Source organism: Balearica regulorum, chromosome 1, assembly GCF_011004875.1.
Source record: "Balearica regulorum gibbericeps isolate bBalReg1 chromosome 1, bBalReg1.pri, whole genome shotgun sequence".
Classification (NCBI taxonomy): domain Eukaryota; kingdom Metazoa; phylum Chordata; class Aves; order Gruiformes; family Gruidae; genus Balearica; species Balearica regulorum.
The window spans coordinates 146,080,931-146,202,826 of NC_046184.1; the positions used below are offsets into that span (position 1 = coordinate 146,080,931).

Here is a 121,896-nt window from a genome sequence, read left to right on the forward strand (position 1 = left end):
TTCTCGCCCCTAGAATCTAACTGTGCTTAGCCAGCTCCTGCTTCCAGCTATGTCTTCCTCGTTGCAAAAAAAAGCTGGAGGTCATCCAGTCCCAGATTTCCACATCGCTGTTCCGATTGATTTTAAGAGAGAGACGTGGTGAAGCTCCTGATGATAGCTCACTGGCTTTTTGTCAGCCAGTGACCATCTGCTACCACATGCACCCGAATGACTGGGGAGCCTTTAAATGCTCCCCTGGGAACACGGTACATCTTCACAGAGCACTGAATAGAGCTAAGAAAGTCCACCTACTCTCCCACTGAAGCGACAGTTTGGGATGAGAAGCTACTGAAAGCAATTAGCGTTGCCAGCACAGGATAGCTGGGACAGGGGGGTCCATACCACCTCCTGGAAAAATATGCCAGGTAACCATCTGATGTCCCAAAAGCAAGGCATGCCTCACTAAAGCAGCACAACAATAACAGAGGTGAACATGGAGCCAAGGGGAGATGAAGCTGTTGGAGAGAGTAAGGAAGGGTGAGGGAGAGAAGAGGAAGAAAATCAGGGAAGGTGGGATTAGTTGGGAGTTTCTGAAGAGAAGGACAAAGTGGTAGCAAAACTCCTTGCAGCAAGGAACAGGACCACTGTTATAAAGGATGCAGGCATCATTCAGGCATTGAAAAAAACCCAAAAGGGCAACAGAAAGTTTAAACTTTCTGCAATTTTAAGAAGGCTTATTGCACGTGCGCCCATTACACGTCAAGTCAAACAGAAGAGCCCTTTTCCTCCATACATAAAAAGTGTGTTCTGGGGACATACACCAGGCAAGAGGGGACCAAAACGGCTCCAGCTGTCTCCGTGCTCTGGCATGGGGGTGGTCAGCATATGGCAGGGAGCTGCTGAACCAACTGCCTCTCCTGATCCTCTTGCACCGTTTGCTTCTGAGGCACAGGTGGTGCTGAGGGAGGGCTTTGCACAACTCCTAAGCACCACAATGTTCAGGTAACTCAATAAAGATGCTGGAATAGGCTTTTAGTTGGTGTAAATTTACCCAAAATTAAAATCTTATTTGCTAACTATATTGCTTTTCTAAATATCGTGACTGTTCCAGACATTGGTATCGGGACTATACCTCTTCAAAGGCAGCCTCAGTGATGTGGCTAATAACTATATTTTAAATTATATCTGAAATGAAATGTAACTAGTTGCAAAGCTCACAGATTTAATTCTGCTAAATAATCCCCCAGAGAGATTGAACAAACACATTTAAAATTAGAGCTACACAGACAAAACGAAGAGCAGTGTTGGTACGGAACCACTACTGCTCTAAACATACTTGGCTAATAGTGTGAAGTACGCACAGCAAACTGACAAAAATGTTTAATTGCTGTTTACAGCCATCAGTCCTTGTCAAAGTAGTAGGCACTAAGAGGCAGAAAACCATCCTGAGTGCTGTAGTTAAATATGGCAACATTTTCCAGCTCTCTCATTAATTCATACATGCTAATTATGTTCTTATTCAAACCTACTTACTAGCAAGTTTCAACCTAACTAGTGGCAGAGTTTGGCCAGTTGCCTAGGTATTGAAGATGACAGGCAAAAAGAAATACCTTTTCACTTTTCCATTTTCTGAATTGTTAGATATAAGTGAAAACATGCATATTCAGGGACCAAATATTCCTTCTTTCCAACATTTTCCTAATTTCCATGACATTTTCTTTCCAAGTTTAGCTCACTCTTCATTTGTGCAGTCATTAAACCAGTCCTCTGAAAGCCATCAACAAGTAGGTTCAACATGCTGACAGCTGCGAGACATCATCCATCCAAACAGTTACGTTCAGCAAGGCACTACTGATGAGTTAACTCAGTGACCAAAAATTCCTGGTCTCTGACAGACACCTCTTGAAAACATAACCATGAATTACCACGTCTAATTTCGGCAAAGTATTTTGTAGTTTTATATGCAAATTAAATATAAATTTTGTTCCACTCTGCCTGCAATTAAGCAAAGCATCAGTGACAGTTTGCACCTGGAAATTATAATTAATAATAAAGGGAAAATCTGGAGTTCCAGCACCTTGAAATAGAAAAGAGAGGGGAAAAAAGAAAGAAAAAGCAATCCCCTATGGCACAGTCTTTCACGGCCTGGTCCTCAGCTACCTGGTTATTAAACACAGTCTTTTCTCTCATAGCTTGCTTTCTCATTTTATTCTTTTCCAGCTTATTTACAGCTTGCAAGTGAAACTCCTCAGCTGTCAGTACACTCTCCAAATTCTCCCTCTTGTTTTCTTTCATCTTTCATGTCATAAACGTGTCACGCTTACCCTCAACGCCCTGTTCAACTGTGCCTATCTACTTCCCTCTTTTGTGTTTTCTTGTTTTGTTATTGTGCCAAGGATTCTGATTGCTAGATTTTTAGTCTGACTTCACTGTATATTTAGTTTTACCTTCACTTTAATAAAATTAGAACATAGCTGCCAATACCCACTTTAAGACTTTCCTAGTTTATTTTGAAGTCCAGGAAAATACTAATATTTAAGTAATACTTAATGAGTGCCTTTCTATCTAGAAACTTGTTTTATTAGACACTAGGCCTCTGCAGCTACATTATGTCAGCGCTGTCCTTCCTCACTTTGAGGCCAGTTCCTGGCATTAGTCATCTGAGCATAAACCCCGGTCCTTCATTCAGCTGAGGCAGTGCACCTTGCAGACCATGGGTTGTTAGAATGAACAACCAAAACACGAAGAGAGGTCCTGTGGGGAAGATGGTCAATAGCCAAAGTAGAAATTCTGGTACGTAATGATCCTTTGTTGTCAAAAAGGAGTAAGTATTCAGTGGCAATTAGCACCGCTAGAAGTCTCCTTCTGAATCTGTTAGATGACTAATGATATCATGTCTAATGATATTAACCAAGAAGTTATACCTCGTCCTTTTCTGATAACCTTGTAACTCACTCCACTGCACTTCAAGTTCTCACCTGCTCTAAACTGGTGTAGGTCCAGGGCAATCAACAGAGCTGAGCTATCTCAGGCTTTGGCTACGCAGTTCTGCCGTGAGGGGCGTTAACATCATTCTAATAGTTCTCTCAAGACTACTATGGTCTGCAATAAAGCACCACCAGGATGCATGACAGAGGAATAAGGCTTTTTAAATAAATACATACCTACCTACATACATTTATTTTTAAATCTCATTTTCTTCAAGTTGAGAACTCATCATTTCCTGTTTGCACTTTAGTTCTGACCCATTTCTCTGATTGTTCCGCTTCAGAGGAATTAAATGAACAAAGATCTGTGAAATAATTGGACTGAATTGCAAACCTGAGGAAAGCTCATTTGGTTTTCTTCCCAAGAGAAACACTGATTAGATCTGCCTTTAAAAGCCACTCGCATTTTAAGAGCTTGAGTTACGATTTGGAGCCGAGCTACAGAGTGGGAGCTCAGTTGAACAAAACCATACGGTTCACACATGCAAATGCAAACCAAAAAGATTCAAAAGACAGAAATAACGGAAACAAGGAATAGAAACTTTCAAATGGTGCATGTGAAATTCATATCACAGGTTCTTTCATGGTCCTAATCCTGTGCGGAACTGACTACTGTAGAAAACTGAACATGGCCAAGCCGTTTTCAGAAACTAGCCCTGCTAGAGCGAGAGATGTCCTGATAAATAAAAGCAAAAGAGCACACTTACCCGCTTAGTGTTCCACCCCATAATCTCCCTGTTGTCCTGATTATAAGTGAATAAACTCTATTTATTTTAACTTAATCTGCACCACTGGGGGGGGAGGTACAGTAAGGAGGAAGGATAGGACTGCGTGTGATTCTTTTTTATGCAAAGTGAATGAGCTTTTCCTTGGTTTGCATAAAAATAAATGCTGAATACACAGCGGCCGGATAAGTAACCTTCCCGCCTGCTGCCCAAGCAAGCCCTCAGCTGTATCATTTCTGCAACACAGCCAGTTTACAGAGCATTTCACAGAAAAGCAAGTACGTGCCCGAGCCTGGTTCTCTGTCAGAAGATCCCCAAGAGATGGGGAGCACATGGTCACTGCTCAGCGGCGACACAGCTAGTGGCCTGAGAGAGGTGTGGAAATTCCTGCTGACTGCAAGCCTACCTGTGAATTCGCTTCCCATCTTGTGTGAGTCAAACTGCCTGAAGACACGGGCTCAGCGAGCTGTGCAGAAGCGCTACAGATGCTCAGGGACCTGTGGACATTTTTACTGTGAATTTTCATGCTGCTCTACTTAAACAAACATGATTGCAAATGCAGCCTTGTTAATGTTTCCCTGGTGACTAACTTGGGATAAGAAATATACAGAAACACACTGATTTTTTTGTGTTGCTTCTCAGGACAATCCTATCTCTTAGTGAAAATAAAACTATCCTGCTCTATCTAGGGGAATTTCAGCAAAATGCTCCTCAGGCCTGAGGCACTGGTAGGGATGCAGCCCAACTCTTCCAAACAGAATAAAATTGGCATTTTCAGTCACACAGTGGCGGTCCATTAGCAGGAAGCGCAAGGAAAGAGAGACACTTATGTGAAACATAAAGCAGGGCTTAAAAGCTTTTCTCATCATGCTTTATGAAGGCCGTTGCTGTCATTGCTGAGCTAATGAGTTGGGGGAAACTCGGTTGACAATCTGCAGCCAAATGTTGGTAATCACAGATTAAAGATGTCTGTTTCGCAAACTCATAAAAATCTTTACTTGGATCTAACAACAGTCTGCCCAGACTCCAAGATGGGCTGTGTCCTGAGATATACAAGGCAAATGGTGAGTGGTAGGTCTCTGACTGCTGTCTGTAAGTGCTGTGCCAAGTTGTAAACTTAGAATTAAAGAAACTAAAGAACAGAAGGAACTAAAGAAAGTGCACGGGAACGCTTCCAGGAGCTAACAGCTCTGGGTGTCCATGTGCTGACTCTCACTTCAACAGCACTTTGAGCAGTCTGATGCCTCCCATCAGAAAGCAGTGACTTACCTCAACCACTGACCGAAGAGGAGAAGAGAAAAATCCTATCCTCTTTATTTTGCTTTGGAGTTATTTTAGCCGACACCATTTGTTTCCATTTACTATATACGAGGCTCAAGGAGCAAAGTAGGCCTCGCTAATACTAGTGTTAATAATAGCCATAAAAAGAAAGCATTTGAAGATGTGATAGAAAGTTCAGTATTTCAGTTAAGACCTCCAAGTCCTGATGAACCTTCATGTATCTGTCACTGTTAAATGTCTTTATATGACTTCCCACGGACCAGAGAGTAAAGCAGGGCAGCAGCAGTCCCACATGGTTTTATATAAGCAACCTCCAGCCAGACCTGCAGTGCTCAGACCGGTATCGCCAGCAGACATGGCCAGTCCCGGCTCGCACAAATTAGATGGGGCAAAGCTGAAATCCTGAAGAAAGTAATAAATATTTTTAAAAAGCAAATATCACTGGTTGGGGCAGGTGGGAATTGTTGTAGCAAACTAATAACATACTGAAATATCCTATATGCTAGCCAAAGACCCTCCATAGCGGCAGCCATCAGCAAACCATGTTTGAAAGTTGATGCGGCCCATGCGTAAGGAATGAGGAGAGCAATGCATCACTCTGTGCCCCTTGGCCTGCGTAGGCCTGTGGAATTGCCTTGGAGATGTTATAGCTATTTCAGCAGGGCTCGAGGGAGGGTATCAATATAAGTTTCCTCATATCACGGATGAACACTGTTCTGTTTATTGCCTGCTTAATGTCATCTGCAGAGGGACGGCAAGGCACTGTAATGCAGCGCTCTGGATTAGCAGCTAGCAAAGAGATTGCAACTAATCTTCTGATGCCTCTTGGAAAGTCAAATGAGAAATGGCAGCACAGCTGCCACTGGGAAAAAGGATTTCCCAGGATGGTGCCTCTTTTTTTTCATCACAGAGGAAACTCAGGGAAAACTTTGGGTGGTCAGTAAGCCTGAAGGCTTGAGACGGACTCAGAGAGTTTTTGGAAGTAGCCTCAGAGGCTGGCAGTTAGACAGAAGAACTCACGAGACTAATCCTCCTAAAATCCAGTGTGGCTGATAAGAATTAACGATACTTGCAGCTGCCTACACACAGGATGACAAATGCTGGATGATTTGATGCTGGTAACAGTAAGAGGAAAAGGAATGTTTTGGCAGATTATATTCCTAAAGGTTAGCTCTCCATTTATTGCCTTACATAGGGAGAATAGCACTGAAGGACAAGTTTCATGTCCCTAGAAAATAGTATTCCTAAATTTAGATTATCCTTAAACCCTTTTTTTGCTAAGGGAAATGGGGATTGCTAGAAAGTACAGTGTGCTAGATGTTCTTATGCAGAAATAAGGAGACTGAAACTGAGCTTCAGACACTTGTGCTGTGCTACTGAGAGCTACTGAGAGACTAAGGAGGAGAGCTCAGCAGTTTCTCCTGCCTCTTCCACTGCTGTGTAGCTCTCTTTCAAAGACAGGAACCTAAAAGTCCTTTTGGTTTTAGCACCCTTTCTCCAGTGACAAATAATATTTAATTCTACGGATATTTCATTTGCCTTGACCTTGCCCTCAAAGCATGAACCAATCAGTCTGACTACAGTACTGCATAAACAGCTGGTGAATGGCACATGCCTGTAAATCAGAGGCAGGCAAGCCCAGACGTTTGTTTTACGTGGTAATTCAGAGTCTGGTAACTCATTCACATGGATTCTTTAAATGCAGGAAGGAAGAGGAATGTCTTCTCCAAAATCAAAACTTCTGAAATATGAGCAATCGCCATTCACGACGAAACTCCATTCAACTTTCACAACTACATCAAATAAAAATATAGCATAAAAAATAAGAAAATCAACTTCAAAACCTTCTGATTGCTAAACTAAGGCCCCAACTTTCAACAGCATCAAAGTGTGTACAGGCCATTCTTGACACTACAGGAATCACAGATATTTTCAAAAATAAATCCCAAAGTTGCATACTACATCAAAACTAATGAAAAGTGCTGCCTGTTATTTTTTTCTGAAAGATATACAAGGTAGGTCAGGTGACTAAATCATTGCTATACTGCTTTCAAAGAATAAAACAATATAATCAAGACAGTACTCAATAAATCACAGTATCAGTCAGTAGTCTTAATTGTGGTCACATTTTGTTTATGCATACTATGCAGGAGTGAACAGTAGAGGGTGTTAGCTTAAAGGAAAACTTGAGTGCACTGTATGGAATCTGTCCTGTTTCCTACAATTTGCAACAAAAAAAATCAGGTGCTGGGAAGCACAGCTGTGGCTCAGCGTAAACGGCACTGGGGAACGTGTCCGTCGCCTCTTCTTCAAGACCAAAATAAAGAAATAAAACAATTGCAAACAACCCCCTCTTCCCACCTCAAATCTTGCTCTGCAAATTCTTTGTGTCCAAAGACAGTCCAGCTGGGGTGGCCTCACATCATGACGATTCAGCAGGGCAAGCTCAGGCCTCAGCAGGGCTCAGGCAGCCCATGTAGTCCCTGTGGCCTCGCCACCAGGAAGGGGTTGGATCCTGCCGGGTGCCGGGCACTGTGCACATGGTGTCAGCACCCTCAAGTCACATACCCTTGGAACGAGCCCTGCGAAAGAATTTTAAGGTTACTTACACATTTTGTGGGATTTTCAGCAGCATCAGCCAATTGAATCAGCAAGAAATAAGTATTTGGGAATGTCTCTGGGCCTGTCTCTTTAGGCACCTTGATGCACCCCAGGGCATGCAATTGCACTGCATCTGAGCCACCTTACAGGAGCGTTCGGCCCCTGGCAGGGCTGAGCTCCAAGCAACCAGCCCCAGCGCTCTGATGTAAGAGAGAGGAGCTCCCTTTCTCATCTGCTTTGCCACGCTGACAGGAGAAAAGAGCCTTGGGCCTTCTTTCTTCTGCTAGCAAAGTACTGTTTGAACCAATCGCAAAGCACAAATGTGTGGAGTACAAAAGCCGGCCGGCAAGGGAGACTGGCGCTGAGAAGGCCTGAAACTCCATGCACAGCTGAACCTACCTGTAGGCTGCAACAGATTAAAAAAGGTGCTATTTCCTCAGCCAGGAAACCTTTCTCTTTGTTGTCCAGTTAAAAGACATGGCTTTGCCATCAGCAAGTTATGCTAATGCTTTTTATGCCATTTATGACTATTTTTTACACCTGAATGATTTTTCAATGTAGCTTGCAGAATGGATAAATGTTCTTTTGATGACTTTCTGGGCAGCAGCTCAGAAAATATTTTTAGTGACATTTTATGTGGCGTGCCCTGGTATCAGTAGGTGTGCCTTTGTTTTCTAAAGCTTTCTAAGGGCAAAATTATTTCTTCCACTCTTCACATAATTAAGCAGCTGTAAATGGTAATGGATATAAACAGACAAACCTAAGCCTCCCCTGCAGTATTCACCAGAGGGAATGACTTCACTGACAGGGCTCAGTGCTATTTTAGGTGCTGTGGATTATCTCACCCAGCATCTAGCAGCCAGACCAAATGAGTCCTCTGTAAGTCTTATGTCATATATGCCAGCTTGACCCAGATGTCTTGGAGACCCTTAGGCATCTCTGATAGCACTGGGCAGATGTGTCTAGGCCACAGGACCTCATCGTATTTGTTTAAATTCTGTGTCTCTGAAGAGAGAAAAATAGAGAATTTTAAAGTTCTTTAATCTATTTAGACATCTTCAGGAAGCCTATTTGTAGCTACAGTATTCATGGGCATCACATCTACATCCTGAATCACTGGATTTTCCTCCAGCTCAGCTCAGTTAGATGCGAAATCTGAGTCCTGGACACACGCGTACTCCTCACCAAGCACTTGCATTTAGATTTCAACTCTCAGATGACAATTGCCAAGTGTTGGTCTTACCATTGACTTGGCTAACTTTCTTTTGTACATTTTAGTTCATAAAAACTCATTTAGGTTGCAAATGAGACACATTTTTAAAGTATTATATAGCCATAAGTACCAGGTGAATATTATGGGAATTAACGGAAGTCATGTACATTGGTGTCTACAGTGCCTGTAACAACCCCTTAAAGTTGTCTGGGGCCACTGCTGGAAAGATCAAAACTGCAGCACCATTGAGCTCAGTATTATATCATTTGTAAGAATATCCAAGCCCTTACAGAAGTACTCATAATGCAATTCAAGAAAAAAAAAAGGCCAAACAGCAATATATGTGCAATGTACATACAATGTATGATAAAACTTTTGTTTTGATTACCTACTCCACCAAAGCTGCCACATCACTATTCTTGCGTTTGTCTTTTTGCCAGTTTCTGTGAAGGAGTGGACCTGACCTCTCAGCTTCTCCCTGACTTCTTTGGAGTTAAAAAGTGCTTGCTACAGCGCATCTAAACAACATATGCACAAGGCAACATATATACAGGAACAAAAGTTTCAGTGGGAGACATGGTTGATGGTGGGAGGTGAGGAATACTGCATTCAGTGCTTTGGCGTGCTGTGAACTTCAAGGCTTTTGCAGTCAAATTGTACAGGTTATGGTTAAAACTGGTCACACCATTAGTTGAATGCATTGATCTCTTTTTAAGCAATACAGGAAAAGGGAGAAGAATGGACCAGGAGTTACTAGTCAGCCACCAGCTTGTCACTAGAAAAGTTCCTCTCAGTGGACCAGATTCCACCCTGCACAAATGGTGTCACACATTTATAGGAGGAAGGATGCCCAAAATGCCCACCAACTACAGAGAATGATCCATGGTATGAAAAGGAGAAAGAAGAGGCAAAGAAAATTAATTTTGTCAAAGAAGACATGAAGAACTCTGTGTGGCTTTTGGGCTCAGGATGAAAGCTCTCAGTGTCGGCGTGTAGCTGCTCTTTGACCACGAGGGCTGGCAGACTAGCAAGCACAGCACCACTTGTCCCAGCCAACACTAACGAGGCTAAATGCATTTAGCTGCCTATTTAATTACGAGAACAAACAGACCAACACTCAGCTGCCAGCACTGTGGGCATACTCACAATGTAATTGTCTGAAAACATATTTTTAAATTCATGTGCCAAAAAATATTTAAGCACTCAATACCAAGCTGTTAAGTTGAAGTGCTGCCTCTTGTTTGGCAAGGAAGGGTCTGAGTTTCCTTTGTTCATAAAGGAGCTGCATAAAAGAAGGGTGACAGTAAACCTTGGCAGGAACTTTCCTGCAAAAGATATTTTTTTCTCCAGTGATAAACCTTTTATAATATATCCACAGGCAAATTACATACTGACCCCATGTCACCCATCTTGATGAGAATGAAAAACTGGCCAGTAAGTACCCAAATAGGCTTCTGCTCAGGAAAAAAAAAGGATATCAAAATAAATACTGAAATGTATAACACACCCCGCCTTGATATCTAGTCCACCACCATTCTGAGAGTTATCTGTCCAATCCAACGGCATCTTGCCTTTTTATGGACAACTCAGATTCAGTATCTATGACCTCCTACAACAGCAATCCCTACAAAAACTTGCCTAGCCCTTGTATTTTGTATGCTTATTTTTATATTTATAATTTTTAATACTTTGCACGCCTAGCAAGGACAAAGCTCTTTCAGTTCAAGGTGACTTTCATGTTAGATCAATGAAAACAACAGGAAAGAATAAACAGGCAGCATCTGTGGGTGGTAAATGAATGCAGTATGTGTGAAAAGACTTTCAGAACAAAGTCAGGCTCTGCAGACAGGCAGAGAAGATGAAAGACGTGAAGAATAGTAGAAACAAAACAAAACATTTTCAGCTATATTCCCCATCTGTATTCACCGTGTTGCCTGAATTCAGTCCCCACACACATTTCTTGGTAAAAGGTTTGGTTTTCTGTTTTAGCCATGAAAAGTGAGTAGATTCACAGTATGTTGTATCAGAAAGAGCATGGAGAGACAGTACTTCTACAAATTGCTGGTGTGTAAGGAGACTATCCCACCCTGAAGCACCCCAGAAACATGTTCCTAACAAAGAGTCCCACTTCATCTCCGCAAGCAGGGAGACTGATGTCCCAAAGTCCAAAGGGCCCCGTACTGCAGAGCCAGACCCTGCAATAGCTCCAGCCAGTGTGGTACCTGGAGCGCAGGCACAGTAGTCACACTCTTGCACCACGTACAGCACCAGCTGTGGCTTCAGGTAGATGCTGACAGGACAATCCAAGAAGGACATAATGTTAGTGATTTAACCTGAGGAGAACGCTGAGCTTGAAAAGTTGTCACCCACAAGTATTTATTACTTACTGCTGACCCAGATTTTGTTTCCAACTACAAGCAACCAAGCTCTGCTTTAACTCTGAGCCTACTAGTAGCTGTCTAGCTCTAGCTGTGTAGGGTGGATCCCAAAGCAGGCTGCTTATCACCAGGGCTGATCAATGCGGGCTCAGTGCTGCAATAGCCGCATTCACGTGGTTTCTGGTTGACTTAGGGCACTGGCAAAGCTGTTCACAGAAGAATTCTGCCTGGAAAAGTTAAAAAGGATAAGCAGGAAAGGCAAAAAAATGGTAACCTATATGTGAACTCAGATGTGCCATGCTTGAACTCAAACAACATTCCAGAATTAGGGAGAGGTTGGCTGGAGCTTGTGAGCTCCTGGGAACAAAGCTTGGTGCTGGTTTGAGTAAATCTGGTCTGTTCTGTATCTTTACAGCAAAACCAGGGAAGATCTGCCAGACTGTTCAGGTTAGCCTTGAGTTTTAGAGCTTAGCTGAGCCTGAAACTCGTAGCTTACCTCAGGGAAACTAAAGGTGTTGGAATTAGCCACAGTCCTAAAATCAAAAGCTTTTCATCTAATCCTACCTTAAGCACTCCTGTGAAATTCAATGACAGTAATTATTTTTTTAAACTACTGAAACTGAGGACAATAGTCCCAACACAATGTCACAGAAGAACTACTCAGATGCTGGGGAATAAATGTATCCATGAGATCAAAGGCAAGCTCTAGGAATAAAAAAAAAAAAAAAAAAAAAAAAAAAAAAGACCACCTTGGCAAATGAGGCCCTGTAACACATCACCATATTTCTTTTTATGCTGAGATGTACAGTAGTTGCCTGGAAGATCTTGTATACCTGTCCATAACCATTTCTCTCCAGATGAAAGGCTATTTCCAGAAGAAAAAGACAAGAGCAGTCCAAGGAAAAGTTCTAAAGCTGCTGTTTCAGCAGCTTCCCTGAAAAGTACAGCATCTCTTGTCCTAAATCTCCATGCCTCTCTGCTGGAGACACAGGACATAAACCAAAGACAAGGCGTGCAGGGATCTCCAGCCTCCACGTCACAGTCTGACATAGAGAAAAGTCAGCTTACAGTCACGAAACTGGGCTCAAGACCAGTGCATGCAGGTAGCTGTGACTACATGTCACAGCCTGCATCCTGAATTTCCTGACATCCTGTCCACAAAAGCCTCAGGCAGCTAAAGATCATGTAGAAAACAGGGCTGTGCAGATGCCATGATGCTCAGCTCTGAGTTCCCTGGGCACAAAACTGTCTGGAGCAGGGAATGCCACTGGAGATGGACGATTACCTCTTCTAAAGCTGCTGAGGACTGATACATGGGGCAACTTTCAGTGGAAGGGGTGGCTCTGTCAGCGCTGAGGCACCAGCCCTAATTGCTGGTTGGAGTGGAAGAAGAATTGGGCAAGAAGAGCTGGTGTTCACTTTAAGCCACAGATGTGTTTGTATTGCTTCTAACCTTTTTTTGCAGCCCTGTAATTAGAAGACCGAGCTTGCGATGTGCTGAAATCAACTCTCACACAGTTTTGCCCTTCAGCATGTTTCCTGTTAAATTGGAACCTGAGTACTACTGAGAGGGTTTGAGGTGTGTCTCTCCAGAAGCAGCAACATTTCACCAGCAAACCTCATCTTAGGGACAGCACTTGCTTAGTGCAGATGGCCTGGCTCCGGGGCCAGTGTGGGGAGGACTGGCATTGCTAACTGCTCAGTTTTGAAGAGCAGTCAGCATTAAGCCTGCATCCTTTTCTGCCAAGCACCCCCTCCTCCCAGAAGCAGCACCTCACAGCATGGGGACAACCTCAGGTTTGACACTAACAACACCCTCATTTTATCAATAGGAGGCAGTACAGGTGGTCCCAGATCCACTCAGAGCAGCGTGGAAGTGGGGTTAAGAGCAGCTCACAGGGTCATTTCTCCCAGGACTGAACCCTTTGGAGCTCAGCTGTAGTTATGCAGCAGTCAAGCTGGCAGCGTTCTCACTGGGCAAGGAAGGAAATAGCCGTGAAGGAAAAGGCCCTTTGCACACCTGTGCAGATCCAGTCAAACTTTGCTATACAAACTTCTTCCATGAAGCTGCCCTTTTTCTCGGAAGATAGGACATTGATCTGATTTCATGGTTTTACAGGTGAGTAGGAGGTTACTGATGACTTTCTGAAGGAATTCAATCTCAAACGCTTTGCTGCTTCCTCCAGTTCTATCAGCTGGTCTCATAAAAGCCTCTACACTCATTTCCCCTTTTATCCTTGCTGCCCTTGGACCTCAGGAGCTTCATGGTCACACTACCAATATGACAGCTAACTGGCAGGTGTTCTCTTCCTACGCCTTTCTTTTGCTCAACTGAGCAGTCCAGCATAAAGTATCATTTTTACCTGCTTGTGCAGCTCCAATGAATGCATGTAATACCAAATGCCAGGGGCTGAGTCCCAGGGTTTGATCCAGAATGACAAATCCACTTGCCGGTGAATACAACTTTTTTTTTTTTTTGGTAAGCTAGCTTTCTTTATCAAAAAGAAACAGACGTGGGGGGAAATGAATAGGACAAGTACCATCTTAGTAGTTGGAAGAGAATCACAAAGAAGGAGTCTGAGCATAGCCTTGGCCTGTTCCAAAGCCAGACAGGCAACCCAAACACCACCACTGCCAACTTTGTATGAACCAGCAACCTGGATTTTCAGCGACCTGGTTTTGCTCTGTTGACAAAACCTGAAATTAGGCCGTCCTGGTCAAGTTCAGCCATCTGGCAAATCTAATTGGAAAATTCATCTTGTTGACAGACCACCAAAATAATACTTGCCTCTTTAAAACAGATCAGTGGAAAGAAGCAAGCATATGAAAACATAACCTCCTGTACATCTGCACCACGGCGTGGAACTCGGGACAGAGCTTGTGTCCTGCGAACAGACCAACAGGAACGCTCGAATGAAAAGGATAAATCATCCTGACAATTCTCAGGCTTAATACAAAACAATGCAACAAAACATTTAACCAAACTCGGGCAGGAAAAACATCTTGTGGGCTGCAGTAGGGAAAATTAATAAATGTTATCCCATGACAGGTGCTTCTCGAGGTCAGACTGCACACCCAGAAAGGAACGGTGAAATGGATCCTTAATAACAAGTGAAAAGGGAACTCATCCATCACCATCCAAATTTCTGTAATAAATCAGGCTTTAAATGTAGCTTGTCTAAAGAACCAATAGTGATTGATGATCACCCTTTCCACAAAAGAATTCACCATTCAGGCTGCCTGTGCTGCCAGTTTTGATCCTGCGCTTGGTTAACATCCCTGTTTGCATTTCTCACAAATTTGTATTGCACCCAGTGGAATACTAAAGTAAGTTTTCTTCAGACATTTTTTCAAGGGGAGCTCGGTCTTCGTCACTGTGGGGTGGCATACGATCCGTCTGCACATACTTGAACAATATGTACTTGCAAAATTGGCCCACACTCCATTTTGTTCCTGTCATTGGAATTGCACGTTCAGCCTCAAATACACAGTAATCACAACAGACATAGGTGAGATGATCATGTCAATGCTGAATTAGTCTGATTGAGATGTATCTTCTTCTGCTAAAAATGTGAGCTGGTAAATTCCAAAGTCCACGTAATTGAAAGCCATTCTTGGGGGAAAGTAGATTTTCTGTTCAACAAACTTTTCATTGAGAAAAGTGTTCATGTCCACAGAAGAAATATTTCTTCCCAGCTGTCCTGGCCTAAAATTTTGTGGATGCTGTGGTACAATGATATCACTTCCAATTTTTCCTCTGGGTAGAACAGATCCCCAGTGACTCCCTATAACCAGGGGCTGCATGTGTGTGCCAGCTCCATTCTCCAAGAGAAAACTCCAGGACATCATGGAGTGAGTAAGGAGCTTGAGCAGCAGAACAGAAGGTAACATGAACTATCCGAACTGCAACGTCCAGGATAGACCATTTCAGAATTACAGGTTTTCCCAGGTTTCAGTCTTCCCTGATACAGGCTAGGCAGACATTTCAGCACTCTCTCTCACATCCCACTGGAGCATCCTGGCTGCAAGGTCATTCTGGCTACACAAACTCCATAACTCTCCTTTACTAAATATCTGTATGCTTTTCTTTTTTTTTTCTCTCCACACTCAAGACAGAAACAGGTATCAAAACCTAAAAGTTTTCCCAAAACTGATAGCTCAGTGTTCTCCTGGGAAATACCTGCCCTAAATAGATTTTCCTGGCCAAGTGTATACCTGAACTAGCTGCCTGGAATACACACTTGTAATATGCCTAAGGGAAGTGCCTGAGAGAAGATGTCTAAAATATATCCTCAAAGATTCGGTTTGCCTCCATTGAATATAGAAATACAATTTTTTTTATACTCTCTCTCAAATGATGGCATCAGGCTATTCTCATTTCATATTAATGGCTGTTAAAAATCTGAAGCACAGAGCGGGGCTTGAGATTTTCAGTGTGCTTGTACATAGAAGCACAGCCAATAGAGCGAGCCCAAGAGAAGCAGGGTATTAAGTATAGTACTTTTAGTTCTCCCACAGCAGCGGACACCCATTCATCTGAAAATAATGTGGCACCTTCTCTTCTGAGTGGCTCCTTGAGATTTGGTAATAAGCATCACAAGCAGCTCCAGGAGTTGCCTCCGTGCTGGCCTCGAGGGAGACTCTACCAGCTTTGCCATACACCAAATGTGACCATCCTGCATCTGTAAAATCAAAACAGAATATGTCACCCACTCCATTGTACTGGGAATTTACCTCACAAGAGCAAGGCACTAGCAATGCAGAAAGACTTTTGGTGGGAGCTGAGCATTTCATGGTGTTTGGGATGCCCTCTGTTCATCGCTCTGTTTCTTTTAGATTTCAGGGCCAAAAAGTCAAGGTTCTCGCCATGCTACCATGGTTACGTTGTGCTAAGTGAAATATTTAGTGCTTGGAAGAAGTGTGCTGCATGAAATAGAGATCCCTCATTCTAAACAGACAGAAACACACAGAAAGACTGTAAGAGAAGCCATATGGTAAAACACCTGGGGTCCAGCCAACCCCAACTTAGAATAACCTTTCCTGACCAGAGGAAATGTCTCCTGTATTTCTGTCCCACCCATTTCGTCACTGATGGAAATTATTTCCCCACATATCTATGCAAAAGCCTCCCTACCAAGATGCAGAAATCTATGCTCAGCTGCAGAGATGTCCTTGGCTCACCATATCGCTGGCTCTGTCAGGGCCCGAGGGTCCCTGGGCACAGCTAGCACAGCACCCCTGTCCCTGTCATCTGAAATCTGCAGTAACGGCGTTACACTCTGGGCATCCAGAAAAGCAAGGACAGCCAGACACCATCTTGAAAGGTGAAATTTGCTCTATTAGTCTTTGTTTAATCATGCAGCAATCTTTAATATTTGCTAATTCATTCAGAAAGATACATGGAATGTAATGATAATTAATATTAACCTAAGAATAGTCTTCATCTGAGAAAGACATTTAAAAAGAGAAGAATTGAAGTGTAGAGGAGGTAACAAAGGAAAAGACCTGAGATATTACTGCTGCATCAAAGCAGAAGAATACCCTAGCAGTCAGACCCAGTTATAAATCTGTCATTTATCTGAAACACAAAAAATGTCTGTAACTAAATTGGCTACCATAAAAGCTGGAATTGACCAAATATAAATGTGCCACTGGGCTACAATATATACATGGGTATACATTAATTAGTCACTTTCTGTTTCTTTTTGGTTAAGTGTATATTTTCAGCTCCACTTTTCTTCAGATGTGAATACATACACCTGCCTGGAAGCTGCACTGGTATCTAAAGTCAAGTTTGCAAGAATCTGTAATGTCCATTCACCTTGATATGTTGAAAATATTAAGAATCAGTCCTCACTTTCTCACCAGAAAGCCCTAGACATGCATACAATTGTGTTACTACATCCACAAGTCATACTTTGGTTGAGGTGAGGATCCAGTGTTAAACACACTACATCCCCCTGACTGTGTGCCATTTCAAATGTCATGTCCTGCACAGTGAATATCACACTACATTTGTTAGATAGGGAAAATTAATCTTTACTTGGATATTTTTTTTTTTTTTTTACCAGGTTCAGTCACCTATCCATTATTTGGGAGCCAAGAGTAGAGAGGCTCCTAAATGTATCTAGGTGCAATTTCTGATTTCATTTATAATGCCCTATCAGTGAAGCAATTCCTCTGCCTTCAAAGTAGCACTGGCTTTATATCAAACATCACAGAGAAGAATTCAACCCTTGGTGTAAGTCTGTGTTACCACGAGGTTAGTCTTCAAGGGCACCAGTGGAAAACCGGGTGAGCTCCCTGCAGCTTGTCTTCCTGCATTACTGACTGAGTCTGCGAAAAAGGAGTTTTGGAAAAGGCATTTTGTAAGACAGACACACAGTTAATAAATCAAATAGGTCTACTGCAAACAAAGGATACTCAGATAAATACAACTTTCCATCCTCTCTTCTTATATTGATACTTTTCAGCAGCCCAGCTGAACCTCTGACACTGTTTCTCTTTCACACCTCCAAAATAACTCTGCAAAGTCGTAAACAATTTAGCATTAACCAGTCAGTTTATTTTGGATTAAAGGAACAAAATTTCACAGTTACAGGTACTAAAAATCTTTCCTATCTGCAGCCTCATCCATTCCTCACAAGCTCCTTCATGATGCACCCTTAACGTGGCTTCCTTTGCTCTGTGCAGTGGTGCTGAGGCCGTCTTGCCAATCCTTGCTGTTCCACATTGACTCTAATAATTCTGGTGATGTTGCTTTTACCAGGCTCTGGAGACTTTTCTACAGCAGGACTGTGCAAGCAACAGGGATGCTTCGGTGAGCTGGGAGTTGAAGATCTCAGCGACTGCAGAGTTTGACTCCTTGATGAATGCCAGGATGATGAAAAGGAGACTGCAGATGCTAGGAGAGAATAGGTATTCTTTCGTGAGAGAAAATATTGACCCACCATGAGCTTGGGTATAATAGTTTGACACCCCCCCAACACACCCTCTGAAATTTATCATGGAACAAATGTCGCCATGACTATGGTAACAGAGCAATAGTCTTGCGTAAAGAAGCTTTTCTCTGCTTTCCTTTTTGCTTTCATGCTCACAAGTTCAAACCAGCCTGCTTTTTAAGTATTCTTATTTTCTAAGCTTGTAGCTGTTGTTATTCACATGCCAACTGTTGTTCTCACTCTTCCTCGGGAATGACCTTCTAGTCACTGCTGGGGACAGGGTCTGCACTACCTGGATCTTTGTCTGACCCAGTACAACCATGCTTATCTTCTCTGATTTGCCATTACAATGCTGTGTCACTGGAAAGTCACTTTTTACAATCATATCAAATGAGACCACCAACTACTAGGCACCCTCCTGGCACAAAACAATGACAACCATAATGAATGAATGGCAAAAGAATGGAAGCTAGAGGAAAAATGAAAGAGAATAAAATAGGAAGAAACAAAGTAAAGAAATCCAAACCCACTGAAAACCCTGAGGCTGAGGGTTTAAAAATCAAAAGCATGCCTTTGGAAATTGTCATGTACATGCACAACATCAGCACTTGGCTACACAAAAGAAACATTCTGATTCTTCTTGGGCAACCCGAGACAGGAGTCTGAGGTTCACCTGTGTGAGGTTCAGGAAATTTCTTGACTGTATCCTAAAAGCTGATGGTACCTGTTTGCAGTACAAAACCATTGTCAGACTAAAATTCTGAAAGGTATTTCAGCAACACTGCTGCCTTGAATAAAACGAGAGATGCACCATTAAATGAGTGCTCCGCACCACACACATTTCACAAACTTGTTTCTTTTCTTTACCCAGTGCACACGCTCTCAATGTACCTTGCCAAGGTGTTGAAAGAAACCATTCCAGTCTTGCTCCCACAATCTGGACAGAATTACCCTTCCTCTCTCTCCACCCTCAGACACCCCAACACATGCCTCCTACACCAATGGAACTGCGCTTTCTTCCCTTGCACATCTCCACATCTCACTCTGTGGGGAAAGAGATGGAAAGTTTAACTCAATTTCTTGTTTCAATGAGCAGACAACCCTGACAGAAGAGAGAGTTGCTTGGGCCAAGTTGTATCATGCTATCAACAGAAAAACAAAAGCCAAATCTGGAGGCTGTTGGGGAGCCCTTAACAACACACAGCTGCAGCACGTAACAGATGCAAGCATAGCTGAATTGACATCGACTGCTTATTCAACAAGCCATGACCAACAGATGGGAACGCTGCTTTATTATGACAGCCTTCTACAAACGCTGAACGAACTCTCTGGAAAATGAGACTGGAAAACAAGTGGGTGCTAAAAATGTGAAATCCTACTGTGGGAAACCCAGCCAATCCACTAGACTGCCAGGTGCCACAGCTGTTGCACTCTTGAACCCAATTCAGAGGAACTGGATTTGCCACAGAAAAGGATAGAAAACCATCATCTTCAAAGGTCTCCCACCTAGTCCACATTGGCAGTTACCATAATTATCAGTGTAATTGCTTCAAGTCACATCTCGTTATAAATTAAAAAGGAGAGTTTGGGTTCTGTTAGCTATGATTTGCTAATGCATCAAGCAATGCAGTCTATTACTAGGCATCATACCTGTACTTCACTCTGAAATGTTTTCTGAGTTAGTTTTTTACTAGAGCTCCATTCTGGAAAATCAACAGGGAGATCATGTGAAAGGAACATTGATTTTAGGCATTACAGAACAGAGAGAAGACTAGAAAGACAAGGAGAAGAATTTTTCTACAGAAGCAAACACATTTTTTTTAAAAGTATCTATGGCGGCAATGATTGCAATAACCAATGAGTTAAGTATTTGTGATCTTGTTCAATCAAATAGTTTTATTTGAGTTACCTCGACAAAGAATCATTGGCCTACTAACAGCGGGAATTTGCCAGGACTTCATTAACTCTCTCATAAACGTACATAACTAACTAGCACAATAGGAGCAGTAGGCATACACATTAAAATAATGACGTGTTAAATATAATAGTTCTGGAATAAATAAAACAAAATTACACATCAACACAATAATGAAGCTAATATACACTAAATAACTAACACAATTACTTAATCTTTATTCACTTCTGTTAATGCTGTTTCCCTGAGTGGGAATAACAGGAATGGGCTTTTGATTCCTCCTTACATTCAGGAATATTTTAGCTGAGCACAAACCAAACCACAGACATTCCAAAATATTCCATCAATTCATACAGGGCCCGCAGCTCTGTGGAAATATAATGCTTCATGGAAATACAGGGCTTCATCAACCACCTATATGAGAGCCATGCGGCTGAATCCACATTATCTTGGAGATCACAAAAATCCATCTCTATATCAGGCAATGCTCATTCAAATTCAGGAGACCTTACTTCCTCATGTAACAGAGAAATATACACATGAAGTCAGCAGAACCGTAGGAAGAAGTGTTAACATATGGACTAGTTACAAAATGCAGCCCAATCAGATTAGTTAAAAAAAAAAAAAAAGTACCTGGAGAGTTCATAAGAAATGACAAGACAAACCTTTGGAAAGGAAACGTAGGAATTGCTGATGGCATTGAATGCTTTTAACACATTACACACATACTAACATTCAAGGAAAACTATTGTGTATAAATAGGAGGAAAAAGCCTTTACTTCAGGCAAATAGATCAGGGCTATTGAGCTTTTCTGAAAGTTAAAAGATATCCAAATTATTCAGGTATTAGATATTACAAGGAAAAGAATATGTGGGAGGATTGTGTATCTTTCAGATAAACCAGTTCCCAGTTTAACAGACTGCTTTTACAAAACTTGAAAAAATAAGTATAACCTCATTACTGTAAAAGATATTTAGTTACCAAAGTTATTAGCTTTAACTATTAATGGTATTTACAGGTATTCAAAACATTTCTCTGAGATGCTGACACTATTTTTAAAAAATCTGACTTTGTTATAAATAATCAAGAAATAATGAAGTATTGAAAACAACCACTACGAAAATCAGGTAAGGGATCACTCTGATGAACATTGTGTGTCCAGCGTATGAAGGGCAACAATCGAGATTTCAGGGTTATGTAGGTGTCTGAAGATGGAAACAGGGTGCTTCAGCTCTCTGACTTTCCCCTTTCTGATAAAACACAGAAGGATATGTAAATGAAAAAACATTTAAGAAAAAAAAAAAAAAGCCGTATCTAGCATCCATGGTGTCATGAGAAGAGGACAGGGTACTTTCTTTAGCATGTTCAACCTGCATACCACCTTGAAGTCTTGTTGGAGTCTTGATAGAGTACTATGAGATTATTTGTTAAGGCTATGCAGGATTCAAGCGCATAGATAGCCACTGCTCTCATTTCATCTTTCCTTCAACCCACACGGAATCAGTAACAGGACTCGCTGATCACATTAGCATTATTTCACATTTACTCAGCATCTGCAGCTCAAGATGTCCAAGAGGGAGGAGTCTGGGCTAACTGAGCATTTCCAGTGAAGTAGCCCTACCTCTGGAAGCTGCAGTCTCTCACACAGCTACAGGACAAACCCAGCACCTCTGCTCTCGTATAAGGCTGACCAGGCCACTCCTAAAATGCAGCGGCACCAGAATATCCATTATAAGCAATGTAAGTGGAATTTGCAGACAGTCTTTAAAAGACGAGTGAGAACACAGAAAGAAAGTTTAGAGGAGCCAAATCAAGTTGATTGACATGATGATTGAGTGAATCAATAATCCACTACTTCTGGAAGTAAATAATTAATGAGGATATTGAGAAGTACAAGGAGGTACAACTAGCAGGTATGGATAAAAATCCTCTTATCTTTCCACTGACAGTAGGATCTTTAAAATGAAGAGCTGACTGTGGCATGTAATGGCATACCTACACTAGGCCAGGTCTCTACTGCAGAGTGACACGAGTACAGATAGAATCATAAAATCACAGAATGGCTTGGGATGGAAGGGACCTCAAAGATCATCTAGTTCCAAGCCCCCTGCCATGCGCAGGGACAACCTCCACTAGACCAGGTTGCCCAAAGCCTCATTCAATCTGGTCTTAAACATTTCCAGGGAGGGGGCATCCACAGCTTCTCTGGGCAACCTGTTCCAGGGCCTCACCACCCTCACAGTAATGAATTTCTTTCCAATCGACCCTCCTTCGGTTTAAACCCATTACCCCTTGTCCTATCACTACACTCCCTGATAAACAGTCCCTCTCCATCTTTCCTGTAGGCCCCTTCAGGTACTGGTAAGCCACAATTAGATCTCCCCGGAGCCGCTTTTTCTCCAGGCTGAACAATCCCAACTCTCTCAGCCTGTCCTCACAGGAGAGGTGCTCCAGCCCTCTGGTCAGCTTCGTGGCCCTCCTCTGGACTCACTCCAACAGCTCCATGTCTTTCTTGTACTGGGTCCCCCAAGGCTGGATGCAGTACTCCAGGTGGGGTCTCACAAGAGCCGAGTAGAGGGGCAGGATCACCTCCCTCGACCTGCTGGTCACACCTCTTTTGATGCAGCCCAGGACATGGTCGGCTTTCTGGGCTGCAAGCGCACACTGCCGGCTCATGATGAGCTTCTCACCAATCAATACCCCCAAGTCCTTCTCCTCAGGGCTGCTTTCAATCCATTCCTTGCCCAGCCTATAGTCATGCTTGGGATTGCACTGACCCACGTGCAGGACCTTGGACTTGGCCTTGTTGAACTTGATGCGGTTCACACGGGCCCACCTCTCCAGCCTGTCAAGGTCCCTCTGGATGGCATCCCTTCCCTCCAGCATGTCGACCACACCACACAGCTTGGTGTCATCGGCAAACTTGCTGAGGGTGCACTCGATCCCACTGTCCATGTCGCCGACAAAGATGTTGAACAGTGCTGGTCCCAGTACCGACCCCTGAGGAACACCACTCGTCACCGTTCTCCACTCGGACATTGAGCCGTTGATCACAACTCTTTGAGTGCGACCATCCAGCCAATTCCTTATCCACCGAGTGGTCCATCCATCAAATCCATGTCTCTCCAATTTAGAGACAAGGATGTCGTGTGGGACAGTGTCAAATGCCTTGCACAAGTCCAGGTAGATGACATCAGTTGCCTTTCCCTTATCCACCGACGCTGTAACCCCATCATAGAAGGCCACCAAGTTTGTCAGGCATGATTTGCCCCTAGTGAAGCCATGTTGGCTGTCACCAATCACCTCCTTACTTTCCATGTGCCTGAGCATAGTCTCCAGGAGGGTCTGCTCCATAATCTTGCCAGGCACGGAGATAAGACTGACCAGCCTGTAGTTCCCTGGGTCTTCCTTTTTTCCCTTCTTAAAAATGGGGTTATCTTTCCCCTCTTCCAGTCAGTGGGAACTTCGCCAGACTGCCAAGACTTCTCAAATATGATGGAGACTGGCCTGGCCACTTCATCTGCCTGTTCCCTCAAGACCCACGGATGCAACTCATCAGGTCCCATGGACTTGTGCACCTTCAGCTTCCTTAGATATTCTCGAACCTGATCTTCTCCTACAGTGGGCAGTTCTGCATTCTCCCAGTCCCTGCCTTTGCCTTCTGTGACCTGGGCAGTGTGGCTCAAGCATTTGCCAGTGAAGACTGAGGCAAAGAAGTCGTTGAGTACCTCAGCCTTCTCCATATCCTGGGTAACCAGGTCACCCGTTTCATTCCGGAGGGACCCACATTTTCCCTCGTCCTCCTCTTATCACTGACATACCTATAGAAGCTTTTCTTGTTGTCCTTGACATCCCTGGCCAGATTTAATTCTATCAGGGCTTTGCCTTTCCTAACCTGATCCCTGGCTGCTCGGACAGTTTCTCTGTATTCTTCCCAGGCTACTTGCCCTTGCTTCCAACCTCTGTAGGCTTCCTTTTTTTGTTTGACTTTGCCCAGGAGCTCCTTGTTCCTCCATGGGGGCCTCTTGGTGTTTTTGCTTGACTGCCTCTTTGTTGGGATGCATCGCTCCTGAGCTTGAAGGAGGTGATGCTTGAATATTAGCCAGCTGTCTTGGGCCCCTCTTCCTTTCAGGGCTTTGTCCCATGGTGTTCTATCAAGCAGATCCTTGAAGAGGCCAAAGTCCGCTCTGCTGAAGTCCAGGGTAATGAGCTTGCTGCACTGAGGATCCTGAATTCCACCATTTTGTCGTCACTGCAGTCAAGGCTGCCCTTGAGCTTGATGTCCCCTACCAGGCCCTCCTTACTGGTGAGAATAAGGTCCGGCATGGCACCTCTCCTCGTGGGCTCCTCTATCACTTGGAGGAGAAAGTTGTCATCGATACTAATGTCAGAATATTAGCCAGCTGTCTTGGGCCCCTCTTCCTTCCAGGGCTTTATTGCATCTTCACTGCTACTACAAATGTTAGGGAAATTAAGGTAGCATATGCCGGAATATGCTTTATTCAGTTTTTCCCTTTGCTGTGGAAACACATGCTGGGAACAATCAGTGTGAAGACTGGTTTCCAAAGGAGGTGAAAGAACCCCATCACACAGGACACAGGAAAGCAGGCTGGTCTAACACCCAGAAAAGATAACACAGAACTCTGGTCCCTTGTGTGGGGATTAACTAAAGGCTCATCAAATTTGTTTAATCCCTAATATTTATAATTTTCCACAGCTACTTCTTTACCTTCAAATTCTTCTTCATTGCTAGGCAGTGAAATTCTTCCTCCCAGTTTTACTTCCCTTCTGGAGACAAACAAAAGATCTTCAGAGTCCAACACCCTCTCCCTGGCATGTCTTTTGTCTTCTGCTTTCCTCTTGTTTTTATTTTTTTCTCTATCTTCTTTCACAACACTTTTCTTTGCTGCTTCTCCTCCTTCATCTTCCACAGATGAGTGCGGATACGGCTTTGTGGTCTCTCTGTCCAGGCTAGAAAATCAGACAAGGAAATTCACTAAGCTAAAAGCATACATATACTATTTTAAATCCTTTTTACATGACATAAATTTCACCTTTTCCCACATCTCACCGTACTGACAAGAGGAGGACTTCTCAGACTCTTGACCATTTGGCAGGGCTACAAATGTCTTTCTTACAATTCAGTTTCCCTTTTATTTATCAAATAAGTAAAGAAAAGCCTAAAACACAGAATGCACAGTATTGCTCTCTTATTTCTGTAGATACTGTATACCTTGCTAGCCTATTGCTAACAATTTTTCCTCTTAAAAAAAAATTCTGGATAGTATTCCTGTTAATATCAGTTCTAAGATGTTTCAGCAAGAATTCATAGCCTTCATATCCTTCATAGAGACTCCATTCCCAGCCCACCCTCAAGATTTCTAAAATTTGTAGAATACTTATGAAGCAAAATACAGTTACAGATGTCTCCTTTGACTGCACTAAGCCTGAAACTATCAGAAGTGCTTTGGGAACTAAAATTGAAATAAGTATTTAGGCACCCAGCTATACTTGATATGAAACAAGAGAAAGGCTCCTAAATACCCTTCTGGCTCTGGCCCTAATTCTGTCTACCTCTTATGACCCCAAAGAGGATTTCGGCAATAACCGTCTTTTACGATGTGGGCCCAGAGCACATAGTGTTTTACTTTGTATATGGAATTTGTTAGTTACATTTGCAGAGTGCTTGTTTGGCCATAATTATTCCTTTCCATTGTGATGGCAGGAAAACAACCCAAACAGAAGGTAGCATCTAATATTAAAATGATGAGAGCTATATTAATACCTCTAAAGATTAATCAGTTAAGCGTGATCCCTGGTACATACCACATAAACATCAAAAGACAATCCCAAAGATCCCAGGGCTGAAGATTTAGACAAGCTATTGTAATACAACATCTCTGTGCACTGTGGACTCCCTGTCAAAAGTGAACTCTGGGCTATTCCTTTTACTTTTTAGTCCCTTACTTCTACAGGACTTAGCACACAAAGATTGTATCTTTTTGAGCTTCTAATATCATATTGCATTCAAACTTTTTGTTTCCTTTCTGATTAAATTATGCTTCTACTTTGTTTCTAGCACCAGTGTCAGCATGTTCTCATTAGACCTGTGTGCACCAATGTGCAATATGCTGCGCTGTTCCCCTCTGATAAGTATGGCAGGGGAGGTAGGTATCTATTTTAGAATATAATAAATAATCAGTTTCACCAGGAAGCACACTTCCATGCCCCCTGAAAGGCAGGGGCTCTACTGGAAATTCCGACTCAATCTGGGCTGGAGGACTGCCATAGCATTGCTAATATTAGTAACTGATTAATGTGTAACTAATGAAACACAGTTGTATAATGGCTTTGAATGTACACCTCCTCATAAAAGGAAAACAATCATTCAACATGGCATGGTGGTTACACAAATAAACAAATATACAGTAAAATTGTGGGCAGTACCAGCTTTTTATGATGCAGCCACTGAGCTAATACAGTCAATGCCCAGAAGAGGACATTATGTATGTCTGTGTGATACTAAAGTGACATGTTAAGCAGCAAAAAAGGAATGAGATTTCACTTTACAAGTATGTGGTTTTACAGAGAACTCAAAACCTAGCTGACAACGTTACAAGCAGAAGACAAACATTCTGAATTAGTAAGTGCATTGTCAGGGACTGTCTACACAAATCTCACAAAGCAATTTACTGTAAGGAGTTATAGATCCAAGAAGCAGGACACTTAAAAGATTCTTAACTATAAAAGCTCTATAGTACCAGGCTTCTATCATTAATTCTTGGAAAAGAGACTCAAAATTCAGCAGAACCGGATATGATACATAATGTGGAAAAAGATGGAAAGAAATATATTTCAGTAGAAGATGAAGTTGGGAATGTGCAAAAGAAGGTGATGTGATTCTGGCAGCAGAATTGTGGAATATTGTGGATCTGTAGTGACCACCAAGGTTTTTATTGGCACACCAGTGCACTTCATCTGCATACCTGGGGGTTAGGTCTATGTTGCCTATATACTAAAAATTACTATTTATGTAGTTTATCCAATGCCAACAGAGGACTCTGTGAAACCCAAAGGCTCAAATATGCCTAGTTCAGGGCTGTATGCGGGTATCTAAGTTCAGAGAGTGTCTGTTTTAGATGCTCAGCTTTCTTTGTCATTTCTTATTAGCTGCTTTACACATTTCACTGCACTCTGCGCTATAAATCTCGACATTCACTATAGATCCATGGAGCCAAAGCATCTAAATTTCACTCCAAGAGCTGCCAAATGCTCAGGTGTTACTGCTCTGAGTCCCATGATGTCCATTTGTGTATCTGGGCCTTGGTGTCTTTAAAACACTAGCAATCAGATGTAAGTAATAACATTTGAAATAACATTGTTTGAAGGCACTTCTTGTGTTCCTTTAATGGGGGTAATCTGAGAACAATCTGAGTTGTGTTATCCTCAAAAATAGAGGCATTTCACAGTAAAAATATTTTCATTTCAAATATGGTGGTTTGTTTCTAAAATCTACAACTGCTTCGAGAAAAAACAAAAACAATGTCGTGAAAACTTCAGATCTTAAAACAACTGTACGACATCAGTGTGCTCAATCATTATATTTGCAAAATTTATGCTCTGTTCCAGGCCATGCTAAAAACTGTTTTAGTTTGGTTTAAAGGGGATCAAATGAATGCCTTAACTGAGAGTCCATTATTTGGTGCTGTGGCACTGATGTTATTTGGAATATTTTATTTAGATTTCATTAATGTAATTTCAACAATTGCCCAGTGCATTTACAACCAAATCAGTGTTTATTAGCTGGAAACACTATATAGAAATTCACAACTAATATGACTTGAATATGCAGTTTCATATACTATTTTACCCAGAGATCTGCCAGATTTGATATAACGTCATCTAAAATTTAGATCTAACGAGTACATTTATTTCTCATTTGCAAAAATGTAGTGCATTCATTTCAGTCAGTTCTCCCAAGAATTCCTTTGTTTGCCAGTGAATAACTCAATTTTCTCATCATTTGTACAGAGCAACAGCACGTCAGATTGCCAATAAAGTCTGTTTGGAGAACAATTATTAAATTTGATATTAAAGCACTCAGCCATGAAACAAAGCATGTAGAATGGAAGCCACTCATTGCTTCTGCATTTAGTCACTTCTTTTCATAATAAGGTACCTCATTTAGAATATAATCCAATTCAGTGGAAGAGAAAGACTTCCACTGATTTTGCTGGAACTCAGCTCAATTATATACCTGACTCTTTTCAATTGGTTGTATGCATTAAGTAGGAAACCATGGTCTTCGGGTTTACTTTTCTGTGAAAAGAGGCTTCCATCATGTAGGTGATCTGGCCTGGAAAAAGGCATTGATGTATCTCCAGATTTGGAATTCTGTGCAGTAAAATGGAAGTATTCATTTGTTTATGTGCCGCAAGCTGGCAGAATAGCAAGTTTCAAACTGTGCTGGAACCACTACTAGAGATGTATTTTGGTATATTTGGTATATTTTGGTATATATTTTTGGTATTTTTGTATAGTGGGAATGTATTCTGAAGAAATATCCCTAGATGATTGTTCTGATCTTATTCTACTTCCTAAGATCTGTTGTTGCTAGCTGTCAGAGATTGTTGGTGCTCTGAAGGTTATCACTGCTATTTCAAAGAGATTAAACTAGAACTTAATACAAGATGAAAAAGTAATCCACAATCACTTGGAAGCACTGCACATTTAGTGCACGCTTCACACCAGAAAAATGTTACCCCTGCCGTACATAAGTTCTGCAGAACTTAAGTAGAGGCTCATATTTGTCCTACACTCTCTCTCCCCATCATTCCCCAGATTTAAGCCCAGTAGAAGATTCAGTATCTTAAAAACAATTTTATGTAATGTTTATTTTATGATTTAATGCATAGCTTTATATCACAAGAAACATCTTAAAAGAAAAAAAAGGTCTACAACAAATAGAAACTCCGTCTCACCTTTCAGCAATCCTCTAACAGCTTCCTAGGGCTAAGTTTCAAACCATCACATCCCACCAATGTTTCCAAAATGAAAATACAGCAATAAATTGCCAGATAATAAAATGGTAGGACAAACAGTTAATGTTCTTCTGATTGACATGCTTGTGGGTCAAATCACTTGGTTGCATGTGTAGAGCAAGCCAGTTCATGACAACGGTAGTTACGAGTACTACATACAGAAATCTGACAGCATAGTTGAACCCCAAGTGCAAAATTTAGGATTCATGTAAAATAAATTTTATATTTAGGTTCAAGCATACTCACGTCATATAATCCACCATCTGCACCATTCTTATGTACCGACAGGAAAAGGCATACTTTGTTTGGCTGATTTTAATAAGCTCGCTTCTTACACAGTGTTCCTGCAATAATACAATCAACATTCATCTAATTTAAATCTAAATCTCAGAAACAATGAAGATACTTATGTATAAAAAGCCAACTGTTTTAATCTAACTGTAATCAGCCTCTAAATAATGAAGATAAAAGTTTCAAGTACAAAGTACATTTCCTTAATATGCACTATGAAAAATGCAGTCAAATTATCATAACGGCTTACAAACAAACAAACAAACAAACAAACAAACATAATGAAATTAACTGAAGACTATACTGACTGTGATAAAACCCCCTACGTTTTGCATTTTAGCAGCATGGAGCTTGTGAAAGCCACCAAATGGATTACAGAGGAAAGAACAGAGTATCCTTTAAGAATAAATTATCCTGTGGAATTTCTTGGTTCATGTCTATTATATGAGCTCTTCATTGAGCCCTGAAATCTGATTTACTTTGGTTAGCTGGAGACGGGGATTGGGACAGTGAGCTCATTAGCCTGGAAAATTATATCTGCCTCATCAGAAACATAACAATGGTAATACCATTGCCAAATTGGTATCATCTTCTAGGTTTACTTACTTTCCTGTTGTTGAACATCAGAACTGTGTAGAGTTTATCACCCATGTCCACCCTCTTTGGTGTTGCTATGACAATGGCAGGTGCGTAATACTCATTTCCTGTCTGTGTCCCAGTTCTGGCAAACACAGTGTCTCCGACCTGCACACCAGGAAAGCATCGGTTTGCGAGAACCAGGTAATGTTTGAGTTTTACAAGATATAAAGACACAAAAGGTAAATATTAAGATATTTTTACATGATTCATCATTCTAACATGCTCCCATGCTTTCATATGGATCTTTAAAAGAAAAGAAGAACTTGCTCCTTGCATGTACTAATCACTCACAATTTCCACTGAATCAGGCAGAGAACACAAAGCAAAAATAAAGGACAGAGCCCCAGTAAATGTACCAGGGCACAACTAGCAAGTTGAACAGAATGAGGAAACTCTTACAACTCTTCAGCACCTTGAACTTTGCGTAAATTTATATGTTTTTAGTAAGCTTTTAAACCAACCTTGGGAATTTTAGAGAATTCCATATGTAACCGACTTATGCAAAATAATTTAAAAAATTAACACAGAAGTCACAATTTTCTATCAAATTCCACAGATCTTCTCTAGTATTGGATGCTCCCCTTACTGAAGATCAGGATCTGTCTGATCAGGATTTGCCTTCATTTCAAAGGGAAAAAAAGGCATGTCTCTTAAGTGTAACAAAACAGTTATAAAAAAGCTTTTTGTATTCAGAACAGCTGTATCCATTCTGTATCCATTCTGCACCCATCATCACCCTCATGTATAAAGTAAGAATTACCTGAAAAAACAACTGTGATTATCGATAGTCAGCTGATAAATTTTAAATACAAACAGAAATGGAATAATTTTTTTCATTACTGTTATTTGCCTTAGTATAAGGTTATCTGCTGGATTTAAAATATGCTGTGAAAAACAAATTGTTATAACCTGCGGTACATCACATCATTGTGTATAAACAGCTCTCCCTGAGTCACAATCTATGTGCTAGCAAAACAATCATTCTGCTGGTAAATAGCTCACCTTTTTTTTATAGGTGGCCAAATATTCATGCTTTATAAAGACAATAATATACACTTCTAATAAATAAAGGAATAATGAACAAATGAAAAATAGCATGTTGAAAACAGCATGATATTACTACCACTAAAAACTCTTCTTGAAAATAAACATATGTATTTAAAAGATTCTAAACCATCTATCCTTTATTCTATGTGTGACCAAATGAACAAAATTAAAAATGCGTATTTGATCTCATAAAAAAATACAATTTTTCACCTGCAGATGTGGGCATGGCATCGCACCTCCCACAGGTATAGTGAACTTCACAGGTACAATCCAGGTCTCCCCATTGCTGAAGTCAACAAGTGCACAGGTAGAACTGATATTCTTTATCACAGTTCCTAAAAAATAACATAATAAAATATTCAAATTATTTTTCTTTTACCCCTTGTGGAATTTTTTTTTAATCTTATAGGCTGTCAGACATCACTGAGGTCAAATGTGTCTATACTATACATTCTTCATTTTCATTTAGCTAGGGTAAGCTGTGCAAGAACAGCTTGTGAGAAATTTGTACCTAAAAAAAAAAAAGTCTTAGTAACCATTCCTGATAATGCCGTAAAAATAAAACAAAGAATAATTTTCAAGCCCAGGTCTGAAATTCGTGAGCTGATCAGGTGGATGGATGATGATATAATGAAATTATTGCTAGTTAAAAATATGTAATTTTAAAAAACAAGTAAATATAACACAAAAATAAACACACACGCGCAATATTTTTTTGTATAAAACAACAGAACACAACGTTACCTACTAATCATTCTGGCTCAAAACTCAACAAAAAGGCAGAAGCATCTAGTGAATTCTTTGAACACATGCAAAAGCTCGGCTTTTGCCAAATGCTCAACAGAAACATCCAAGGGAGACACCAGTGAGGGATAGGTTGATACCCTCAGATACTCAGTTACTTAAAATTATTTCCTTCTATACTCCTCTTATATAAATGTGTATTGCTTTCTAACTTTACAAAATGTATGTCTTTTTATACACATATATATGTGCACTCACAAGATGTGCACTCACAAGATGTACACATATATACACATGGACATGTAATATTAAATCTGATTAAGGCAGAAGTAACTAATTATGACCAAAACTAATGTTTTATCAGTATTAAGAAACTCTAAAAATTATTTAAAATGTGGACAAAAATATATACCTGGATAATAAAATCCTGTGACGTCTGATCTTGCAATCACCTTTTGGCTTTTGTGAGTCAAAAATACTTGGCCTTTTTGTCTTTTTTTAGACTTTGACTTCACAGTTTCTTCTTCAAGTCTCTGTAATTTGATACAATTATTTTTTCCACCACAGCTAAGCCAGTCAGCCTCAATCTATCCATTGGAACTAATTAAAAATTTAGGCAATGTAATGTAATGACCTCTGCAGATAACTCACTAAACTGGAATTATTTTAAACACTCAGAATAGTTAGAGGAAATGATGTTACAGGAAATACTCATGGATATTATCATCTAAGAGTTTTCACTATAAAATCCTTTTTTACCTGGTCCTAACAATACCCATATTTTCAAGTGTTCAGGCAGAAATTTACCTTGATGAATTATGGCTCTGGCTGCCATCTTCCTAGAAAAATATTTACAAAGAAGTTGTACAATTCATATTCAAGGATGAGGTAAGGAAAAATCAACTCATTTTGCAAAATAAGTGAAGGCACTATATACATCCATTTTGTCCAAATAGGGGGGGTCTTCACAATAATCTTACATTAATTAAGAGTACCTCATTGTACGAAATGACTGATTTAAAAAATTGAATACATAATCAATTTTTTTTTCTAAAAAATCTTGAAGTGTCTGGAAAAAATGTTTATTTACAAACTATAAATTAAAAAAAAATAAAATTCAGCAGTTTTAAAACATTCTAGCTCAGCAAGATATTAAACCACATTTTCCAGAGCCACCACCGTCCATCATTCTGCCCTGCTAGTCTGGGTTCTTCATAAACTAATTCTCCTCTTTGGGGAGCAGCTCCCCAGACTCCAGCTCCTGCAATGTACCACAGCCACACAGAACACTGGAGCTTACTGGTGAATTGCTCATAAATAAGTCTGGGGGACCGACTCAACTCCTTGTTGAAGAAAGTGACTACAGTTAGTAGTAACTGAATGAAGAATGCAAAAAGCACTACGGATCTCATGCAACAACTGAGGCAGGGAGCTGTGGGAAGCACAGTATGTGAAAAATAGTCAAAGACTCAGAAATCACAAGTGGGTCTATGTAAAAATATATTGTCAGGCTTTCCAAGCTTCTGCATACTTGACTTTAAGTCGCCATATTCTCTTACGTTAAAGCCTTTTATAGCTTACTTTAATATTTTATGGAGTCTCAGTATTATTTGCCTTTAAAGTAAAACATGTTCCTGAATCCCATTTTTTCCACAAGAAAGAATTTCTTCCCATTCAGGGCATCTCTCTTAAAGGAAGTTTTGAGAGGATCAGGGTATTATATGTATACGTCAGAATGTGAAAGAACACTTTATATTTTGCTTTTCTGAGAAAATTAAGAAAACTGATAATATAAAACCATTTTCTTTCTAATATGAAAAGTCTGTAATCCTAGTATTTTTATAAGTGCATTTTAATAATCCTCTAGAATAACAATGTAATTTATATTTACTACAACAATAGCAAATGAATTCTTTTAAAAATCTATTATATTCTCCATACTGCTTGCAATAATGCTTCTAAATATATTACAAACATGCAAAGTTAAATAAATCATTTCCCCATTAATTTTTAAAACACATATTTATTAGCCTACCCCATAAACAACTTGCAAGCATCCATCTCTTACACAGTTCCTTTGAATCACAAAAACATACAGCTTGAAATCTCCAACTTTTCCACACATCTTTTTCTAGTTTATTCTTTGCCCCTATAGAATAGAAAGTATATTGACATTTCTGTGTTTCAGACCAGGTCTAAACCAGAGGATCTTCACAGCACTTAACTGACTGCTTGAAGTACAACCTAACAAAGGCCGATTTGAGTGCAGAGACTCACAGCTCCACAGACACAAGAACGTATTCGGGTAAACCATTCACTTAATTCCTCAGGCTCCAAAGGGACAGCTGCTGCTGAATATTTATTATCAACTAATTTGTAATGCTTGACTAATAACTTGGGCAACTTCCAGCACTCCGCGTTAATCCAAATAGTAAAGACTGCGCAGGCATCCACAATGAGGATGCCGAGCCCTGCAGAATTCAGGTGGCTCAGAAACGCTCTCTAAATTCAAATTCGTCTCCCCTACCTCTCACAAAGCCTTTAGGTGTTCAGTGTGACTGACCCAGACACTGTCAGAGCGCCCATGTCTGGGATATTGTTCTCCAGTATTTTTATTACAGAAGAGCACCGTCTGATTCTCAAGGATTTTCACCCTGTTCAGCTCTGCTTCTATCGAAGGCAATGCATTAAACCACATGAGGCGAAGGAGACTTTGTTTCCGCCTTCAATACCCGCTGCACTTTAAAATTCCCTTTCAAAGAGATTAGGTTTTGCAATTTCCTACTGTAAGTGAGAATAGATTGGAGGACTATCCACAGATCTCCATGTAGCTTGGCTCTAACTTTGGTTTTTCACAATCCTGACACCTCCAGAGCCAAGCATCCGCTGCTTTTCCCAGGCTGTCAGTGGCAACAAGCCCATTCTGTGTAGACCACAGTCAATTTTTATGAAAGAGCCTAACTTTTTGTCGCTACACGCTGTCTGTCCAGCAGGTTACTTCACTGATGACAATGGAAAATTTGACCAAACCTTTCTAGGTAGTTATAACATTTTTGTTGTTGCGCTATTTGGGATGCTTGTATTCCCTTGTCTCCCTAAAGAGACACAAGAACAAAGGCAGGGTTTTGCTGAGCTGTTTAAGAAACATGTGAATGCAAAAAAGGTATCAACAGACAGCAATTAGTGATCCTTAAGCAGTCAGGAAGAACGAAGAGTGTAAGAATTAGGACACCAGGAAATAGAAGAAACTGCTAAGGGAGATCCACAATTTCCATTCTTGTAAAGAATAAAGCCTCAGCTATAAATATTTCATTAGGAATAATTAAATCAATTGTATATGAAATACATTTTTTAGAAAGAACAGACTCAATGAGCCACAAGAGGTCCCTTTCCACCCAAATAAACACACTTTACAAAACTCATTATGCTTCTTAACCATTTTAAGTTCTTTTTATCATGTTGTGACCATTCAACAGGGTCACAAACAAGAGTAAGCCTTGCACATTCAAGCTCATCCTAAGGGAAACACAGTACTTTAAAAAGTATATTCTTAATGAGAGTGGATCCTTAGCAATGAATGCAGCTTTATGTCCGCAGAATCTGAAATCCATTCATATGCAGAAACAGAAATATTTAGTATGAGACGAAATGTTCTCCATCACTCTCGAAGGCCAGATTGTGACACTCAGGGAAAGAAATACTTTACATGTAAATGTTACAGCCATTGACTGAATGCACCTAACTGTCCTGGAAGCTATCTTCGAGAATAGTAATGCTGTGACCCCATTAGACCTGAGGTGATCTAATGAGAAGTGGGTAGGGGACCCTGAAAAAGTGCTTTTACTAAGTGACATCACATTGTACAGATTTATAATTCAGTGAGAAAAAAACATAATGAGAAATGATGGTTGACCGTCATGCCTGACAAGTTCAAAATAGAAAACACATAAAATATTTTAAGTCAAAACACTTACTTATTAGAAAAAAAAAAAGAAGTAAATGATACATTCCTCATTTTTAATACCTTTAGACAAAATCTGAGTGCCAGCCTGAAGAGGAAGATTTTTGTCAACCTGTGCTTTAATCTGTACAGCACAAGGAACTAAGCTGAGCAAAATATAGTCTACAATTAGCCCTCCAATGAGGTAATCATCTTAGCCCTCAAATTAGGTAATCATCAATGTTCAGTGTTTTATATTTTGCCTGATAATAACTAAATGTGTTTGTTCACTTCCCAAAGCATTTGCTTCTTGCATCACTAGATGCCTTCAGTCACCTGCACGGCCCTGTGCAGATGGATGTCTGCTTCATTCCCCTCCAGTAAGGCACTGGCATACCCTGCCTTTCACAGATATCTGCAAACGTAGCAGCCTGAACACAACTCCCAGAGAAGGTCAGAGCACAGAGGGAGGATAACCAGACCATTAATTCAGTTGTAGGCTTAAACAGAAAGCTCCCATAGCAAGCACATCCAAAAAGGATTACTAATTCTTTTAAGAAGTTGTGAAGGTAATTAGGAACCCTTAAAAGCTAAAAACTAAGGAGGGGTTATTTCGATTTTAGTGAAAAAAAATTAGCAGGAAATGTAAAAGTCTGCTTTGTTGAATACGCCTCCAGGATAACTGTGATTTTTCTACCATCTTACAATGACAATTTTCATTCAATGCCATGTCAGCTATTTCCTTGCTGCAGTGTATTTCAGCTGGTGGTTTATATTTTGTAGACAGAAATTACAGTTGGAAAAACCTCCAACAGCATTTTTAAAAGGCTCCCCAGTTTTTTTCTGGGTTTTTTTCACTGTTTTTTCCATCACATAAACAGAACCCTAATTACATCTGCATTTCTGCCTCTCACTCTTAAAGCCTTTCAGTTGCAGATTAGCAATTACTGTAGATGGTGCTCTGATTAGGCTCCTAAAGCAGGTTGGCTCAGGATAAGTGATTGCACAATGTTAATCACATCATGTCTGAGAGCACACATTGGTTGTTTCAAGGCAACAGTAAAATTACAGTCAACAAATGAAACACTGACAAGTTTCTGCTGCTCTTCTGTTTGGACGTTATATGGCAGTGGTAAATCAATAATCAAAATAGCTGTACAAGCAATGTAAGAATTTCAGACTAATGTAAAATGAATCAAGATCATCTGGTTTTTGATTAACATTAAAACATTAAAATGTTTTCAAATGTACATTCTTCGTGGAGCAAATTATCCAAGACTACAGAAAACTGAACGTGATTCTGCCAACCACACCTTCAAGCTCAGTTAAAGACTTGTTTCTCTCACTTAGTGATATAGAACAATGAAAAAGAGAAGGAATATAGTAATATATGAGCTTTATGATGAATTTTCTATTTGTTCTTAATTATCCTCTATTATTACTTAGAGGTCTGAGAGAAGATTTTCTTCCTTATTAATTCCCTAGAGAGCTTATTTTAATGTTATCATAGTACAATTGCACCTAGACAGCAGTTCTGCAAAGGCAGCAGCACTCCCAGTGAATCGCTGTTTGATGAGTCTATTAGATGAAAAAACTTGAAATCAAATAAGAGAAATGGTTTGGTTTTTTCAGAGGTAAGTACTTTCAATTCTAAAGCATCAATAGTGTATACAGAAATCTTTTCATTGGGGAAGATTAAATTGCTTTTTAAAACTTAAAATCCTGTTCTTCATTTCTCTGACAATTCATATTCATAACTTGAAGATAAAACCATTAAGGTAGAATCAATTCGTTTTCAAGAATGTTCTGAAAGAGTGCAAATAATAATGAAAGAATACAACATTGCAACCTAAGATATGTTTTCTGAACATATATATCACCACAGAAAAAGCTAAAATGAAAAAGTATATTCTCTCCTCCAATGGGGCAGCCTAAAATAACTTACTAGCCTTATTTTTAGACTTCTTGCTTCATGTATTTTCATAGACATTTCATTAATCTCTAATAGCATTCCAGGTAAAATCAGAGGTTCATCTGAGACACACACACACACACACACACATATATATATATCTCAATCAAAAATCTCAAACTTCAAATCTCAAACTTCAATCACGGTTTCAGAGTAGCTGACTACTTTCTGCTAATGTGTTAATGGAATGCAGAGAGCACTCTGGCTTGCCAATAGTAGGTATACACTTTAGGATGAGCTAAGCAGATCTCCAGATGTCACTGATTGTCAGCTAGGGCTCTGTTCACAACACTGTGAGATTAGACACCAGTTCATGTATGCCTACCCTTTATGGACAGCTACATTTCAATGTCTGAATATGAAGTTGAATCCCACCCCTTCTCTTCATCTTTTCTCTTAGAAGAAAGATACCATGGAGGATTACAGTGAATTACTCCAACATGACAAGATCTTTTAGTCTTGTTTATCAGATGTTAACCCAATCAAAAATCTTACATCATAATTGCCTTTCATATATCTCTTCTTTCCCTTCTTGCATATATATCTCTGCTGTTGTTGCAGAGGACATAAAGATACTTGATACTTTGCTCAGATTTGTTTCTACGAGGCTCAATTTCTGTGGCGCTCTCAGCTCCAGAAATTCTGCTTCCCTGGTATTTCCAAAAAGTCATTGAAAGCTTGTTCTCTTTTTAACTACCTTCTTTCCTCTATCCATTTGTATAATAAGATCATGCTAAACACCTAATTTAGCAGCTATTACCACAGAACAAAATTATTCCAGAAGCACGTACTGAAGAGGAATATCTGGAATATCTGTTACCTTTTTATTGTCGCTTATGTGTGATTCTGAGCTTTTCTCAGTTTCCTTTTTGACAGCTTCCTGAAGATCAGAGGCTTGTTGTATATATGTTAATGCTGCCAGTATCTCATCTTCTAACAATATGATATCTTCATAGGAAACTGGCCATCCCAAATTTTCTAAAGCCTCCAGCAAAGCTTCTTTATGCTGCATATATTGGACTGGCCCATCCTCTTTAAATCTTTAAAAAAATAAAATTAAAAAATAGTAATCACAAATAGGAAAAGTTTTAATTTTGGCAGTACTTTACTTTACAAATAGAATCACAAAGCTTAAAAGCAGAATAAACCATCAGATTCATCCAATCCATCTTCTGTATACCACAAGTTCTTGTGTTTCATCCAGCTACCATTGTGTTTAGTCAAACAATCACATCTGGCTTAACTGTATCTCATAGAAAGGCATCTACAGAGCAATTCAAGTGGCTGGGCTGAGCACAGCTATCTGGTGTCATTTTAGATGTATCAATATGTGATGTATCAATAAAGAACTTGCAGATATGATTGAGAAATTATGGAAATCCCTTCTGAAGCAGCATCTAGGGTGAAGTGGCAAGCATCTAGATGCTTATTAAGTCCTGATTTGCCACATCAGTCTTGACTGATCATATAAAAAAAGAGACAATCTCCTGCTGTTTATTCCTCTGTCATTCCTGCACTGCTCAATTTTCACTCAATGATCGGGAGTTCACTTCCATCCATGGTTCAGTTTATGACAATGTTCACTGGACTAGAGTCATTTTGAACCTACACACTGAAGGTACTTACAGACAGAAAGGTGAATCAGATACAGTCATCTCGTTGTTAAAACCAAACTAAAAACCCCAAAGTCCAGGACTGGTAGAATGCTTTAAATCTCCAATTGGAAGTAACATACTTCTTTTTAGTATTCAAATCACACCTGTGGCTCTTCTCTACAGCTTTGCCAGCATTTAAAAAATGTGAAACCTAGGCCTGAGGAAAGTATTTAAATGTCTGTCTTACCAACACATATAACCATTGTAATGCCTACCACATTGCCCTACTCTTTTTCACTGCTCATTTCTCTCCTACTCTAGGAACCACTTTGTATTGAAATTCTACTGACTGGTATAGTTACTTACCTAGATTTTCTCTGAGTCAATTATTCATCTATAATCAATGTTAAGTTAACTCGTCTCCTGAGTTGGATCTCTCAATCATTTTGAACACAAGCACAATATTACCACTTCTCTAGTTAAACTGAATTTCCCTAGTATCTGAGATAGCCTTTTAATACACAGTAGTGAACCAGAGAACTCCTCAACCAATTCTTTCAGGATTCCTGTGACCAAGTTAGTAGACTTCATTTTGCTCTCCCTTCAGATTACTAATGATTTTGAGAGTATGTTGTCATCTTTTTGTAATACATGGACGTGATTACTCAAATTGTAAATTCAGAAAAGAAATAGATCAAATATTTCAATTTCTATACACCAATATTAACAATTTTAATATGTCCCTCTAGCAACAGACTGTACAACTGCTAGGACTTTTTTTTTTCCTTATATACATAATTGGCCATATGTTACCAACAATAAAATATCTTAGATACCACCTTGTCAACTTTCTATACTCTATAACTCATGGTCGATCCACAGACATCTATTTCCTTTTTTTTTTTTAAATTATATGCTGTTCTTTTGTTTAATAACCTTCACTTCCTCTCTGCACCAGAACAGGGTTTTAGTTCTCCTTATTGATGATAGAACTGTGTATTTTTTTTGCTCATGAGTTTGTCTTCTTAAAAGCATTCTACTTTTCATTCCCATTTCTCTGCCTTGAATATTTCACGCCAATTAAGTTTTCATTAATTGATCTTCGCTTTATTCTCTGAAGTAAACTGATGCTAACTTCACTGATGTCAGTCCTGTTCATAGAGTTGCTAGTTTTCAAAATCAATATACAGAAACAAGCTAGCTAAAGTGGTACAAACTTCCAGTGTGATATACAATTCCAGCACATGCTGTAAAGGCGCTTACTATACCTTTGCAAACCAGCCACTGAAGTGCTCTTTACCAGATGAGAGATTTACCTTGATGCCTAAGGCAATGGCATGCTGCCGTCCCAAGGCTCTGCCACTTGACACTGATTAAGAATAGACCAGCACCATTCAAATGGAATGCAAGTCCTTTCCTTTAAAAATAATCAACACTGCAAGAAGGAGGTTCAGGATTTAATATTACTCCATATCTCTCATATATTTTTGAAAGTAAGGTGTAGTTATGAAGTATTTGAAAATAAGACCAGTTGGTTACAGAAATAGTGATAAAAAAGTATCAAATATTTATGACCAGCTAAGTTAGAAAAGCAAAAGGTGATAGCTTACTTGTCTCTTTCCTCCTGAGATAGTGCTCTCCAGATAAGGAGGTTTAGGCGCCTATTAAAGAAAGCAAAGCATTTTTTGAGGAAATGCAGTTCCTTGTGCATCTGATCATCTCAAAACTAGCAAATAAACACAGTTTCTTAAGATATCTGCACTGATTTGTATTCCAAGAGCACTGTATCATCAGACCGTATCCTTACCATTCAGCTATGAAATTATAAACTGCAAAAGAAGATGGGAAAACAGCATCTTCCATCAAGTAGCAACAAGACTATTTCAGGGTCATAGAAGGATTAATGGCAATTACTGCTGCTTCCTACCGGGATTTTCTATGGATGGCTCTCTTCAGCACCAGCAAGCTAAATCAAATAACAAAACTGATTAAATGCCAGTTAAGCTAAGCACAGTTCCTTCAATTAAACAGTTTCAGAAAACTAGCCTGAAGACATATGGAGAGCAATACTAGTTTTTTAAATTTTTTTGCTAAAATAACCCCTCAGTTCTGCCATTCAGGTTTCTACTTCATTAAACTTCAGCTATGAAGAAAAACTACAGACAGGAAAACAGAAGTGATTATCCCAAAGCAATGCAGTTCTGAGGTCTTTTAAAAGCACCACTAAACTTTCTGCTTTTGCTTTTTAGACATAAATTATACACTCTTTTTAGGTCATCTAGTTTACAGTTTTCTATATTAACATCTCAAAAAATTAAGCCATCACTCAATTACTTCACTTCATACTATAGAAATAAACCTCTACCAATGATCTAATTGCTGTAATTCTAGAAAAAAATTCCAAACTTTGGAAATAAAAGAACAAATTCATTGTTAGGAAAAATTGAGGTTGTAACCATTAGACTTTTAACAGTCTTGCCAGATTTACCGGTGCATGTACAAAAAAGCTCACTAACACCAGATTTTGAATATTAATTTCCTGATGATGATTCATTTTATCTACTAGAAGCCAAACCCCAGCATTTTTAGAATGTAAATTACTTCATTCATTCACAATCTGCAGTCTCAGCATGCTCCACTGCCTATTTCATACTTCTAAACGTGCACACTCATAACTAACTCATTTGTAAAAGCCTCTGGCTATACAAGATCATACACATTTTGAAGCTTTCAGTGTTTTTCTCCTTCAATACTGGATATTCTCTTTGTAAGAGCACAAAATTTCGGCCCTTGCCACTTCTCCCTCTCTAAATGTGATGCTAAGGTCAATCTGTGTATGGGGAAGATGTTGTCATGCTTGCTTCTGTTCTTGAAACCTGCATGCCCTGATATATTTTTCTCATCTATAGATGTCAGAATAAATTTGTGACCGATCACTATTCACAAAGATGAACTGCAGCCTTTGCAAAATTCAATTACTGGAAAAGTACTGTGGCATTTAAAGCAAAATAAATTTGACTGGGTTGCTGTTTCACATGTAGCGGAAAAGGAATAAGAACTCTTTTTTTTTACATTGTCAATTATAAGGATCTTCAGACAGATCTCTCTTCCATACATCTTTTTCACAGAAGTAGGGAACTCAGTCCTACTATTGTAAAAACACCAAATCATTGACCTCTATGGGTAAAAATAACTAAACCATACAGCCAGTTATCAAGGTTTTAGGGAGACTGTGAAAATGCTGTCACTAGAAGATCATCAAAAATATTTTTCTTTCCCTCAAAATTTAAGTCAATAAATGTAAACTATTCAATGGTATGGCACAGCACTAAAAAACTTCAACATGTTTTCAGAAGTCACCATCAAAAATCTGCCACGTGAACCTTCTCTCAAAATCAGTGACGAATCCAGATTTCTATGAGTTCTTCCTCAGTCTGATAATAACAGTATTGTCTTAGTGACAGAGCACACAAAAACAACAGATTTTTCTTCAGCAGCATTTGCAAACCATCATTCTTGATTTTTACCACAAAAGATGAATACTTTTAGAAATAGGAAATGGGAATGAAAGAGAGCGCTATTACATGTTTTACAAACTGGTATGATCGCAGAGCTACAAAAGGAAAAAAAACCTTAAAGGCGCTCAGTAGAATTCATCACAAAATAAAGACTAAACACTCATCATCAAGGGTTTTTTGGTCACAGGATCACAGAATGGTAGGGGTTGGAAGGGACCTCTGGAGATCACCTAGTCCAAACCCCCTGCTAAAGCAGGATCACCTACAGCAGGTTGCACAGGATCATGTCCAGGCGAGTTTTGAATTTTGCCAGAGAAGGAGACTCCACAGCCTCTCTGGGCAGCCTGTTCCAGTGCTCGGTCACCCTCACAGTGAAGAAGTTTTTCCTCATATTGAGATGGAACTTCCTGTGTTTCAGTTTGTGCCCACTGCTCCTTGTCCTGTCACTGGGCACCACTGAAAAGAGTCTGGCCCCATCCTCTTGACATCCACCCTTTACGTATTTATAAGCATCAATCAGATTCCCTCTCACTCTTCTCTTCTCCAGGCTAAACAGACCCAGCTCTCTCAGCCTTTCCTCATCAGTCCCATAATCATCTTTGTAGCCCTCTGCTGGGCTCTCTCCAGTAGTTCTCTGTCCTTCTTGAACTGGGGAGCCCAGAACTGGACACAGGACTCCAGATGTGGCCTCACCAGGGCAGAGTAGAGGGGGAGGACAACCTCCCTCAACCTGCTGGCCATGCTCTTCTTAATACCCCCCAGGATACCATTGGCCTTCTTGGCCATGAGGGCACATTGCAGGTTCATGGAGAGCTTGTTGTCTCTCCTGTTGACCAGGACTCCCAGGTCCCTCCCTGCAGCACTGCTTCCCAGCAAAAGTCAACCCCTAACCTGTACTGGTGCCTGGGGTTATCCCTCCCTAGGTGCAGGTCCCTACACTTGCCTTTGTTGAATTTCACATGGTTTCTCTCTGCCCAACTCTCCAGCCTGCCCAGGTCTTGCTGAATGGCAGTGCAGCCTTCTGGTGTATCAGCCATTCATCCTAGTTTTGTATCATCAGCAAACTTGCTGTGAGGGTACACTCTGTCCCCTTGTCCAGGTCATTGATGAATATGTTCAATAAGAACGGACCCAGTACTGACCCCTCAGGCACACCACTAGCTACAGGCCTCCAACTAGATTGTACACTGCTTATAACAATCCTCTGAGCCCTGCCATTCAACCAGTTCTCAATTCACCTCACTGTCCACTCATCTAACCCACACTTCCTAAGCTTGCCTATGAGGATGTTATGGGAAACAGTGTCAAAAGCCTTGCTGAAGTTGAGGTAGACAACATCTACTGCTCTCCCCTCATCACCCAGCCAGTCATGCCATCACAGAAGGCTATCAGATTAGGTCAGGCATGATCTACCCTTGGTGAATCCATGTTGACCACTCCTGATAACCCTCTTTTCCTCCATATGCTTACTGATGACCCTGAGAATGAGCTGTTCCATCACCTGAGGCTGACTGGCCTGTAGTTTCCCGGGTCCTCCTTCTTGCCCTTTTTGAAGACTGGAGTGACATTGGCTTTCCTCCAGTACTCAGGCACCTCTCCTGTTCTCTATGACCTTTCAAAGATGATGGAGAGTGGCATAGCAGTATGATCAGCCAGCTTCGTGAACACTCGTGAGTGCAGCCCATCAGGGCCCATGGATTTGTGGATGTCAAGTTTGCCTAAATGGTCTCTCACCCAATCCTCCTCAACCAAGAGGAGGTCTTCTTTTCTCCAGACTTCCTCTCCTACCTCCAGGATCTGGGATTCCTGAGGGCCAGCTTTAGCAGCAAAGACTGAAGCAAAGAAGGCATTCAGTAATTCCACCTTCTCTGTACCTTCCGTCACCAGGGCACTCACCTCATTCAGCAGCGGGGCCACATTTTCCTAGTCTTCCTTTTGCTGCTGATGTACTTGAAAAAGCCCCTTTTTGTTGTCCTTGACATCCCTTGCCAGACTTAATTCCCAATGGGCCTTGGCCCTCCTTGTTGCATCCCTACATTCTATGACTACATCCCTATACTCCTCCAAAGTGGCCAGTCCCTTTTTCCACATACTGTAAACTTCCTTCTTCCCTTTGAGTTTTTGCAGGAGCTCCTTGCTCATCCATGCATGTCTCCTGCCTCTGCTTGATTTCTTACTCTGCAGGATGCACTGATCTTGAGCTAGGAGGAAGTGGTGCTTGAATATTGACCAGCTTTCTTGGACCCCCCTACCTTCCAGAGCCCTAACCAATGGGATTCTCCCAAGCAGGTCTTTGAAGAGGCCAAAGTTTGCTCTCCTGAAGTCCAGGGTTGTAATCCTACTTATTGCCCTGCTCCTTCCACACACGATCCTGAACTCCACCATCTCGTGGTTACTGCAGCCAAGGCTGCCCCCAACTTCACATCCCCAACCAATCCTTCTTTGTTTGCTAGTACAAGGTCCAGCAGCATCCCTCTCCTCATGGGCTCCTCCACCACCTAAGTCAAAAAGTTATCATCAATACTCTGCAGGAACCTCCCAGACTATGCGTGCCTGGCTGTGTTGCCTTTCCAGCAAATATTGGGGTGGTTGAAGTCCCCCATGAGAAACAGGGCCTGTGATCGTGAGGCTACTTCCAGCTGTTTGTAGAAGGCCCCATCGACTTCCTCTTCCTGATCAGGTGGCCTGTAGTCAACACCCACAACAGTGTCACCCATATTAGCTGGCCCCTTAATTCTTGCCCATACCTGGTCATATAAAATAATTACATCTGTAAATGTTATTAGAATACAGCTTGAAAAGATATCGCATTTATTAAAACAATTCTAGTCAAAGTTCTCATAAGGTTACTGAATGACATTAGTAGTCAAATAATTGCATTACTTAAAAATAAATGCACAAAGTTAGAACAAGGAAAGAAATAGCTTAGAGATATAACACCCTTGTCCTGTTTACTTCTGATGTGCTTTTACCAACATTTAATTAATAAGCACAATGCATCTCTCTCTTTCTCAAAAAAAAAATATTTAAATTTGTCAGTATCTCATAGGTGCCTCAGTTACATTCTTGCATCCATAGTTAGGTGCTAGGGAGCTGGCATCAAAAAGCAGGCCACTAATTTAAAAGTCAGTCAATGGATTTAGGAGCTTAATTGTAAGTTAAAAGTCTGGCTACTACTGTATGTTTAGGGGGGAATTGCTCCCCAGGGAAGATTGCTTTCAGGTTTATTCTCAGAAAGTAAACATTTTTTTTTTTTGGTCATTGAAAAAACATAATATGAGCAACATGTTATTTATTATCTCCTTGCCTATTATCTGTTTTTTCATTCTGCACCTTTTTTGAAGAAAATAAACATTTCTCCTACAGATTGATGGTGGATTAAAGTGTGTCAATATGCAGAATTACCAGTATCGAGCAAAGTACATGTGAGTGAATACCCACTACCTAAGAAAAAATCTGAAATTAGATTGCAAACATGATAAATTACTGATGAGTAGACTTGCCTTTCATAGGATTTAATTGCTTGTTCCAGCTTCTTTTTATAGGCATCAAGATTCACTGCCTGAGGATTAATTAGTGTGATCCTCTTCTTGTCGTTGCTAACATGTGCCAATGGTAACATCTATTATACAATAAAAGACAAAGACTTCATTTATCATACAACTTTTTTTCCACCAGAATACCTGAAAGCCCATGAGTCTATGTCCAAGATCAGAACGGACAAAAGGAACACTGGAAGGCTGCAGAAAGATCTGAGCACCCCAAAGACATGTCAGAATTAAGACATAGTTTCCAGCCTGTTGATAAAATCTTCTGAAATGATACAATCCCTTTACGCAGAAGTTGCAAATTAAGATTCCTAACTACTAGTTAATTCTAACTAAATCAGTAATGTCAAAAAAGACACTCTAATAATGGAAGGGTAGGTCAGAAGGGAGACACGCTGTCAAGATCATGACCACATTCCAGATAGATTGTACTGCTTTAAAACAACACTCTCTTATACTTATTAGCATCTAATTCTAGCATACAGGTGTGATAGTTACTTATTTAAGTCTATTTAATACTATTATTTTGGAGGACCATATTGTCTAAGGAATTAGAGTACTAGAGGTAGAGAGAAACATTTTTCACCATCATAATGTTCACCAAAAAGTGAACAACACAGATATTGCTCACTGAAACTAGCATTTATTATTATTAACCACAATAACACTTAGGAACCTAACTAGGTTGGTCAGAATCAGGAACTTCAATATCTTTCAAGTTTCACAGTACAGCATCTACATAAGTCAACTTCATTATAAAATAGAAAGTCCTACAGTTACAAGTAGATCTTCAAAAAGGCAGAAAAAAGGGTAGAAAAGGATGACAGAGAGGAGGAAAGATTCCTTCCCATCTCTCCATCCAAAGTCCCACCATCATTCAGCCTCTTAAATTACTCAGCAGTTTGTATAAGAAAAGCTATTTTGTACATCAACGTCCTGATGATGATTAAAAACAAAACAAAACAAAACAAAACAAAACAAAACAAAACAAAACAAAACAAAACAAAACACCAAGAAAGAGATAGAGAGATGTTACTCTCCCAAAAACTGTCTTCAGTACATATGGTTGAGTGGGAAGCTTCTCCAAGTGCCTGTCTGAGATCAGGATATAGATAACAAAAAAATGGATGAGGTTCAATTTAAATAAAATTAAAACCCCTGATAGGGGAATAAAGCAAGCAATCAGAAAATGAAACAATAAAAAGATTTCTTTAATTAAGAACATTTTTCAGTGATGTTTTGTTTGTGTTTGAATCACCACAGCCTAGCTAGATTCCAAATTACTGACCATTTTTTCAGGAGCAGTGGTGTGACTTCATACTCCCCTCTTTTTCTGAGGACTTCGTCTCTCTGATAAATAAATCTGTGTCACATCAGTGCCAGACCACATCAAAGCTCCTCATGTTAAATTAATCTTAAGATCACTTAGAAGCTAAAGTTAATGGGAACATGTCAGTGAAGGATCTTGCCAGAGACAGATGAGGTAAATCTCTGCCCAGAACTGAGAGCCATGATATCTGGCTACCTGTCACTTCCAGGTGGAGTTTGAAAGCTGAAAGGCAAAGGAATTGAGAGAACCCGTCTTCCAGCTCCATACGGCCATGGCTGTTGTCTGCTATGTTACTCAAACCAAGTTTATAGAAGTTCAGCAGGGTTTCTGCCTCTCCTACACTCCCTTACAAATTCCCAGACTAACTCCAAGTACAAACAGCATCATTTGCAAAATGAATATTTAATACAGTTTATACACCACTTTGAATAGAATATGAGGAGCAGACAAACATAAACACATTTTTACAGTATTGAAGAATAAAACCAGAATGGAACGTGTTCTTAGCAAATAGAAAACTCGAAATATTATGTCTACTTTGAGAGAAATGAAAAGTACTCATGAAGTCAAGTGAAATTTGACAGATTCAGCTGAAAGAAATCACAGGGGAACTTTTTGAGTGCCAAAATGTTTTGTCATTTTTCTAAATTGAATACTTAAACTTTCATATCAAAAGAATTCACTTGTTTCAAAATGGCTTTTAAATCAAAACCAAAATTTCATATTTTTAAAGACAAAACCAAAGCACAATAACCCTATAAAAATCTTTCTTATTTTAGACTGAACAAGATGTTTTGGTTGGCTGAATCTGAACTTGATTCTTCTGAGCAAAGTGTTGGGTCAAAGCTCCAAGACTTGCAAAGCTTTACTTAAGATGCCACAAGCTGCAACAGATACTCAGATGGCTGTACAGGGAAGGTTTGCTCCAGAACTACAACAGCATAATTTAGACAAGCCCCCAAACCAATTTTTTTTCTGGATATCAATCTGATGGGTGGTTTAATGAATTAACCTCTTTGGAACAACTCAGGTGAAACTGGCAGGTCACATAGAACTGAAAACAACAGGTCAGCCTCTTGTTAATGAACAGTTGTCATGGAAACCTTTTACTTGCTACATCTCCAAGGTGAGAAAACTGCTCATAGTTACTCCATCATCACTGCTAGCAAAGACTGAAAATAAAAAAACTATACTACCCCCAGAAAAGCAAACAAGGATGTCTGCATTCCACACGAAGAAAACTAAAATCTCAGAAGGAAGAATGCAAAAATATCAGTACATTTATTATCTTCAATTAAGTCTTCTGAAGTACTGGAATAATCGAGATTCTTAATTGATTTGTTAATGCTTCCTATTCAATTTCTATGTCTAGTCCCAGAACCTATTTTCTGCTTTGCCTTGATATGCTGGCGTGAGGCTTGAGGGAGAAAGGGTTCCATAGCTCAGCAATTCTACTGTTTCCACCTCATGTGAAACCCCCAACCTTCTCTTTCCTTTCTATACCCTACTTCAGATCCAGAAAAAATCCACGCGTCTACATGTCGATCAATAATTCTCCACTGCCTGAGAAACTGAGTGTCTCCATACAACTAATGGGGAATAGCAGGTACAAAAAAGTGGTAAAAATTATGTACTATTTTGTATTTATAACCCTGACTCTAACGAAAGCCCATGGATCACTGTTTAGATTCTGTACAGCAGCTGTTCACCCTAAGAACACTGAACTTAATTCAGCCCTGAACTAGACTACCATAAGCTCCCATGAACAACCATTAAAAATTCTCTGTATCATTTGCTGAATCATAGCTTTGACTATTTTCAAAGACCATTATGTTTTACCCACTGCTGTTTTTGGAAATAGCAATAGTTTAAATGCAGCTCAGGATTGTCTGGAAAGGATTCGAAGGAGTCTTCATTTAGAAACATGGCAGAAAGAGCTCTACTTAGTAGGTGTATCCAGAAGAAGATGAGAAAAGAAGTGATTGCTCAGAAATCAGTTGTAAGAGTGAAAGTCACAATGCCTTTTGTCTGACATTTCACTTACAGTAGACTGTTTTGTATAGTTTTGTAATCATTGAATATCTGAATTTTTTTTTAAAAATGGCTATTTTACATCTGTGCTTTTTAAAATGCTTTTGATACAAAAAGCCATCTTTCTGTTGTGTACAAAAAACCCTCACACTTCAAAAATATCCTTAAAGATCTTGGGTTTGACTTGCTTTTACTAAAACAGAGGATCTGGTTTTGCTTCCACAATCTCCATACTATAGCAAAAATTCCCATTCCTAAATTTAAAAAACTTTAAAATGTACAAATGAGTACATTTGTCATAAATATTTTACTTAGCTCTATATCACATCCTATTCCAAAACCCTTGCTTATCCCTTATTATTTAAATAGATGCTGTTTAGCTTTTTCTTTGAGTATTACTTAAAGAAACAGTTTTTATTAGTTAAAATGACCTGCAACATATTCACAGGATTTTCATAGGATGCATCACACAAGAACAATTAGAGCAACTTGCCACAAAATGGATTTCCTTTAAATGGAATGGCAGTTAGAGTTTCATGATACTCAATTAATTGTGAATTTTGTACTTCCAGGATCTTACAACTGTCTCCACCTATCAGAATTAAATTTTAATTATTGAATTCCAATACTTTTCAAAAGGTCTTAGCAGATACATGTAAACCTTGAGAATGAACAAATCCACAAACTGTGCACCTGCAAAGTTTTCCAAATGACTGCATGGACCTAAAATACATACTCCTGATACATAATATGTATCAGTAGAGGCTGTGGTGCTCAAGAAATTGCTGAACACCTGATGGCTGCACACTGCCATCAACTGGTAGCTGTGAAAGAAAAATACATAGTTTTAAAACTTAAGGGTGAAGTCTGCAAGAAATAGTATTAACTCTCAGTTTTATCTTCTTACTGATGCACGAATGAACATTCAGATATGCATTTAGTGCACATCAACCACCTACAATGAACACCAGAGAACGCAATTATGACATTTGGAGAAATTAATTAAAAAATCCTTTTGAAAGAAGTACCTAGTTTTATGCTTGCTTTGAAATGGTGTAAGAGTTTTACCTCATCAAATACTTTAGAAACTACATGCTTGTCCAGAACTGGGATGTATTTGGTTCCATGAGGGACAGCTGTAGGAGCTAAGGCGTCCATGATGGTGAGTCGCCTAGCAACCAAGCCATGAGTCTTTAACCAAAGGGCGGAAGAGGTATCTAGAGAACTAGAAAAAAGAGACTGTAAGATGTAGCACGAGGTAGAAATACATTTGAGAAGTTTGACATGACTGAAGAAAAATATCAAATATAATTTTTGTGATGTATCTCTACATGCACACACATACCTTTTAGGTGTCCTTTTCACAGCTTTCTGCATTTTCAGATCTAAGACAAAACATTTACATTTCATTATTTCACAGGTTTTGTGCCCACAAAAGTATACATAAAAAAGCTGACATATAATAGCATCATTTTTTATTTGAGCCTACCAGCAGTGTCACAAAGACTACACAAAAATGTCTATTTCAGTTGCTAAATTAATCAATGAGAATTAAGTTTCCTGTGTTTCTTGGTGCTTGATCAATAGTAACAGTGTTACTATATGCCTCATGAGCCCTAATTAATCAATGAGGAAATTTAGAAAATATGTGGTGAATTTATTTTTTTTAAATTGAATTTTGTATGTATTTATTTCTTATAACCCAAAAAGAAAGATTAATCAGTTTATTCCCCAATTCAAGATGTGATACGAAGTACCATCACTAATGAGATGGCCAGGAGTGGCTAATTTAAAGTATACCGCTATGAAAATCTGTATAAAAGGGATATAAAGAACTAAAAATAAGACACTGAAATGTTAAAAAAGTAAAAAAAATCTTTAAGTATCATAGGTGAGGTTTTAGAACAACTTAGAGGACCTATCATAAAGTTCAGAGTTGCATGAATTACTGAGAGAAATGAAAAGTATCTGAATGTATATCCAAGTCCCGTTGGAAATACTTTTGTCCCTACGTATGTGTCTGTTCCAGAAAGCGTTTTTTGCAAGTCTAAGCATATTAGTAAAGTGCAACTTCCTTTTACATTGGTACCATGGAATTAGAACCACCACGCTCAGCTTTAACCTCAACATTGAGCATAACTACAAATTACTGTATCACAACAACAATCTATTACTGTGTAACACGATTCTCAAGATCTATTTATTCCATTGATAAGAAGCAACTGTGATATCCTTTCAGCAGCCTAAGGCATAGCTGTACCACAGCTGCCACATACTGTGCATGTAACTAAGCTGTTGTAAACCGAATAGTCTGGGCACTGGCAGGAGTCTGGCCACAGCTACAAGGACCTTCTTACAATTTCTTCCTGCGTGTCCAGCTCTCTGCATCTCTGCTGCACTCCAGTCCTTTGTACTGCAGGCCTGCACAGTTTTGCCTCAAATGAGGTGCCGTTAGTTAGTTACAAATGCAGCAGGAGAAATGTTATCATCTGCCCCACCCAAAGCTTCCTGTTCTGTCAACTTGCCTTTGACAATGGTTGTACTTTTCACACTCTTTTTGACAGAAAAGTTCTTTTTTTCAGGAGATATTCCTTCCTCTGGGCTTTGTTCCCTAGATTTCACACTATGGCTCAGGATTCGCAGCAGACTCGTCTTTGTTTGCTCTGTAGGTGTTGAAAGGGAAAGAAAAGAAGAGCTGACTTACTGCTCAAACACATGCCTGGGATTTTTGAGTTCCTCTTTGGTATCCAGCCCCAGTTTTTAAGGGACTGCCTACACAAGACCTCAAACACAAAATTACTTCAGCACTAATTTGTACTTTGTACTTTCCCAGGGATGAAAACTTCTTTTACATCAGCTGGGTAAACTTGGTTTCAGACTACATACAAGGGATGCTTCAGAGAGAAACGTAGTGTTACAAGTGTAGAAAGGGGAACTATTAGTGTAAGTAATGCTGTAACTAATGAAGCATAGACCAGTTCTTCATTCTTGCCAAAGACGTACTTATTTAGAATAAAAAGAGAGAAAGGTTTAACATCTACTGTTAAAAAACTGTTTACAGAGCTTTCAAAACATTCTGTCAAAATGGTGAATTTTTCATTGCAGGGCCTATGATGAAGCACATCAGATATCAGTCTGTCTGTTTGGGTCAAATGAGCAAAACGGTTGAAAAATAAAAATGAAGAGAAGTTTGTTAGAATTTCAGAAAGATGAAGGCTTCATTTGTTCCTACAACAAGGAATGCTTTTTGCTATTTTTAACAGAATCTTTTCAAGTTAGTGAATAAATTCTGCTAACAGCTAGAGTTCATTTTAGTCTTACCTGCATATAATGCCTTCTTCCTTCGGGCTGGACTGTCAGCAGTGGTTTGCCAGGTTTGCTGATGTAGTGTCAGTGCTGGCTCTTCTGAAGCACAGCATGGCCTATTGCTAAGACTGGTACTCAGCTCTTCAACGTGTTCAGTTACAGAAGACACAGCATGTGTCTGCTTGTGATTACTGCTTGTAAGCGACAAAAAGAAGAAACAAGCAAGAAATTACTTCAAATATGTATCATTGGTTTAAAAAACGCTAAGCTGAAGACTTCTGGTAATTTAAATACGCATTTCAAATGCTTCCAACAGCGCAAAACATTTTCTTTATTATCCTATTCTACATTTCAAAGGGGAGTTCAAAGGAGGTTAAGGAGGTTAAAATATTCTTAGTTTTTAAAACTATTTAAAGGCATTCCTTAGTCCATTTAAAAGATGTTCATTTCTTTTAAGGCAACACCCTCACAGATTTTTACTAAGGTCAGAATGTTCTGTAATAGCTACTTTGAATCCTGGCAGATTCAAAACCTACCATCAGCCATGAAAATAACTGACACACATGTATGTGTATATATATATACACACACACATATATATGCATACACACACAAACACATATATATAGACACATATATACCTATGTCCCAGCATTAATAAAAAATAAAATACACAAATTCTGAAATAAACACTTCTCTACATTTTTATACTGGACATCCTACCTGCCCTTCCATACATATGAAATCGTTCCACAGCGCTCTCCACTTTTACTTTATTTATTTTAATCCAGAATCACAGAATCACAGAATGGTGGGGCATGGAAGGGACCTCTGGAGATCATCTAGTCCAACCCCCCTGCTAAAGCAGGATCACCTACAGCAGGTTGCACAGGATCATATCCAGGCAGGTTTTGAGTATCTCCAGAGAAGGAGACTCCACAGCCTCTCTGGGCAGCCTGTTCCAGGGCTCGGTCACCCTCACAGTGAAGTTTTCCCTCATGTTGAGATGGAACTTCCTGTTCCTACCTTTACTTTAACTGTTTTTAATAGATTTCTGTCTTTAAAATCTGGTTTTAATGTACTTTTTTGTATTACTGCACAGATAAATATGGCACTAGGCAAGCTATTTTTTCATTAAGGCTGTGCTCCTGTAGAGATTACAGGTAACTTCATGTATGAACCCAGGTCTGTGTTGCAGACCTTAGTACAATCAAACACACAAAAAAGTTTTGCACAGTGGCTCAGGAGTATTTGAACGGTCTTTCTTGGCACTGTGAGGTTTTCAACGTGTTTTTCAACTGGCTGAACATGAAAATTTTTTAATGATGAGATTACTTATCTTTTGAATAAAAGCAAGGATAAACATGGCATGAACATACAGACACACATTGTAAAATAAAACATGTGAAAAGAAGAAAACTGAATTTCATTTATGGAGTTTGCCGTCTTTTAAACAAATACATTTGTATGTAATTTATGTTTCAATCAGCATATCCCAATGAATACCAGTTTCATCATGAAGTACCAAGCCACCTCTGCTAATAGGCCAACAATTTTTTGTGAATTCTCTAGATCAGAGGGAGCAACTTTACCATGTGCTGGAGACAGAAAAATATTTTCACCTCTTTCCTTTAATTATTCCTAATAATCAGGCATCACATTATTGGTGTATTTTTGTGAATTTTTCTTTTCCATTACTGCAACTGTTAAAAAAACAACGCCAAACCAACAACCTTTCTTTTTAAAAGAGGAGAATGTCATTCTTTTTAAACGAGGAGAATGTCAGAGGTTAAAAATGCAAGACAATGAAAAAGGAGAAATGTATTATTAACATAATAGCAGTATGAGGACATACTTATTCTCTGGATCATTTTCTCCATTATAACAATCCATCATCAGACATTCGGCATGAAAGGTCTTCACTTTTTCTAGGTCCCTCTCTCCTTGTTCAATCTCTCTTTTCAAAAGATGTATGTCTTCACTCTAACAAAAAGAAAATCAAATGTTTTATTACAATTACTCCTAAACATGTTTCATTTCTGAACTGAAACTACACAAGCTCTGATAATAATTTTGAATAATGATTCAGGACAGCTGAATAATTTTGTATACTTTTTGAGGTAGTCTCTCTGTTTCCTAAATCAAAGTTTGTTTTGTTCGTTTTCTGTATGTATGAACAAACTTAGAGAAAACAAGATTAAAATGTGCTTGGCAATACAGCCTTTCAAATTATTCTTCCTTTTTAGGAAAAGGACAAGCATTCCCTAACAGGACAGTTACCCACTGAAATATGAACAGCCATATTTCAGAATAATGTAATGAGGTCAGCAGCTCCCCTCATTCCAAGCAAGCAAATAAATACATACATAAATAAACAAACAAACAAATAAAGTACAATACAAGATATGTACATTACAATGGATGTCCTGTCATTCTACAGATCACAGCTGTATCACATACTGTCCCGGAAAAACGAGAAGTAAAACCCATACTCTTTAAGTAAACATTGGAACTAACTGAGAATCATTTGGACTCCAGGAGGAAACAGGAAGGAAATTCCAACAATGATCCCTTTACAACTCCCATAGGGCCAGAAATCTGGAGGTGGACAACACGGACTCTGGCCCTCATCTTTCCAACATATGCAGTGTCACACTGTTCACACCAGCAGCATCACTTAAATTGCCCAGTACACACTCTGAAATTTTTCAAGCGCTGGACTATTTTCACATCTTCCTTCTCATTGTTCCACTACTATCATTTCTAAAATTTGTGGAACTAATTAACTGAGTTTTAACTTTAATTAAAAACAAGAATATGCTTTAAATGGGGGTTTCTGTTAGTCTATTCAGAGATTTCCTACTGGGGATTGTTAGACTGAGCTGCTTAGTCACACTTGATAGGTAACTGCTATTCTAGTCATTTTACCCATTATAGATCCCTCCCCAGTGGCTACTGTAGAGCAAACTTTTAGCAAACTTCATAGAATCGTTCATTCATCATCATCTAAATTCAGCTCAGTATTCTCTCACCTATTAATAGAATACAAAACATAGTTTCATTTTAAATGGTAACATTTCTGACACAACATAGATCACATATGTTTCTTCCAGAGCTGAATTTGGTCTGTTTTTTGGATTGTGGGGGGTGAGGGGGGAGCAGGTTTGCAACAGGAGCAGTACAAATGTATGTTGCATGATATTTGGGCTTTTTTGTTTTGGTCTAATAAAATTTCATAAGTAAAAAAAATAGCACATCCATTGCTTTCACATCGCTTCAAATCCGACTAGGATTAACCCTCGTTTTTATTAATCTATTGTACTATGAGATCACAATAATGCCAGTCCTGTGGTTCCTTCAACAGCGTGAAGAAACATATTTATTTTCAAATACTCACAGTAATATAGTCTGCAGCATCAGGATCAGTCAAATAAATGTTGTAATAATGAAACCGTCCCCCTGTTTCAGTAGATAGTTTGTACAAAAATTTATTTGCTTCTATATCATCACAGTTGAAGGATACAGTATGGATGGGAATTTTACGATGAAGCTGGACTTGAGCCAAAATTATCTGGGGGGGCTGAAAATTGAAAAATGTATATTAAACATTTGGCATCTAGAAATGTATTTATCAAAATATGAAAATTTGTAAGAATCTAATCAGTCATACTGTTGCTTAGAGACAGATATAGATGAGTTAAAAGCATATACTTTATATGGATTGCTATTTCATAATTATATAAAGTGTGCTAATTTAAAATTGAATTTGAAACACTGATAATGCATTAAGGCACAGGATACTCTAATAAATAAAATTTAAATTTTAATATAATCAGTACTCTTTGTTTCTACTAAAGTGTAGGAAATTAAACAACTACACTGGTGTTTAGTATCACTGGATGTGTATAACTGAATATTCTTGGATGTATATAACTGTTGATATCTTTATGAAGCTAAATTAGTTAAATGATAAGTTGATTCAATACCAGAAAACAAAATAGAGCCTGAGAAAATAGGAAAGCTAGTGTTCCTCCTCCAATAAAGAAATAAAAATCAGGTGAGGAAGTAAAAGATCTACCATGTCTAAAAATTTTGAAGGATCTCATAGAAAGAAATTATTGACTCAGTTCTCTAACTTCTGGTAACACTTTGGTTGTTCAGAATACTGTCATAAATTCTGATAAATTTAGCTTTCTGCTGATATTTGCAATATATCTGTTTGTTGCACTTTAATAGTTAAAAGCAATCTTGGTCATTTCCTCTTTTTTATCTATAATATAAATAATAAAAGCTATTATTAACTAGGTATAAAAGAAATTACATATACATTAATTTCTAACTTAATAAAATATTACGATGAAGAGTCTGAATAAGTGTACATTAAGCCAAATTATTCTTTAATAAAATATGAATTTGCTAGCTCCTAGCTAGCAAAATTAAGTGTGAAACAATACAAAGATTTTGATCAGTTGTAAATTGAGTTTTAATGAGTGACAGCCAATAACAATCAATTTGCCTTTAGAAAATATCAAAGATTAAAACTACAATTTAAAACTTTAAAAGATGCAAGTCAAAGTTTCTCATCTGCTGATTTAAATCAGGTTTACATTTTGATATTCAAATGACTTTGAAGCATATAAATCCACCCTTGCTCATGGATCACTTTCCTTTTATCAAGAAAACCAGAACAAAAAGAAAAGTGAGCCTTTAGCATTTTTCTTCCTTATTAAAGTATAAAGAAATTATTTTTGCAAGTTTAAGATGCTTTCTGAATCCTAGATTTATTGTACATGCTTCAGTAATTAATTTTATGTACCCTTAAACCCAGCTATTTACCTAACTCAGTTTTGCTGCATATCTGCCATTACAACCAAGCTAAATTTTCAAGAGCAAATAGTCTTTTTTAAAATGCCATTTGCAGCATACCAGCTACGTTTCACCATGCATTACAGCTTCAATGCTCAGTTCTACCTAATTTGCATCATTATATCTGATGAACAAGTGTTTTTTCTCCATTTTTTAGTTGCTGTTATATAATGTGATATAACATGAAATAGCATCATTTTAAGTCACGATAACAACACTTTTCATTATGTTATCCACTTAAAACTAGATTTAAAGCAACTCCAGACCACTGCTGCTCTGTAATTGCACCTACATGAGATCAAATTTGACTCAGTAGTATAAAAATGGAATTTAGTATCACACAGAGACCTTATGGAACAATATTAATGGCAACATCTTTATATGAAAATAATGTAAATGAATAATTAGGCCCCTACTCCTCAGACATGACATAGCCTTTGTGTAAGCTCTGCAGCAGAACATAAGAAGGTACCTACTTATATATTTGATGTGTTCTTTGGTGAAAAATGTTGAACATATAAACTTGTTGGGTTTTTTATTTTGCTATAAGACATTTTCTTTTTTAGGTCTTCAAGCCATCACACAGGATTGCAGGGTTTTAATATTTAAATCCAACCATATTATGGGACCATCATTATTTTCTGATTTTTAATTCATGAGATATTTCTACTAAATTAGGGAGATATTCTATTTAACACAAATCCTAACCTTGATACTAACATGCAGCTTTAATGTTTAATCAGCTACCAGATCCTTAAAACAACTCATGGAAAACATCATGAGTTATCATGCACCAAAGACTGGACTGTGGGCGGAGAGTTCTAATCAAAACCCCTTCACGAACAGCACATTTCTCAGATACAATTTTTCAATATTATGACAACATCCAAGAGACTCAGCTCTGCAGGTATAATATCTCATACTTCAGCATTCTGATGCCATCACTGTAGCACCACACTACTGCATTTTCTCTTTTCTCATTTCAGAAATACCTGATCAGGTCTCCCATCAGTCAAGAGATAAATAGCCCGAGTGTCAGTATCGGCAAAAGCAATCTGGAGAGCTTTGAGTGTGTTTGTGGAACTTCCAACCTAAGAAACCAAAAAGAAAAAGACAAAGAAACAGCTATAAATGCTAACAGTTCTTTGCCTCTGTTCTTCAATTCATGACAGTGTACTGATTCAAGGGGTATTACAGAACCGAAATGAGTAATAAAATGGTGAAAATATTTATGTCAAATGGCTAGAAAAATCAAAGCAAGTGTTGAAGTAGCATAAATTGGTACCAAGTTGGTATTCAGCGCTTATGCAAACACACATAAACAAAATGCTAGCAAAAGAAATAGCAGCTGTAGAAGCAAAAGCAATCACTGAAAGACTATAAACAGATAGGAAGATGTAAGATAAAAGTTACATTCTATTATACTCTCCCACTGCTGCTCCTGATTGCCAACTCATCACACTCCCTTGAAATACATATTTTACTTAACAAAGTAATTTAAAAGCTCCACAAAAGAGTTGCACAAGTTTATTTTTCAAAAATAGGTAAAGGACTTCCTGGTTTTCTGAACAATATTTTTTCCAGACTATCTCCCATCTACCCCCTCAGCACATCAATGTAAACATCATTTATTTTTTTAGCACAAAAGTTAGCTATAACAACAAAACATACACAGTAAAGTAATACTGTGCCCCCTAAAAACTCGTATTTGAGTAATACCAGCACTTTTCCTGTGACATTCACAAACTTAGTGATTATGATCTTTTTTTTCTTTTTAGACTAAATGCAACTCTAAACTCACTGAAATGTGTTTCACGGCTTATGGGAACCTAAAAACTACAGTTTACATCTTCAGATTTCTACCTTTCAAAAATTCAATGTCCGAAACCTTCCAAATTTAAGGGAAAAGTAAGGTTTTATCAGTATGGAAAAGTATTTCATCAAGTCTTAGTCTTTCGATGGGGCCAAAGCAAAATCCCTGAAAAGGTATGAGTCTGTTTTATGCCAGTGTAACACCTGAGTACTGTCTAGAGGGCAGTGAGGATTGCAGTGGTGTAGGAGAGAAGAGACTCAGGATCCACATGTACAATGCGTTACAGAAGATAAATGTAAATCACTAACATTGACCCATACGTGCAAAAATACGTTAAGAGGTAGCATTATTTCTTCAATCCTATTAATTGTGTTAAAATTTCTTCCAGTCCATCCCTCTAGCAAACAGCTCTATTAGAAAGGGTAGAGCGAGTAAATCAGGTGCAATGGAATAGGAGGTACATGCTGAGAGTGACTCTGGCTGCGTAAGAATCTATGGGACAGGCATCAAGATAGTTAAGATGCTTTATAATCCTATCTTCTAAATCACAAGCAACCTTTACCAGTATTATCTCATAACAAACAACTACACTGAGCCATTTTCTTTGTGTTTCTTTGTGTTATTCCTAATGTTTTAGCATGCATTACAAAGTTTTAGGCACACATCACTCATTAAATTGGCCGTCCTGGCTCTTTTCAATAGTGGTACGTGGTTTTGATCTGATTTGAAACAATACAACTTTTTCCACTATATCATGGGAAAATACTGTGGATGCTGATGATGTGAGGGAAATAACTATGTACCTTATGATAAAAGCTGGTAATTTTACATGTCTCAGTTGCTACTGTTACAAACAGACAGTTTTTATCAGTGTTTAAACAAAGTTGACATGCTTCAACTACGTGGCATAATCACTCCCAAAATTTTAAATGTTAACACCTCTAAAGGATTTTTAAGGAACAGTTAGTTACTGTTTATAGCTCAGCTTCCTTATTCAACATCCTGGGACCAAAGCGTATAAAATGAGATCAAAGGATCTACTCTGATTAATATTCCAGAGCAATCTTCTGTTCATTTCAGCTTCACTGTAAAGCCGGCTTTCTGATCTCAGACTTACGCCTGCACTGCTTTAAACAGACTGAAAGGTCAGCAGCAGATGTCATCCCCAAAAAAAAGTAGACTGTTCTTGTACCATTCTCTGTGCTATTTCAGATATCTAGATCTGAACTTAGAAGGAAATTTATAATCAACAATTCACAACTTCATCAATAATGATGAGAAAGGCCATTCCCAAATGGACATACAAGCTGGTATCAAATTATAGTAGTTCAAAGTATTATTGAACTTGCATGATGCTGTACCACATATATGGCTGAAACAGCGCCAACTTTACAAGTCTCAAGGAAGGCAGTAAAATTAAGTTTACTAACTTCAGTTATAAGTATTCACCAACTACTCAGTGAGGCAACGCTAATACTTTCTATTCTCCATGTGTTTGTCTGTTAGTATTTTCTGAGAATACCAAGTTGTTTACCTTGTTTGGTAATCTCAGAGGTATTACATGGCTTCCCCAATTCCCTCAACCCCAGGAATTTCATGATTAAGTCTGAGGAAGAGCTGTTGTAATGCTGAGGAGATTTATTATATAAACATGGGGGGGTTGTATTAGAAAACATAACATGGGATGTATCTGTACTGTTGTATTACTGATTTTCAGTCCTGTGCTCCTAACATCGTTGTCCACATGTGACACATGAACTGGTCCTAAAGCTGCTGCCAGTGGCTGGATAGAAGCATTTCTATGCTGTTTCAGGGTAAAATCCTCAGATTTTGGCCACTGTCAGAGAAAGAATATTGGGTAGATAGAGAAACGTTTGGTCTGAGTGTGGTTGCTCTCACGTTCCTATGATGGCTAAAGTCAGCTGTCTACCAGTGCACCAAAGGGGACTAGAAAGGCTCCTCCAGCTCACTGGCACCAGTTTCCTGTATCACCTGTGAGCTGTAAGTCTGCCAGTGACAGCCCTCATCCATGCAGCAGTCTTACAGCAAGAGTGACAAATGTACACACATGGTCTGAGCACTGACATGGTTTCTACGGAAATCAAATTGGCCAATGTTTGCGTTGTGGCTACTAAACATAGCAGGCTGCAAGTTGAATTAGTATGATCTTATAAACAGGTCTACTGCTAAAGGAACAGTATAACTGACACAGACAATACGTTGTACTCAGATCTACTAAAGTCTATACATCATCTATATTTTCAGCTTACTCAAGTCAAATACTTAGTCAATCTAAAAATACACCGGCCATATAGAAAGAGAAGGCACAAATATAACTTTGTACAAACACACTTTGTGATAATTAGTTTCCATGTTACCTCAAGCCCTTTTATCCAAAGCCAAGCATCTTGCAAATTTTCCTCATTAACTTCAGCAAGTTTCTCTTGCCATGCCACTGCTTGGGCACTAAATTTCACAAAGTTAAATCTCTTTTTGTGTCTCAGTTGTTCCTGCAAGAGACAGCAGCTGAATTTTACTCAGTGTTAAAAGAAAGAATACTTGTATCCTGAAATACTAACTAGTAGGAGTTATTGTAATTAATATATAGTTGATTATATGGTTACAATAAATTATGATAATATTCAGTTATGGTATAAAGAGACAATTATTGCCTACAATTATAAAGATTACTTGAACTTCCCAATATAAGTCTCCATTTACTCCTATTTCTCAAACTACTTGGACAGCAAATGTCTAGGAGGGCAAGAAAGAGACAGACAAAACTGGGTATGAACAGTAGTATAAGGAAGAGATTATGACTGCTTACCAAAGGAAATTGAAATCAGAATCAAAATAAGACATCATTTAGAGGAGAACAAGAATCAAATGTAGAGCACTAAGTAAGGGGAACTAGGACAGCAAGAGAGAATTAAGTTAAGACTTTGCTGAAGTTGGTTTTGGACAGAAGTTATAAGGAGGGAAAGATTTCTGCAAGCTAGTAGAAACTTTCAGAGCCTGGATTCTTTGCCTCCCTTTCATCACCATTTCTGTGCAACTGTCTGTGAAACCTTCTGGCACAGTATCTAATTTTCTAGCGCTGATCTGCCTAGAGCACTACATCATACCACATCCTATCACTTGTGCACTTAGGCCAAAAACCTCTCTTACAGTTTTAAATTTTATACCCCTACTAATGATTGCTATCAATTCCAGACTGATGGAATATTTATTTATCAGTTATTTCTCTCAGGTCTAAAAAAAGTTAAGATTAATCATATTTTAACAGTGCTTGTTTCTCTCAAATATTAATGTAAGCTTAGGTGATATTCCAAATTCCTAAAACTAGGTGAGACAAATCCTTAGGTGTGTCTGCCAGTACTCACTGCTTTTGAAGTACTTCTACACTTTGCAAGTCCCTTTGCAAAGTTCTAAGTCACTGTTAAATGCAAGCAATTTCAAAATGTTCTGCATCTTCTACTGTAAAAGTATGAAAGTGAATCTAGAACACACACTACAAATCACAACATGCCAGTGGAATTGGATGACACTGCTTAAATATAAAAAGTAAAATTCAAAAAGGTGTTTCATTGCATAGCTTTTTAGGGTTTTTTCCTTTTTTTCCCTTTTTTTTGGAGGGATGTGGCTCAAGGGAAAGAAGTAGTAGTTAGGTCTTTATAATTTTTAACGTTTTCTCCAGATTTTTTTCAAATACTTGTACAAATGAGGAAAACATATAATTTTTTAACTGAAAAATGAGCACACCAAGAAAATTAAAAATATTTTTATAAACCTATTTTTTTAAAAAATCATTAAAAAAATAGAATAACAACCATCCAGAAAAAATCAACCTACTTTAAAATTCTCCTGTCTTCAGAGTCATCACTTTATCATACCTGTATGAGCTGAAAGATTTTCTCCTTCACCAGTGGCAGCTTGTCCTTCATAGACTGGGATGTATCAATAAGAATACAGACATCATCTTCAAGCACATTCCCAAAAAGCCCTCTGCTTCCTTGTTGAAGCCACTTAATCCTGGGAGAGAAAAAAAAAAAAATCAAAACCTGGTCTGTAAGATCTTTAGAGCTTTGCATATAAGAATCTGAAGCACATGTTACTAGTCAGTGTCAGAAGCGGTATACTGGCCTTGATGAACCAATACTCTGTCACTACCTAACAACACAAGGCATTTTTATTTCCTAATTTCAGTAGGAATCTGGAGACGGACAAAACAGACAAAGAAATACAGCATCTTTATAAAGACAATTATCAGGTAGTTTGAGCTGGGAAATCCCATGTGGAAGTAACTATAACTATTGTCCCTGGAACTGTTCTCCAGGCTGAACTCAGGAAATCATGTGAGAACCTATTCTGCAAGGAACTTGAGCACTTTGAAGAGTCTTAATGTAACACAGATGCTTCGATGCTTTGCTGACCTTAAGCCTTAAATACAGACTTAGTTTTACATTTTAAACAGGATTGAAGCATGCCTGCAAGTTAAATACGTGCATACATACTGCTGTGTACAAGAACATTTCCTCAGTAATGGCTGCAGCAGGTCCAAATCTGATTTCCCTTGAGAGTCATAAACTACTTGTCTGCTCTGAAACGGAGATATTGAACAGACGGAATATAATGGCCCTGGGAAAAATATTACTCATCTCCACAGAGGTTTAAAAAAAATAACATGAAAACTTAAAGGATCCTATCACATTTGCTACTGATAGCTATTTTGCCATTAGTTAATTCCCCAAAAGAGTTTGATGAGGTCTACCAAGACTTTTTAACAATGAGATGAACTATTCAAAACAGGAAACCCATAATCTTGGCTTGGATGTCAAAAATATATACTCATCCAAAGCCTTTACCTCAAATTTTCCTTCTGCAGAATGTTAATGTTATCCTAAATACAAGAAGATGAACTACAAGGAATAACAAAACTCTGTTTGACCTTGCTAAATATAATCAGGCTGTTATACTTTCATTAGAGAAGCAGCAATAAAATGAAAATTCACATCCTGCTTTTTGCAGTGAGACATCACATTGTCCTAATATACAAAACAGAGGGCAACATTTTTTATTCTTTCTCTCAGTTCTACAATATCCATTTTTAAAGTTTCTTTCTTCTCCCAATGTAGAAATAAAAACCAGTTTACTTTAGGGCATCTTTAAGACAGATGAATCAGACCCTTACTATTTTTTTGTATATGTTCTACAAAATCAAAGAGTGTATCTATATGGCTGCAGAAAGGTAAACTAGGGAGCTAACTTCAGCACTGAACTTCTGATCATATGCATTACTTAGTATCTCATGCCCTGACTCTGATCTAGACTGTTCAAACTTGTCTTCAACACAAAATTGCATAAAGGGCAGACAACCATTATCAGTACGGGCCCACGACAAGCTGTGCTACTTGGTGTCGGAGATATCACAAAGGATCCTAGGTACACAGGATGAATGTTTACCAAGTTTTATTGATGCTTCTGTAAGTTATCTGCCACCATATGTCCTGAAGCTTTGTGGCACTTTCAGCAGTATTTCAGTAATGTGCAGACTGACTTTCACATTTGTGTTCCAGAAGGAGAACAAAAGATAAAATTGTTCATCGGTTTTCTTACATGGCTACTAAGAAATCCTACACACAAGATTCTGATCTAAAATGGATTTCTGGCTTCGTACTGTAACTGGCAGTTTACCAACCACTTCAGCTTATTATGACAGTAAATGCCAAACATTTCAACAGCAATGTAAAATAATACAAAATGATTTTATGTGACAGAACACTAACCTTCCTTCCACTTGTCTGAGAGCTGTCCTCATTTTCTCTTCGTACTGCTTATACTTTTCTGTACTAACATATACGTGAACTACAGATCCATCTTTCCAGAAGGTATGTACAAACTTGTCACAGTATTTTGCATGAATTATCTTCCTGTTTGTCTCCTACAGCCAAGAAAACATGTTTCATGCTCCAAAACACATTATTTTGCAGTGCCTTTAATATGTGAGGAACAAACTTCAAAGGTATATACTTGTTGCACATGAACAGGTGCAGAAATAGTCATAGGATAGGGTGGTCACAGAACTTGCTCCTAGCAAAAATCAATAGAAACTGTTTTTATTCTTGTAGCTATCAAGAACAGAAGCTTACCAAACAGTGTAATGATAGAGCTTGAGAAGAACAAATAGAAGACAAATGAATTCAAATTTGTTTAAGGACCTGCAAACACTGGAGCAGCTGAGACCAACACTTCTTCTAAGGAAAAATAAAGATGACAAGCTATCTTTGCCCTACCCCACACAAATACATAGAACACCAAGGCATTGGTTAAGCCAGTTCTGATTCTTCCTCGCAGACTGTATGTGGACCAGCAATGAGTCCTTGAAACAGTCATTTTCAAATAGCTCTCTGAAACAATCTTATTTATGACCATCTTTGTTCCATTCCACTAATAAGCTGATTTTAACAAAAACTACAAAACAACAGACCATACACTTTATCATAAATCCATCTATCAGTCAAGTCTTCAAGCTTTAAAAGAAAAACAAACAACTCACAGGACGTGAGGGAAAATTAACAATACTCACAGCATCAGTTCGTGAAGATTCATCCTCTGGTTTAGTTTTTATGTCAACAATCCCATCTGCATGGCGAAAAGTACAATCAGCAAGTGCATCGTACAGTGTGAGTTTCTGAGCTTTCAAGCCATACTTCTGCAACCATTTCTCAGAAGTCAAATATTTGTCAGATGCATGCTTTTGTAGTGGGTGATCAGCTTTAGTTGCTAACAAAGAAAATAAAACAAACAAAATCTCATGTATAACACGGTTCATTTTGGATAAGCTATTTTCAAAAACAGGCTATGATACTGGAGTAAAAATTTTCAAGCTTCTGCTTGCACTGACAGCATTAGAGTAAGCAGGTATTTCTGACTGATTTTTAATATTGTCTGCTTTGGTTGTGGGGTTTTTTCTTATCACAGAACTCTTTTGCAACAAATTCCTTTATAACTGGAACAAACCCATCAGAAGATAGAGCGCAAAGACGACAAATAGCTGCAGGATCAACATATAAAAGGAATACTCTTAGTAGTATGAAGGTTGACTTAACCTTTATATTGGTTGAATTACAAAATGCCAGGAAAGGTTCCTGTATAAGATGTCTAACTTCAAGCAGAATCATTTGAGAAAATGAAACAACAGAAGATATAATTGAAAATACAGTTGAGAACAACGGTTAACATTGCCATCGGTCATTTTCAGAGAAGGTCATTTAAAGTAAAAAGCAAATTACAATGTCTTTGGAAGAGATTTTACTTTGTTTCTCTGCAATATTGCCTTTTTATAGGCTGAATATTGCACCATGTATCCCAAGCCACAAATTACTTGTGTTGGTACCATCTTAACATTTTCTCTAGTTCTACACCCTCCTTCTAGAATTTTTAGTTGATACTGAAAGAAACAGATTTTTTGTTTTTGTCTGAACTAGTGTGACTGTTCTTATGTTTACCCTTGTATGTCATATTGTCGTAGAAATGTCTAAGGACCATCTTAAGGTTGGGTACTGCACATCTCTGGATACCAGTAATAGGATACAGGACTCTACACTCACTCATCACCAGCTCAATAAACAACACCTAAATCAAATGACCCAGGAGAGGGTCTCATAGCAGGATGAATTCATTTTGCCACATTTTAATTTTAGTCAGACTAGGTGGTATAAATGTCTACTCTGTATATGCAGATACAGTAACAACAATATTGAGATCCTGAGCCTATAAACAAACCTATGGAGACATCTACTGCCTTAACAAACACAGAGATCAGCCAGCATCAGGGCAGGGTGGGTTCATGTAGAAACATTTGCTTTCTGATTGCTTGCGGTCCTTAGGACAGCCATTGTGGCAAGTGTCACAAATCCACTGACATAATTTTAAAAACAAAACTTGTTTTCGTTCTTCCACATGTTTTGTGTAAAGTCATGTTTCAGTTCAGGTAAGTAGTGTGTTTTCTCAGTTTCTTCTCCTGAAGAACACTGCAATCTTCAGAACAAAGTACATTTTGCAGGAGAGCATTTTAAACAGATCAGGAAGGCAAAAGCAGGAAGAAATGCAGGCAAACAGAAAGACTGCAGTTATTTGGATAAATGGGCAACAGTCAAATAATGCTGAAGAGCTGACAAAATAGATCACATGGTAATTTCATTTCCTTTATTTATGAAGTGATTATATATGAAGGCATACACTAAGAGAACATTAAAACTGCATAGTCAGACACACATAAATAAACACTGAAATTAGGCCTGCCCTCACAGTTTTATTGTGCTCTTTTTGTTCATATGCATTATGGTGTAGCTGTTTAACTTCATATGGGAAGTCCTGCTAATTCAGAAGACGCTTTTATCAGTATAAAGAACTCTACCATGCCTTCACAGAAGAAAAAACTCAAGCTTAAGTCCTGCAGAGTTATGTTATTGACAGATGTTCAAACTCAGTGCAGGCAGAGAAAGTTCCCAGCTTCAAATCTTCACCATCACCGCCCTATTCACACATCTCAACACACCACTGAGAGTTCAGGTGACGGACCAACTGACTGTGCAAAGCGTTCCTCAGCAGGCGATCCAGAAAAGGGCATCTGGCCACAGCCTCCGTCTAGCCAAAGCAAAAGCAACTGCACTGCAAAACTAACACTGGAGCTACACAAACTCACTGATGACTTGTGCTAACTCACTCTGAATCTTGTATCAACTTATGCAAAAAATACCACTAGACACTGTGTAAGTATTTTAAAACCAGGGAGTAAGGCAGAATATAGGCACTGACAATCACAGCTATGATCCTGAAAATCCACCCCCTCAGTTGCAGTCTAACACTGAAGCTGCCTAGACTCTACAGATTCCTAAATTTTCAGTGTTTAAACCTTGTCAGTGAGATCATTCTGCTCCAGAGCATGCCCAGAGCATCTCCATCTTAGCAGGGATGAGTAGCTTCTCACCATCCCCCGTTTAAGCCTTCCAGAGATTCAGAAACCAGCTATGCTTCTGTCTTCAATAGGGCTCAATCCAATCAATATACACAGAACAACAAATGGATCATGTTCTAGGCCAAACATAATGACAGGAACTGTTAGTTTAATGAACAAATGTGGGTGTTCCTCTGTGTTTCTTAACACAAGAGTTGCAAGAACACTCACCCAGAATCAGTTTCAGTCCTTTTCCTTTAACTAAGAGAATTCAAACCTACACTTCTTCCCTTTTAGGGGAATGAACTAGCTACCAGGTTGGAGGCTATCCCAAGACAACCATGATGGGAGAGAGATGAGATACTTCCCCAGCACTGTGTAGAATAAAGTTAAAGATCTACTGGCCCAGGCAGAGTAGGAGAGACCACAAAAAATGAATTTCAGTATCTTGAAATCCAGGCAATTTCTAAACCCAGTCACTGGTGAACTAAAAATGGTGTGTTTCAGCCTAAGCTCTAAAGTTCAGCAAGCTTAAGCGGTAGTAAACAGACACTTGTAATGGGAAGTTTTAAGCAACCCTAAGTTTAGATGCCAGTTATAAGTGCTACCTGTATATAGACATTTCTGAGAAAACCATCCCCAAATGGACATGTAAACAAAACTGTTCACAAATATAATATTGACCATGAATATAATGGTAACTCTCTTGAAAGAAACATAAATGATACCATCTTGAGAAGCAGGCTGGTCAGATTCTGATAGAATTTTCTGCACTTGTCTCACTGTACTCTTGGCTTCCTCCAACTCCTTCCAGATCAAAAAGACATCTTCACGGACACCAGCTACTGCAAAAGAAATCATAACAAGGACTTGACATTTTGAGACGATTTCTGCTTTTTATAACTCCTCAGTTACCACAAAGTCGTTAGGTTCATCCAGATGTTGCCATATAACCTTGTCATTGCAGTGACAAGTGCTGTTCTTTGACAGACTTCAAAAAAGGACTCAAAGCCGGCACCAGGACATGAGAGGTGCTTAGTCTGGTAGAAGTAACCTCCAGAGTTGGCCACAGATTGTTCCCATAATGGAAGCAAATCCTTTTTAACACTCTTGGATAACAATAAGGAAACTCCACAAAGAAATTCTCATGTTGTCCCCGGGACTTCATCGCAAAAACTGGTTCCAAATATTAGACCCAACTTTGAAACTTTAAAGAGAAGGTATTTTCAACTCTTTCAATTCCTTAAAAGTACACAAATACCTTTATTTAAAATTAAATCTTCTTTTCCTGAAGAGTATGTGATTAAATTTTGCTAAGATAAGTTTATTTCCATCCTAACAACTCTCAACAGTCATAAATAAATGCTAGAAAAATAAAATGTTTTACTATTAGGCTATATCCTCAAAAAATTGGAAAAATCCAAAGCTGGAGTTGATACAAGGTTTTCTTAATCTCAATAGATATGTTTATCTTGATTAAAAAATTAAAATATGCATTTACTTAGTAGAGTACAATTATTAAAATTGAGGCACCATGTATAACTAAGCAGTATGAACACTACTAAAAAATGTGTTGAATTAGGTTAGTCTCAGAGTTTAAATTACAATATAGAAAAATACAGAAAAAACATGTGTACAGTTTCAGTAAAAATATAAAAGACACTGAATCATGAGCTGTCCTAACCACAGATGGAGACTGCAACCTATTGCAGATTACAGCCTATTACTGAATTGCACATAAAGATGCTGAACAAGGCAAACTATATCTTATCATCTAGTGGTTCAGTTAATATACAGTGGTGGCTCACTGTATAAAAGATAAGGCATGCAATCTTGTCTACTGAAGTAGGCTATCAGTAAATAAACAAACCTGACCATTTTGTTCTTTGATAAACTTCCCTGAAATAATAATATGAACATTTTACAAAATAACAACTCAATTTTAATTGTGAAATGCTTTTAGTTTCCAAGAAATATTTTGAAATGTGCTATTGTACACTGCCATCTCCTGGGACCTTCCTGCATTTAAAAAAACAGCTGTTTCAGCCATTAGGACAAAGATCAACATTTCCTAAACCACGAAAAGCTTTAGTAAAGCAGATCATTCCACAACATAACACACAAAAGGGAGAAAAAACCTCAGTCTGTTATCATCACCTTTTAAGGTTAAGTATTCTGTTCAAATACTTCAGGAAGTAAACTTTTCTGTTATAAATAATCTCTCCCCAGAAACGCAAAACATGCAAAATCTGAGCACTGGCAAAATTCCAGCAAGTAAGGAGCTAGAGATTTTCTGATGAGTAGTCAGCCATTGAACATATATATACACACACACACACACCTGTTGTCACAGTTAAAACCACAAAACACATGCATTCACACCACACGTGTACATATTTCTAAGTTTAAGCCTGCTGAGAACCCAATTCCAAACTATATCGGGATATCCTCCATAAGCTATCAAATACTGGGATCCAGATTTAATTTTATGAACATTTTTAACATTATGTTTGAAAATATTGAAAGAAGTCTGCTTATTTCAACTACCTTTAAAACAATACTGATGATATCATTGTGTTGCTTCATTCCCCCTTAAATTGATGCTATGGACTCATCAAATTTACAGGATTGTTGTTACTGTCCCCAGTAAGATATGCGTATTGAATTGGTATTACACAAGAAGATATTTTTTCCGTATTTATGCTGCAGCACAGCAAAGTAAAACTGCATGCACTTTCAAACCAAGTATGTTTGATGGCACGTATTATACAGGACAAATGCAGGCATCAACTGCACATTGTGAAGGTCAAGTTGCTTAAAAAACCTTTTCTCTGGCAACAGTTTTTCCTGGGTTCAACTGGGAGGGCATGTTACAAGCAGTGACAACCCAAACAGCTTTCTCTACACAGGAGGCTCACCTCCACCTCCACTTTGGCCTCGTTTCCTCTCCAGCTCAGGAGGAGTGGGAAGGAAAAGCTGTGCCTTTTGAAACTGAGCCCCCAAATTCAAAATATACATACACATCCAACACATAGTATCTTCCAGGTGTGGTTCTCAACCTGCAGCCTGTCCCTCAAAGCTCATCAGTGAAAAATGACCAAGAAAGCACAAACCGCTCTTTGGTTTAAATTCCCTGCACTCACACTTCAGCTGTGCCATTTTGGGGGGCCACCAACCAAAAAGCAGCTGAAAGCCACCCCCAGGGGGGGCAGTCCCCAACCATTCCAGGCCCACTGGCTCTTGCACGCCTTCAGGAACCCACATCCCAGGAAAGACCTCATCTTAAAAATATCGCTTTATCTCCAGAGGGAAAGGGCTCTCCCCATCCCCGCCTCCGCCATAAAGTGCCCCCCCTCCCCCCAGCCACCCTGGCTGGCAGTTTAACGGCCTCCTGGGCTGGAGCCCTGGGTAGCCCTTGGTTCTGATTCAAAAACCACCACAGGGCAACAGCAAGAGGGCGGCCACCAGACACACACGAGGGAAGCGGCCTTAACGCCCTGCTGCCCGCCGAGCATGGTCGGTTGGTTTCGGCTCTCGCCGCGGCTGTTGCAACCCTGCACAGCACCACATGCTGGGTAAAGTTTCAGATGTGCCCTGCTCTCGGTTAAATAGTGTGTCTGCTCTGAAAGAGGGAGGCCCTGAAAAAGAGGAAGAGGATGGGGAAGGGTGCAGAGAAAGCCTGCAGCAAGGGGCAGAAGCATTTTGCTGACATCGGCGAATTTTCTATGTGAAAACACACACACACACTTGCACATGTACACGGAAACTCATAAATGCCCTCATTTCCATTTCCCAGCTATTTAACACTGTCAGGCAATCTTAAAAGAAGCAGCTTTTCCAAACCTACCTCCCAGCAGACAAACTCATCCAGTTTGACAAGTCACTGTAACCCATTTGATTTCATACTCAAGATACAAAACCTGCTGAGAAAAAAAGCCCATAAAAAAAAAAAAAAAAGCCTGCAAAATCTACAATACCTTTGAAACATCAAGCAAATACCAACACAAAAGCAACTCATGGAAAACAGAAGCATTTCTTACTTCTCTGATTATCTGATTTAGATCATGGAAGAAAGCAAATCCAAATACAATGGAATAAGATCTATTTTAAACTTCATTGGCCTGCAAGGCAAGATGGACAATTTCATTTTTTCACTGCTGGTCCCTTCCTCAGCCTCTACGTGGCAGCAGAACATAGCAATATTCCCTCAAGCACTGATGTTTGAAATCCCCACTTAGAGGGGGATGAATGGAGGTACAAAGGAGCACAGGAGGGAAGTATACAGCTTTACCTGCGTACCTGCCAGGTCAAGCCTCACTGAAACTCACCGTAGCCCAATCCTGCCCCTTTCCCACTGGGCAAATGGACAAAGCAAATGAACTTTGTATCTCATGTAGTACCGCAGAGCGGCTGTCTGCATCAGTCTCTACACAAAGAGATTTGCCAGGCCAAGGTTAGGCTGCTAAGACTAGACAAAGCACTTGCAAGGAAAAAGCAGAGGCAATGATCTTTGCTGCAGCTTGTAGGCAAAGTAGCTACTCTTAAGTCATTATCCTGGCTCTCCAAAGGCAGGGTTTGGTCTCTCTCATGTCTGTGTACATAAACAGTGCAGAGCTCATTGACTTCAATGTTGTATAGGAGGCTGGTGCTTCTGATTTTACACACAGAACCTGAAATTTTCCCTGTGACCATCAGGTAAATGTGGAAAATCAAGCACACCTGAGAATACAGCCTTACACTGTTCACAAGGAGGTCAGACACATCCCTCTTTGGATATGTCACATCAGTCAAATCCTAATTCCAGTCCATTCGCAGTTTCTTTACACACACCGGCTCATTTATTGCACCACACAGAAAAACACTGCACAGAGATTTACTGTTGTTTCTATTTCAGCCAACAAGAACCCACTATTCATTTCAGGATCTAGTTCAAAACGCCATTGCTTTTCAAGCCCTGTTTAGCACCCATCTCCCTGTCACTCTAAGCAGATGACACAACTGTGCCCCTTTTCAGCAAGAACCTTCTTCTCCACAGCTTCCTCCATCTCTTGCCCTCTATATCTTCAAGTTCCAAATTAAATTTCACCTCCCTTCCACTTATAATTTTAACTACATAACAGGATTGCTTAATTCTGCAGCTTTTTGCAGATGAAGAAGCTACACAAAGAATGTAGGCAGAAATGATAACAGGAAAACCAGTGCCGGATGAGGAGATATCACCACATTGGTGAAATCAGGCTTCATGTAAAAGCATTTCTCTGCCTTCAGTAAAACTGAGTCTGCCAACATAAGGACTTTAATTCTTTACTGGCTTACACCTGTTTTGATCTCAAGCACCCACTCAAAATGAGTGCAAAAAAATATTCAAATGTGGCAGTTTCTCACGCTTGCTTTCTAAATGACTGCTCAAGATGCAAAACAGGGGAGAATGGAGCTCTTTTCTAAAGTTTTAAATAGTTTACTTCCGACTTGTTTTGGTTAAGCAGATGAAAAAGGGTGAACATGAAGATATCTTGTATTTGTAAAACACTGTTATTCAGTGGATACCCAGAAAACTATGAGATATCCTTAAAACGGCTTTTCCAGTCCATAAAACATAATGATGAGTTTCAGTTTCCAGCTGTTGCGTTTGTGGTGCAAAAAAGAAACACAATCAGAATATTCCTGTGCCTCCCCTTATTTTCAAGAAACACCACATTTGGAAGATTAAATCTCTGGTTCGTTCTCTATTTATTTCCTTGGATAGTTTATGCCACACATCCAAGAATGAGTTTCAGAGCCCATTAGTGAGTAATCGACACTTTTATTATTATTGCCTTCTACACCCTTGAAGGAGTCTCTGAAACAAGAGACTTCAGACACAGACCAGAATAATGTCTCCAATGTTTTCCTTTCTGAAAGGACTTTAGATTCTGCATACAACTGAAATGCTCCGATTGGCTGCCAATGATGTCATGACTGGGTTTATAATACCCCGTAAATGCAGAAAGCTAATTGTGTTCCTTTTTAATGTGTAAATTCTATTCCATAATAGCAATAAGACACAACAGACAATGCACTTCAAGGAGATTACTGCCCTTTTGAGTGATTAAAGCTATTCAGCTTTCGGCTTTAGAAACAGTGGTGGGGAAGTAATTTCAGTCTTACAGGAGCTCTAGGCCCATCTATTGAAACAGGCTGGCTGCCCGGGGGAAGAGGAAGCCAGCTCCCCCCACGCACACCGCCAAATAGGGTCCAGCAAGGAAGTACTCGTAGCAGACTGAAGGTGACAATTATACTGCTCTGAACTAGTATGAAACCAGAGACAGGGTTTTGAAGCATACTCTGTGTTGGTTTCTAAACCCTGTGTAGGTGAGGCTTGAGTGTCCCTTTCATGACACAAAAAAACAGGTAACACCTCACTCTCTTATTTCTGGCCCCCCACTATGGTTCTCTCATACTGTTATAATCACGGTCCTAGTGAAGGATAGGTTAGTACACAACGAACTAGACTACAACCCAGGAAATATGGGCCAGTTAGTCCAAGACTGACATACAACCTCAGGTGTGTCACTAAATCCACCTTATGCCATACATTCCCTAGCAGTAAGAAGAGGATAACACCATTCTGTCTTTGGGGCAACACTAATGCCCCCCCCCAGCAATATGGGGATGTGAGCCATTAGAATAAAGGGGTCTTATGCCTCCCGATATCTAAAAGAAATAATTTTCTAACTTGATGTCCTGCTGATAAAGATATCAGACTTGACATACACAGCTTCACTTCACACCGCAAACCAGTCTCCTCCCAACCTGGCTGAAACCCCAGTCCAGTCCCACTGAACAGTAAGGCTGATTTATCCTAGAGGAAGTAGCACTGTGACTAATAAGACGCACACTGAGAGCTTTCTGCCCAGCTCCACCCCCCAGTAAAACTGTTTCTTTCTGTTATTTGCTTCCTCCCGGCTTTTTTTTTCATCAATTCAGCCCCGCCTCCCCACCCTTCGCCCCTTCTTGTCTATGGTTATTTTACTTTGCTCGTTGCCTATCTTTATGACAAATTGAGATCTTGAGAGCAGCCAGTCAACCTCATGTGGATTTAATCCCCTTATATTACATATGAACTTGGCCTGTATTGATGTGGCTGTTGTATCAGATGGTCTTCCACATTATTCCTCTTCCTTTCTGCCATTTCTCTATACATTTCCACATGGTCACTGGCATAAGCACACCAGTACTATTCTTCATTTCCCTAAATAAATGTTGTTGTTCTCCCTTTTTTCACTTCTTTCATTCTCACATGCACACCCTCTACTCTCTTCACTTCTCTTTTCCTTTCCCTCTTCTTCCTGCCCACAGAATTTCCATTTGAGCAGTCCTGTCCTCACCCCACCCATGCTTACAGAAGACTTCTTTTGACTTTGCACTTAGCAAGTTCCTATATTACACTTCTATTCTGAAACCTCACTGAGAAATCAGTATTATCTCGGGTTTTATATTGCCTACCTAGTGGCATTCGCCCTTTCACTTTTCTGGAATTCAGGGCAATTAGACCTTTTCCATCCTCTTCACATTTTAGTGCAGGTCCAGTAGCATCTCTAGAGTCACTCTTCTCAGCAAAAGCATGGAATCTGTAATACAAAATGAGTTTTCACCAGTATGTAAACTACATAAATACTTTCCTAATTTTAACGAGATGCACGTCACATATGCAAGATCACAGTGGTGTACAACTTTGGAATGATTTGCTTATCTATTCAAGATATCTAAACCTTCAACTACAGCAACACTATGAATATTATCAAACCTTTTATATACATTTATGTACATTCTGAAGTTTTCTCATGAAGAACACCCTTTCAGTTTGGTATCATTTACTCTGACGCACCTTCCTTTTCAATCCCCTGGAAATCTATTTTAATTAATGCTTTTAACATGCTGAGCAAGCACGTCATTTGAGATGTCCGAGATGACACTAACACCTTTTTATCAGATTATCCTCCCAGTTGAAAGCCCAACAGGAACACTTATTTCATTACCGACATACAAATCAGGAAGTCAAGCAGACTTCATTTACCCTCATTGTCAAAACAGAAAAGCTCTCAGAGCAGGAAAAAGATGCCTTTCTAAAACAGAACTACACTAGAAACAGGCTCAAGCCATGAAAAGCCCATGAACTTGGCCATTCCTATGGGAAAGCTGACTTAAACTTACAGACAGTTACTGGGCAAATACGTACCAGCAACATATTCATTGGCCCAGTAAGTCTACATCAAAGCTTAGACTCATATAAAAAGAAGATAATGTGAATCATATCAAACAAAACAATTCCTCTTAGCTGCCTGCCACACCACAACCCTTCTTGCCTCTTTCTCTACCATACAAGAAACATTCACTTTCCTTTTACAAAGGAGGTAAAAGCACTGCCAAAAGAAAATGAAGGATGGTGACTGGCAAGGTACCTGGTATCATGGAGGTACTATAGTTCTAAATGACCACAATCATTTTAGACACACATCAGACCAGAGCAAACATAACACTTTCCCACAGTCTTGTTTTTTGGCAGGCACTCCATCTCTTAAAAGCTACTTCTAAACACAGATGGCTATAAAAGAGCTAAGCAGCTGCCATCTTACCAATTGCTCTGCTGTCATTTGGGAGATTTCTACTGTTGGAGGTCTTCCCACGCTTGCACAAACAACAGTGAAACAGAAAGAGCTAGCAGCCATTTCACAGCTCTGTAACTGTACGGTGACTTCTGTTAAGCAGACAAACACCTACTGCCTCTTACTGCCCTCCTGCTGTTCAGCATGACTTTGGTATTGTGGGGTTTTGTCTTTGTTCATTTGTTTTCCTTATTTTGCTATCAGAATCAAGATTAAAGTTTTATTATCCCTTTCTGTTGAAGGCTGATTCTCACCACACAGCCGATTCCCAGGATAAAGTAGCCAACAAGCCATGTGGAGTGTATCAGTTTCCACCAACCATACCAAAGAGATGCTAGGGAGCATGGTACAGAACTGCATTTCCACACAGCCAGGCCTGATGGATAACATCACATCAATTTTCTGTTGTTCCAGGAACTGCCCATTTACGACAGGCATTACCTTTTCAGTACATGTCTACATGGCACTTGATCTAACAAAACTCTAGAACCTTTGCTGGGGCCTGTGGATATTACCAGAGTACAAAGCAATACAATAAAAACTTGGTTCAGTTTATGTTGTGACCCTTTCCCCTGAACAATTTTTCAGACTTCAGAAGAGGAGCTGATGGCAGATGATTAAGGATATAAAAAAGGAATGGCCTTTCTGCAAGCCAGTGGGCACATATGTGGAGAAAGCTGGTCTGCTTGAGTAGGTCCCGCATTTTAGTCGTATCTCTTAGGCTATTTCCCCAGTTTCCCCAGATCTCTTACTGAATTGCTTTTTCTCATTTTCCTTATGACTAAAACAGGGATTATATTCAGGTATCTTCCAATACCATTCCTAGCAGCAAAGCACTTCACAAGTACTGAAATCATCACTGTGCTGCTTTTTTGTCATACCTGCCAGAGGCCAAGCGGCTCAAATCTTTCAGAAAAATAATAGTTTCATCTTCCCTGGCATTGAATGATACAGTGTTGACTGGACAGGGCCCATCAGAAACCTTCTCAAGGAGTAGCTGCTTTGTGTCCAATGGAACATCACCCACAGCAAAGTAATAAACGGCTTCAACCTGTCATTAAACAGAAAAAAAATTGGGAATTGGAAGACATTGTTGTACACAGACGTCTGGTACTTACTCAAGGACTGTCCTGTGCTGAGTACTGGTAGGAAAATTTGGTAGAACCGATGCATTACTTGGACTGTAAGATTTTCAGATCTTTGGTTCTCCCTCTCATTTAGTAATTCAAATGAAGTCCACACAAAATTTCCTGAAGTGAGAAGAGAACCTGGCCCACAGCCCCAGGGTCTAAATCTGCCCAATGCATGCCCCTTTCCAAAGAACTTAACTGAAACCAAAGGGAGGTGTAAGGAAGAACAACTATACTAGTAGTCAGGACAAGGCTCTGTGCCACATTCCACTATTATGAAGAGAGATGCTATGTTGGTGCCTCGCCAGGGCTGAAAATCAGTAGGAAATTTTACACTAGACATACTTTTACTGGCAGCATGTATTTTGAGGTTAGCAAAGATGCATCATGCTTTGAATGCTACTGCTGGCATTTGCAGATAATTTGTATTTTTTATACTTTCCAAGGCAGAGGGACCACACACACTTATATTCTGAAAATGTTACTGAAGAAGAGAGATAAGCTGAAGGAATGTCCTCTAGTTATTGCTTGAGTATTACATTATGAGGGATTTGATATTACCTGCAGTTATCCATGCTAACAATCCTCATGGTAAGTACGCTTCTTGAGTTTTCATCATCATTAAAAACAAATGTAACAGCTATCCCATAATGATGTTCAAGACAATAAGTAGAGCATATCAGTCCTATGGCATGGTACATACCAACTGATAAATATCTGATAAATAGTTGTTTAACTAAAAACTACACTCCGGTATGACTAGGAATGCCAGGACATGTACCATAAAAGACAACTATTGGAGTCTGGGATGGCCCTGAGGAAATGTTCCTGCACCCCCATAATTTCATGCAGTAGTAAAGCAGATTCAGTATCACCTGTAAATATGTTCATACATTTCCACTACTGCCTTTGATACTGATTTATATTTCTGCTCCCTGAGCCAACAGACTCGCACATGAACATCTTTAGTCCAGTTTGAACTCAAAGCTTCCAGGCTGTACTGTCCCACATCATAAGCACGTTGATACAAACTGACATGGACATCTGGATTTCAAGCTCTCTCCCTCCTCTACCTTTTGCCACAAATACTTGGGCTAATCCTCAGCACTGGAAGACGTCTCTCCCAAGCAGCAACCCAATCTCAGGCCAGGCCAATTAACGAAGCAGCACCTTGCTGCCTCAGGCTTCCCTTGGATCTTATAGTGGGGGTGAGACACTCCATGTGGGAGGCAGGCCCCATATTTGCAGACCACACTTGCTGGGGAGCAAGCAGGTCTGTGGTCAGCCAGGTGTCCTGGCATCAGTGTTGATGCTAGACAAATACTAAGGTTAAAGAGAAGAATTAATGCATTTCATTAAAGTGCAAGATTAACAAAATACTTATTAGCTTTAGAAAAAGGTGCACAGAAACAAAATGCAAGAACTCTTGCACCTATCGATGCTTTAGTTCAGTTTTACAAGGTTCCCTCTCTGTTTCATCCAGCTAAAAAGCTATTTGAGCATGCACACAGCTCTCCCAGCTGAGATGCGGTCCTTGGACAACACCTTGTTCCTATTCCTTTTGCTGAAGAGGCTCCTGATCTGGGGGAATGCATGAGTATTGAACAACCACTTTTCCCTGGGTTCCTTCAGATTCACATCTTCTCCCTCTCCCTCCTCAGACTGCCAAAAATTCAGAAACTTGATATTCAATAAGGATATCAACTTTCACACTTCCTCAAAAGGACTTACTGCCTGCCTCTGCAACTTTTAAAATGCTGACATTTCTTGGGCATAGCTGATGCAGAACCAACTCCTTGCAAGAAAATAAACAAAATTGCTAACCACAGACAATTCACTCTACTTAACTACAAACCCAGCAATACTATACCACAAAGGAAATGTTCCTTACAGATTAATGGGAAAAGATTAAAAACTTCCCATTTAGTCCTTCATATTTTGAAAATTATAATTTATGCAGCCATCTAGACAAGCAAACAAACTTCATACAGGAACAGAACAACACGAACAGTTCCTCACAGTCTTTACCTTGGTGGGGAGGTGTGTTTTGGATGGGTGACCCACACTTTGCGGAGTGACACCTGTACAGAACTGCAGGTTAAACACTGCGGATGCATCTGTGGCAGGTAGAGCTCAAAGGATTGCAACCTTACAGCAGAGTGATCTTGAGCTTGGGACTGGCAGGTCATAAGGAAAGGAAATCTAGGGAGTCGCCACACATGGGAAGAAAAGCTCAGCTAAAGGAACGACAGGGAGAGCCAAGTCTGGGGAAAAAAGAGCTATTGCTTTGGAGCAACTTCTGTTGATGAAGCCAGTTCTGAGGAATGAGTCATTTACGACTGTTCAGAGAGTATGCAGCTTATGCCTAGCACTGAATGGGGTCTCCCCCAGCCTGCAGTACAGTGAAGCTTGCACTCAAGTGAACTGTCAGTTATGAATGATAATGACTGTATTTAGGAGTAATTGAAGTTTGTTTTATGTTGAGCACCTGCCACAACTGAGTCCCCCAGATTACCCATTAGCACATCAATGTCCAGAAAAAAATAATAGATGTCTCACTGTTGGATGGATTTTAATTTCTGTTTATTCATACACAGATCCACCAGGTCCAACAAGCCTTTTTTTTTCATCCAGACAATACTGAAATCTAAATACAATCTTTTTCATTTCCCACCAGGAAATCAGGAATATACTGCAAATTGAAAATGTGAATAAAATTTATGAAGGAGGCATTTGAAAAAGTAGTCATAAAAAATCTCACTGTTGCACAATTTGTTTCTCACACAGTTCCTTCTTAATAATCAGTTTCCAAACATCAAGGTTCATCTGAATGAGAATCCACCAGCTCAGGGAACCAGAACAAAACTGAAGCCAAATTTACCTTCTCCTTCAAACAATGTCTCAGAAAGCAATTGACAAAGGAGTTAGGATTGGATCTGTGGCACAGGGATGGATCTTAATGGCAGTGAAAACCAATGATTCTAGTCCACTCACAGTAGGCCTAATGTTCCATTAAATTTGGGTGCTAGGGAACTGAAACAATGTATATTGTAAGCAAATTTGATAAAATATTTCTTAACACAAGATTTAAGTGACTAGCTCAAATGATGGCATCTATGTTTTACGTCTTGTGACTCTGCTATAATGAATAAAGTAATGTGGTACTTTTAGAAACAATTTAATTGCAGCAATGCCTGTGTGTGCTTTGTCTTTTTGTCCTGGAAGAAACTCTAGGTATAACCTGGCTGATGAAAAAGGATTTGTGTACCCCTACCATGAGTTAATGCTTAAATAAATCTCTGTACTTACTATTTTGAATTTTAAATAAAAATTTTCATGAGCATTTTGAATACATAACAAAATAAAAATGGTTTCCCTGTCTTCAATAACGTTGATACTAGCAATTTCCTCATAAACTTGAAGCCCTGGAAAACATATATGGCAAAGAAAGTGGAAGGGAAGATGTTTTCTCTTTCCCTTAATGACTGAATATGTTATTTCTTCTGTGTACTCTAGAAAAGAAAATAAACAAGTTTCTGCATTCAAAATACAGTACATTTACATAAACAGGCCATCAGTAAACATAGTATGCAGCTACACTTGGGGAAAAAAACTTTCCAAATGCCATCATTAATATTTATCTTTGCAATACTCATCAGGGCAAAACACAGTAGCCAGTCTGGCACTGAATATTCTTGGATTTACTTGAGGCTTCTGAAAAGATGTATGAGCTTACCGCCTCATCACTCATGGCTTCCAGCAGGGCTTCGGCAGAGCTGGTACGGCTGGCAGCTGTCATATGGTCCAGCTTCCAGAGCCACGTAACAGCAGACTTTACAGTATGCTCAGACACAGGAGTAGATTTCTGTTGCCACTTCGTAAGATCCTGAGCAGCCCTGAAAATGACATTAACTATAAATCAGAAATAGTGAGAATAATCCTGGCAGAGCAAAAGAGTGGAGCTCTGCTATTGTTACTATTCTTTTATATTCTTAAGTAATAATTACAATAAATCACAGATACTAAATCTAGATTTGCAATAAAAGAAGTGGAGGAAAAATAAAACCCTTAGAAAAATACTGTAATTTTTATAAGATTTTTTTTTTTGAGACAACTGTTTCCAAAGTAGGGTCAAGAAAGTTACAGTACTTTGAAAACAGTTCCTAATTCATATCTCCCCTTAACATAACAACACAATCAGGTTTTTAAAATATGTGTATGAAAAAAAAAATCTGGCTTCCACAGGTCTCTTTCCTCAACTTGCTGCATGACCTTTGTGTCAGACCTCTTTACCTGACATGCTTTTTTTGTAGTAGGGCTGATCTTTATCTACCCATCAAAATACAATTTGTGATGTTAAGCTTTTTAATATTTTAATTGATCAAAGGCCTTACTCTTAATGGCAGTATGGAAGTACAAAGTATATGAGCATATATGCCTGTGCATTTGTACATAAAATGACACAAAGCAAATAAAAAAAATAACTGGTTCCAGTATCTGTGACATTCCATCAAGCACCATTTTGAAGAGTTTCCTGCAAATCTAAAAGACAAGTATGTTTTCCAAGATTATTTTAAGGTAATAATTTATATCCTATATTGTTCCTGTTCTCTCTCCTGCACAAACAAATCAATGAACACAATTTCTGTGCCTCAATTTTGACTTGGCTTTGCAGATCATTTTTAAAGAGAATGTTTTATGTGCTTCTCAAAAGCTATGGAAGTTATCTTCTACTTTTCAAATCTCAATTGTATCACAAGCTAGAGAATCAAATCTGTAAGACAAAGCTTGGGTAGAAGAACTTTAAGAATCACAGTGTAGTTGCAAGTTATCATTGTGGAATCAATTTTAAAGTTATATGACCTAATTTGTGCATTGTCTTTTGCACCGTCACAAAATTCCATTCATCTCTCCAAACCCAAGCTTATGCATTGAAACCTTTATGCATATATGAGAATTTGTGCAGAGATATATAAATTTCAATAGCTGCTTCTATTCTTCTATTTGTAACTAAATCCAAATTCATTTACTCATGTTACAGAACAAGCACTTGTCTTTTGTTATGGAAATCTAGTATTGTTTCCTAGTTTTGCTACTGATTTCTGTGACCATGGAAATCTATAGACATACAAATGACTATGCCTGCACCTATGGCACTTGGGGGAGTGTACATTTAGCTGTAAAGCAGAAACCTGTAATACCTAAAGACATGAGAATGTCTAGGCAGTCAGATGAGACCTCACGGTTTCACTCTGTAATACTTAGATGCCTGAAGAGCATTACTGCTATTGTAAAGTCCCACTTATCTTTCTGTTTTTCTGTGCTACATTTGTAGAAGGCACATATCAGTATTCGGGTTCTGTTAGTCTTTATCTGTTCTTCAGGGTAACAATGGTCTTCTGTTTAATGGAAGTAGCAAGCTCAGCATGACCATGAGTGAAACTTGGTGGAAAATCTATAGATATTACCATGACATGAATCAGGACAATTTCTATTACAAAAAACATATTATCCAAACACATGTCTATATGATATGAGACTCCTTTTCATTCTCCAGCAATGGGCAGACATGGACTTCTTTGTTTTAGCCTGGAGAAAAGGCGGCTCTGGGAAGACCTTATTGTGGCCTTTCAATACTCAAGGGGGGGCTTTTAAGAAAGATGGGGACAGACTTTTTAGTACGGCCTGTAGTGATAGGACAAGGGGTAATGATTTTAAACTAAAAGAGGGTAGATTCAGACTTGATAAAAGGAAGAAATTTTTTATGATGAGGGTGGTGAAACACTGGAACAGGTTGCCCAGAGAGTTGGTAGATGCCCCATCCCTGGAAACATTCAAGGTCAGGCTCTATCGGGCTTTGAGCAACCTGATCTAGTTAAAGATGTCGCTGATCATTGCAGGGGGGTTGGACTGGATGACCTTTAAAGGTTCCTTCCAACCCCAACCATTCTGTGATTCCGTGATTGTGTGATTCTAAGATTCTTTCTGCTTACCGAATGAGGTTGAATTTGGCAATTTGGGTCACCTGTTCCACAAGTACCATAGAAAGTGCATCCCGACATAGATCAAATTCAGTTGGAGCCACAGTGCCGAAATCCAAAACAATGATAATGCACCGTTCTTGAATCACTCCAAATATCTGCCGGCTCTCACTGGTTAACCATTCCATTCGCTGCTTATATAGCTCAATAGCTCCCATTAGACAATCCACAAAATGAAGAATCAGTTCTTTTTTGGCTGTCAGCTTTATTTAAATAAGGGAGAGAAAGAAATTGAACATCAAAACAAATAATACAAATACAGCCCCAAGCTTAACACAGCTGCAATAGCTGGTTTGCAAGTGCCAGATATGCCAGCCAAGGTAGCAGTGAAAACAACCCATTTTCCTTCTTATTTGAAGACCAAATTCTCGACAAATGCATCTAAGCTATAATGGAAAAGACACTGCATTTTGTCCTAATTGCTTTTCATAATCTTTTTATACGAGCATGGGACAGTGCCAGTGGGCTGTCTGACTTGTCTGTCTCAAGACTGGAGCAATTAGAATGAGCTGAACACAAGCTAGGATGTAGAAAGGGCTGCAGAGCAGATGGGTGAACAAACAAGGACACAGAAACTTTGTACCTTCTTAGACTAGAATTTTGACTGGGTCTTAAAATTTTGTACAGCGACACAAGGGAGCACCATTTGGTTCTGGGGCACTTCAATCTCCACCTTGTCTTTAGCATTTGAAAGGAAAATGTAAAATGTTTCTGGTTTGTACTATTATTTCACTAACAATGCCCAGCATTACAGATTAACTATTTGTGGGTAGGTGCTTAGGCAAATTTAGTTCAGGCAACTGCAATCAACAACTAAAACTTTCCATACCATACCAGTAAAATAAGAAAAAACTAGATTCAGCAGTAAAATGAAAAACAGCAGACCCTCCCTATGAATATATGCATACACATTCACCATGAAAAATGATGTGTGGGTTTAAAAATTCACCTCAGGTTCCAGTGAAGACATTCCCCCAATATCTCTGACCCATGTAAGCTAATGTACTGGCTACCTTCTACCTCCAACTACCTTTCTAGGACTAAGTTCAAAACCTTGGAGACAGAAATGTTTTTAAACAAGAACATTTCTCAGGGAGAAGATATTTTGCGTGTCAGCCTGCACACTTCTTCCTCTCATTTGTATTTTTCTCTGTTCTTTAATGTCAGCTAGGGCCCTGTAATGTGCCTCCCAGATACAGAGTCTCAGGCTGTCTGCCAAAGGAATGTAGGCCTGGGAAGGAGCAGTTAGAAAATCCAGTTTCCTCCTATGACAGCCAGACTTATACAAAGAAGCTTATTGCACTACACAGATCAAACTCCATCTTAAAATAAAGCAGTTTTCTTGTACCACCCCTTAACTTGTAGTTGGCCAGTCCAGATTCCCATTTCTCTGAGGGCTGGAAAACTTCTGACTATCCAGCCCAAATTTATTCATGGCAGTTCATATCCATTTTTTCTTGGAATAGCATGCCTTTTAGCATAGAAAACTACAGATTTTCCCTATCCCTGTAATTTGCCTTTCTGTAGGCATTCAAGGACAATAATGCTACCCTTTGTCAGTCTTCTTTGGTCTGTCTTACATACATCAACATCAACCAAGCCCTCTTATAAAATCAGCACTCCATTGCGGTTCATCCTACAAGCTCATCCCAGTACCTGTTCTGGTTTGAATTGTTTCTTCTCAACCTGTGGCAACTGTAGACAATATTGTACACAATATCCTAAATGAGATCTCACCAGATCTTGTATAGTGGCATCGCTACCTTAATGCTACCAGAAATGTCTTTCCTACTGCTCCCAACATGTCCTAAGATTAAAAGACTTTATGTACATATTTCATATGGAATTTATGGGAAAAAATGAGGGGAAAAGGCTCCCTGAAAATAGTTCTTTTCCCATATTTAAGCCTTGTGCCTCAGAAGTGACTCTAGTTATCAGAAAAAATGACAAGCCATTTGCTCTTGTAAAATCCTTTATGAATTAACTCTCTCCCCTCCTTGTTCACATGCGTATCTCTTCAATCAGAATCCATCCTCTTAACAATGGGGCCGCCAGCAGCTGTTGCTAAGACATTCCTTAGAACATGAGCCTGGGCAGAGATCCAGCTAGCTGTCTCTATAGAGTAGGCTGAGCCTTTTGTGATCCTCTGGCACTAAGCTAAGCAGCACTTTGCATCAGCAATGACAGCACATTATGTCTTCTTATTTCAGCATCCCCATTTTTTTTATTGACTACAAATTTTTATTTTTTTTTTTAACTCGGCTGAGCATCTTCTTTTTAACTGTTCCCTCTTTCAAGACAGGGTCAATGTTGCTTAGAAACTGCAGTCTTGTCTGGAAAGATTTACTGCAATGCTGCACCAAGGCAAGAGCATAAGACTTTGCAAGGGAAAAAAGAAAAAGATCTAGCTTCTCTATCACTGATTGTTATCACTAACAGTTTGACAAAACAGAAGGAAAAAAAAAGATCAAAAGATAAAGTTCTCACAAAGAATGTAAATATTTCATGCCATAGGGAGACATTTTAGTCACATAATTCTGCTACAGTGATAATAACTTCTAAGTGCACAGGGAAGTTTCCACAAGTCAGTCACACTTACATTATATATGCTTCCATCTTGGGCTCTCTTGTATTGAGGAAACAGACCATCTGCATACCGAGAAGCCACAAGTTTCCCCAAGGTGGTCACATAATCTACAGTAAAGGTTACAAAAGATCAAGTTGCTAATCATAAGTATTACTTCAAACAAATATTTTTCAGGTTGATGCGCATACCATCCATGTGTGAGGCACACACATCTATATTGAACTCTTGATGTTAAGAAACTTGAGAGAAATTCTAATTATGTTTTTGTTTTACAATTTTTTTCTGGCTATATTTATGTTGGGGCCCTGAGGCACCAACAGGCCTTGACTGCCCTGATCAGCCTCACCTGGGGTTTCCATTCACAGTTGCTTTAGCTGCATTGTAGTTGTACCTGTCTCAAGTTGTGCTAGTTGGCCTCTCTCCTGGATAGACCTCTCAGCCCTGTATCATAGCTTTGTCTGCAGTTCTGGCTCCCAGATGTTGCCCTCAGACCTATGTTGTGGCCTTGTTTCCAGTCTTGTCTCTGGCTCCATGTCCAGCTGCTCCCGGCTGCGCTCCCTGGATGGACCCTAGACACGGTTCATCACCTCACCCTGTGTGGGACTGCTCGTGGACACTGTTAGAAGCACCCTGCTCTGCTTGCCGTGCTTAGATGCTGCAGGACTGCGTCCTGGCCAGTGAGGGCACGGTCCCCTTTGGCTCCTGGCTCATTTTTCCCTCACAGAGCAGCCCTGCTCTTGCTGCTCCCTGCCAGTTTAGTCAGAAATGGGGAAAACCCCCACATTTAATTGTTTATAGGCCAAAAAGCTACGTGGGACTTTAATAAATGAAAGATTTGGGCAATTAAACTTCTGTATTATCCATTTACCTCACGGCAGGACTTGCAAATATTTGTTCATCAAACAAAATACAAAATCTGGTACAGATAATGCTGTTCTCTTACACAACTAAGTGGGTGCAGAAGTGGGTGCAACTGAGGAAAAGGTTGCACTCTGCTCTTTCAGTAGCTAGAAATCTACAGGATCTCCACTGATAGGAAACCATTAGGGGTGGGAATATTTAACGTCACAAAGCAGCTATTCTGTACTGCATGCTGCCCTGCTAAGCTAGTACGTTCTGCTCCTAAAATTACACTGTAACAACATCAACACTGCCTAACAGCTTTGTTTTCATCGATAGCACACAGGATTTCAGAATCTGCACTGTTGATCTTTGAATGCCCCATGGACACAAGCCAGCCAAAATCTTAAATTATGCAACCTAGAACAATTGCAATTCCTACCTCTTGGGCGGCAAGCTCTTCAAAGAAAAGAATATCTTACCATGCTCTGCAAATTACTATTATGACAGTGATTAATAATTACTAGCAAACTTTTCCCCTCCAGCTGTCGGATAACTGCAAAAGAACATTTTTCTATAGCCTGACTTTGCATGAAAAGCAGCCTGAATTCTAATAAAACTTAACTGCTTCCTTAAAGCTAGATCCCTGAAAATAATATACTATTCCCAAGCAGGTTGGCTAGCCCTGATGACCAACTAATAGATCACAGATTATGGCACAGCATACATTATATTTGCCATCGAAAAATGGACAGAGATCTTATGATGTGTTTGTTATCTTATGATGTGTTATTGGAGGGGATTTTAACTGGAGCCTAGGGTAAAGCAACAGTACAGCTGAGTAAGGAAAGCCCTTCTCAGATCCTAAGTCCTTCTCAGATCAAAAGGAGATGGAGTTCCTCAGTTCTCTGAACTGGCAATGTTAGCAACTGTGGATCCAGCTTCCCTTTCTGCTATTATCATAAGAGAAGAGTCAACGTGAAAATCTCTGTACACTGGGGTGCAAAATCAGTGTGGCCTTATAGACTATTCAGAGTCAGGGGTTTTTTAATTATTCTATGATTGATTTGTCTTATACCTTTCCTGTGCTGGAATCCAATCTGTGACAAGATCTGGGATAGGGACAATTTGTTTCTTTTGAGCCCATGAAGTTGAAGCCATTTAGAAGATGAAACGAGGGGTTGTACATCGATGTCCCATTGACTGACAGCCAGTCTCCTTTCCTTCTCTTTTGATTTCTTCTTGTGGGCCTCGTGGGATTCTTCAGGATCTTGTCTGTGCTTTGAATCGAAGGTATCTGTTGTAAAGAGAAATGAGGGAAACACAAAATTTATACTTTAACCAAATGAATCACTTGAATTGTCTCCTTTCTTTACCTGTATTCTGTCATACTCTGTACACAAATAGCTGGCCTCTTGTTTTCTTTTGTTAAACTGAATGATGTTCTTAATCTGGAAAGCTGCTTTCTGTCCTACACATCTATTTGCTGTTATGTCTTTTTATTCATACACATACATTTACCTTCAATTTATTAAAGAAAATGTCTCTTGTATGCTTAAAGATAAGTCCAGTTTGCCAAATGGTAACTCTTCCAGCTCCTAAGACGTGTCTCCTAAAACTTGGGAATCAGAACTCATAATAGGCATTCAAAGATTGTCAGACCATCACTAGATACAGATTAGAAGCTTTATGCAATAAACAAGGATTTCTTAACAATTATATATTGAATATAAGCTGATATAAGCAATATCAGCACCAACAGCAGATCCTGACTTTATTGCAAGACCGATGAAACTCCTCCTCCTCACATCATTTACCTCAAGTGTAAATGATGGATCTGGCAGTATCTGCTCCATGCTGTGATGGATCACATGCATGCACAGGAAATCACAGACATGTAGGTCCAGTTTCATTTTAAGTTCTACAGAACAACAAACATATCTCAGCACCAACGTATAGGTGGCTGGGCTAGCTCCACTTGAAACTGGTAGCAGAGATAGCCCAGAGCCTAGAGTGATTGAGGCAGAAATGGAAGCGATGACAACAGTAATGCCTCTGTTCCTCAGCACAGAGGTTCTAGGAGGACTTTGGTATTTCCTGTTCATTCCCAAAGTACTCTGCATGATCTAAGCTGGATCTAGTTGATTAAATATCCTTGCTGTACCTAAGTTTATTTTCTGTGGACTTCTGATATTTCTGTCCATTTTCCCCAGCATCAACACTATCTGGAGTATCCCAGTCCCCCATTGCCCATATACTATAAGCTGGCTGTAAATGTACCGCATGGATCAAACTGGACCAAAATACAAAGAAGGGTACTTCTGTCTTTAATGACTAAAAAATAACCCTCAGTCTAGTACGGAATAGAACCATAGAATCATAGACTGGTTTGGGTTGGAAGGGACCTCAAAGGTCATCTAATTCCAACTCCCCTGCCATGGGCAGGGACACCCTCCACTAGACCAGGTTGCCCAAAGCCCCATCCAACGTGGTCTTAAATACTTCCAGGGATGGGGCACCCACAACTTCTCTGGGCAACCTGTTCCAGTGTCTCATCACCCTCACAGTAAAGAATTTTTTTCCTTATATCTAATCTAAACCTACCCTCTTTCAGTTTAAAGCCATTACCCCTTGTCCTGTCACTACTTGCCCTTGTAAACAGTCCCTCCCCATCTTTCCTGTAGGCCCCTTTCAGGTACTGGAAGGCTGCTATAAAGTCTCCCTGGAGCCTTCTCTTCTCCAGGCTGAACAACCCCAACTCTCTCAGCCTGTCCTCATAGGAGAGGTGCTCCAGCCCTCTGATCAGCTTCGTGGCCCTCCTCTGGACTCGCTCCAACAGCTCCATGTCTTTCTTGTACTGCGCCCCCCAAGGCTCGATGCAGTACTCCAGGTGGGGGTCTCACGAGAGTGGAGTAGAGGGGCACAATCATCTCCCTCGACCTGCTGGTCACGCTTCTGATGCCGCCCAGGATACAGTTGGCTTTCTGGGCTGTAAGCGCACATTGCCAGCTCACGTTGAGCTTTTCATCAACCAAGCCCTTCTCCTCAGGGCTGCTCTCAATCCATGAATGAATCCATCAATAAGAATATGATCAGAACTCTCTGCTAAGATCAAATGTTACAACAGCTGACCTGGTTACAAATGCTCATTAGATAGACTGTTCCTCAGTTAATAATACATAAAAGGAAAGAGACTGTATCTTCAGAAATCATCTCTCAGTGACAGTAGCCTTCCATATGGTGCAGACCAGCACAGGCTCTTTCACAGTCATCAGTCCCACATGCCGGACGCTGGGCTGGCATGCCTGTGGAGGTTGGCATTTTACCAGCCCTCCCCCACCACTCAATACAGAAGCAGCAGTGACAGATGTTAACTCTAGAGAGAGACGGGTGAAGGTCTGCAGCTGTTTGAGCTTTTTATATAGGCAGGCACTGCTTATGGTCACTTGTACAGTCATTCCCAGTTTCCTCCTCCGAAAACGCAGAAAGGCCAGCGCAGGACCCCGTATACAGTGCAGGGGAGATGGGCACAGCTTCAGAATGGGTTGTATACCGCTAGTAGCATGCGCACCACAATGCTGCAAGTGAAACTGGAAGTTATCCAGGAAAACATGTAATCTATGCAAAAATAGTTCTGAAATACTCACAGTCACTCCAGGCAAGTCTCTTACATGGATTGCCAGTCATGACAGATCTCTTGATTGGCTCCTCTTTGATTTCTTCTTAAAAACCTAAGGAATTATTATGTTTTAAAAAAATTAAAATATTGCCATGCACAGGTCAATATGAACTGGAGACCAGCTCTACAGGCCCAGGCAATAATAAAGTGCAGAAGGTTGAGGTCAAGATTTTCCTCAAGGAAAATAATATTAAAAATGAAAAAAAAAAATAAATAGCTACTCCCCATGTCAAGAAAGGCTGAAGTCAGATTTGACAGGGAGCCTCATACTCAGAAATGGGAAAGTGGGAAATTTGTAATATGGTTTCCCTTCCTTCTAAATTATCATTAAAAAGAGCCAATGTGGAAGTTTCCACACAGATATGCTAGAAAAATGAGTGTGGTGTTTTGACCTGCTGTCAGCCAGTTGTGTTATATTCTATTATTGCTTGGCATTATCCTTACCTTTGCTATAATCCAATTTATGACTAAACCTGGGAGTATCTAAGACTCAATTTGGTGTAGAGATTCCTAACTTTGCTTATAAGACCTCAAGATGATTCGCAAAGAAAAAGAATTATACGTGTATACATGTACGTCTATGTGGTGTAAGGCCCAACTGTGAAGAAGACACAACATATGAATAGAAAACAAAATGCCAATCGAAGCAAGGTAGCGTATATTGGCTGAGTGTATGGCTTTGAGACATAGTGTTTTGCCATCTACTTGGTTCTTTTAACAAGAAAGATGCATGAATGAGGGATATTTATGAATCACTAACAGGCCAGATGTTAGTGGCCTATGTTTCCCATAGTTCCTATGGGAAAAGCAAAAATGGGATAAAATAATAACCCAAAGACTTAGCCTCCTCCCTCTTTCTTCATTACAGAACTGAGCGTGCTATTTATTCCCCTCATACAGGTTTAAATACGCATCTAGAAATATATAAACCATTCCAGTCTCTGTCCTGCTCATGCAGAAAGACATGAACAGTGTGAAAGGCAGGGAGTACATTAAAAAAAAGGGGAGTCCATTCTGCACCCTAACACTCCAGGCATTGCACAGAATATGCCCCCCAGCAGCACAGCCCTTGACTAGCAGGGACTCTGTCAGTGCAGTAAGAGGGAGTCCTCGCCACAGAGGAGCCACAGCGGACAGTGCCCATAGCGAGCTGTCAGACTTGCGCCATTTCTCAGGCTGCAGAAAGTGCCGCAATGCTCTCATGGTCAATAATCAAGACATATTTCAAGCACCAGCCTGCATTGGAGAACAAATCCCAGGTGCCATTTCATGTTCCAGATGCCCAGGGGTGTAGCGACAGGTTTTCCCTTGCGTTAGCATCCAACACCACCCCCGGCTGCTTGAACGGCACCTGGACATGAAGTGCTGGCACCGTATGAAAAGGAGCATTTGAAAGGAGGCGAAGCAACTTCCAACGGAAACAGAGAGTTTATCTCAAGTGTTGGAAAGGCAAGTGAGTTCAAAAACAATGACAGCCGGGATAACCTTCAGCCCAAAGTCTGGATCAAAACAGGTTATTTTCAAAAGGTGAACAAGAGTTCAACTGGGCACCTCTACCCTTCTGCTCTGGCCAGTGCAAACAAATCTGCTCAAACCTTCACCCCCCACCGTGTTTTGAGTTTTTAACAGATGCGGCAGTGTTTGCTGAGGCCGTATGACCAGCCTGTCCCAACACATGGGAACACCTCGGGAAAGGCCACGTGCCTTACAGCCCGAGAAGCCACCCCATGCCACCCAAAGCGCCACAGCCCCCATGAAAGGTGCGTGGGGGGCAGAGGTGGGCAGCTGCCTTCTGCGGGAACAGGGCAGAGGGTGTCATTTCAAAAACACAGCAGGGCCTAAGGAAGAGGGGGAGTGCAGGACAAGGCCTGACCCACCGCCGTGGCCACACAGGGTGAGGTGTGGCTGTGTCACTCGCCGGTGCTGGCAAGCGGTAGCTGCGCTACGCCCTCGCAACCACCCCTCACAGCCACCACGTGAGGTAACCAACGTGCCCCCAGATACACTGCATGGCAACGGTCAGGGAAGGGAAACCGAGGCCCCTGGGGTGAAGGACTACGACTCGGCATCACACCGCCCGAGCCTGCCCACCAGCGCCGGGGCTGGGCAACCCTCCGCCCTGCGGCGGGACCTGAGGGCCGCCGCGCTGGGGGCTCCGCAGCTGCCTCTGTCTGCCCCCCTACCCCGCGGCGCCCCCTGCCGGTGCCGCTGCCCCCCCGCCCGCCCTCACCTGCCTCCGGCCGCGCCGCCGCCGCCGCCGCCCTCCCCACCCGCCCTGAAGCGGCGTCGCCACCGCCCCGTTGTTGACCTGGAGACTGCCCGGTTGCTACGGTACGGCCTCACACCCCACCCCACCCCCATCCCGCCGCGCCCCAAGCACAGAGCGGGGGAGGAGGAAAAGCGAGAGGGCAGAGCTGCCCAAGGGCGGCAAGTAAGCAGGAGGCGGGGACGGGCGAGGGCTTCTACGCGGGACCGCGGTGCGGGAGCGCTGCCCTGCTGCGGCGGGGAGGTACGTGCCGAGTAAATTCATCGTCAGCAGACGGCACAACAACGCCGTGCGTTCATTTCTTTGGCAGCCAGAAATACACGAGCCAACTTGGAGAGTCCCAGAAATCTATATATAGTGGATCCGAGTCTTCCGGTCTTGTTAATTCTTAATTTAGACTTAAGTCGCTGACAATATTTATATTAAGAGCAGCCGCGTGTCCTTTGTTTAAATCAGAGGAACGATGCACACTGCAGGAAAACTGCCATTCTCCTGGAGAAGCCTAACTAAAAATGACTCTAGTGTAGTAAAATATACAAAAAATGTGTGTCATAAACCTGAACTCGATATTAAAAAGCTCCTGTTGATGTCGGATTGCCAGAAACCCAGATCTTTATATGCAGTGGTAGGGCTGTAAATGCTCCAAAACGCATAGTGCTGAGCTCTGCACTTTCCCTGGTTTGCTTTAGTTGGCTATGCAATCACAAAATAATAAAAGATCGGTCACTTCATAGTATCAACTGATCAGTCTTATCTACGTATTGATGTTCAGATGGAAATACACATCCGCAAGCACAGACAGGGCCGTCCTGCGGCACGCCAAAGCATTGGCTTCAGCTCGTCGAGATGGCTCGGTAAACAAAGATAGGGAAGAAAAGTTCCTTATAAGGCATGCGGTTGGGATGGGAACGCGGCTTTCTGGAGCTCCAGCTTCTGGTACAGTTGGAACCAAAGGTTTAAAGACTAGCCTAGGCATGGCAAGCCATTCAGGATTGCACAACTGTTCCCCTGAAGTACAGAAAAGGCATTTATTTCTCAGGCATGAAACAGTTTCCCATTATATCATTAAAAATAGTAGGCACTGAATATTCTTTGGAGCCTTTCGGACACCATGACTGCTGTAGCACAACCTTCTTTAGGGATGCATATTTTGGGAGGGGGGGCCTTTTAAAATTTCTCTTGGAAGTGCAAGTACAATGGATTTATAAATAGGTGCCCACAAATCAATCTAGTCGATCTCCTGATTTGTTTTGCTGCTTTCCTGATTTGTTTTGCTGCTTCCAGCAACAGAAGTTTTTTATCAAACACCAAAAATGCCTTACTCAGGTAGCTTTTTCTACACTATGCAGAACAAGCCCATCTATCCTCATGCCTAAACATCTGTAAATGTACTAACCACGAGTTTAAAGAAAAGAAAGATTATATGTGCTGTAATTTTCTGTGCAAAGAGTGCCAGAAACCTTCACTCTAGGCTTGGCGACACTAAACAAAAAGTGTTGCAAGAAAACATTCCTTACAATGCTTTGAATTGCAGGGCTTGTACAACTGCCTGACAAGCCCAGGGGCAAAGGTTGGCAAATGCAAAGCTACTTCTAGCTCCCACAGGCTTTGTGATCAACTAGTTATCATCTCTTAGGTAAAGTTCTTAGGAAAATAAGATGCTCTCTGTGCATCGAATGAACATCATTCCTGGTTCACGTGGAAGCCCTGCTTTGGCCACTGCCCACCGTGACTCATGAGGAAAGTGAGGAATGTCTTCTCCAGATGCTGTCTGCTGAATGAGGCAAGGCTGAATAATGAAGGAGGCGGGGATCCAAGTAACTGGGAAGTGGGAATTTAGTCCTTGTACAGGGATGATAAAAATAAATCTTGAGCCATTCTGTCATCTGATGTTTAGGCTGAATGACAAAGTGATATTGATGGGTGGAAAGCACGTTATTATTCATTAGAGAATGTATTGTAACACAGGCCTGAGATTGCATTAGCAAGCATGACTTTGTCCTGACTGTAGAATATTTCACCTATCAATAAATATATTTGATCACTTTTTTTAATGGCTAAAAATCAGCATTGTGAGCATTTCCTCCATATTGGTGCTTATAACATGGGACTGTCTGCTTGGGGTTTATGATAATTCTTTTTCTACCAAAATAAAAAAATGTAATCCACTTTTTTTTCTGTCTTCCATTTAAAAAACAAACCACACACAACTAAACTCTTTAGCATTTTCCTTTCTTTTTTTAGATAATTAAAACCACATTTAACATAAATTTGCAAAACTTCTTTATCCATGCAAAGCATTGTACGTGGTGTATCTAATCTAACTGCTATTGTATTGTAAGAGGCAGTCTCTTACAGTGATACCTAGGATCAGCAGGTAAGGATACTTATGGCACTGATGCTTATGGCTATGATAGTACAAAGAATGGAGCTTCTCCAGGAAATTTAATGTTGTCACACATCCTGTCCCACTGTGTCATGCTTCCTGTTGACTCCCTCTCAAAGAGAGACAGGAATTGGTTGCAAGGGGTAAGGAAAAAAACCCCACAAAAGCAAGCTGGATTGAAGGTGAGTTAATGCTAGCCTTACTAGACACATTGTTTACAGTGATTGTCCAAAAAAAAAAAATAATGCATACATCTAAAAACAGTTTATCAACACAGGCAGAACATGAAAAGTCAAAGAAATGAAATATTTTAAATAGTCCTTTCATGTGTATGTTGTTCTCACCCTTCAAGAGCTTCCTAAAAAAATTTTCTTCATAGTATATCTGCAAAAGTCAGAAGTAAATGAGCTACCCATAGAAGGGCTGACTCTGGTGTCAGCAGTGGTATAGTGACCTGACTCTGGAATTTTGCCTGTTCTGCCTAGAAAGCAGGCAAACGCAGCAGGATGCAGCATTGGGCAGAATAGCTGAATTTAGAGCAGGCTCAATTGCATCTGTATCTCATTGCGCTGTCCCTTGTACATTTACCCAAAGAGAAGTATTTTAAGTTTCTAGAAATTCCTTAAATTGTTCCTTCAGTTTTTTAAGATATTCCTTAAGTTCTGCATGTCAGAACTGTGCGGCCTACAGCCTGTAACTGACTTAGAGCCCATGGGCACCTTAGTCTGTCTGATGCGAACTTGGAAAGAAGTAATTGCACTGTTGGGTGAGGACATTGTAACGAAATGAAAAAATAGGCACTGTGTAGTGGGAGAGTGGAGGATGAAGGGAGGTGTGGGAGGGGGCAAATGGGGATAAACTAAAACTTTAGGAGGGAAGCTAGAGACAGGAGGGGAGCTAAGGGGTACGTGCCTGATGTGCTGTGGCAAGGAGAAGCAAGAATTCAAGTGGTAGAAGTGGGATCTGCATTAAAGACGTGGCTACACATAATAGGAAAATGGGGAAGGGCTGGACTGACATGGCGGAAGTGATGTATATAGGGGCTTTTTACCCCTTGCCCCACAGTCTGCATAACAAACTGGACGCGCTGGAGAAACTCTGAGTCCCGTGCTGTAGGACCACTGGACTGGAGGAGGAAGGCACAGGAGTAAGAGGTTCATGTTACTGCACATAGGTCTAACCAAACTGTAATACCTGTAGGACTAAGCTGTTAGCTGTAGAATAATAATAAAAAGCTGGGCATCTCCTGTGAATGTCTAGTGCTCGTGTTTAAAAATCTAGTTTCAGGCCTTGAGGAAAGAGTCATGTTTCTAAGAGGAGCCAGCAAACAGTTGTCTTCAACAGCCCACCCATGTTTCTTGAGTTGTGCATGTCTTCTCTACATAGTCACCCTCTGCTGCTTCCCGAATCTGCCACGTGCAGTCTTGCAAGGATGGTTGCTGAAGATGCACATTCCATTCTGTGGCTTTTTTTTCCCCTCTTCTTTTTACTTTTCTTTAGATCTGTACTTAACTAGAAGTGTTTCCAAAATGACAGAAGTAAACAGAAACTTCTCCATGCATGCAAAGTTCTGTCTTCCAATTACCACATGTAGCATGGCCAGGTGCTAATGGAGCTGAGCTTGTCACTGAAGGAGGTGGGACGGCTGCTTAGAAACAGGCTGGGCATCGGATTGTTTTATTTTCCTTTCACATGCAGTGAGCAATTGCATTTCTGCATCACTTGTATTATTATTGTTATTATTGTTATTACTGTTGTTATTATTCTCTTCCTCTGTTATCCTATTAAACTGTCTTTATCTTAACCCACGAGGTTTTTTTCCATTCTCCTCCCCATCCTCTCGGGGGAGGGAGGGGTGAGCAAGTGGCCGCCTGGTGCCTGGTTACCAGCTGGGGTTAAACCCCGACAGTTGTGAACCCCCAGGACAGTGCGTATATCCACTCTGGAAGATCTGGAAACTGCTTCAAACGTCATAGGCACTGCTAGTCTAGAAACAGTTTAGTGAGAAATGAGGCACGCCAGAACAGGTAAAGAGGCTGGGAAGCATATAGAGCAATAGTGAGAAAGTAAGAGGGGGTTTTTCCAATGCTGGTACAACAGGTAAATGAAGGAGACTAAGCTAGCCATTAATAATTCTAGCTTAGGAAACACAACAAAGTTCTTAAATGTGAGAACCATGAGGACTTGGAACAGACTTAAAGCTGGAGTATTCGTAGGACACAAACTGCTTCTAAGATAGAGGCTGATATACAAGGGACCAAAGTGACCAATAAGGTCCTGTCCATTCATCTGTTCTTAGGAGCCGGAATGCAAAAAAGCTGAATGCAAGATATAAAATGAAAGAGGACAGAAAGGAGGAGTAAGAGAAGGAATGAATGAGAAGATTAATTTGCATTAGAGGGGAAATTTTCAATTGAGCATTTGAAATAAGATCAAGTAAAACATTTATTAAAATTCGCTTTGGGTTCAAACTCTCATTTTACACCATCATAAAAACATTGAATGTGGAGAGATATTTGGGGCACAGCTCATATACACAAACTGACAGAAGTTTATACTTAAGATGCTTGGATTGTTTGGGTGCCAGAAGAGTTCAAAAATCTAACAAACATTCTGCAGAAACCTTTAAAAGCTAGTAAATAACTTAGCAAGCCTAATACAGTAGGATAAGCTAAAGTTAAATGTTCGTTCTTCCAAGGCGAGATAGAGAATGAACAGTTTCCTCCAGTAAGGGAAGGTCTGGCTTATCGTAAGCGCTAGGGAGCAAAAGTGATCGTCATGCAGTGGTTTATGGAAACCAACAGATTCAGTGTTGGGCACTAATAAACAACAGATGTGCAAATGAAGTCAACATCATCAAAAAAACCCCAAAATCTTTCTGGCAGGATCTGGTCTGAAAGGACAAAGAGAGGTCATGTATGGCAAAGTTATCAAGATCCATCAGAGTCCCTGGGATTCCAGCCAGCTTGGAGGCAATTTTTTGATAGTATCTAGAGGCTGAATCCAACTCAAAGGACATTCATTTATAATGAAAACAGCCTTTATGAAAGTCAGGTTGTTTTATTTATAAATACCTAGAGCTACACTGCACCCATAGTAAATGCAAGGCATTTGACACTGTCCCGCACGACATCCTTGTCTCTAAATTGGAGAGACATGGATTCAATGGATGGACCACTCGGTGGATAAGGAATTGGCTGGATGGTCACACTCAAAGAATTGTGGTCAATGGCTCAATGTCCCAGAGGAGAACGGTGACGAGTGGTGTTCCTCAGGGGTCAGTACTGGGACCGGCACTGTTCAACATCTTTGTCGGCGACACGGACAGTGGGATCGAGTGCACCCTCAGCAAGTTTGCCGACGACACCAAGCTGTGTGGTGTAGTCGACACGCTGGAGGGAAGGGATGCCATCCAGAGGGACCTTGACAGGCTGGAGAGGTGGGCCCATGTGAACCGCATGAAGTTCAACAAGGCCAAGTGCAAGGTGCTGCACGTGGGTCAGCGCAATCCCAAGCACGACTATAGGCTGGGCAAGGAATGGATTGAAAGCAGCCCTGAGGAGAAGGACTTGGGGGTATTGATTGATGAGGAGCTCAACATGAGCCGGCAGTGTGCGCTTGCAGCCCAGAAAGCTGACCGTGTCCTGTGTCCAGCTCTGGGGGCCCCAGTACAGGAGAGACATGGAGCTGTTGGAGCGAGTCCAGAGGAGGGCCACGAAGCTGATCAGAGGGCTGGAGCACCTCTCCTATGAGGACAGGCTGAGAGAGTTGGGATTGTTCAGCCTGGAGAAAAGAAGGCTCCAGGGAGATCTAATTGTGGCTTTCCAGTACCTGAAGGGGCCTACAGGAAAGATGGGGAGGGACTGTTTATCAGGGAGTGTAGTGATAGGACAAGGGGTAATGGGTTTAAGCTGAAGGAGGGTTGATTTAGATTAGATGTTAGAAAGAAATTCTTTCCTGTTAGAGTGGTGAGGCACTGGAACAGGTTGCCCAGAGAAGCTGTGGATGCCCCCTCCCTGGCAGTGTTCAAGACCAGGCTGGATGGGGCTTTGGGCAACCTGGTCTAGTGGAGGGTGTCCCTGCCCACAGCAGGGGAGTTGGAACTAGATGATCTTTGAGGTCCCTTCCAACCCAAACCATTCTGTGATTCTATGATTCTAATCTGGCTGTGTGATGATCCTGCCATTCATACTCAAATCCAGCTATCAATGCAAGGCATTTTGTGCTTGCCAGGGTGTTACATATATTTCTGTCATGGTGTCTGCCTTCTGTAAAGAAATATGGATTCACTAGAAATCCCTGTTACAGTGACTAAGCCTATGAGGCCAGGGAATGTTGGGAATGCCAAAAAAACTCCAACCCACTAATTGTTAAAAACAAGTATTTTTTTTTTTATAGTTCCCCATCTTGTATAGCAGAAAACAGGAACTTCCCTGCAACAGCAATAGCAAATCCAAGTGGGTACGTTAAGATTTCTAATCAAGCCTAGACAAGAGGTACTGTAATATTATTGTATTATGGCCAAAACTGTAGCAAGGATGGGGTAAGAGAGGCACCGACTGAGGAAAATAAGACCAAGTCTCCGAAGCGATGGCTGCTGCAGGTGGAGGCGGCGTGAGGGTGAGCAGGAGGCAGCTACAGATGAAAGCAAGAACAGCAGGAGACAGAGGAGAGGAATCCAGAGGAACAGGAGCTGCCCCAAAATACCGCATTCTGCAATGTATATAGTATCCATTCTGCAAGGTATATAGTATCATATAACAATAAATTCAACACTTGAATGTACAAATTGAAAGCCTGTATCAGTAAGCTGCTTCAGTTTGGACCAAGTTGGGTATTGTACTGTGGACAACTGTGAAAGCAGCTTTTTCCATTTCAGGTAAAGTTGATCTGGACTCATGTGCTCCTCAACCAGTAAGCATACAACAGAGTGCAGTGCATCAGCTTGAAAAATTATTTAAATTAAGTAGTAATTCTTTCATGTAGAGCATAGAATCGTGGTGCTGTTAAAACTGTATATGAGAATTGCAGGTGACATGCTGCTGGTTTCTTAGGCCCACAGAAAGGGGTTTGCCTCACATGACTTCAGTCATCTATGAAATGGGTGATTAAACAAAGCTAGTCACCTACCCTCCTCGACGAGCCAGCGGAGAGAAATGGGTAGCCATCTCCCCATACCCACCTACGCTCTGGCTGCCCAGGCTGAGCATCCTGGTTTGCACCTCTGCTGAGTAGGAAATGGTCACTGTCTCTCCAGCTTTAGAAATGATGTGAATGATGGGCAGGCATGGTCCCACGAGCGGGCTCCGACCTGTCCTGAGACAGACGCGCCTTCATGCGTCTCCGTGAGAGGGAAACCTGTTTTCAGATGCAGGGGTCTGTGCTTCAGCAGCAGAGAGCTCGCTGTTTGCTGCGCTCCCACCGTTCACGTCTGCACCAACGCTGTGTAAGGCAGCAGGGGACACGGGACACCCACATCGTGGGTGAGGGCCTCGCAGCTCTGCCAAACCCGAGCTGCTGGGGATTATGTGCCAAAAGGAAGGGTCTCAGAGCTGACTCCTCAATCTTAGCTTAAGATTTGAAGGCTGGCAGATAAAAGGGGGAAAAAAGATTTCTTTCCATTTGTAAATGCAGCATCAGTCCAACAACAATCACTGAGAGACGATAAATATTGATCCTGAAAGCAACATTTATACCCAGTCGCTGTGTTTATACTGAGATCTGTGTTTTGAACAATAAATGAATTACACTACATTCATTCATGCTAAAGGTTGTTTGGCCAAAAGAAATATATCATAGATGACAATTCTTTACCCAGCAGGATGTAAACTGGATGGTTATTTCATACAGAAAAAATATCTACTGTATAGAAAAAATATCTACTATATTTGTAAAATATAGAAGAGTATTTAAGGTATTTAAGCTTTCTCTTCATTGGCAGACACACAGTCTTTTCACATTATATGAATTACATCAGGTTCTACAGGAGACATTAAACCTATTGATGCTGTATTTTAAATCATTTTACTGTCTTTTAACAATATAAAGTAGTTTTAATGTTGGTAAAATCCTGCACAACATTTTGATAATACAGGAAAATAAATGTATTAAGCGATTAAGATACGTTTTTCACCTTTTAGTTTTCATATATTTCCATATTACATTTGTGATGCACATGTTGCTTAGAATATTTTACGCAAGCCTTTTATTAAACTTCATCTCTCTCCTCGCTTTAAAGCATTTTAAAATATTTTACTACCACTGAGCTCATTCAGAAGAGATTAGTAACCTCAGCGCATTGTAATTATTTTTCCAGTCCAAGCACAATTAAGATAATTCTCAAGTCTGAATAACTCTTTACAGCATATTTTCATAAGTACTCTATGGAGTTACGAAATAATTCATAGATAACAACTTTCATGAAGTACTTGCTGACATTTTAATCCCAAGTTGTCACTATGGGCAGGACATGTCTCTTAGAGATAGGGCAATTGGGACGCTGCCCAGGTGATTTATAACTTGGCCCTGGTTCCTCCTGCTGGGATTGTCATATGATGTCCATGAAAAGGACAGTGACATACATCATTCTGTAGTAACCACTAAAGAAGCTGTATTTAGTGACATCTGCGTCCACGGTCCTCCAGGTGAGGATTTTGAGTGCACGTGGGTTTAGAACAAGGAAAGAGCCAGAGAACTGATGCTGGAGGGGATGTTTCGTATCACCAGGGAAGTGCCTTTTGTAAGGGCTTTGAAAGGCAATTAATAGTATTAAGAAGAAAAAAAAACCCAAAAGACTTATTACGTACTGATTGTGAAAGCTGCCGACTAGGCTTTTTGTTTTAATCAGTGCCTTTTGTTTCCTTCCACCCTGGCTGCCAGCATCATCCCGCGGAGCAGGAGTCGGGATGTCTGCTCACGGCTGTCTCGCTGCACGGCTGGCAGGAGGTGCTGATACCAAGCTGAACCAATTCGCCTCCTGCTTTTGGAAACCAGATGCGTGGATGTAATTATGGTAATCAGTGGAGTTATGCCCCTCCCACTTTTTCCATCACTTCTAGCTGCAGTATTTTTATTGTAATTGAAGTAGTATTATGTCACATTAATTTTAATTTTCCATAATACCCCCCCCAGTTGGTGTGTGTCTTCATAACTCAGGGCCCATTTTATAGATGACTCACGTAATAGTCAAAGTTATTAATTTATTACAAGACTGCCTGCAATCCCAATTTTTACAGTGTTCCTACATTGCTCACAGACTTAAAATCTGGAGCCGCTCATATTACTCATTAGTTGAGCAAAATAATTGGAAACGTTAGTGTAACTATCTTTTTATAGGGCCCCGGGCCACGGCATTGCATGCTGGAGAGTCAGTGGAGCCTCTTGTCCCATCTGAGTGGCTCGGAGCTTCCCAGCCAGCCTTCATCTGGGCCAGGAAACACCCTCCTTCATGAGCAGTCCCACAGGCTGCCATGGAGCGACTCTGAGGTACAACTCCATGCCACATGAGTCAGGACACCGGAATGTACCCCTTAGGTGCTAATTAAAGTCCACTTCACACACAGGAATATACTTCCAATTAACGTAGTAGCCCTGGAATGCATTGTGGGATGTGGAGAAGAGCAGAAGCTATTGCAGAAAAAAAGTAATTGGAGGGTTTAATGACAGGGCCCTCATGATTAGTCTGTGTCGTCTTATGAATTATCCCACAATAACCCGGCTCCAGGTTCCAAAACAGATGGTCATGTGAAGGTTCTTCCAGGACATCCAAGAGCTGAGCTTCTCAGCAGTCCAGAAATTTGAGGAAATCAGGCGGTTTTGGTTTCCTCATTCTTGAGCTTCCTACATCACAGCATGGTCAACAGCCAGAGCTATTGGCTGTTCAAAGACCTTAGGAAAGCATTTGTAAAGGACAAACAAATATGTCATTCAGAATGCTGTCCTGGAAAAAAAATCTGAAAATTTACTTCCATGGGAAATCTCAAAGTTTATTTTTTTGTTTTGGAATGACTTTTTATTTTGGAATTTCACTTGGACTAGAGATTCGAAGAGCCTGCCAATTCAAGTCTCAGTTGTGATTCAGATGTTACTCATCCACAAAATTAATAACTTTATGTCCTGTTTCTTAATTCATAGAAGTTTATAATCATTTTATCATTACCCTTCCTCATCCTCCTCAAATACTATCCAAAGCACCATTCAGGAGAGAAATAAGGAGAAGGAGAGAGTCTGCCTGAAAGACTGCTGAAGCCCAGGATGTTTATTTTTCTACAGAGAGCTAGTATATTTTGCTTTTTATTCTGCTGTGCTTAAGAAAATACTGTAGCAAGCCCTTCCACCATTTTGCACCTAGAAGCTGTGAATCCTGTACCAAAGATCCACTTCAACAAGAAAACCTGTGCCATCAAGTAATCCCAGTATGCCCAGAACGTTTGCAAGCAATAATCACGTCAGACTCACTTTTCTGCAGCTACCTACACTGGCTTGCAGTAGTCTGGCAATGAATATTTACATAAAGTTGTGATCTGTGATTACACGCCGGGTCTACAGTTTATGGTCTGTGCCAGCAAAAAAAGAGTCTCAACCCCAACAAACTTTTTGAATTTAGCCATAAAAACAAGTACCAAAAGCAGTTTAAGGTGTAGCCAACCACAAAAAGGGTGTTGGCACTTACAGTTCATATTCTTTTTGCTAAATCATTTACTTTTACAAGTACTTAAACAAGGACATGGTGACAGGTACACATCAACTTTTGAGTAGCTTTGTTTTTCTGACATTGTCATCACGTGACAACAGTAAACATAGAAAATGGTGTTGCCTCCAACAGCAAACAAGGAGCTCTTTGAGTAAGCTGCTACAGAAAGCCCTGCTCTCCCTCTTTTGACTTCTTGGTAAAGAGTCCTCCTAGAAACTCCATTGCCCTTCCCCTTTCAGGTCTTCTCAGAGCAGAAACAGAACCAATCTCACTGCCCGAACAGCCCCCCGTTCCACTTTTGGACACAAGGTGTAAACATGCAGCAGCAGAATCTTGCCAAAAAGTATCTGGTTTTGAAAAATATTATCAGCATCCTGGAAAACACAAGCCAGCATGACCCAGTCTTTAGCCTTGGTTAAACATATGGAACTGAAGGATCATGACTGATGGCCCAGAAGCATGTTTCACCCCTTCTGCAGCCCACATACTTTGATGGATCTGCACATGGAGCAAGTAAAACAGAATTATTTTACACTGCTCCAATGGAGTCTTCTCTTTTGCTTATTTAGGTACTACCTTTACTTTGGTTTAGATTGTCCTGTGATTTCCATCACTCTGAAGAAATTTATACTTGGAATACACAACTATATCATTGGAATTTTCTGGATAAGGAAGAGATTGAGGCAGCTGGCAGAGGAGGGCTAATGTTTTTGACAGATAAAAAAATCCAGAAGTCAGCACAGCTTATTAGCCTCTTCAGGCACCTCACTATTCTGATTCAGGAAAGGGCACACTTCATTTCTTCCTCCCTATTGTTGCTTGTTATTCAGTAAAATTTTCTTGTAATGACAAAAACGGTCCTCAACATATGCTTCACTAAGTGTATACACGAATCCCTTCAGCACATATGTAAAAACTTTCCAAACAGACATGGACTTTTCTTAAACAGGTCTGTGAGAGACAGGAAAAGTCACTGTAATTCCGTACATGAAATTTAGTTAGTCTGAAAATACAAACTGGAGTGACGATAAGGATTTCCCTGTATCTGAAAGGAACTCAGACTTTCTCCACTGTACTTTTCACACTCTGTTCCTTTAGAGACAAATCCCCGTGTCTTGTCTACACTACAGAAGTGTAAATGTTTGAATCGTCAATAGTAGTGATGAGCAATCAACTTTGTAATTTAGTTGGTAATAAAAGGTGAAAGTTAAACCTTTCACTTTTCTTATTTTATCTTTTTGGGAGCCAACTGCTAAGTGTGAGCATTCATTCTAAGCATGCAAAAAGGATCCAAACTTTTACTGAAAGAGAGTGTGTTATTTTTCTGGTTGAAGATTAACTCAGTCATAAGCTCTTTCTTCCCTGAGAGAAACAGCTTTCAGATTTTTGTAAACATGTGAAATAAAGCTCAGCAGCTATTCTTCTATATGAACACCTGCTTTACTTTTCCTGAAGCTAAAGATTATTTTGCTCTGTAAGAAGAAAGTATTTTTTTTATGATAGCCATATATATATAATTTAAATGATTTTGATGTGTTTTAATTCTGGTTGTAATTTTGATTCAATTTGATTACTGAAATCAAAATTTGAGTAATTGTTATCTTTTTCATTGCATGTTTTCCCTTCTCACAGATACGTTTGGTAAATCTATAAGCATGCTGTAGTTTAAAATATAATAGAAAAGCAGGCTATTAATTCATACTTCTGCATATATAAAAATAACATTACATGCATGGTCTGGTGTATGGCTTGGCTGGTGCTAACGTTCAGAAAAAAGCAGTGCACAAACACGTGATGAACACGCAGGTGCAATTCAGACATTATTTTTCAGCTCATTGTTGACATCACATAGGAAGGAAAGAGCATCAGGACATTTCTATGCAAATCATCGAATCCCTCTGTGTTTCTCAATCCGTCTCACTAACATGGAATGAAACACACTTACATTCATCTCGGGCTGATGGCAGATTTACTCTTCCATTAATATTTGCAAAGCACAGTAAAATGGAATATGCTAGGCTAGGGAACTGTAGAATATTCTTATTTATTCATCTCTGCATCTGTGGCAGCCTTTTTGAAAACTATTCATTGGATTATGCATTTATAATTAAATAGTTATTAATTACCATGGTATAGACCTGCCTGTTCTCTTTTGTTATACTTTTGTAGAAATCTGGAAAAAAGTCTTATCTTTTATTATTTCTTCTTCCATTAGTGTTAATGGTTTTCTTATGGTATCAGTCTCTCTCATCTCCATATACTCAGTAAAACTAGCATAAATATGCACAGCTCTGGGAATTAAAACTGAAAACTAAGCCCCCATAAAAACACTTCTCAGGCAAAACTTTAAGGAACATAGTAATAAGCTCATTTAGCAAATACCTGAGGAACTTCCCAAATATTATTATTCATATGCTATTATATTTTTAAGCTAGCTAAAATTCACTTGTGTGCTCTTTGCTGCAGTCCCTTTTGATTTTTTTCTTTAAATGATGCACAGTCAATCTATCAGACCTATAGAACTGATAACATAAAGCTTTAGAAGAGGTTAACATCCGAGAATGAAGAACGTAACTATTACAAACACACAACACATATATCTATTCCTGAAAACCCATCTAGTTGATCAGTCTGCTGAAAAACATGTGAAAATGTAAACGGGAACGACCGCCAGCATCCCCGTGACACAGTATAACAGCTGTAAGATACGTAAGAGTCTGCTCTGGGGTAAGGCACTGTGTTTGGAAGATGATTCCTGGTTTAATTTCGAGAGGGAGAGCTGGGTCCACAGCCCATTTCATTATATTGTTACGAGCAGTTCACTCCTCTTTATTCTTTACGGAGATTTTGTCCTTTACCACCATCAGTTTCATGAATGAAGGGCTGTAGGAACTGCATTCATTTCTGAGACTCACTAGTGAGGGCAACAATAATGAGGGCTGGTAGAAAGGGCTGGAGAAAATGGCTAAGATGTAGCAATTTAATAGGTTTTATGTAAAAAATAACATGGCACTTAAAAGCTCCGGCTCTTGGCAATTAATGAAAGTGTGAGGTGATTATAGCTCTGTTATGGCAGAGGTCTTCCCCTCTCAGTACTCCCAGGTTACCATTCAGCGCTTTCACATACCTGCAGCACTCCGCAAATTACCATCCTTTGCTAGGAAATCCCTTTCATTTGCATCAAATTAGGTCATTGCCCAGGTGCCTTTTCCACAAGCGCAGGAAAATGCACAGATGCTTAGAAAGAGAGAGAAAGGATGCTTGCCATTTCCCAAAGAAGCAGAGGTGGGCAAGTAAAACATCTGAGAAATGACACTACGAGTAAACCAATCCTGCTCTTCTAACGTGTTTTCTTACCGCTGATCTACGCTGCTGCTCAAAAGATAATCCCGCTCAATATAAGTATAACCACAGAACCAATCGAAGGCGACAAAATACATACAGCTGCATATTATAAGGGACAGCAGAGCAAATTAAGCCATAATTAAAGCACAGCATAGCCTCACAAAGGTGGCTTCATCTGTTAATATGGGTGGGAGAGCGGCTATGGCGGAGGCTGCTTCCATCCAGTACCTGAAGGGGCCTACAGGAAAGATGGTGAGGGACTGTTTATCAGGGAGTGTAGTGACAGGACAAGGGGTAATGGGTTTGAGCTAAAAGAGGGTCGATTTAGATTAGATGTTAGAAAGAAATTCTTTACTGTTAGAGTGGTGAGGCCCTGGAACAGGTTGCCCAGAGAAGCTGTGGATGCCCCCTCCCTGGAAGTGTTCAAGGCCAGGTTGGATGGGGCTTTGGGCAATGTGGTCTAGTGGAGGGTGTCCCTGCCCATGGCAGGGGGCTTGGAACTAGATGATCTTCGAGGTCCCTTCCAACCCAAACCATTCTGTGATTCTATGGTTCTATGATCCCTCCGCCTCCGCCACCTGGCGAAGCCCTGGGTGTGGAGGCAGTGTCGGAGGCAGGAGCATAGGGCTCCCAAATAACACTTAGCTCCTAATCTTGCTGAAGCGCTTTACAAACATGAAGCTAATATCACAGCAGCGTGGGGAGGTAAGTGTTATCTCCTTCTGCCCAAAGTCAAATTACTTGTGTAGCCCCATGTGGATTCACCAGGGCAGGGCCAGAGAATACAGAAATAGATTATTTTTTGCATTATCCTAATTGCTGTCTATTGAAAACATCCCTAACTGCAGACCCCATTTCTTTGCTTAAAAACTGAATGGCAAAATTTATCCTGAATGATGTGAATGCCAAACAGTGCCTTAAACACAGCTCCTTCAACCCAGCACTGAGGAACATTCAGCATTTAAGGATTATTTTATTGTCAGTTAGGGCTTGTTGCCTGCTATGGCTTCAACCAAGCTTTCCATCTCAGATTGTAAAACTGGATTCATGTGACTATCCGAAACTGGCAGTGGCACAAGCTAATCTTATAAATCAGAAAAAACTATTTTCCAGCTATTTTTGCCAAGCAGCGAAGAAAGTCCACCAGGAGCAAAATGGCTGCTTATGTAACCAGCCTCAGTTAAGTGGGGCTGGGCGTACATTATTATTATCTTTAAACATTTAATTAAAGTTAAGAAGAACCTCCCACTGGTTCTTAATGCTCCATGTTGCACTTGGAGCCCTTCATAGATGAGGCTCTAACAGAACAAGCCCCGTACCCATTTTGGAGAGGGGGAGACTCTCAAGCGTAAAACAAACTGTATCACCGTTTCTTATGCTTTTAACGTAGCTCCTGTTTTACAAGTGCCTCAAGCTGTTAAACAGCAGCTGTTTTCTTACAGGAACCACAGCAGAAAAGGGACTTGAAAACGCATTACAGGAAGATGAGGTGGTGACCTTGGGGGCTTCTCCCATGCAGAAGAGAATGCCACAGAGGAACGTGTTACGGTGAGAGAGAATAAGGTATCATTGCAGATATCACAGGTAAAAGGGCTGTAAGAAATGTAACCTATTGACATTAAATCTTAATCTTCCTGACAGATGTTTGCCTAGTAAGACACGAAGATTTGTTGATTTTCAGTTCAGTTTAGAGTTGGTGTGGTCTTCTTAACACAAGCTGGAGGACTTGCTTGAATTAATGCATTCCCCAGCCCAGTAGCTGTAGCTGAAGCAGAAAATATCTCTTGGAAAAGTCTGTCATTTGGATTTTGAAGTTACTTGTGAAGGAGAAGCAATCTTTGGCAAATTGTCCAGGGGTTATTTTCCTTCCCCGTTAAGATAGTTAAAAGATCTATCGGGACGACTCTGAGAAGTTTGTGTCGTCCTTTAAACTTGTTTTTCACACCGCATCCTCCTTTTCGCTTATTAGTCTAATGGCTTTTTCATAAACATTGCATTTCTCTCTGCGTATTCTCAGCCTGTAAATACCTGTGCTGCGCAGACTACACAACTGTCAGAAATGACAGTCCCGCAGCTGAAGACAGCAGCGATAACATCAGGCTCTGCATACAGAGTCCTATTTTTAATTTTTTCCTTTGTTGAGAGGGGAGGGGGTTTCCTGTGAGTATAATGAAGTGGTGGTTGGCAGCGTGCTACAAATAATTTCTCATGCAAATTTCACCCAAGGTTGTGGTTAAGGTACTTGAATGCAGAAAATAAAGACATCCATACAGGGACAATAGTCCGTTTAAAAAAAAAAAAAAAAAAAAAAAAGTGATATGTCATCTTCATGACAAAAAAGATGAAATAACTTTCACCAGAGAAACAGGCATATGAAAATAGTGTACCAATGGCTCTTTGTGAAACACAAATCTGGAATCTGTAGGAATCTGTGGGAACCGCCCCGTAGCCATCGGTGTGCACTGGGCCAGGCGCGGGGGTTCGGAGCAGCAGCTGCTGAGAACCTCAGCTCTCGTCCTGCTCCCCTGCCACAGGAGAGCAACATCTCTGTAGTTTACTACAGCGCAGCAGTGAGATCTTCACGTCTTCAGAGTCCTGCAACAAGCTTCCCAAGACCTTATTATGCCACTTAGGAGATGGTGGGAAACAATACTCTAAAATAATGTTTCATTTCACCATTGAATCTTTCCGATAAATGCAATGAGGAGTCAGTCAGTCATTATTTACTCCAAAAGTGGATTAAAATGTGCCCATCACTGAAATCAAAACAAAGCTTTTAAGATAATTTCAGTAATAAACAGTCCAGTCATTTCTTTCAGGTCTGAAAATATATGTGCTGCAGTCAAAAAAATTATTATAAAAGTTAATTAGCTCAGTACAGTTAATTGATGTGTTCTGTAGCATCCCTAAAATTTAAGTTCTGTAATTTAAGTCATAAATTAAATAAAATTAAGAAATATATTTTAATTCTTAATCCCATTAAACATGCACTGTATTTTAAGCATGAGGGAGCCTGAAATTCACAGTAGAGATTTAATGAATAATCAGATCCGGAAGATATAATTTGTCATAGCCACAGAAAGAGCTTGGTAAAAACCAAGCCTGACAACTTAATTAAATAAGTCTGAATATACTGGATGGTAAGAATATTTGCCAGCATTTATGTATTGTTTTTTGCTTTAAAATCTATTTTGGCAAATAGAAAAAAAATAAAGACAAGAAAATGTACAGCATATGGTATTACAAATCTTGGCAAAAAAATTAAATTTAAATATTTAATGCCTACTGGATGCAATTTTTCATGCTTTTTATGCAAAATTTCCTTCTCAGAAAACTCAGCCAATATTTAAAAGCGTATTTTCATAAATGGCTTGGCCTCACAACCCTTTAACCTGATGAGTCATTCCAGATCATGCTAAAGCTTACTCATGAGGAAGAATGTAATTTTTGGATCCTTCGCGTCTGACCTCACAAAGTATGATGCAAACTTTACTACCACGAGTGAGAAAACTAAGTGCAGTATCAGAGTGCTGGAATCTCTTGCTGGAAGAGATGGAGATCTTGTGCTCCTGCACGGGTAGCTCTCGCTCCCCGCTGACTACCACCTCCATCCATGTGAAAAGCTGCTCAAGTGGATCAAGTGCTTGCAAGACCCAGCCTTAAGTGTGCTGTCTCCTAAAGGATCTAGTCTGGCAGCATGCTGAGTCTTCTCCAAAGCAGCTAGGTACCTCCAAACTAAGGTGTTTTTTTTTAGAGGGCTGACATTGCCAGTGACTGCCTTCCAAAAACTGAAAACCTTGCCTTCACAAAGATCATGAGATGTTTATGTCTCTCCCTCCCTCCCTCCCTCCATACAGATAGATGGATACACATGGACGCACCTATCCATACCATGTATACATATACCTATGGGTGTGTTGGTGTATGCATTTGTATGTACATACACATTAAAGGTGGGCTTGTTTGCTTTCTCATTTTTCAGGCTTCAGGAAGCTTGAGCTTGCAAATACTTCCATGATGGCTGTCAACATTTATATTTATAAATATCTATAGGGTGGATGTCAAGAGGAAGGAGCCAGACTCTTTTCAGTGGTGCCCAGTGACAGGACAAGGGGTGACGGGCACAAAATGGAACACAGGAAGTTTCATCTGAATATGAGGAAAAACAACTTCACCGTGAGGGTGACCGAGCACTGGAACAGGCTGCCCAGAGGGGTTGTGGAGTCTCCTTCTCTGGAGATACTCAAAACCTGCCTGGATGTGATCCTGTGCAACCTGCTCTGGGTGATCCTGCTCTAGCAGGGGGGGTTGGACTAGGTGATCTCCAGAAGTCCCTTCCAACTCCTACCCTTCTGAGATTCTGTGATTCTGTAACATTGTCCTTTGACAGGAGCAGAAGGACAAGAAGGAAGAATCTTATAAAATCCCATGACTCAGGAAGCTGGGGTTCAAGATAAAACCTTGTCATTCATAAAGAAGCTGGGAACATTGGCAGCGACTGAACCAAGCCCACAGCACAAGTCAGCAATGCATACATGGTTTCCCATTTTGAACTTTTGCATTTTGAGGTATATTTTTGCTACTACAAAAGAGCAACTAGTAAGAAACTTGGTATTTCTGTGACATTAAGATACTGTTGTCATTTGAGTATTATTGATCTTTCAGAGTGATAATTGACTACCAACCATTTCACCAAAAATAATATTTTGGTGCAATTGTGGGTATAGGTTTGACCCCTAGATGGTGGTTTGTTGCCGTACAGCAAAAGGTATGTTTTGTAGGAATTGTCCCATGTCAATCTCCTGACACCGGAGAGCTGCATCTCTAGTAGAACTGTGTGGCCATAAAACCTCCCTGCAGCTGTTGTCTTTGCAGTGGACTCTGTCCAGATCCTCCCTCCCACCACGGAAAACATAACAGAAGATATATTGCAGCCTGGGATGCTGTATTCTATAGGTAATTTTTCTGCTGGGATCAAAGCTGACAGTGAATCCCAACTGGGTTTTGTGCTTTTTCCTTGTAATAGCCCCCTGACTGTAGATGAGGCCTCTTCCTACTGTTTTGGAGGAGAGACTACGATGCTGGGAAGATGAGTGGTACTTCCTCCCCTCACACATAAGCTCCCAAGGCAGAGCGTTTACTCCCACTCTTCCGCCACGTAACAACTAGGGGCTGCATTAGTAAATAAAGCAAGTGCCGAGCCTGGAACAGGAGGTTAATCATCCTGCTGGAAAGTCAGCAGTTTTAGTCATGGTGTAAAATCTCCCGTGACAGCATTCCTTTCTGAAACCCGATCCCAGAGAGAACAGCTTACAGAGCTGAAGAGATGCCAGGCAATGATCTACAGCCTTGGCCTTCCTGAAATGTATTCCTCCCCAGCATCTGTATGCTGTCAAGTCATCCGTGTAGTCCTCATGTATGTGTAATACATCCTTAAGCCATGACTTTTCTCCTGTGGTTTAAAGCCGTGTTTTCATGTGGCTCTGAGCACTTTAACTATGCGCAATGTTGGGATACAGATCCAAACAAAATAAATTTTATATCGGCTTCCCTGGTTTTAGAGGATAGTTTATGTCCTGCTTGACTGAGTGAACAGAAACATTTGGGAATCGCCTCCAGCAAACTTCTTGTAAGCTAGAAGTCTGAATGCTACAGCTGAATCTGGGCAATCACATTATTATGAGCATAATCAGGATCATACACCTGAAAGATGTCTTCAGCAGTTTCCAGGAAGCTTGGATCTGTCACAAGAATTGCAAAATTTTTAAAAACTGAGCACTCTTTCTGTTCAAACCTGTTATTACATACAGTAAGATTGTTGCTAGCTAAATAAAGCTATAAACCTTTAATGATTTGGGGGGGTTCTTCCAGATTTTGGAACAAGGGCAGAGGAAGGAGAGAGAGAGACAACTTCTCCTTGGAAACGTAGGCATTCAGACTTTTATGAGCATTAATCTGATTCCCCCCAAAAATTGTAGCCTATATCATAGAACAACTAAAGTAAATGAAGCCTGTGTAGAGTTTGGGATGGATGTACCATGTTTAGCACTTTTAGCCAGCCTCTGGAATTAATGTGCACTTTTTCCATGTGAGCTGTTATGCCACAAATTCAATCTCACCATTGCAATCACAAGTTGCACAGAGACCAACGCAGCACTCAGAAGGCTTCTCTTCTGCATGGGGGCTGGCTGGCTACGTATAGGAAAGGCGTGACTGTCTCCAGGTGCCCTATTTCCTGCATAAAGTCGGACAAAAATGTAATTACTTTTGTGACTTTATCAAATGTTTCAAAAGAATCTCTTAGAGTAGTACTCTTACAATAGCATCCTGAAATGCCAGCTGAAGGCACTGCTACTAGCAAGGAATATTTGTGGCTCATGGTTCCTTCTTTTACAATCTGGTTACCAAACCCAATACTGAACTGGCTGTGGTTTCCCACAGTTGTTGATCCTAGGATCTAGATGTAAGGTATACCTTTAATTACTGATATAATTATTTCCACCAATGTATGGGTTATGTTGTAGAATCCCATAAAATACATAATTGCCTACAGGTAGCACTCATGTCATTATCCATGTATCATAGGCACAAAACCACATGCTCTTTACTGAAGAAGTCTTTAGTAGATTTCTGTACACTTCTCTCCAGAAATTCTTCTGGAAACACCCTTCAAGATTTAAAGAAGTATAGCTTTTATTTGCTGGCTTTTTCTTGATTTCACATGGAACTAGCAACTGCCTCATCTAAGAGCAAAGCCCAGCCCTTACAACCAGCATACTTCCTGCTCCACATTAATTCTCTCATCTCCATCAGGCATTAGGGCTGGCTTGTCAGAGGTAGGAGCATTCTGGGTTGCAATGATCATTCAGGGAATTTTCAACACATAATGATATTTGGTGGTGTTTTTTTCCTGCTAAAACATAGGTCACATTCAGAGTTGCCCTACACTTTGGTAAATATGGTACGCTGCAAAAAAATCAGCTAATTAAAACTGCAGGCAGTTTTCTGCTGAAGAGCACATTTTGTTTGATCAGCATGATGGCTTCCCAGGACAGATAATATATACATTAGGATCTTCCCTTCCTCGTTCTGAGATTACTGAAAACTAGGCATGTCTACAACATTCTCTGTAGTCTTTGAAAATTATTTACAGATGACAGGAAGGGATCTGGTGGCCTCTCATATTTGTCTTGAGTCTTTTCCAGTTAAAAAATTCAGGCAATGTGAAAACTTCAGCTGTATCTGCTTAGTCAAAAGAAGCCCATGACCAAAAGCTGTTCAGCAGTCAAGCACAAAAAGCGGTGGGACAATGGAGATACGGAAAATCATCAGAGGAAGACAAGCAGAAAGCACAACTTTGTGAACAGCCAGAAAAAGTCGATCTCCCTATTGTAGCTAGTATCCTTTCCTCCACTTCAAATAGTTGTATTTAAGTGATTTCTTTTAGCATTTTAAAAATATAGGTGGTTTTGTTCTGCTTTCCTGGCTTCACAAGAATGGAACAGATTGAAGAACGGAAACACATGTGTATCAATTCTTCAGCAACATGAAGCATTTAGCTGCTTATTGGCTTTATATAGTACTCTCCAGAAGTGTCTAGTAGCTGGAAGAATGAGTAAGAGGAACAGTCTATGACTGATCTGTTGATTACCTGAAAAAAAAAAAAGTGCTTTTATAATTGGGTCTTTTTTCCCCTCTGAGTTCCTCTTTTGTCAGAGACTTTTACCGATAAGAAGTTTACAGTACGCTAGGTAAGCGGAAGGCACTCAGATTACCAGATATGACAGGATCCAAGCTGGAGGCTGCCAAAGGACCATCTCCCTCCCCTGTGAAAGGAAAGCACTGGAGTCACGCCGCAGGGACGGGAGGCGCAGCATGGCAGTCCCAGAGCAGCAGCAGATGGCTGGGCAGCTCTCAGATGTCTTTGGCAACGGGGGATCAATAACTCTCACGCTCAGAATGATGGAAAAAAAATTAAGAAAACTGGCCTTCCTTCAGCAAGAAGGAGACAGGCACAGATAGAGGGATCTCGGCCACCCATCCAGTATTTCCATTCATGAGCCCAGAAGGCCCTGCTTACTAAGCAATTTCCCCTTTGGGGAAAGAAAAAAGGCAGAGCCTGCTGCAGAGAGCCTGTTAGACCACACTCACTGTTTAGAGCCATCTGATACCCTGGGAGAAGGAGAAAGAATTCAAACATCTGAAACCATCAGAGTGAGGACTGTACAAGAGAACAACTAAGTTATCAGGTGATGGCACATGCTATAATTGCTAGATTGTATGCAAATAACATTCAGCAGCTGTTATTTTACCAGCATTACTAACTGTAGCTCCCCCCATAGACATAAATGAATAAAAAAGCTGTCTGCTGCCTACAAATCTGAGATCACAATCCACGGGCCTCAGGCAGGACTTTAGCCCTAAATGTCTGCATTTTATAACAGTGGTAGATATACACCATAAATAAAATTAACTAAAATATTCATTTGCTTGGTAACTCAAATCTCCTACCCATCAATATGCTCCTCAAAATATGAATAAATGTGAACTGATGTCAAGTGAGTCACAGAAATAATAAAATAATACTGTTTATCTTTACACGTCAGCTGTTGTGCTATATGAAAGTCATTCTACATTACAGACCTTATAAAGTTAAATGATATTGTACTGCCACAGTAAGAAATTATTCTAGGCATTTCTTTTGAAGTAAAGTAAAAAAAGAGAACAAAAAAACATGAGGTGTGATTCTAATGTTAATCTTCATAAGAACATCCATTTTATTTGAGACAAAGCCTTAAACAAATGTTTTATTGCAAAGGTATTGGTAACCCATCTGGATCAGAGCCTTAGATTACCCTACTAATCTCTGACTACACAGCAACTATAAACCAAATTGGCAGAGGCATGAGTCAATATTCTTTCACTCTGACAATGAGGACAAGATGGTTTGACAACCTGCCGTGGTTGCTGTTTGTTTACTGAGAAAAGTGTATTAGCAGCAAGCCTGGTCTCCTGGAAGCAGGACTCTGCAGGTCTAGCTCCCAGCCCAAGGGCCAGATTCAGGCTCAGAGGAGTCTTGTGAGTCTCTCAGGGTTGCCTTGACTTGACTTAGGCCTTCCTCTGCACAAAAACTGTGTGCGGCTTTAACTCAACCATTAACTTTCTGGCAGCTCAGTTGCCTCTAGGTTGCAGCCCCCAGTCCCCGCTGTCTCCCAGATAGGTGAGGGAATAAGTAGTTTAAAATGTTTAGGCCAGACAGAACCTCTTCAAAAGATGGTGCTGGTTTTTATTAATAACACACTCTACAGTTGTACGCTGTAATTACTGCCTCTGAGCCAGCAGCAGTAAAGGAAGGCGATGCTGCTCTCCGTGCTGGGCACGTTACTGCCTTTCCCCGGTAGCCTTTGAGTACTTTGCACCTGCGGCAGTGGGCTCAAAACAGAAAAAAGCATTTCTTCTAAGAAGAAATCTGTTGGCCTTGAGTAGGAGGACTTTCCAGTCACTGAGCTGATGCTGTCCAAGGGTAAAAGGAAAGCAGGATGGTGCTTCTGGATGGCAAGGCCAAAGCCTTTTGCCACGATTTTTAATATGCAGGCTGTGCATCTTGCAAAGCAGGCACTTATAAAACTTTTCTTGAAGTGCAGAAAGGCAAAAAGCAGAAACGTGGCTCCTTGGAAATACCAAAAAAAACAGCAAACCAAAAAGCAGCTATAGGCCAACCTCCACAGAGGCGGTTATTTGCATTGAGGAAGCTTTTGCTGAGGGTTTCCCTCTGCCTTCTGGTCAGAAGATGGCTTAAGCGAGGCAGAACTTCATCTATTGAATTCGGAATGAGAAATACACAGAGACTGTGTGCCCAGGGGGAGGCCATCAGAAACCCTTGTATTAACATTTACTTTAAAAACAGTTTGCACAAACGCAACTCAGTTTGTTAGCCAAGGAAGATAATGTCACTGATAATGCCATGGACATGCTACCGAACGAGATACAAACACAGAGTCAGAAATTTAGGGTGGTTTTTAAAGGTATCAGCTGTGAATTCCCAGCCTCAGGGTGAGTCATTTAGACCAGATGCAGCATTTCAAGGAATCATTTCTAGTGAAGTGACTAAAGAGTTGGAGGAGGCCCAAGTGCAATGCATTCATAGGCATCCCATGGGTCAGATGAAAGAAGCTGTTTCTTAAGGGGGCCCTGGGCCAGATGGTATTTGCAGATGATGTCGACACAAAGGCCACAGGAGGTGGAGTTGCCCAAATGGAGGGAAGCCTCTTCCAGGAAAGCAGGAGCTGCAGAGATGTCAGCACACAACGGCCACAGCAACACGTGTGAAGAGCAGTCCAGGCACCTGCTGCTCGCTGCAGAAATCAACAGCTGAAAAGGGTTGTGATTTGGTGAAAAGATGATCCAAGAAAAATACTTAGGAGCCGAAGGGGAAGAAAACGTACTGCCAGAATAACACTGGGAACTACTAATGACCAGCTGATACAGACACCAAAATAAATTCTTCTCCCATCAGATTTGGTGTGTGTGAAAACTCAGTGGATTATGTTGTGTGATCAATATTTCTATTGCTATTGTACTGAGAGTCATCTTCATCTAGGGACCCTGGAGGGGTTCTGGGCTACTGAAGCAAGTAAATGTGCTCTGGAGCAGAACTGAACCCCTCCACAGAAAGCTGGCAGGAAGAGACATGGTCCAGGGAGTTAGTTCTCCAGGCTTCAGGTACTTCTAGAATGAGTACAGAGTGACAAAGATTAATTGCTCCCCGTGATAGCTCTCAACTAGGTCATTGTGCAATAGTACGCCTAAGTGAACCTGTTGGAGTATTTGAAACTACAGCTGTGCTGTCAGGTTTTCTTGTCAGGATGCTGCCTCACACAGCATCAAAAGTTGAGTTCTAAGTAAGAACAAAAAATGTGGTTGAGGGTACCAGACCCCAAGGACAATAGCCAAATGTTTCACAGCATGTCATGGTAAAGAAGTGTGAAATATCCCACTTTGTCCAGAAATTAGGGGAAAAATTCACAGAAGACAAAGAATAAAAGTTAGTGCTGTAATGCAACCCATTTTCCTTAAATTTGCAAGGATTTAAGTAATGCAAGTGAGTGTAGTATCAGGTGACATACCACACTGTGCAATTGCATCTTTTTTTTTCTTGTCACAGTGGACAACTGTGAGGGATTACATTAGGTGGTGGAAATGGCCTGACTGCATCTACATCAGCTTGAACTTCCCATACTGCAGTCCTTAAAGAAAAAAAACAAACAACCCTCAGCGACTTCCCCAACAACTGAGTCAAAGCTATGCAATAACTATGAGAAATGCAATTCAAAATAGTGGCAAACTTTCCTGCAGTCAAGAGCAGGATGTCTTATTGGTTTTGACTGGGAGTCTTGAGTCATCCAATTACCCTGACACTGACAAATTAAGACAGAGCGCAAACCACTGCAAGTTCTGCAAAGTACCTTTCATATTCATGCATACGCCAGAGATATTTCAGAGGATGATAAATTATCTAACTCAAGGTATGAAATCTGAAGACACCCAAGAAAAACCACAGGAGGAAGATCCAGCCTGGGCCAAAAGATCTCTGAAGCTTTTTTAGCAAATTAGTTTGCTAAAGAAGGTTTAACTCGCTTGGGATGTCACTGGCTTCTGTACTGAAGCCTTCAAGAGACAAATTGCACACAATGGACAGGCCTGGTCAGCAGAACAAACATTTTTGTGATGCTGATAATCTAGAATGAAGAATGCAGGGTATCCCCCAGACTTGAGTGGGCAGTCTCACGCTGGAACCTGGGCGGACTGGCGGGCTTCCTGCAACCACGGAGATCACAGCAGTGATCAAACTGCTAATGCTTTCAAATTCTTGCTAAACAGAATAGGGAAAAGTTGCAGACAATGCCTGGTGGTGATGCTACATAGTTGTCTTAGTGGGAAAATGCTGGTTTTGTATTATATTACACTTTTTGTGTTTGATAGGTGAGGAGAGGCAAATGGAAGTTGGGCCAGAGCTTTTACTCCGTGCTCCTCTAAGTCTTAGCCTCCTGTGTGTGAATGATAAAACAAGCTAGTAGAAGACAGCTCTACATAGATAAAATTATGCCTGTCATAAAGTCTTCAATGCTAAAAAGTATTGCTAAAATATTTGCTTTATTCCACATCTGATCCCGGCTGACTGAGAAGAGCAACAACAGGAGTTTCACAGTACCCTGCCCAGACTCTCTTTGAGAAGATCAGTCCTGTAAGCTATACGAGCTGTATGTGCAGGGATTATACTTTATGATTGTATGACTACACAGATTTTTATTTTTTTTTAAAGAAAAAAGTCCAGACTACAGATTGACACTGTTGTATAAATAAAACCCAGCTACCTGAAATAAGGCCTTATCCGTCACCACTTGTTCAGTGGTGGAAAGCAGCACCATCTGGTCTCCAGTCCTGTAGCTGCCTGGCTGAACAGGGCTTGGGAGCACTGAGGAGCTACCGCTGCCTGGGAGGAAGGGAGTGCCTGGCATTAGTCACCAGGCACCCCGGCTGAATCAATTCATGGAGTCCTGATTCAGCAAGTTAAACATTGGTGTGAAACAGGAGATGGGTCCTCAGCACTCTGCACTGAAGCGGAAAACTGCTGGGATACCTGAGGGAAGGCCAGCGACATGGCTCTGGAGCCCACACATGATGCAGAGCCAGTGGGATGTGGCCTGGATCTCCACGGGCTTGGCCCTGGGTGCCACTGGTGTGCTGGGGGCAGGATATCCTATCTGTGGGGAGGGCGGTGACCACGAAAGGTGTATGAGGTGGCCCTGGGAGCCCATGGCCTTGTTCAGAGTTTGCTTTTCCCAAATCTATTTTTCCTCACCCCAAGCAGAAGATACAAAAGCTTACACTTAGGCCTCCTGTGCCAGAGAACGACTGCCCACAATTACGCAAAGCAAATGTGCGCTTGGGGAATGCCACATCAGCAGTCCTCCTAGGGTGCACGGAGGACCAGTGCCAGCCCGGTATGGTGTTTACGTAAGAGTTGATCTGTGCTTCCTAGTGTGATTCACAGGGCTCTGCCCTGCTGGAGTACCTAGAAGTTAATTCTGTATCTGGTCCCGGTACTCTGCTTTCTACAGCAACTGCATCGGTAAGAGTAACATTGCAGCAGATGTTATGGTCCAATTAACAGAGATGTTTTTAATTGGCATTTTTGTTTTTCCACATATTTTTTCTAACCATATTTTTTGAGTTTGCAAACTTAATTTTCAACTGCAAATCCTGCTTTCTATATTTAGATGAAAACCAGAACACTAACATTTAGAAATACAAGTTGCCAGCACTGTTTAAACACCCTCCTTTTAAATATGTAGGTTCGCAAAAATTAAACTGGTGCCTCTGTATTTTGAAGAGCTAAAAATGACACTGGTTTCAAAGATATAAAGCATGAAAAGAAATGTTAAACTATAAATAACTCAGTTTTCACTTGTGCTCCAGAAACTTGCACAGCTTTCTATATAGGTAGCCACTGGGTTACCAACTTATTTATTGATGACAAAATGTAGTAACAAGTTTGAGAATTTCATAGAATGTCACTGTAGCACTAATTGTATTTCTTTATTAAGAACAGTAATTTCAAAAA

General features: G+C 40.2%; 1 protein-coding gene and 1 long non-coding RNA gene across 2 annotated transcripts; one reads left to right on the forward strand and one right to left on the reverse strand.

Annotated features, from left to right (window-relative positions):
• Positions 1-17,706: 17,706 nt before the first annotated feature.
• On the reverse strand, positions 17,707-93,907 carry VWA3B (von Willebrand factor A domain containing 3B). Its single transcript, XM_075737664.1, has 29 exons — positions 93,892-93,907; positions 91,552-91,635; positions 88,983-89,201; positions 87,077-87,171; positions 84,430-84,680; positions 82,173-82,332; positions 78,188-78,357; positions 76,147-76,271; positions 69,390-69,506; positions 66,289-66,485; positions 65,489-65,643; positions 63,596-63,734; positions 62,081-62,212; positions 58,882-58,980; positions 56,421-56,603; positions 54,879-55,006; positions 53,039-53,217; positions 52,243-52,380; positions 51,063-51,102; positions 50,786-50,942; positions 46,312-46,430; positions 40,901-40,951; positions 38,516-38,735; positions 32,196-32,316; positions 31,250-31,374; positions 29,960-30,097; positions 29,309-29,406; positions 24,751-24,992; positions 17,707-18,068 (listed from the first exon to the last, which is right to left on the reverse strand). Exons 2-29 carry the CDS (start codon positions 91,589-91,591, stop codon positions 17,830-17,832), a joined length of 4,077 nt encoding a protein of 1,358 aa, XP_075593779.1. The 5' UTR covers positions 91,592-91,635; positions 93,892-93,907; the 3' UTR covers positions 17,707-17,829.
• Positions 93,908-96,385: 2,478 nt separating this feature from the next.
• Positions 96,386-116,812, forward strand: LOC142598632 (uncharacterized). The gene is made up of 3 exons (XR_012832696.1): positions 96,386-96,417; positions 109,715-109,835; positions 112,255-116,812. It is a non-coding gene; the product is annotated as an uncharacterized LOC142598632 (long non-coding RNA).
• Positions 116,813-121,896: the final 5,084 nt, after the last annotated feature.

Bases quoted from the DNA above. Each gene is read 5' to 3' on its own strand.
- VWA3B (XM_075737664.1), bottom strand. From the start codon at position 91,591: ATGACTGGCAATCCATGTAAGAGACTTGCCTGGAGTGACT. The intron at 76,272-78,187 runs GTATGACAAAAA...TTTGTATTACAG, and splicing joins AGCCGCTTGGCCTCTGGCAG to ATTCCATGCTTTTGCTGAGA. The intron at 40,952-46,311 runs GCAAGTCTACTC...TTTCTTTAATAG, and splicing joins GCAATTAAATCCTATGAAAG to GCGCCTAAACCTCCTTATCT.